A 144,179-nucleotide genomic window follows, 5' to 3' on the forward strand; every position below is an offset into this window, starting at 1 on the left:
ATACAAAAATTGACCATATATTAGGACATAAAAACCTCAAACTCAAATGTAGTAAGGCAGAAATAGTAAACAACTTACTATATGATGATCAATCCTGATGGATGTGGCCATCTTCAACAATGAGATAAACCAAATCAGTTCCAATAGAGCAGTAATGAATGAATTTGACCAGCTGTACCCAGTGAAAGGACTCTGGGAGATGATTATGAACCACTACATAGAATTCCCAATTCCTCTATTTTTGTCCACCTGCATTTTTGATTTCCTTCACAGGCTAATTGTACACTATTTCAAGGTCTGATTCTTTTTGTACAGCAGAATAACTGTTTGGACATGTATACTAATTTGTATTTAATTTATACTTTAACATATTTAACATGTATTGGTCAACTTGCCATCTGGGGGAGGGGGTGGGGTAAAGGAGGGGAAAAAATGGAACAAAAGGTTTGGCAATTGTCAATGCTGTAAAATTACCCATGCATATAACTTGTAAATAAAAAGCTATAATAATAATAATAATAAAAGAACTTTTTTTTTCATTTTGTTTAATCTTGTGTTACATGCATTATACAACTTAATGGTATGCTGTTGGGTTTAGATTAAATTTCATTTTGCTACCAAAAATAATTTGAATTTAAAATGCATATATGCTTTAGGAAAAAATATGTCTTTTTAAATAAAACAAAGCAGTTAAGATCATTACAGTCAGAAAATTTGAATTAGTCCCATCCATAAGTATGAATGCAATCCTGCCCAATCTCACTTTCTGAGGCTTTCCCCCATCTTCTTTTAGCCATTCTTCCATATTCTTATGCTAAGAAAAACTAAGCATTTACTGACAGGGAATACTGAGCTTGCTCCCTTACATTCAATTGCACATGAAAAGCAACCAAGAGGAACCTAACAGGTGAGCTAGGAAATATTAAAGTTTTCTGATTTCTTGTTAGGGTTCATTTAGGTCAGCTGGATGATTTTTATTATATTTACCTTTATTTCTTTTATGTCTATGGAAGAAATAGACTAGTGCTCATTTTCTTAGGTTAAGGTCCCCAGTTAGTAGGTGGGGATTTACTGGTAAATATTGAAGCATCACTTGGCAAATTTTGAAGTCTGTTGCTGTCACAATACATTGCCCTCTACTCCAATCTCCTTCTATGACTTGTTGAATTTTCTGGATTTGGAGAAAATGGTAGTGCCCCTCCTCCACTATTCTCAGAAACTAATGATAGTACCTCTGTAAATGTCCATCTAAAATCTTTAATCTCAGTGCAATGTTTGCCTGTCTTCCTTTTTCTTTCCAGGAAAAAGAAAGATAAAAATGATGGAGCAAATCACCCACACACATACATACACACATATACATACACACACACACACCATTTTAAGACAAATGAAATGTTTATTAAATTGGAAGGCTTTGTGCAAATGAAAATTGGTGTTTCATAACACTTTTGGAGCCATGTATCTCTTATCTTCTATAGTTCTGAATCTATATGCAGCAATTACAATATTGTTGCTCACCACAAATCCAAATTTATTTTTTATCACTCTACATTTATCACCCAATCAAGAATCTGGTAGTTATTATTTCTGGACATTCCTCATTTTTCTTCAGAGTTCAATGCCTGGCTCAGTTTTTCCTTTCCCCTCCATAATGCTCATGTACTAGAAGACTTCAATATTTATACCCTGATATACCCTAATTTGCCAGTTCTTCAACTTATTTATTTTTCATGAAGTTCTCATCCAACCAATTGCAGCTATATAGAGAGATGGACACCTTAATCTTGCCATTAACCTTAAGTATTCCATTTCCAAGTTCATGAACTCTGAAATTCTCTGATCTGATCACAAAGTATAGTCATCCCACTCTTCTCTCTAGCTTAGAACTACAAGCCCCATTTAAACTTTTTTCTTTGTTTTTTTTTTTTTTTTTTGCAAGGCTCATTCTTAATCATCACTGTGACATCAGATCTTGTGCTCCATGACTGTTTTTGACTACTCTCAACATTCAGTTTCTGCAACTACTTACATGCTAATGAATGAAGCTGGGGAAAACCATAAAACCACACTGATTAGCAGAACAAATTTATGTTATGAAATCTCAGGAGACCTTCACTAATGTAAGGCAAACTTTTAATATATCTCTAATTTATTCACTATCCCACTCAATATGGTATCTATTCCAAACTGTCTTACCCTTTCCTCTTCCATTTTTTTCACCTGAGAACTGGCTGTATATATATTGTTGAAAAAAAAAGAGCCCATTTCTGAAAGTTCCTCTTTTTCTCTTATTCTTGTTTTATAGATATATTATGTCACTATTTCCTTCTTTACCTGTCTAAAATGAAAATGTGGTCCTTCTCATTGTCAAGTAGAACTGTCTATGCAAAAATAATCCTATTCCATCCTCTTTTCTCTGACTCTTTTTTATCATTTCTACTCTCACTAAACTTCCTTCCTGACTTGTTTACTAGTTGCTTCCCTAATATTTTCAAATATGTCTGTCTTTCTCATTCTCCAAAACCTTTAATTGACCTGTCCATTCTACTATTTATCATTTAGCATATTTCCTCCTTTTTATGACTAAACTTCTTGAGAAAACCATCTATCATCAATTCCTTCACCTCTTTTCTTTTACTTTTCTAATGCCCTTAAATCTGGCTTCTACAGCATCATTCAATTGAAGCAATTTTCCTCCAAAGTTACCAATGATCTCTTATTTGACAAACAATGGTTTTTCTCTGTCTACATCCTTCTTGACTTCTCTGTAGCCACTGACACTGCAATCAGCATCTTCTCCTTGATCTTCTTTTCTCACTGAGTTTTTAGTGGTACCATTCTCTTCTCTTTCTCCTTCTACCTGCATAACTATTTCTTCTCAATCTCCTTTGATGGATCCTTATCCATATGAGGCCCAGTAACCATTAAGTGTTCCTCAACTATCGTCCTGTGACTTCTTTCTATACACATAATTTCATTTATGGTCCCATCAACTCCTCTTGTTTCTATTATTATCACTAAGCAGATGATTCTCAGATCTTTATGTTCAATTCTAATTGCTCTCCCAAATTCCAATGCATCTCCAGCTGTCTTTTGGGCATCTTGAAATGGCTATACTAAAATAGACAATTTAAACTTAAAATATCAAAAAAACAAACTCATTATCTTTCCTTCCAAGTCTTTCCTTCTTCCTACTGTTCCTCATACTGTTGAGAATGTCAACATTATTTCAATAACCCAGGCTTTTTAACCTAGGTATCATCCTCAGTCTTCACCCCTTAACCTCGTTCCCTTTATCTAATCTATTGTCAAATCTGATCGATTTTATCTTTGTACCTGATCTTATATAATACTCTTACTGTCCTCTGACCATCCTGATATAGGTCCTGATAATCCCATACTTAGATTATTTTAGTAGTTTTGTGTTTGGTTTCAAATCTCTACTTACTTCTCTTCATACTCTACTCAATTTCAGATTCATTTTCTGAAAGTACAAGTCTGATCATATCACCTATTTTCTTACTCAATAAATTTCAGTGGCTACTTATTACCTCCAATATCCAATATAAAAATTTCTGTTTGACATTTAAAGACTTTCATAATCTAAATGACAAAATAAATAGATTGCTGGCCCTGGAGTCAGAAAGAATTGCATTTTTACTTTCCTCAAAGATGAGAAAATTGAGGCCCCCCAAATTAAATCACTTGACCAAGATCACATACACAATAAGAGGAAAGATGTGGAATTTGAAAGCAGGTCTTTTAACTCCATCATTTTGTATAAGAGGACTCTGAATGTGGAAGGAAATGTTTTGTGAGAACAAGAAAAAAAATTGCAAGAGCAGTGAATCATTTGGGAAGAGTAGAGAATAATCTTTGGAACTTCTTAAATTGATAATATAATCCCTGCATCTTATTCTGTGACTACCAGCAGATTAGTGCAGAATCAACCTAGAGGGTAGTTATCATAGATAATACTCATTTTCAAGACACAAATGCTGAAGAATTGAGTATACAGATGAAGGACCATGGAAGAACATCTCAGTTTGTTTCCTCCAGTGGGTGGAAAGGCTGGGGTCTCACTCTCAAAGTAATCAGTTAATAACTAGGCTGGTGAAGTCTTATGAACAAAAAGAGGGTCTGTATCATTCAAAGTATGATACATAAGCATATATAAAGTCTCTTGTCTATCTCTTGGAACACTTCACAGCAACTAGTTGGTACATTTCCATTCTTTTTTTAAAAAAAAAAAAAAAACATTTTAACTCCCTTTCAAAGGATCCAACTACTTTGGTTTGATCATTGATCTTTGCAGATGACACTCTTTTCCCCATGCCATACCTTTGCCTAATATGTTTCCCATGCCTCAGTAGCCCAAATCTCCTCTGCAGAAAGGACATGAAGAAGAATACTGCCTCTGCCTTTTCCTCATCCCCGAGACATGGTCTTTCACCTACTCAGTATGTTTTGTACTTACTCAGTATGCCTTGTATCTACACAGTTATTTTATATTTATATATTTTATTTATTTACATAGTTATTAATGAGTATTTTTCTCATTAGAACTTGAGCTCCTTAAGGACAAGAGCAGTCTTTTGACCTTTTTTGTCCTCAGTACTTAGCACAGAGTTTGGCACAATAAACACTTAATGAATGTTTATTGACTGACTGTGTTTATGAAAAAGTGCATTCAAAACCCATAACATTTACTTAATATTTATGTGACCCTGCAGAAACTATTCAATCTCTTCAATTTCTTTATTTCTAAAATGAGAGGTCTGAGCATGGTGACCTTTATGGTCCCTTCTAGCTCTAAAATCTATATGCAATAATCCTAAGAATTAAGAGACAGTTACTGGAAGGCAAACAGTGGCTGGCTCTTGATTTGATTTGATAAGCTAGTAGAGTGAAGGCAAAAGAAGAATCCAAAGTAGTGTTGATGTCAGGGGTAGACAAGTAAACAGGAGTCTGGGGAAGAGATGAGTGAAAAAAACATGTTCAAGAAACAGAGATCTCTCATCATGGAGGCACTGCATGTAGAGGGTGGAGTCAATACTCTGCCTTCTCCATTCCCATTTCATACTGTGCAGCTGGGAGTTAGGAGCTGGGAACTTGGACAGAAAAAAATCTGAGTGGGCAGATAAATGAAACTATGAATCCAGTATGTACTGGCAAAAAGCTTAGAAGAAGAAATTGAAAATATTGACCCTGATCTGGAGAGTGAAGGGGAACAAACCACTGCAAGTCAGTCCTAAAGAAAAGCAAAGTAGAGATAATGTGATTAAGGCAGCAGGACCAAGAAGATGCTGTTGATAGCAGCATTTTAGAAGATGAAGAGCTATTCTACAAAGAGTAAGACTAGAGAACAGAAGATTGGATGGTAGTCATTCAGCAAGGATAAAATCAAAAGCAGGATAAAGGATTTTATTAGGTGTGGCTTGGGTTGAAGTGGAAAATGATATGAAGAGATGGATTGCCCTTTATTTTATTGTGAGAAGAGTATATGGTTGGGAACTTATGCTGATAGGTCTGTGATACAGAAAATTTATAATAAAACTTTATTTTATATAATTTATAATAATAACTTCCTCCTGGGGAAAATGAGTCATGATCCAGTAATCTGAATGGAAACTTATATAGTAAATGTGGAAGATGAATAACAACTGGATGGACTAGCTCCCAAAGTTGTTTGGGATAGGAAGCAGTGAGATGGTTCAATGAATTAAGAATCATACCTGGAGTCAGGAAGACCGCATTCCAAATAGATCATTTCAACTGTTTGCATGCTTTCTGGTTACTTCACTTTGATATGTGATCAGTACTTTAAATTCAACAATTTTTGATTTCCTTATTCTACCTTTTATGTTGAACTATTTCTTCATTCTAAAAGCTATGTTAATAAAAAGAAAGTCTAAAAAGTATTTTTAAAAGAAATCCTGCATCTTCCCTGACAGAATGCAAGCTCTTTGAAGGCAGCTATTATTTCACATTTTGTTTTCCCAGCACTTACTGTTATGTCTGGCACTACTGCTGTGGGTGTTTAGTATTAATTGATTGACTAAACAAACAAGTAAAAATCAATTGCATATTCTGTCTGCCCAAACTAACTTATTTGCTTGATTCTTCTTCTTCTTCTTCTTTTTTTTTTTTTGCTTAATGATGTTATCATCTTTCTAATTACACAAAATCAAGGCATGAGTTATTTGACTCCTCCCTCTTTCTCATGTCCAATGTTATGAGGCAATATAGTGAGGGTAAAAATGAATCTTGGGGTCAAAGATCCTAAGTTTGAATCCTACCTCCAATGCCAAAAACCTGTGTGGTGGCAGGTGAGTCATCAATCTCCCAAAGACTTTGTTTTATCATGCATAAAATGAGCAAATTGACCTAGAATTTCCCTTCTAGCTCTAAATTCTACAATCCAATATTATTATTCAATGTTCTGAATCCTGATTTTCCAATGCTATGACCTAAAACTTAGGAGGCAGTTATTTACCAAGTCCTTTTCATTCTATTAACACAATGATTTTCACTATTTCTTCTTTTTTACTTCTATTGCACCATTATCTTTTAAATTTCATGTTGAGTCTATCATAATAATCTCCTATGGGATAATCTTGGACATTGTCTCTTTCAAGTGCAACATAGTTCAAAACATACCTTAGCCACTTACTAGCTATGTGACCCTGAAAAAGTTGTTTAAATGTTCTGGGATTTATGAAAAAACGGTGCTAATCTAAACCCATATAATCCTATCATCCTCTATAGAAATTTTCATGATTCCAAACTTCCTCTGAATAAAAATCTTTGTAGTGCTTTTAGTACTGATTTTATACACACACATGCATACACAAAAACACATGCACACATATATAGAATTATTACCAAAAGCAAATATGTTTGCCATTGCTAAACTTGTGTTTGACTCCTTGTGACCATTTGAGAGTTTTTTGTTTTTGTTTTTGTCTTTTTGGCAGAGATCCTGGAGTGATTTGCCATTTTCTTATGCAATTCATTTTACAGATGAGGAAACTGAGGCAAACGAGGTTAAGTGACTTGTCCCAGGTCATAAGTGTCTGAGGCTGGATATCTATCTATCTATCTATCTATCTACCTATCATCTATCTACTTCTACACAATATATATATACATATATATATATGTATATATATATATACATATAATGTGTATATATATGTGTGTATGTATAAATTTGTATTGTATATTTAGATATGTATATGTGTGTTTGTATAAGTATAGATGTATACACACACACACACACACATATATATATATATATACAAATAATGTGTGTATGTGTGTGTGTGTGTGTACATATATACAAACACATATTAGTATAGCATTCAGTTTGTCTCTTAGTAGGTTGTGATATTTTAAGAGCAGAGATTAAATCCTATGCTATTTATCCAAGTACTTGGTATAGTGCTTTGGGAAAAAAAGAAGGCACAAAATAAATGTTTGTGAAATGAGTGAATGGATGGAGAGAAATGTATTTTAGGAGTCTAAGATGTCACTGAAGTACCTTATTTGGAAAACTGTTAAATGGTAGTATGATTTATAGCAAGAGAAAAATAAGGTGGGAAAATGTACAAATTATTCTAATTGTGTTGAGATTAAATGACTAGAAAGCCATCAAGTATGAAATAATTTTTAAGAGAGAATGAAGTATCTGGTTGGATAAGACAAATATGTACAAATAGTTTCATAAGCCAGGAATGTACAATTAGAAGTTGAGCCCATCAATTGGAAGTTGAGCTCATAAAAAATAGTGGTCTTTAGGTTCCAGATAGCTAAAGTACATAATGGGATCAAAATAAGAACCCAAATACTTTTATGATTCCTTACATGAACCATATTTTTGGTGATATTAACTAATATTTATAAATTTTTACTGGTCAGATTGAAAAGACTTCCAATTTTATTCTACATCATAAAAAAGAAAAAAGAAAGCTGCACCAGTCATGAAATGTGTCCACAATTTACCAATGGGAGAAACTGCCTCAGCTGCTAAACAAGTGAGACTTAGTTTAACCATCTCTCCCAATATTCTCTTTTCTCAAAGGAGTCTAGTTGGTCTCTGGGTCAACCAAGAATTGTCACCACTTCACAGAATTTGCTCTTTTATTGAGGGGTCACCCACCTAGACCTGGACAGGTGAAGGCAGAGTTAGTCTTTTCCATTTTTTCCTTGGTTGTGTCACGTACCTACTGAAATGGAATCCCCAGTTAGAGTGATTCCTGAAGCCAAAAGAGTTTTATAAAACAACAAGTAAAATTGGTCTTTTCTTTGCTCTTGGGAAAATCTTGCTGCTGTGACTAATAAGTATTTCAGAAGAAATAAATAAACATGCCATTCATTCTATGATTATGGGATGAGCTACAAATGGCTTAAGGTTAGTGGGATTTTTGCCTTAACACTTTAAGTTTCCAAGTCACTTTTCTACATAATGTAAATTGTCCTATGACAAGAGACTAAATCCTTGTCTTCTAACTCTATAGTCATTCTAATGAAGAATTAAGATAGTGACAAAGAAGGTAATATTGGTCATGGGAAGAAGAAAAGGAAGAAATATACATATCCACATGTATACATATGTATATGTATGTAATGAGTATATGGGCATGTGTATTTATGGATATATCTATATTAATATATACATATCTATATGTTTTGCCCCATGAGTCTTGTATTTTTTCCAATTAGTATGTATATATTTTTTGAATATTTCTCTTGTAGTCAAGAATAATAAAAAAAGAATTAAAAATAACTACCTATTTAAGCAGTTATGATTTTAATATAATATCTCTATGAAAGTATCATTTTTCATATTTACAAAATATCAGTTACTTATATAATTAGCCTCATTGTGCTTTGTTCTTATTATATAAAATTTGACTAAAATTTTTGAAGACTATACAAGATCATTAGCATCATCATCCAGATTCAATTCAATTTAATGGAACCAAATGTGCAAAACACTAATCTAAGTACTAGAGATACAAAGACAAAAAAGTTTATGCTTTTAATCAATTAATTAACAAGCATTTATTAAATTCTTGTTATGCTCTAGAAATTCTGCTAAACATTGGATATATTTTTTAAAGTCTCTGTCCTCTAATAGTGTATATTCTCAAGGAGGAAAATAATATATGCACAAATTGGTTGTACAAGATAAATACAGAGTGTATTGAAAGTCTAGAAAGGCAGGTACTGGAATTTTGAAGAACTAGGAAAGATCTGTAGAAGACAGAGCTTGAGCTGAGCTTTAGAACAAAGCAGACAGTTTAAGGTTTATATGACAATATTTTGTTTTTTGCAAATTTAACAAAAAGTTTAGGATAAAAAGTTAGAACAACATAGAAGCATTAAGCTATATATTATAGTGATTTGCTAAAATATGTGAATAGGAGTAATGATGTCCAGATATTTACAGGAAAACAAAAACCTAAATTTAAAAAGTATGCAATAATAATACTCATGTCCTCAGTTACTTGTACAAAAATGTACAAAATATGTGTAACAGGAAAGATGAAATGGTGATCCTAATCCTATTTTTAACTCGACCTTATAGGTATTATTGAATCTTAGTAATATGACTGTACTATGACTTTAGAAGGTTTTACTGTATTTATATTTACTTATGCTGTATTTATAAAGTATAGAATAAGAAAAGGGGATAAGACAGACTAGAAGCATATATCAAAAGTATATATAGTCATCTAAAGAATCCCAGGAATAAAATAGGGAGAGGTCTTGGGAGAAAGTTTTTTGGGGAAAATCAATAAATAAAACAAAAAAGACAATATACCCAGAATATGCAATAAATCAACTAAAAAGAGATCAAATAGGAAAATATATTAGCTCATAATGTTGTAATATCATGTAATAGTGATAAAGGGACATGAGAGGTGGCAAAGTAGACTACAGGTATCTATCCAAGAAGTAGCTACACTGTATCTATTTAAAAATTTTATGGTAAAACTAGATTTCTAAATAACAAAAAAAAATGGAATTTAACCTCATACCATATACTATACTAAAATGATGGAAGCAATGAATGGTAGTTTAGGTAAATCCTTGCATATATCTTAAAACTGAAAAGAAAAGTAATATCTACATTTTATTTAAGGAGAGGAAGGAACATTCTATCAACTTAGCAAATGAAAAAAAGTAATTTGAGACCAACTAATTTTTATATGACAAAATATTCTTAAAAGAAAAGGAATATATTGGGGTGGGGGGAATTGTCTACCTACCTACTTACCTACCTACTTACACATACACACACACACACACACACAAACATACACACATTTTACAAATGCATATGTTTGTAAATGTGTGTACATATATACACATTGTGTATATTGTTTCTCTATATGTTGGTATACATGTGTGTATATGCACAAATGTATATCTTTTCTGTATTCTTCATATTTTTATGAACAAGTTTTCTATTATCCCTCAATAACCAAAGAAATTAAATTAACCTTAAAATTCTGTGATGTATATATATGTATGTATAAGAGTGTGTGTGTGTATGTGTGTGTGTGTGTTTGTGTGTGTATGTGTGTAAAGTCTAGTTCAAATGATCTCCTGGGGAACCAAGTACTCTAATACATTGATCTTAGCATTATAGATAGTGGCAACAGTTTGGACAGCAATATGTCAGTGAGATGACACAGAGTAAAAGTATAATCAGAACTACATATATATTTGTTCTTTATTTTCTATTATATATAAAATATTTATGATCTATGTATACATAGACACACAAACACACACATGTGTATTTTTAACACATAGATATGATATAACAGTTTTTATTCTTTAAATAAAAAGAAAATAAAGAAGAAAGATTAAACAACATAAAAATATTGGTGCTGTGGACAGCCTTAGAAAAGAATACCCTAAATTCATGTTATTTGCTTGTTTTTGCTTATCCAAATAAGGATAAAATAGGTTTAAAGACAAGGGAGGAAAAAGAAAGAGGGAGATGGAAGAAGCTATGTAGAAACAAAATTTCAAAGACTAAATCACTGATTAAATATGACAGAGGAAGGGATTTAAATAGTTACTACTCAGTAGGTGATAGACTCATTGATAGACTCATAAGAAGTTCTTTGGTCCCAAAATTGGTTTTAGTAAAGGATTATCTGACAATCTTCTGATTAGTAGGGTGATGAATTAATTTCTCTTATTGTCTACGTGAATTTTTGAACTGATACTTTGTCCTATCTGCTGGAAGATTATTGATGCTTGTGCCATCATGACCAGTCAGGCTTCTCTGGCTTGATCTATTAATTCTATAACTCTACTCTTATATTTCAGTGGAAGAAATATACAAACACAATTTTATAACTATAAGGACTTCTCTAGCATCATGCTTTCTATTTCATAGATGAGGAACTTGACTAAACAGGAGGAGTGGAATGCTCATTCAAAGTTTCAACCATAATCAATGGCAAAACCTAAACTAGAACCCCATTATCTTCATCATCTTTAGTATTTCTACAATCTACTTTTGAAACCATCTGTCAAAGGCTGGCTCAAATAAAGTAATCTCTTATCTCCCCAGAAGTAAATAATAACTATTGATTGTAAATTCTTAAAGGACCTTGTTCAGCTCTCTCATGCATTTGTCATATTTTATTTTGTCATATATTTATATACATCATTTCCCTACTAGATTATTTACTTTGTAGGTTATCTCAAGGACAGAAACTATTCTTTATTTTGTATCTCAACTAACATCTAGAATTATGCCTTGTGCATAGTACATGTTGTGATTGTCCAATGAATGATCATATGAAACAATTAATAAATGAAATTTCCCATTTCCAAATCATATCTTGATGTCACCTTGTTATCCACATATATTATAGATTTTTTTTTTGTTACTTATATGTGATTTCTCTAGCCTCACCTACCAGAACAATGCCAGCTAAACCATCAGCATTCTATGGGTACTTCTCATGATTTGAGAAGCTGCTTGCCTAATGATCTCCATTTTGGCATGTTCCTCCCAGTGTTAACTACCAGTGGTTTAATTTTTTTTTTTACTGATATGCTTTGTTTTTAACATTTATCCATTATTCCCACTTTGTGAGTTATCCCTTATAAAACAGTTAAATAAAATTAAAAAGACAGTGATCTCATTTGAAAGTGGTAGGACTATTTCACATTTGTAGCAACTCTTCCCAAATCTCTATTAAAAACAAACAAACCCCAAAGCAGAAATATGCTTTTTCCCCATTCCCCAGCTGACTAGGGGTAGGGAAATCACAAATATCTTTAAATAAATAAATATAGTCAAGCAAAACAAATACTCTCAGTACTAAATATCTCCTCTCAATGATAATTTTACCCTCTCGTTCTAGGACAGCAGGGCAATTTTCCTTCATCATTTCCTGAAAGATGTTGTCTAGGCTTTTTTTTTTTTTCCATTGTTTTCAGGTAGACCAATAATTCACAAATTGTCTCTCATGCATCTACTTTCCAAGTTAGTTGTTCTTTCAATGCAGTATTTTACAGTTTTTTCTGTTTTTTTTTCATTTTGGGGGGTTTTGTTTGACTGATTTTTGATGTCTCATTAAGTCATTTGATTCCATTTGTTAAATTCTAATTTTTAGTGAATTTTTTAAAGTTAGATTTTTTATCTCCTTTTATATTTGGCTAATTGAACTTTTAATGAGTTGTTTTGTTCATTGGATTTTTTTTTCCATTTCAAAAATTCTATTTTTCAAGATATTGGTTTCTTTTTCTATTTCATCAAATATATTTTGTTAGCAATTATGTGCTTTTACCTTTTCACTAAATCTATTTTTTATTATAGCCTTTTATTTTCAAAATATATACATGGATAGTTTTTGACATTCACCCCTACAAAACCCTGTGTTCTAATTTTTTCCCTCCCTTTCCTCCATCTTCTCTCCCCCCCGCCCCCAAAGTTGGCCAGTGATCCAATATATGTTACTTTTTTAAAAGTTCTAACTTTTTATTGACAGAACATAAGCATGGGTAATTTTTACAATATTATCCCTTGCACTCACTTCTGTTCTGACTTTTCCCTTCTCTCTATCCACTCCTCCCCTAGATAGAAGGCAGTCTTATACATGTTAAGTATGTTATATTATATCCTAGATACATTATACACACACACACACACACACACACACACAATTCTCTTGTTGCACAAGAAGAATTGGATTCATAAGGTAAAAATAACCTGGGAAGAAAAACAAAAATGCATGTAGTCCATATTCATTTCCCAGCATTACTTCTCTGGGTGTAGCTGATTCTGTCCATCATTGATCAATTGGAACTGAATTAGATCTTCTCTTTGTTGAAGATATCCACTTCCATCAGAATACATCCTCACACAGTATTGTTGTTGAAATGTTGTTGAAATGATCTCCTGGTTCTGCTCATTTCACTCAGCATCAGCTCATGTAAGTCAACTAAATCTATTTTTAAAGGAGTTTTCTTTAGATAATATCTGGGTTTTCTTTTCCAAACTCTCCTGCAAAATATTCATTTCCTTTTCCCATTTTTCTTCTAATTCTCTTTTAACATACTTTTTGAATTCTTCCAAGAAAGCCTTGTGAGGTGGGGACTAACTCATAACACTTTTTGGGATTTCATTTGGAGACATTTTGCCTTTAGTGTCCTCAAGATTTATGGTTTATTCTTCATTGTCTTCATAAATGTTATCAATGGTCAGAACTCTTTTTGCTTTTTGGCTCATTTTTAAAGGTTGAGGTCTGCTCTTAGGGCAAAGAGGAGATTGTCCCAAGCTTCCTCTACAGACAACAGTGACTTCACCCTGACCAGGTCTTGTCCATCCAGTGATGGGTGAGCATGGCCAACTCCTGTGATTCAGAGGCTCATTATATACCTTTTGTATTTGCATTGGATGTCTCACAAGTAGTCTGTGGATCCATTGGCTTCTGAACCAGGATAGAATAGCAAATGTTGCTGTTTTTTGGCTAAGAGCTTCTTGGTAGATTTGCCTACTGAACAAAGACCACTCTACCCTGGATCCCTCTACTGTGCCTGTGCGCAGCTGCTTCCCCTCTACTTCACCTCCCCTGCCCGATTGAACCACACCTTTTCTGAACTTTTTCCAAAATATCTTCACTGGAAATTAATTACACTTCAAATATTTGTGGGTTCTGTTACTCCAAAACTACTTCAGAGGTTTGATCTGGTGTTAATCTGAGGGAAGGCAGGAAGACCTCACACAAAGACCTGTCCACTCTCTGCCATCTTGGATCCAGCTCATTATGTCTCATGAACTGATGCTGAGTGAAACGAGCAGAACTAGGAGATCATTATACACTTCAACAACAATATTGTATGAGGATGTATTCTAAGTGGATATCTTCGACAAAGAGAAGATCTAATTCAGTTCCAATTGATCAATGATGGACAGAATCAGCTACACCCAGAGAAAGAATGCTGAGAAATGAGTGTGAATTGTTTGCATTTTTGTTCTTCTTCCCAGGTTATTTTTACCTTATGAACTCTTCAGTTCTGCACACATATATTGTATCTAGGATATACTGTAACTTATTTAACATGCATAAGACTACCTGCCATCTAGGGGAGGGGGTGGAGGGAGGGAAGAGAAAAGTTGGAACAGAAGTGAGTGCAAGGGATAATATTGTAAAAAATTACCCATGCATACGTACTGTCAATAAAAAGTTATAATAATGAAAAAAAAGAAGAGTAAAAAAATATGACATATTTACTGACACTGAAAAAATTAGTAGCAATTTGGAGAATTAAAAAAATGACTCTAGGTAGTTTTCATTTCTTTTCCCCAAAATTCCTATTTATATCTTTTAATCATTTTTCAGTTTGAGGAATGACTGTTTCTCATAAATTTCAAACAGTTCCTTAAACATTTTGGAAATGAGACTATTATAAAGATTTTTTCTAATTTCTTTTGGGGGGAATGTGGGGAGAATGTGAGGTAACCAGGGTATGTGTGTATGTATGTATGTATGTATGTATATATAATTTCATCTTTTTTCCATAATTTGGTCATGAACTTTTTCTCATATGCATAGATCTGATAGATATTGGGTAATATTATTGGTGGTTAAAAGATAGGTCCCTTCTTCAAAGTGATTGCTCCCCTTAAAATTGTTTCTAAGACTAGGACTGAAATAGAGATTGTAATATGTAGGGGACAACTTTGCTGTTCACAAGTCTGTTGGGTTTAGGTTCTTGAAATTGTGTCCATTTTTATCTGAAAGATGGTTCCCAAGGTAGTGCTAGTGGCACATGTCACTTCTTTTCTCTCCCTTAAGGTATCTTGGTGTTTCACTATACTTTTAGGTAGGAGAATAAGTTCTGTTAGCATTCTCTAAATTATGATGTTCTGGAATAAAACTCTAGTTACTTCACCCTTGCTATAACTTATCTTCAATTTCAAGTTTAAATCTTTTTACTACTACATTTCACTTTAGCTTATATTTTATATTATATTTAATATTATAATTTATATTATATAATTATATTACATATATAATTATATAATAATGTTTTATATATATATATATTATATTATAATTTAATATAGCAGTTTACTGAGACACATCTTATTTCCATAAGGGATTTTTAAAAAATCTACCTGTAGTGAGGAACTAATGTATTTGGAGAGGAAGGAAAATGAAGAGGGAATTTGAATGCAATTAGAGTATATTCCTTACAACAAACAGGGATAAAATTCTGGTATTAGGTTCATTGGGGGTGTCATGCTCTCTATGAACTAAAAGGCATTTTTTACAACTATATTAACAAGAAGGATTCCTCTGCAGAGAATTATTCCACCAAAAGCATATTATTTAAAAAGTATGACCTGCTACTGTGAATTTGAGAACTAGGTGGGAAAAAATGATGTACTATAACTTCATATAGCCTGATGTACTTTAGGAAATCCAAGGATCATCTTTTTGGTGAGACATTAACAAGATTACAATAGAAAAAATACATTATTGTGTTTAATCAATTTGAATTTAATTACAGAAAATACTCAAAAAATACAATTCTCATGTGCCTGAAGTAAAAAAATACAAAACAAATCTGATGATTGCTTTGGAAAATTGATGGATCCATAATTTGTCCTAACTGACAAGGACCATAGATATAATCTAACATAATAACCCATCCCCATTTTTACAGAACAGGAAACATTCTGAAACAACACTGTCATGTCAATAGCTTGAGATTCTTGATCTATAATTTTTTGGTCTGACATTCCATTGTTTCCCTTTATTATAATTTGTATATTTTTGTTACATTTAATGAGTAACATCATTTATGAGCCCAGAGATATATGTGTGTGTGTGTGTGTGTGTGTGTGTGTATGTATGTGTATATATATATATATATACACATACATACACACACACACACACACACACACACACACACACACACATATATATATATATATACAGATCCATAGTTTAAGAAGCTTTGTATAAGGTACTTATGTAGAAAGCCTTTCACGTCTTTTTTTTTCACCCTAATCAACAGTCTTCTAATTAGTTGTCCTAATTTTTGCTTTTCCCCCCTCTTTTTGAGTCTTATTTATCTCTCCTGATCAGCGGTTTAGTTGGCCATGATGATAAATAAAATTTCATTCCTTGTTACAATTTCTGCTCTATGACACTGAATATTTTCTTCAAAGGAGAACCTAGTCATATTCTATTAAGAATGTAAAGATACTTTATGGATGGTTTTAGGGATTCCCAAGGATAATTTTGCTGTGTGTGGTTTTAGAATCTAACACACAATAAGATGTGGTTCCTCTGGACTTATTTTTGTAGGTATTCTCTATTTTTCTCCCCAATAGAAAGTAAACTCTTTGAAACAAGGATTATTTTCATTTGTTTTGTCTTTGTATTTCCAGGGCTTATGATAGTGTTTGACAGTAAGTATTTAATCAATGACTGTTGAGTGAATGAATGAACCATTAAAACAATTTCTTCTCTTTCGCAACATCCAGCCCTGACCATACCTTATATTTTAGTGTATAATTGCATCAGCTTTGGGACTGGAACTCTACTTGCTTACCTCCATCTGCTTCTCTGATTGAAAACTGGGGTCATGAATTCCAAACTTCCTTTTAAGAAAAATGACCGACACACACATCTCCTCATTTCTCATCTGACTGCACAAGTCTGGAACTTCTCTGTTTTCTCTATCATGCTCCCTCAACATGTACCTTTTCTGCTTTTGTGTTCTGACTTCTATTAGATGATAATCTCCTTGAGCTCAGGGAACATCTTTCTTTTTTTGTATTCATATCCTCAGTACAGGCCAAAGTGTCTGGCACATAGTAATTGTTCAATAAAGGTTTATTAGCTGACTTTTTTTTTTTTAAACAGTAATCATGTAGCTGACCAGAAATGAAGCTTCTCATAAAGACCTTATTGCTCGTTGCTGATATTTCTGGCATTAGAATTGGGTTAGAATATTTTATTGCCCTAGGGAGAATAGAAGCTTCTTAAATAAAGGGGCAAGTTTTTCATCTTGGAATTGTATCTCCAGTGCTTAGGGCAATAATTGGCATCAACTCTGCTATCTTTGCCAAGAGAACCTCATGGACAGTATGATCCACTGGGTCACCAAGCATCAGATGCCACTGAACAGCTAAGCCAAAATAGGTCTTAAAATGATCATTGAATTGAATATACAAAATGTATTCAGAGGTAACTAAATAGTGCAATAGACAGAAGTTGCTAGACAACTGACCTTGAATAAGTCACTTAATCTGTCTGCCACAGATTCATCTGTAATAACATATATCCCAGAGAATTGTTCTGAAGTGCTTTTTTTTCTGCTGAGGTATTTAGGGTTAAGTGACTTGCCCAGTGTCACACAGTCAGGAAGTTCTGAGGCCAGATTTGAACTCAGGCCTCTTGACTTCAGGGCTGGTGCTCTATCCACTACACCAATTAATTGCCCCTGTGCTTTGTACTCTTTAAAGAGCTATATGAATCTTTGCACATCTATCTATAACTATTATATAAATTAATTCATTATCTTCTGAACAACTTGGGCAATGGACAGCATACTGTTCCCATTTTGCAGATGAGAAAACTGAGATTTAAAAAATAGTAATTTTTTAGCTAGGTAGCACAATGGATAGAGCACTATCCCTGAAGTCAGGAGGATCCGAGTTCAAATCTGGCCTCCGACACAACACTTCTTAGCTGTGTGACCCTGGGCAAGTCAATTAACCCCAATTGCCTCAGCAAAAAAAAAAAAAAAAAAAGTAATTTTTCTAAAAGTCACACTAGTAAAGTGATAGAGCTGAGACCCTCACCCAAGTCTTTTTACCCTCAGGCCAATCAATTTTTCATTACTCCATGCTGTCAGATATGTTTGAAAGGAAAAGAAAAATAGATAGGTATACAATGAAAATAATTATATGAAATTATCATATATATGATATCTATATAATATGTATGGAGAGAGTCTTTTCCATTTTTTCTCATTTAAATAAAAATGTTTTATTCATTTTTGTCATTACTAGTCACTTGGTCTTAGTCACTTTTGCTGTCTTTCTCTTCCCCATGTCATCTTCACAACTATCCATTTTACTTGAAAGGTAGCATTTTTTGAATGCATACTCAGTAAATTAAGAAGATTGTCTTTCCAAGGCAGTCAAAATCCAATTGGATAGCAAATGTACTATTGTTTTATTAATTTTGTTACCTTATTTAGAATTACTTCCTCCAAAAATAAATTGAAGTATCCCCCCCACAATTGTTGTCTTTGTGGATTTTTATTCCTGACAAATATGTTTGGTTAGTATTGCTTTAAAATTTGTATTACATTGATAATGCCTCATTTCTTAATTGATACAGACATGTATGTATATATTATATGTATATGTATATGAATGGTTCTTTAACAAAAAAAAGTATTTTAAAAATCCATATGATTCTTAAAATGAAAAATCTTTTATATGCAACCTCATTAAAAAAAGCACTTCTTCCTTTTCTTTCTTTTTTTTCCTGAGGCAATTGGGGTTAAGGGACTTGCCCAGGGTCACATAGCTAGGAAGTGTTAAGTGTCTGAGGTCAAATTTGAACTCAGATCCTTCTGACTTCGGAGCTGGTGTTCTATCTGCTGTGTCACCTAGCTGGCCCAACTCACTTTTTTCAAATATAAAATGGGAAAAGAATAGCATCTACTTTATAGACTTCTTTTGTTAATCAAATGAATTCAGATTTAGAAAAGTTCTTAGCATAGTACTTTTTCCCTTAATAGCTACTTTCTAAATATTATTTCTTTCTCTTCCCTCTTTCTCCCATGAAGATATAGGAAAATAATTGTAATATATGGATATAAGGAAGTATGACTTTCAGGTTTGAAAAGTTTTGGACAGAAAATTAACTAATATACATAAATACACATGTATTATATATATTATATATGTATATATGTGTTTAATGTGTGTGTGTGTGTGTGTGTGTGTGTTCAAATCTGGTTTAACATGTACTAGCTGTGTGACTCTAGGGAAGTTTGTCCCAGTTCTTTCTTCTATAAAATGAGCCAAAGAATGAAATGGAAACTCTAATAACTTTGCCAAGAAAACTCCAAATGAAGTCACAAAGAGTAGGGCACAACTGAAAAACAATTGAACCCCACACATATAAAAAGCAAAATTGTTCTATAAACACTGTAGAATAATACCTCATTGTGTGTAGCAATAAAAGGCTGCTATTTTAAAAAAGATAAAACAAAATCTTGTACTTATTTTTTTTTTTAACTTAGTACAGAAGATGGTGGGGAGGAGGCACATAGCTGTGTTAGCTCCACGTTTTTCTCTCAAAATCCATTTCATTACAAGTCTCTGAATTAATGCTTGACTGAAAAAAAAAAAACCCACAAATAGTTACCAAGAGAAGACATCTTTGAGATTCGCCAGGAAAGGTCTGTTTTTGCTTGGGGGGGTGAGGGGTGGTTTTAGATGGGGCACAGGCTGAGGGCAGGCAGCGGCAGCAAGAGCACGGGATTCAGCTCACAGCCGAGCAGACCGGAGCGGGGTGGGGTGTGATCTCACCGTCTCTGTGGGGGGAACTTTGCTACAGGATTGGATACTTTGCCCTGGCAGCAAGTCAGCAGACAAGCAGGGAAGCTAAAAACACAAGGGGGTGGGGGGGTGAAGAATACAACCCCAAACAGTGTTACTACTGGGCTTATATCCCAAAGAAGGGAAAGGGACCTGTATGTGCCAAAATGTTTGTGGCAGCCTTCTTTGTAGTGGCTAGAAGCTGGAAAATGAATGGATGCCCATCAATTGGAGAATGGTTGAGTAAATTGTGGTATATGAATGTTATGGAATATTATTATTCTGTAAGAAATGACCAGCAGGATGAATACAGAGACTTACATGAACTGATGCTAAGTGAAATGAGCAGAACCAGGAGATCATTATATACCTCAACAATGATACTGTTTGAGGATGTATTCTTATGGAAATGGATCTCTTTGATAAAGAGATCTAATTCAGTTTCAATTGATCAAAGATGGACAGAAGCAACTACACCCAAAGAAAGAACACTGGGAAATGAATATAAACTGCTTGCATTTTTGTTTTTCTTCCCAGGTTATTTATACCTTCTGAATCCAATTCTCCCTGTGCAACAAGAGAACTGTTTGGTTCTGCAAACATATATTGTATCTAGGATATACTGCAACATATCTAACATATATAGGACTGCTTGCCATCTAGGGGAGGGGGTGAAGGGAGGGAGAGGAAAAATCAGAACAAAAGCAAGTACAAGGGATAATGTTGTAAAAAAAAAATTACCCTGGCATGGATTCTGTCAATATAAAGTTATTATAAAATAAAATAAAATAAAAAAAAACCTTAGTACAAAGAAACATAAGGAACTATTAAAACAGAAGGAACTGGAGGTTAAGAGGTAACTATATTGAAGACTTCAGTGATATAATCATAGCTACCTCAGTTTATTTGTATAAACTGTTTTGAACTAAAAAGTAAGAAAAAGTCATGAAAACACCTAGAAACTAAAATTTCTTTTCTTTTCTTTCTTTTCTTTTCTTTTCTTTTTTTTTTTTTTTTAAAGAAGGCTATTGATGAGATAAGGGGAATTTGGGGATTTGGAACTTCTTCAGTGAAAGATAATTATTGAGACTTACTGTATCTCAGTTAAGACATTGATAAGAGACAAAGTTGACATATGAATCATATAGGTATTAAAAACACAAAGAGAGTTTTGTGTAAAGTATCTTTATCTAAGTTGTGGAAATTAGAAATATGAAGTTGACTGAGAAATATGATCTCATATTGGTGAATAGAGGATTCTATTAAATTGGCTTGGGATTGCCAGCTAATATCCTTCAATGTTACTTAGATATGATAAGAAATTGTTGTTGTTAATTCTTTATATCTGAATAGGACCAATGATATCATGATGTTTGAGTCAAGGTACTGTCTGTTTAACTGTGGCTGATCAGTCTAGTATGAGCTCCTAATGCTCTACCACAGTTTAGGCAAAAATAATACATCTGAATATTTGGGATGGAGACATAAAATAATTAAATTAAAAATAATAAAAATAAAATTTTCATGTCTGAATAAGCTCTAGGCTTTTCACATTGGCTGCCTCAGCTGCCTTTGTGGCCAATCAAAACAAATTGTTTTTATCTATTCATTCTGCCAAGGAAAGTCTTCTTATGCTTACTGACAGATGTGAGTCTTATTGATTATCCTTACCCTAGTTCAGCTTGTTTGTCTATGTTTTACTGGGGTATAGTTGCATATTATAGCTTCTTGGAGTCACATGTGAGTTGGGTAACAGATGGTACCAAAGGTGGATGACTATCCCTGAAAAGGGTTCAGCAGGCTCTTACATTGAAGGTGCTAATCCTTCCTAACTACCCCATATACTATGACATAAGCCCAAATCATTCCGGCTCTCATTGATTGGCCAATGATAAGTTCCTGCCCAATCCTAACTGTTATTGTTAGGGTTTTCATGTCTCAGAGTAAGTGTAAATAGCAATAGTTCTGTGCTAGCCAAAACATCTGAGGGTCTTCCCCTTGCAGACTGATCTACCTATCTACCTACTTACCTACTCCTTACTTCGCTATTTCTCTCTCTCTCTCTCTCTCTCTTTCTCTCTCTCTCTCTCTCCTTTTCTTCTCTTCCCCTCTTTTCCCCCTCCTCTCCCACCCTCTGAAAATTAGGCCATCTTTTGCTTCATTTCTTACCTACCTTTAAATTACCTAGTTACCATAACTTACCTAGTGTTTCCTCATACAAACTGAGATCTGGGAAAGACCTTATCTTAAAAAGATCAAATTCTCCCAGTACATCTGTGGTCATCTCCAGTCATCTTGACCTATGTCTTGCCCCTGGACTCCAATGACCTTGGAGAAGAGAGTGAGGCTAATGACTTTGCACAGCCCTGCCTCAATTAAATCCAATTTGCTTTCAACTCAATTCACTTGAGATCCAAATCAAATTCTCCTGATTTAATTGGTACTCTTTGAAAATGAAGGACAAACAACAATGGCATTGGAGACATAGATGGATTTACTTTTCTTAGAGTCAACCCAAGTTGTGATACTATAATTTCATTTTATTTTTTTAAAATGAGCATATGGATAGAGTAACATTTATTCCACCAAAAAAATGAGCATTTAAGTAGAGAATAGATTCCTTATGGCACAGATGGATGGACAAATAATTTTAAGGATTAAAGGCAACAGTTGTGACTTACACTAAGCGCAAGGGTTTTCCTCTCTTATGTGAGCTTCATTTCTAAAAGTGTCCCCTGTCTTCACTATAGATATCAAATGTGTTGGTAAAAAAAAAAAAATTCATCCTGCTTTATATATAGATTGTGATATATTTTTTCTTCATGTATTGACTTTAATATGTTAAGATCCACTATAGTATTTTTATTTTACCTTTTTGTGAAATGGTTATGTTTAAGATATTATTATTAAGATATAATTAAGCATTATTATGAGTGTCTAGTGTATAGATATCATGGTTTTTCTGTTATTTTAGGAGTTATTGGTTCTATACAAACACACATACATATATAAGTACACATATGTGTGTAGGTATATATAGATAGTTACATATACATTTGTATGAGTCTGTGTGTGTATATAAGTATATATGTGTATATGTGTGTGTATATATATGTATATATACATATACAAAAATATGGTGGTAAGTAGGAAAATATTTTTCATCAGCAAGGTTATCCCTAGAACTCTGAGAAAATTTGAATGTAACATGTGGTGATTGATTTGTAGTAACTATGGTGAAGATTAGTTGGAGTAAATGAGTCAACCATAGAGTAGTGAGTGTTATTACGTACAAGTAAAATAAATATATCTTGTGACATTGGTGCATTGTTATACCATATCAGCACACCATGAATCTGATTACTTGTGTGTGTGTGTGTGTGTGTGTGTGTGTGTGTGGGTCTCACTGTAATTTAAACATTCATTTTATATTGGCAGAAATAGAACCTGAACAAAGAAAGGGAGATGGGAGCTCTCTTATTATAAAAAGGAGACATCAAGTAGGCCACTTTCACTGGCACATATTTTGTATGAAGGTTTTAATCAGTTATGATTTTTCTATCATACTTCAAATGTGGGTTATATTTTCTGGAGAAAGATAACTCCTGACGCATTCCTAAAACATCTACAACACAAGATTATATGTCTTTGTTGTAATTGTGTAAACATGAAGAAAGATCATAACTAAGAAGTTAAATTGAAAAAGAGGATTCTGTATTTAAAAATAGTTGTAAAAATAATCTACTTTTGGAGATAGGACTACTGAAAGTTTAATAGACCTGCCTTGCTGCTTCTGAGTATCTCAAGCCAATGTGAAAGATATTATTTTAAACATTACACTCTAAATATCTTTTCCCTACAAAGTATCTCCAATCCTCTCCTTTGTCATCACAGAATTAAGATCACCTCCTTGAATGCTCTAGATGCTCATTGAAAACTGTGACCATTTCTATTCATTTCAGGCAAGGAAGCATAAGATGGAAAAACAAAATGAAAAGTATCAAAACTGAGAGGACATTTAATAATTTCTATGTAAGAAAGTAAGTTTCAAAATATTTCCTGATATTAACTCAATGTTGAATAAATTGTAGCTCTTTATATTGATTCATTGGAGAAATAGCTGGAATTTTATACTCTCTTCTATATAGTGATCATTAAAAGCATTGTGATTCTTTTCTGTGTGTAAGAAGACCACGTTGCTGATAGATGGTATTCATTCTTGCCAAAATTGCAAAAACAGATTTGAGGGATCAATTGAAATGTTTTGAGCAATATCCTTTGGGGGAAATGCTGTATATTCCATTATTCTCATAAACTCAGATAAGGGTATGCATCCTGGAATATGCTACTTTTTTTTTAACTGAGAGATTAAAACAGACAGAGAGACAGATAGACAAATAGACACAGACACAGAGAGGCACAGAGACAGAGAGATAAAGAGAGAAAGTATTTGTTAAGAATACAGGAATTTTGCTAGGGTTTCAAATCTCTACCAATTACCTAGAAAATTTGGCAGTTTTAGCTAAATTTTGTTTTGAGTTCTTGAGCTTATTCAGACTTCATTACAATTCAGAGTGAAATGGATGGAGTCACATATCAGTCAGAACTGGACCCAATCAAAAGTTATGTCCTATTGTAAGAGTTTGGATCGACTTGAGTTTAACGTCTATATATACACTTCTAGCTAATTTTCTCTTGCATAAGAACTTAAATAAGGAACTGCAAAATTATAGTTACTGACTGTGGTAATGTTATCTACAAATCTACCCTTTGTTAACAGACATTGCTTTTACTTATTTTGTGTACTTTGCCAGAAATTACCTACTGGATGCTCAATTATCCACCCTTGACGGCAACACATTATTTTAATATAAACTTTTCACTGCAGTCAGCAAATATTGTGTATTTTGTTTAAATTGACATGTCATATCTTATTATAAAATATGAAATGAAATGGCTGGAACTCTTAGGGTTAGGCAGAATCATTTTACTGTGGTTTGGCTCATACTTAGAGCATATTTTCTGACAGGCAAGCCTTAACAGGACCCTGGGAAAATAAAAGAACCAATGAAATAAACAAAAGGGAGTAAAATGAGAAATATGAACTGGTGATCAATTGCTTACTCATTTTATTAAATTGAACACAGATCCTTCTTAGTGTTAACCTTCAGTTATGCAAGAGAATGTAAATATCTCCTTTAATACAGTGTCTAATAACAGAGATAAATCAGGTTTCAGGTTTCCTGCCTGCCAACAAATCTCCTTTACACTCTGAATTCCATATGTGGGTGAGCCAGAATTGGTTGTCAAGATTTGTGTTTTGAAAAACAATAACATCTGAACACAAAGTGGCCATATTTAAGGATCCTCATTGATTGTGGTTTATTATGCAATTACCTTAATGCTGAGCTCAAGGGTAAATGGGAGTCACTCATCACAATCTCACCATGAAATCAAGAAATGGAGACTAAACAAGAAGAAAGATCTTTGCTATACTCTCTACTGTAGTTGCTGAATATCCAGTGAGGCTGAGTTTCATAATCTCAGACTAGTAATAAAAAAGAAAAAGGACTTTATGTGTAGGATCATTTCTATTTATCTGAACAAAGTGATAAATTATCTTCTATAATTTACAATGATGATAAAGAATTATAGCAATGATCATATGAGATGAAAGATTGGAGCAAAGTGTAATACAAAAAGCACTAGACTTAGAACTGAAGGATCTGGTTCTAATCTCAGATCTTCTAAAATCATAAAATCAAAGAATTTGAGAATGAGCAGAGGTCTCAGTGGCTATCTAGTCCAATCTAGCATGAAGAAATTCTCATTATAAAATCATTAACAAATAGACAAATATAACATCTGCCTAAGAGATACAGGGAAAAGATTATACTATTCCTTGAAGTAATCCATTCCATTTTTTGGGCAGCCCTAATTACTATAAAGTTTTCCTGATATTAAGCATCAGTCAACTTCTACCTTTTACTCCAGGCCCAAATGGAACAGGGCTGATTTCTCCTTTACTTGATAAATAATCCATCAAATACTTGAGAATAGTTATCATTTCTTCTCTATTTTTTTTTTCTTATCTAAGGCAAGCATGGCTATTTCCTTCAACCTATTAGTCCTCTTCTTGACACTCTCCTAATTATGATATACCTCTCATATCATGGCCCAGGCAAGAGACATTTATTAGCTTCCTGGTCATTAGCAAGTCATTTGATCTCTCTGAGGCATGATTGCTTAATCTTTATTCTTGGGATAAGAATATTTTCATTATTTACTTCACAAGGCTACTGTGAGTAAAGCACTTTGTAAACTGCAAAGTGGTGTATGAATTCAAAATATTGTAATAAGCAGTCCCTGTGGGTGTTTCTTTATGGTGTGGTGATAATCAAGTAAGCACAGTACTAATTCTTATAGATCATAACAAACTGAAAAAGTTTCAACAATTGGCTTGATAATGTGTTATTATTGCCAAAGATTAGCTGTGGTATAGTGGAAAGAACAAAGGTGGACTTGAATTTGAAAGCAACATTTCTATAAAGGCTGATGATAAGAAAGTTATAGAACAAGTGATACATTTTAGTTTGAGTAACTCATTGAATTATTTACTGAAAGTGTTATGCCACAGTCCTCTTTTATTGTCCTGACTCGGTTTCTCTAATTATCCTGACTCAGTGTTCCTAATTTGTTCTGCCTTGATTTCCCTAATTGTTCTGCCTCAGTTTATAATTGTTCTGCTCAACCACTTCTCCCTCCTAATCATGGTGATCCAGATAAAAAGAAAGACCTATCTTATGCATCATCAGAGATTGGGTAGCTCTCCTTATTCTGTAATCCCAATTATCAGATGTTTCCATGCCCCACCCCTACCCTTTCAGAACCACATTTTCAGAGTCCCGTTCCTGCTCTCAGCACCCTGACTCCACCCCTGCCTCAGTCTACCCTCTGAGTCTAAGCCATGTGTATATAAGTCATCAAGAACTTACATTGTTTGCTGGATTCTTGGAGATGATAGTCTCATTCATCCCTGGAACCAAACCATGGATCCAGTTGATGCCATTTGGTCCCAGTAAATCTCTCCCTTTTAAATAAATTATTAAATACTCTCTAATCTCTATCTTCCTCAATTTCTTTGGGATTACATTTTGGAGGCTTCCCACTGAGATGTTAGAAAATGAGGACAGAATTAGAGAATAGAGATCTTTGGGTCTCCACCTTGGGTGTCAGGATGGCTGGGGATCTGGGTTCTTTCTGCCCTCTGGATTTTTTTCTAGAGATTCCGGGAAAGAGCAGTTTTCAGCCACAATTGTGCCTGACGGTAGATACCTCCATTTGGCCAAGGGAAAATCTGGTTTCAAACCCCTGCAGGGTAAGTTTTCTGTCTAGTCTAATTGTTAGCAAATCTGGTCCCCAGAAAAAGTTAGGCTGATGAGCCAGACAACTCTGGGAAATGCCAGTAGGAAGCTATGTGGCATTATCTGGTTCTGAGTATCTTTTGGGTACCTGAGCACCTTTTGGTACTATAGTACCTTTTGGGTACTATCTGGTTTTAATCTGGACATTTTCTGTGAAGGCAGAGAAATGCACCAAACTGGGGCTTAAAAAAAAAAAAAAAGGAAGGGAGGGAAGACTCTGGACATGACAACTTCCCTCAGGGCTATCCTAAGGTTTCTAGATAACCCCTGGTCTATGTATTAAATGTTTTGACTGCGCAGTCAATGTCTGTGTGTTCTGTGTGACTTGTTTGTCCTGTTGGTTGGGGGCTCTGCTAAATTAAGAAATTTGGGAATTGGTTATTTCAATGTTCAACTGTACTTAGTATAAAATTTGCTTGTGATTTTAAACTTTTAAAAACTGGCATTCAGGTTTTTCTTTGAAGTAGTTTAAAATTCAGGCATGGCTTGGATTGAACTAGCTTAGATAAGGCCTCTGTAGAACAAAAGTTTATGTTAATTGCTTTGAACTCTTGCTGGAGAAAACATTTGATTAGAATTTTAGGATGATTCTGAAATTGTGGGAAATGATTTTACTATTGCCTTTGCATGCCAGATTTTTTACTGAGTATTCTTTTGGGCAGTTTTAAAATTGTGGGAAATAATTTTACTGTTGCCTATGCAGGCTACATTTGGTTATCTTTGAATGTAAGATCTTAAGAACTTATTGAAATGAAGTTCTGTTAACTTGCATAAAAGGGGTCATGTGCTTCTAATTAGATAAAGAAAGGTCTGAATTTTCTAAAGGCTCCAATTCTGGCCAAAGTTGGAGGTTAGGAAAAGTCTATTGGGAATAATAGCCACATGGTGCCAGACAGGAAAAAAAAATATGATGTTTAGTGAAATTCCTTATTTGAAATATGATAGGAAATGCAGTTTTTATATTATTGGGAAATTAAAATTGTATTTGATTGGGTTTTAAGTTAAAACATAGGTTATTAAAACAAAATGCTTACCTTGGGAGGTCATGTTTATATCTCCCTACTTAGATAGTATGTTGCTTTCTAGAAGTATTGGTTAATTTGTAAACTATGAGTTTTGCCCTAAAATTTGTCAGCTCTATTAGGTAAGTTTTATGAAATTTGGTTCAAAGTTATTTGCAAATCTTGAAGTTTAAAGTTTAAAAAAAATGATTTAAAGACAAGGGGCAAGAAAGATTGATTTGCAAAAGCAATTAATAGTTTAAATGGAGCATCTAGTATTGATTTGGGAGTTTTAAAAGCATGTCGGAGAAGGTTTGAGCAAATAAGCATTGGGAGGAGAGAGATAAAGATGGGACAGGAAGAGATAGTGTGAAATAAGGAAGAAAAGAGAGGAAAATAGCTCTCCAGAAATGGGGAACAAAAAGGCACAAATCCCTAGTGAATTTTCCATTTGCCATGGGAAAGGAGATACCCTATGAGATTAGGGTCTGTCTTTAGCTAGCAGATTGGATTCTGGGGAAAATGACACCCTAAAAAGGTTAGCTGTGAGAAGTTGGTGTTGGGAAGCATGGTGAAATGGGGGAAGGGCAACCACGTGGAAAAGGACAATATAATCCCCAACCCCCAATAAAATGGTGTTTTTTTTTTTTTAAACAAATTGCAGCTTCTTGCTGGTTCAAATATTAATTGCTTCTACTGTTTAAAGAATATTTTTAAGACTCAGATTCTTTTATGTAGAATTGGGTATTTTGTATAAGTTTAATTGATTGTATTCTATTATGTCCATCATTTAAAGGGCTTTTGAAAGTAATAGTTTTTCCTTGTCCTTTTGAAAATGTTTCTGTTAAATATGAAAGATAACTTGTGAACTTACTGAAACAAATTTATTACTGTTATCAATATGAAATTATGGTATATCTAAAAGTTTAATAGTTTTAAGAATTTCTTGGATTCTTTTATGTGGTATTAGGATATTCTATATAGGATATTCTAAGTTTTAATTGATTGTATCAGGTCATCCTGAGGTCATTTAAAGAGCCTCTAAAAATAATATTATTTTTGTCCTTTTGAAAATGTTTCTGTTATGGAAAATATGTAATTTGGAATATTTGTCTATGTATTGGGTATTTTAAAAGCAAAATGATTTGTATGTATCATGTTCCCTTGTGAAACTCTACTTAGATATGAAAGAAGTGAACTTACTGAGACAAATTCTTACTGTTATAAATATAAGATTATGGTAAATATCTGTTAGGAGTTATCTGACATTTTGGTAAATGGGATTTGTTATTGGAAGTAAAATTTGTTGGGCTTATTGTTAATGCTGTTTGGGAGTTTTAAAGCTCCACCCTTTGACAGTTAGTGGGACAATTAATTGGAGTAAAAATGAATTAAAGATATTTTATCCTGTTTTACTGAAAGTTAAGTTTAAATTGCTTATGTTATGTTACAGTTGATTAGCTGTATTTTTTTCTTCCTGTGACTGATTTCTATGATCAGAGCAATGGTCAATAGAAACTGTTAATGCAATTCAATTATGTCATAACTTGCTATTTCCAATCTGGTTATATATCATACCTTGCTGTGTCCAACCTGGTTATATGTAATCATTATATCCTAAACACTTGGGCAAATTAGTATTTAGTCTGATAATCTGTTACTGGATATTGTATCTAGATATTCAGGTTTTTAAAGGTTTCTAAATAATTAGAGGACAGTTAGCACAGTGAGACCTAACTGCTATTTATTTATTGGGACTATAGCTGACAGCCGTTTGCCTGTTCTGTGAAGAAAACCTATTGAGCTGCTGGCCAATTTATACTGGCCTCTTCACATTTTGTATCAATCTGTTCTAACCTTCATTTGCTAGATTTGTATTTTTTTGTTCTAGATTTTGTCAAATTACAGGTAATTACTTGCTTCTGGGACCTAGATCAGCTTTGATTGCCAATACGCCAGGCCACACATTCTCTGCATGGACTGAGAGTCTTCTTCTGCCAGTGCCCAGCCTGAAGCAGTTTTGAATGAAGCTTTGTCCCTTACCCCAGATATGGGGAATTTAGGACTGATATGGGGAATTTAGGAACCCTGATTGAGTCATTTATTACTGTGTGTTTAAATTTTAGAAACCCTGATTGGGTCATCTATTACTATGTGTTTAAAATTTGGGATGGATTTGTTAAAACTGTGTAACTATTGCTTTATGCTTGAGGGATTTTTAGGAAACTTCCTGTACTAGTCTGTTATGTATAGGAATTTTGATTCACTCTTGGGCTTTTTATGTGGAATGGTTATTTGATAATTCCTTTCTTTGAGAAAAAAAAGTAGGAAGAAACTAGTTAGGAAATTGGGAAAACTTGATGTATTTTTTTTAGGCACTTCTGCCCCACCCCCTATCTCATTAGTTCAGATTTAGTTAGAAATCCTTTAAACAGTCCTTTTTGTTTTTACTCCTTGCTTAAAATTTACTGGACTATGACTTGCTGGTTATGTTTTAACTTTAAAATCTCTCATTCTGTTGGAATTGTCCTGGCAGACTCAGTTTTTGGGATTATTTTTTAGAAACAACCAGAAATCAGATCTTGGGACTGGCAGTCTTTCTGATCTCTTTCTCCACTCCTGTTACCTCAGTTCCTTAATTAGTATTTCAGCAGTCTGTGTCAGGGCTCTAATAGTTCGGGGTTGCCTACCTTGATCTAACTGCATAATTTGCTCAGAAATCTGCATTCTAGTAGAAGCTCCTGTTCTATCAAGAGGGAACAAGTGGAGCTACTCCAGGCCCCACTCCTCCCCCACTCCCTCCTTGAACTTCCTTACAGACTTGGGGTACCCCTCTTAGGGATGGGCATCAGGACTGTCTTGAGCACTGCTACTCTCTATATAAGCCGAGGCTGAGTTAAATGCACAAATGACCACAGACCTAACTCACAGTGAACTGTCCATCTTAAACTAGATTCTCTGGCTGAGATGTTCCCCAACAACAGAGGACCTGATATTTCTGCAACAGGGAGGCCTGTGTGCCTCCCTAAATGAGGGATGATGCTTTTATGCTAATAACTCTGGGGTTATCAGGGGGAGACTTGTCCTTGCCATAAGTCCTTGCATTTTTCCAATTTTATTTTGGTTTATTTGCTTTACATAGGATTGGTCAAAATTATGGTGCTAAAACTTTCTAGAAGAAGATAATTCAATGATTTGAAAATTCAGAAGAGAGAGAGTGTGGAATGTTATGCCACAGTTCTCTTTTATTGTCCTGACTCAGTTTCTCTAATTATCCTGACTCAGTTTCCCTAAATTGTCCTGCCTTGGTTTCCCTAACTTTTCTGCCTCAGTTTATAATTGTTCTGCTCAACCACACCTCCCTCCCAACCATGATGATCCAGATAAGGAGAAAGACCTTCTATTTTATACATTATCAGAATGTTGGGTGCCTCTCCCTACGCTGTAATCCCAAATGTCAGATGTCCCCGTGCCTCCTCTCATCCTGTCAGAACTGGATTATCAAAGTCCTGTACTGGGTCCTAGCACCCTGACTCCGCCCCTGCCTCAGTCTACTCCCTGAGTTTGAGCCACATGTATTTATGTCATTGGAAAATCACATTGTTTGCTGGATTGAGTCTTGGGACCAAACCATGGATCTATTTAGTCCCAGTAAATCTCTCCCTTTTAAATAAATTATTAAATGCACTCTAACTCTAATCTCTATCTTTCCTCAGTTTCTCGAGAATTACAAAAGCATGGAGGGATTGCCATTTGTACTTATGAAACAAATGCTTACAACAGTGAGAGTAAAATTCTTTATAATTGGTGTAATTTTTTATTATTTTAATTTTACATGTCTTTTTTTCCTTTTAATAAGGTTCAGATTCTTCCACATTTCATAATAAATAATATCTTTTCATATTAATTGATGCACATTTTCATGTATCAAGAAATAGGTACATAACACAGTTGATGGGACAGATACGAATAAAATATACTGATGACAATACACAGATACACATATGATATACACATATCACAACAATATTTTTGTCTGATTTTGTTGAACTTGTGACACAAATAAGAAAATAATAATTCATTCATAATATGACATTTCTGATAGTGTTGACTGTGTTAAACAGGAAGTAAGCATAATTTTTAAAATGACATTTGTATTTTGCTTTTTAAATAAATTATTATAAAGGTATCCAAGTAAAAGAAGAATGACTTATGAAAAATATCAGGCCTTGCCCATTATTCTTTCTTATTTATTTATATATGTTAATTTGAAATGCTTAAAAATACTTTTTCTTAATTTGGGCACTAATTTAATTTGATTCTTGGTCAAGTATTTGGAAAGAGTGATTTATTGCTTGTTTCTGTCTTAAAATAAATTTTATTTTCCTTTTTTATTAAGCTACTTGTTAAAAGTTAGGTTAGTGGGCATTCCTAAATATTTGCAATCTTCCCTTCTCTAAATAGCAGCAGCACTAAATAGTTCCCTAAACATTGTAGTATTGGTATTTTTCTAGAGTGAGCCCACTGTTATACAGAAAACATTAAGAAAGCCTTATTTTAGGAGAAAGTTGCTTTTATTCATGTTTTCAATAGTATGAAAAATGGCTCAAAAAGGAACATTTGAGATTTTGAAGGACTTTATGCTTTAAAAACATTCAAGTTACAAAGAATAGGATGTTTCCTTGGCAGTTATCCTTTGCCCCTTCCCCTCTTCATCTGTCTCTGTTTCAGTCTGTGTCTTCCTTTCTTTCTCTGACTTTTAACAATTAGTACATTATTGGGTATAGTCTGTTTTGCATGCTTTCCAACAAATGAGGCAGTTTTCTTAAAATACTTGTTTTTTCCTTAAATGGATAACTATTGTGAATGCATCTATAATGTGGCTTATCTCCTCCCCAAAAATGATCTCTATTTTTTAAAAATAATCACCAAACAACTTCTTATTTTTCTTTACCCTCAAAATTTTTGTTGGCTTGGAGGTCAAGAAACTTTTGAGTTAGAATTTATGAAATTCCCATAGCTAAAGAGTGGATGACTCAGATAATTGGTACTGGCCAAAGAATTTACTCTCTGAGCACAGATTCAAGTTCTATTCTAGCAAGTAAAATCTGGAAGTAATTATTATATTATGATTGCACAGTGGCTTATGCTAAAAGTCTTAGTGAACTGAATTCAGCCCCTAGTGGACAAGCATCCATATTTCCAAATAAATTGCAAAAATGATGATCAATTTAGCAGTAATTCCAGAGGTTAAAGACATATGTAGCTTTAATCATAGCTCCTCAGAGGTTATTTATCTAATCAGAATGTTTATAGTATCATATTAATTAATGTTAATATAGTTTGGGGTGAATGAGTTTTTCTAGACTTCCAATCCACTTTCTTTTGTGTTTCTCCTAGATCATTTTCAGGGTGTTCTTTCTCTGGTTCTATTCACTCAGCATCAGTTCATGTAAGTCTTTCCAGGGTTTTTTTTTTTTTTAATATTCATCTTTAATCATTTCGTATAGCACAATACTATTCCATAGCATTCATAGAACATAATTTGTTCAGACATTTCCTAATTGAATGGCATTCCCTCACTTTCTAATACTTTGCCACCACAAAGAGATGCTATAAACCTTTTTTTAACATGTGGGTCTTTCTCCATTTTTTATTATCACTTGGGAATATAGATCTAGTAGTATTATTGCTAGATCAAAAGGTATATACGTAGTTTTATAGCCCTTTGCTCTCCATAATATTTGGATCAGTGCATGACTACCAATGATGCATTAATGTTCCAGTTTTCCATATACTCTTCAACACATATAATTTTCCTTTTCTATTATATTAGTCAATCTGATGAGTGTGAGATAGTACCTCATAGTTATTTTAATTTGCATTTCTCTAAGCAATAGTGTTTTAGAACATTTTCTCATATGACTATAGATAGTTTTAATTTCTTTATCTGAAAACTTTCTGGTTATATCCTTTGACCATTTATCAATTGGAGAATGACTTATATTCTTATGAATTTGATTTACTTCTCCATATATTTGAGAAATGAGATTTTAAAAAATACCAGCTGTAAAAATTGTTTCTCACCTTTCTGCCTTCCTACTAATATCTGTTACATTGGCTTAATATGTGCAGAAAACTTTTTCAATTGAATTAAATCAAAATTATTCATTTTACATTTCATAAGGTTCTGTTTCCTTTTAGTCATAAATTTTCCCTTTCTTTCATCTTAGAGGTAAACTATTCTTTGTTTTCCTATTTTGCTTATGATATCACTATGTCTCAATATTGTACCCATTTTTATCTTAACTTCATATATGTCTGAGATGTTGGTCAATGCCTAGTTTCTACCATAATATTTTCCAGTTTTCTCCAAACTGTTTTTGTCAAGTAATGAGTTTTTATCTCAGAAGCTGAAATCATTTAGTTTATCAAACAGAAGATTACTAAAGTAATTGATTACTGTTTCCTATGTATTTAACTTATTTCACTGATCTATCACTCTGTGTCTTAGCTATTATAAAAGAGTTTTGATGATAGCTATTTTATAATACAATTTTAGATCTGGTTTGGCAAGGCTACCTGCCTTTGCATTTTTTTGGTCATTACTTCCCTTGACATTCTTGATACTTTGTTCTTTTTTTTGTTACTATTTTTTTCTAACACTATAAAATAATTTTTGATAGTTTGATATAACAACAAATAAGTAAATTAATTTAGATAGAATTGCATTTTTTGTTATATAAGCTTGGCCTCCCTGTGAGTAATTGATTTTTTTCCAGTTATTTAGAACTGACTTCATTTGAGTGAAAAGTATCTTGTAATTATATTTATATAGTTCCTGGGTTTCTCTTGGAAAATAGAGTCCCAAATATTTTATTGTGTACAGTTATTTTAAACAGAATTTCTCTATCTATTGCAAGCGAGCTTCATTAGTAATATATAGAAATGTTATAATTGGTATCCAGAAACTTTGCTAATCAATTAAAGAATCAATTAAAAAACTACATGAAATAATTAACAACTCCAGCAACTTTGCTAAAGTTGTTAATTATTTCATGTAGTTTTTTTAATGGATTCTCTAAGTATACCATCATATCATCTGGAAAGAGTAATACTTTGTTTCTACAGTGTCCATTCTAATTCCATAAATTTCTTTTCCCTCTCTTATTGCTAAAGTTAACATTTATAAAATAATACTGAATAATAGTGGTCTTTGCTTCCGTGCTTCACCTCTGATCTTATTGTAAAGAATCCTAGCTCATCTCCATTATGAACAATACTTGCTAATAGGTTTAGATACATTTTGCTTTTTATAATTTTCTATTTTTAAGGAACACACTCTTTATTCCTATGCTTTGTGATGCTTTTAATAAGAATGAGTACTATGTTTTATCAAATGATTTTTCTTCATCTTTTGAGATAATAATGTGATTTATATTAGTTTTATTATAGATAGTGCCAATTATACTGATAGTTTTCCTAAAATTGAACCAGCCTTCCACTAAGAGAATAGATCCTCCATGGTCATAATGCTTTATCCTGATGATGTTGCCCTTATACTTTATTTAAATTTTTTGATCAATATTAATTAGATAAATTGGTCTAGAATTTTCTCTTTCTCTTTTGGCTTTTACTGTTTTAGTTATCATCACCATTTTTCTGTAATAAAAGAAATTTGGTAGGACTCCTTCTTTGCCTATTTTTTTCCAAGTAGTTTAAATGGTATTAGAATTCATTGTTCTTTAAATGTTTGGTAGACCTCATTTGTAAATCAATCTGGCACTGGAGATTTTTGACAAGGTTGTTCATTGATGGCTTGTTCAATTTCTTTTTCTAAAATGGAATGATTTAAGTACTTTATTTCTCTTCTCTTAATCTGAACAATTTATATTTTCATAAATATTCAACCATTTTGCTTAAAATGTCAGCTCTATTGGCATACAATTGAAAAAAAATTGCTCTTACTTATTGTTTTAATTTTCTCTTCATTGGGAGTGAATTCACTCTTTTAATTGTTTAATAATGGTTATTATTTTTTTCTTTTTTTAAAATCAAGTTAAGCAAAGAGTTATCTATTTTATTTTTTCCACAAACCCACCTCTTAGTGTTCTTTATTAATTCGGTAGTTTTATTGCATTTGATATTATTAATCTCTCTTTTGATTTTCAGAATTTCTAATTTGCGATTTAATTGTGGATTTTTAATTTGTACTTATTCTAGATTTTTTTTTAGCTCTATGCCCAATTGATTGATTTTTTTCTTTCTCTATTTTATTCATGTACATTTAGAGATATAAAATTTTCCCTAAAAGTTGCATTGATTGTATCCCTTAAGTTTTGGTATGTTGTCTCATTCTTATTTTTCTATATGATAAAATTGATTGTCCACTCATTCTTAAGTATTAGATTATTTCCAATTAGTTTTTTAATTGTGCCTTTCCATTGAAATTTATTGCATATAATTTTTATTGTATCATGTTTTGAAAATGATGAATTTAATATTTCTGCCTTTCTGCAATTAATTATGAAGTTCTTATGCCTTAACACATGGTTAATTCTTGTGCAAGTGCCATGTACTGCTGAGAATAAGGTATATTTCTTTTATCCCCATTAGATTTTTTCCAGAAGTCTATCATATCTATTTTTTTCTAAATTTCTATTCACTCCCTTAATCTCTGTTTTGTTTATTTTGTGATTTTTTCTCTCCAGTTATGAATAGAGGAAGTCAAAGTCCCCCCATCACTATAATTTTACTATCTATTTCTTCCTATGATTGACTACATTTAATCCAACAATTTTGATGGTATGTCACATGATGCATATATATTTAATATTGATATTGCTTCAATATCTGTGGTATCTTTTAATGAGTTTCATTCCCTATCTCTTTTGATTAGATCTATTTTTGTTTTTGCTTTATCTAAAATCAGGATTGCTGGGGGTAGAGCCAAGATAGCAGAGAGAAGACATGTTTTTTTTCTGAGCTCTCCCCATGATCCTCAAATTGACAGCACATCCAGTCTCTGAACTGGTTGGAGAGATAAAACCCATGAATATTGTGAGTGTAACAAATTATCAGCAGATGATAATTTCAAAGATCTCCAAATGAGGTTTTTTTTTTATTTTTTTTATTTGGGTATAGAGAAAGGTGGGCCAAGCACAGATGAGCCAAGTACAGGTGGGTTGAGCACAGAAGCCAAGTGCAGGCATCTCACCGTTCCAGGGTGGAATGGATTACATGCTGGAGAATCTACCAGAAAGAATCTACATCAGTGTTGGCTACTCTGTCCTGCTTGCAAGCCAGTAGATCAACAGACTAGTTATAAGACACCCAACACAAATACAAAAAGCAAATAGTGAGCCCCTAAACACAGAATTTCATAGGACCTGGCCACATCCACCCAGCATCAGAGGTTAGTAAGCACTGACCCAGCACAACCACTGCCATCTATAGAGGAAGCTTGGATACTCTCCCCTTTACCCCAAAAGCAAACCTTAATTTATTTTGAAGAAAAAAATGAGCAAAAAAAGGAAAAAGAACTCTGATCATAGATAGTTTTTATGGGGAAAGAGAAGAATAGATTTCAAATCCTGAGGTCACTAAAAGCAAATCATCCACAGATGAAGCCCCAAAGGGTGATATGAATTGGTCTCCCTCTCACAAGCAAAAATTTTGGAAGAAATTTAAAAGGATCTTAAAAGAGAGCTAGAAGAAAAATGGGGAAAGAAAATGAGAACTTTGCAAGAGGATTCAGAAAAGGAAATGTACAAATTATCTGAATAAAACTCCTTACAAAATAGATTCCGTGAATTGGAAAAATTATATAACTTTTTTTGACAAAATTGGAAAAAAGAAAACAATTCCCTGAAAAGCAGAATTTATGAATTAGAAAAAAAAACCTGAAATAAAAAGAAATTAGAGGCGGGAAGGGGATTATACTGGAAAAAAGAGGGAAATGGATGTAAAATGAGGGAAATTACATCTCATGAAGAGGCAAGAAGACCTATAATTCAGGGGGGAAAGAGAGGGATATGAACATTTTGTGAATCTTGCTCTCATTATATTTGACTCAAAGAGAAAATATACTTGTCTCACCCTATAGGGAAGGGGGAGAGGAAAAGGGAAAGGAAAGAGGGAGGCTAATAGAAGGGAAAACAGAAATAGTGGGGGAAAGGCATAAGAAAGGGGAAGGGACTATAAAGGGGGAAATGGTGGTCAGAAGCAGCTACTGGGGAGAAGAGAAAGGAGGAAAGGAAAGAGAAAAACATAATTTGGGGTAAATAAGACAGTAGAAAATACAGAATTAGTTATTTTAACTGTGAATGTGAATGGGGTGAACTCTTCCATAAAACAAAAGTGAACCACAGACTGGATTAAAAGCCAGAAACTTACAATATGTTATTTACAAGAAACACATTTAAAGTAGAATAATACTTACAAGGTAAAGATAAAAGGCTAAAGCAGAATTTATTATGCTTCAGGTGAAGTTAAAAAAAAAAAAAAAAGCAGGGGAATTATCCTGATCTCAGATCAAGCAAAAACAAAAATAAATCTAATTAAAAGAGATAAGGAAGAAAACAATATCTTTCTAAAGGGTACAATAATAATGTAGTAATACCAATGCTACGCATATATGCACTAAGTGGCTTAGCATCTAAATTTGTAAAGGAAAAGTTAAGAGAGCTGCAAGAAGAAATAGACAGCAAAACTATAATAGTGAGGGATCTCAATCTTGCCTATCAGAACTATAAATCAAACCATAAAATAAATAAGAAAAAAGTTAAGGCAGTAAAGGAAGTATTAGAAAAGTTAGGCATCTTAGATCTTTGGAGAAAATTGAATGGAGACAGAAAGGAATATACTTTTTTCAGTGGTTCATGGAACCTATACAAAACATGACCATATATTAGAGCATAAAGATCTCAAAATCAAATGCAGAAAGGCAGAAGCAATAAATGCATTTTTTCAGATCACAATGCAATAGAAATTATATTCAATAAAAAGCCATGGGAAAACAGACCAAAAATTAATTGGAAACTAAATAATTTAATCCTAAAGAATGAATTGGTGAAAAAACAATTCCAAGACACAATCAATAATTTCATACAAGCATACCAAAATCTGTGGGATGTAGTCAACATGATAAGAGGAAATTTTATATTTCTAGATGCTTACTTGCATAAAATAGAAAAAAAGAAAAGATCAATGAATTGGACTTGCAACTATAAAAGCTAGAAAAAGAAAAAATTAAGCCTCCCAATTATATACCAAATTTGAAATTCTAAAAATAAAAGGGGAGATTAATAAAATTGAAAGTAAGAAAACTATTATATTAATAAATAAAATTAAGAGTTTTTTTTTAAAGAAAAAAAACAACAAAATAGATAAACCTTTAGTTTATTTGGTTAGAAAATAGAAAGAGGAAAATCAAATTGTTAGTCTCAAAAATGAAAAGGGAAATCTTTCATTGAATGAATGAAGAGAAATCAGAACAATAATTAGGAGTTATTTTGCCTAACTTTATGTAAACAAATTTGATAACCCAAGTGAAATGGAAGAATATCTACAAAAATATAGATTGCCCAGATAAACAGAAGAGGAAATAAATTACTTAAATAGTCCTATTTTAGAAAAAGAAATAGAACAAGCTATCAATCACCTCACTAAGAACAAATCTTCAAGGCCAGATGGAATTACATGTGAATTCTACCAAACATTTAAAGAACAATTAACTCCAATACTATATAAGCTATTTGAAAAAAATAGGGAAAGAAGAAATAGGACTCCTACCAAATTTCTTTGGTGACACAGACATGGTAGTGATACCAAAACCAGGTAGGATGAAAATAGAGAAAGAAAATTGTAGGCCAATTTCCCTAATGAATATTGAAGCAAAAATCTTAAATAAAATAGTAGCAAAGAGATTACAGAAAGTCATCTCCTGGATAATGCAGCATGATTTATATCAGTAGGATTTATATCAGAAATTCAGAGCTAGTTCAATATTAGGAAAACTATTAGCATAATTGACTAAATCAATAACCCATCTAACAAAACCACATGATTATCTCAATAGATGTAGAAAAAGCATTTGATAAAATAAACACATTCCTATTAAAGACAATAGAGAGTATAGGAATAAATGGACTTTTCTTTAAAATGATCAATAAAATTTATTTTTTTATTTTTTTAAATAAATTTTTATTGATAGAACTCATGCCAGGGTAATTTTTTACAACATTATCCCTTGCATTCACTTCTGTTCCAATTTTTCCCCTCCCTCCCTCCACCCCTTCCCCCAGATGGCACATGTTGAATAGGTTACAGTATATCCTGGATACAATATACGTGTGCAGAACCGAACAGTTTTCTTGTTGCACAGGGAGAAGTGAATTCAGAAGGTATAAATAATCCGGGATGAAAAGCAAAAATGCAAGCAGTTTATATTCATCTCCCAATGTTCTTTCTTTGGGTGTAGCTGCTTCTGCCCATCTTTGATCAATTGAAACTGATCTCTTTATCGAAGAGATCCACTTCCATCAGAATACATCCTCATACAGTATCATTGTTGAGGTATATAATGATCTCCTGGTTCTGCTCATTTCACTTAGCATCAATTCATGTAAGTCTCGCCAGTCTTCTCCGTATTTATCCTTCTGGTCATTCCTTACAGAACAATAATATTCCATAACGTTCATATACCACAATTTACTCAACCATTCTCCAATTGATGGGCATCCATTCATTTTCCAGCTTCTAGCCACTACAAACAGGGCTGCCATAAACATTTTGGCACATACAGGTCCCTTTCCCTTCTTTAGTATCTCTTTGGGGTATAAGCCCAGTAGAAACACTGCTGGATCAAAGGATATACACAGTTTGATAACTTTTTGAGCATAGTTCCAAATTGTTCTTCAGAATGGCTGGATGTGTTCACAATTCCACCAACAATGTATCAGTGTCCCTGTTTTCCCACATCCCCTCCAACATTCCACATTATCTTTCCCTGTCACTCTAGCCAATCTGACAGGTGTGTTGTGGTATCTCAGAGTTGTCTTAATTTGCATTTCTCTGATTAATAATGATTTGGAGCATATTTTCATATGTCTATAAATAATTTCAATTTCTTCATCTGAGAATTGTCTGTTCATATCCTTTGACCAAAATGATCAATAAAATTTAAAACCATTTAAAAACTAAACTATTTCAAAACATCAGCAAGCATCATATGTAATGGAGACAAACTGGAACTATTCCCTGTAAGATCAGGGGTGAAACAAGATAGTGCACTATCACCAGTTTTATTCAGTATTATATTAGAAATTTTAGCTTTGACAATAAGAGAAGAAAAAGAGATTATGGGAAATAGCATAGATAATGAGGAAATCAAATTATTACTCATTGCAGATGATATGATGGCAAATTTAGAGAATCATAGAGAATCAATAAAAAACTACTTGAAACAACCTACAACTTTAGCAAAATTGCAGTATACAAAATAAATCCACCTAAATTATTAGCATTTTTATATATTACCAAGAAAGTCCACCAGTAAGAGATACAAAGAGAAATTCCATTTAAAATAATTGTCAGTAATATAAACTATTTGGGAGTCTACCTGCCAAGGCAAAGTCAGAAACTAACTATATGAACACAGCTGCAAAACACTTTGTACACAAATAAAATCAGATCTAAACAATTGAAAAAATTTCAATTATTCTTGGGTATGTCAACCAAATATAATGAAAATGACAATGCTACCTAAATAAATCTACTTATTAAGTGCTATGCCAACCAAACTCCCAAGAAATTATTTTACAGATCTAGAAAAAATAATAACAAAGTTCATCTGGAAGAAAAAAAGGTCAAGAATTTCAAGGGAAATAATGGGAAAAAATGCAAAGGACGGTAGCCTAGCTGTGCCAAATTTGAAACTATATTATAAAGTAGTGGTCATCAAAACTATTTGGTATTCCCTAAGAAATAGAGTAGTCAATCCAGGAATAGGCCAGCTTCACATGTTTGATAAACCCAAAGATCTCAGCTTTTGGGATGAGAACTATTTTACAAAAACTGCTGGGAAAATTGGAAACTAGTATAGCAGAAACTAGGCATTGACCCACACCTAACACCATATACCAAGAAACGGTCAAAATGGACTCATAATCTAAACATAAAGAGTGATATTATAAGCAAATTAGAAGAACATAGGATAGTTTTTTTTAGATCTGTGGAGAAGGAAGGAATTTTTGATCAAAGAACAGGTGATCATTATTGATCACAAAATAGATAATTTTGATTATAAAAAGTTTAAAAAGTTTTTGTACAATTAAAACTAATACAGACAAGATTAGAAGAAAAGCAGTAAACTGAGAAAACATTTTTACATTTAAGGGTTCTGATAAAGGCTTAATTTCTAAAATATAGAGAGAATTGACTCAAATTAAAAATTCAAACCATTCTCCAATTTACAAATGGTCAAAGGATATAAACATACAATTTTCAGATGAAGAAATTGAAACCGTTTCTAGTCATCTGAAAAGGTGCTCTAAATCGTTAGTGATCAGAGAAATATAAATTAGGCCAACTCTAAGATACTACTACATACCTCTCAGATTGGCTAAAATGACAGGAAAAGATAATGAAAAATGTTGGAGGGGATGTGGGAAAACTGGGAAACCAATACATGGTTGGAAAAATTGTGATAGGGTCCAACCTTCTGGAGAGCAATTTGGAAGTATGCTCAGTACCCTCCCCCACAGAGATTACTGATTGCTGGACTTGTCTAGTCCTAGGCCTTCAGAAATCTTACCCAATCACAGGTTTTTTAGATTCATGGCCCCTGCTTCTCCAAGCAGTGGTTCTCATGTCCAACAGAGTTCCCAACACAGTGGATTTCACCAAGCAAGATTTTATTCCATGTGTTCACATCCTGCCCTCTCCTGCATTCTTACTGACCTCCTCCTGAACTCCTGCTGAACTGCTATTGAACTCCACCTACTTCCTGGTCCCCACAGCTTATATAGGGTCTATGAGGTCACACGGACAGCCAATAAGGCGAGGAGATGTCTCCCATTGATGATGCTTTCTCAGTGCCATCACAGCTTCTCCTCATGAGGCAGTTGGTGCTGATTACAGAGATTACATCCGGGTGCCTGAGATATTAAGTGTTGGAATCCTTACAAACTGCTAACTAATTAGAGTTGATCTAATCTTACAAGAAGATTTTGGGCAGAACCTGAAACAAGGCACTAAGTAGAACTAATTAATACAAGGCTTGTGTTCACACCTTTACTCATTGGAGTTCAATGAGTTCACACCTCCCTTGAAGCTCTTTGGGCCAGAGAGCACTATGGGAGAAAACCCATAATCCCTCTCTCTGGAAGGAGCATAAATAGGCCAATGGGCCAGTCGAAGAAGTTCTTCAGAGTGAAGAAGCTACAAGTCGAGATTTCACCGGAATGAGATGAAGAGTGGAGCTGGCTGGAAGCTGAAGAAAGCAGAGGCAGAGGCTGAAGGACCAGACCTTTGGATTTGGCGACATTCGGAGAGAGCTCTTGGAACCAAGCAGAGAGATAGGCCTCTAAGCTAACTGGGCTATATTGGAGATAATAAAAGATCTGAACTTTGATCTGCTGCGTTTTGAGAAGAAAAAGCTCACCACATTTTGGCGCCCGAACAGGGACCGATTCAGATCCATCTGAACTAGATCACAACATTTTGGTGCCCTGAACGTGGGGCTAACAGACACCCTCAGTGGATTTCAGTGGAAAAGCTACGATCCTGATTCAAGTGGAAAAGCCTCTGATCCTGATCCAGTGGAAAAGACTCTTCAACCCAGAAATTAGGGTGAGTGCAACAAAGAAATTTTGTTAGAAGAGTTAAAGTAGAATTTCAGCTAAGATGGGACAGATATTTAGAAAACAGTCTGTTTCTGTTCAAGGAAAATGTTTAGAGAGCATTGTCAAAGTTATGGAAAGCCAAGGTTTAATTATAAGTTTACAGCAAATCACTGAACTTTTACAAACTGTAAAGGACATATGTCCTTGTTTCTCTCTTGATAAGGAATTAGATCTAAATAAATGGAAATTGGTTGGAGAGGATCTTTGTCAATTCTATGATAAAAATGGGCCTAACTCAATAATTAATACATATAATGTAATACAATTGGCTATAAGAAGTTATTTAAGTGATAGAATGATGAAAAGGAAAGTACAGGAGGAAAAAGTGCCAACTTTACTAGGTGAAAAGGAGGATGAATCAGATGAGAATGGAGTTAATTACAATTCTGAGTGTGATACTTCACAGCAGGAGGAATTAGATGATTCCACATCTCATGACCCTCCCCCTGCAATTAACCCTTCATGTGTGGAACAAGGGGGAGGGAGAGAGACAGAAACACAGTCAGCTTCTCCTGTAAAGCAGAATTTGACAAGATTAGAAAAAGCATTAATTAAAGCAAAAAACGAAGGAGAAGATATATCTGATTTTATAAACGCATATCCTGTGATTGAAAGGATTGACTCTTCAGGTCAAAAAGAGAGAAGATACACTCCTTTTACTTTGGAAAAAATTAAAGATTTGAAAAAGCGTTGCACTCTTTATGGGGCTACATCATCTTATGTGAAGATGTTACTAGATAATTTGTCTTATGAAATCCTAACCCCGAATGACTGAAAATCCATCGCTAAAACATGTCTTGAACCGGGACAAAATTTATTGTGGCTTTCAGAGTTTCATGAATTATGTAGGATTCAAGCCCAACGCAATAGGCAAACAGGAGCTATTGTACAAGTTGCTTTTGACCAACTAGCTGGTGAAGGTCAGTATGCAGAGAGTTCAGAACAGATTTACTATCACATAACAGTGTATGAGCAAATTTCTAAGGCTGCAATAAAAGCTTGGAATTCTCTCCCTGGACAGAAAGATGGAAATAATGCTTTCACAAAAATAGAGCAAGGTTCCAATGAACCTTTTGCAGATTTTGTGGGACGTTTACAAACAGCTGTAATAAGAACCATTGGAGATAATGCAGCAACAGAAATAATGACCAGACATTTGGCTAAGGAAAATGCCAATGAGATTTGCAAGAGAATTATATGGGGGCTAGACAAAAATGCTTCTTTAGAGGAGATCATTAGATGCTGTGCCACAGTGGGCACAAATGCTTATTATGCCCAGACTATGATGAACATGGAAAGACAAGGTCCTTCTTGGCAAAGGAATTATAGAGAAATTCATCGATGTTTTCAATGTGGAAAAATTGGACATCTAAGAGCCCAATGTAGATATAAAGATACAATGAGAAGACAGTGTGAGAGAATAAAACCCAAAACCCCATGTCCAAAATGTAACCGAGGCTTTCACTGGGCCTCTAAATGTATATTGACCCAGAGGAATGAGAGGCAAGGCCCAGCTCCAAAGTATCAATCAAAGGACAGGTGGGGCATGATAGCAGCTGAGATTACACCCAGAGAGACTTCAGAAATTCAGAACTCTGATGTCATCAACCAACAGAAAAGCAATCAGGATTACAGTTGGGAAGAATACAGGCCTTTTAAGACAACAAGGCAATATCCAGTGCAAACAGCTCCAATGTAATTACCAGATTTTGAGGAGACATCCCAAATTTGGTAAATAGAAGGGAATTAGATAGGTTAACTGCTTGGGGAAGAGGATCTGCTTATATTTCCAAAGATGGAGAAAGAATTAGATAGCTGACAATGAGACTATTAAAAGAACTTTTTAAAATCCCAGGAATCATTGGATTTCCTAAGACAAGATGAGATGTTTCAGTTCTTGAAAAACTAGCAAGAATCATTGGATTCCTTAAGATGAAAAATTGTTGATGAGACTTTTTGCAGTACTTCAGAGCTTACAGGAACTATTGGATTCCTGGCACATGAATTAATGGACAATGGATTCCTTATGGACTATTTCTAGGACTTATGGACATGTGTAAATTTTCAGATTTATTCTTATTTGTTACATTACTACTAGCCTGTGTTATATTGCTATGTGCTTATGTAAATTATGTGTAATGCCTCCCATATTGATGGATTTATGTACACCATGTATATCTGTTACAGAGTTCTGGCCCATGTTGATGGATTTATGTGTACCCCCTCAGAAACCCCCTATGTTTTAAAACAAAAGAAAGGGGGAGATGTTGGAATCCTTACAAACTGCTAACTAATTAGAGTTGATCTAATCTTACAAGAAGATTTTGGGCAGAACCTGAAACAAGGTACTAAGTAGAACTAATTAATACAAGGCTTGTGTTCACACCTTTACTCATTGGAGTTCAATGAGTTCACACCTCCCTTGAAGCTCTTTGGGCCAGAGAGCACTATGGGAGAAAACCCATAATCCCTCTCTCTCATATCCCACAATTCCTCCCTCTTGGATAAAAGAAACAGACAGAGGCTCTTGGTCAGATTTCACCGGATGACATGAAAAGTGGAGCTGGCTCTGGAGCCTGAAGAAAGCAGAGGCAGAGGCTGAAGGACCAGACCTTTGGATTTGGCGTTTTGAGAAGAAAAAGCTCACCACACTAGATTATCACTGATAATGTCAGAAAGGTGATAGAAGGCTATCTAAGCTAACTCTAAGCTAACCGGGCTATATTGGAGATAATAAAAGATATGAACTTTTATCACCTGGCTGTGCTTTGAGAAGAAAAAAGCTCACCACAATTAAGTCTCTTTACTTCCACTTATATTATGTGAGGTTTCTCTCAGATTCTTACAATGTTCAAAAAGTTTGATCCTTTGACCCAGCAGTGTTACTACTGGACTTATATCCCAAAGATCTTAAAGGAGGGAAAGGGACCTTTATGGGCAAGAATGTTTCTGGCAGGTCTCTTTGTAGTGGCCAGAAACTGGAAACTGAGTGGATGCCCATCAATTGGAGAATGGCTGAATAAATTATGGTATATGAATGTTATGGAATATTATTGTTCTATAACAAATGTTCAGCAGGATGATTTCAGAGAGGCCTGGAGAGACTTACATGAACTGATGCTAAGTGAAATAAGCAGAACCAAGAGATCAGTGTACATGGCAGCAACAAGATTATATATATATATATATATATATATATATATATATATTGGATTTAACATATTTCTACTATGTCTAACATATATTGGACTACTTGACATCTAGGAGAGGAGGGTGGGAGAATGGGAGGGAACATTGGAACACAAGGTTTTACAAGGGATAATGTTGAAGAATTATGCATGGATGCTTTGAGTGAGAGTTCATCCCGTTCACATTCAGTTAGGATTTGTAGTGAGCTTTTTCTTCTCAAAACACAGCCAGGTGATAAAAGTTCAGATCTTTTATTATTTCCAATATAGCCCGGTTAGCTTAGAGGCCTATCTCTCTGCTTGGTTCCAAGAGCTCTCTCCAAATGTCTTTAAATCCAAAGGTCTGGTCCTTCAGCCTCTGTCTCTGCTTTCTTCAGCCTCCAGCCAGCTCCAGTCTTCATGTCATTCCAGTGAAATCTCGACTTGTAGCGTCTTCCTCTCTCCAGCACTCTCCGACTGGCCCATTGGCCTATTTATGCTCCTTCCAGAGAGAGGGATTATGGGTAGTTCTACTTAGTACCTTGTTTCAGGTTCTGCCCAAAACATCTTCTTGTAAGATTAGATCAACTCTAATTACTTAGCAGTTAGTAAGGATTCCAACAAGGATTATTATACTTTTCTCTGTCCTTTCACCTTATCCCTTCTCAACAGTGTTTTTGCTTCTAACCACTACTCTTTTAATCTTCCCTCCCGATTAACTTTCCTCCCTTTTATTTCACCTTCCTCTCTTACTTTTCTCTTCCCTTCTTCCTTTCCTTCTACACATCCCTGCCATTTTCTTTCTCCTTTCTCATCTTAATTCCTTATAGGATAAAATAAATTTCTCTACTCAACTCATTGTGTATGGTATTTCCTCTCTGAGCCAACTTTGATGAGATTACAATTCAAACAACACTCACCAGCTTCCCTTATTTCCTTCTATTGTAATAAATCTTTTGCACTTCTTCATGTGATATAATTTATTCTATTTTTCCTCCCCTTTCCTCTTCTCTTAACAAATTGTACAATCCTTTTTTAAATTCTTTATTTCAAATACCATCACATCAAAATTAATTTATACAATTTTTAAAAACATAAAAAAAAACCTTTTATATATACCCTTCTAACTGCCTTAGTAAAGACAAAATTCTCAATATTTACAAATATCTTCTTTCCATTGCAGGGATTGTCTTCCATTGTAAGGTAAACAGTTTACTCTTATATAGAATGACAGTTTTTTTTCTTTCCTATATGCTTTTCTTGAATTATATTTTTGAAGATCAGTTTTTTGGTTTAGCTTCCATCTTTTTATCAGGACTGATTGAAAGTTCCCTATCTCTTTTCCCCTGAAAGATTATTCAGGTTTACTAGATAGTTGATTCTTGATTGTAATCCTAGATCCTGTGCCTTCCAGGTAGTCCAGGTAGTCCAATAATTCTTAAATTATCTGTCCTTTATCTTTTTTGCCAGGTCACTTAAAAAAAAAACCAATATGGTATTTTATATTTTCTTATTTCTTCTGATTTTGTTTGATTAATAGTTGCTGCTTCATAGAGTTATTATCTTTCATTTATCCAATTTTAATTTTTAAGTATTATTTTCTTTATTTAGATTTTATACCTCCTTTTCCATTTGGAAAATTCTACTTTTTAAGGAGTTATTTTCTTCAGCAGATTTCCCCTCCCCATTTCACCAATAATATTTTTAAGGAATTCCTTTCTTCAATAAAGATTTGTCCTTTCTCTTCCTCACTCTGTCATAACTTTCATTTATTTCACCAAATTTTTTCTACATCTCTTGATTGATTCTTAAAATTCTTTTGGAGTTCTTCCAAGAAGGTTCTTTGGGCTTGAGATCAATTTATATTCCTATTTAACGTGTCACATGTATGCATTTTGACAACAATGTCTTCTGGGTTTGTATTTTGAACTTTCTTGTCACTATAGTAACTTTCTTATAAGAACTCTTGCACAAGAGTTCAAAAGGTAATTTACTTTTTGAAGTTTAATAAAAGTATTGAAAGTCTCCTGGAAACTCACAGAAAACAGCAACACACAATTCTGGTAACATATTGAATAACAGGAATGATATGTAATTTATCCTATTTTCTTAACTTTATTTCTGCAAGGTACATTGAAAACTTTTATTCTATATAGTTTGCATAGCTTATGAATGTTTGGGCAATCTTGACCAACAATCTGTGAGAATGACTCAGTTCCAATAGAGTTAATTTGCTGAATTCTCCAGAATATAATATCTGTATTTGTAGCGTGGTCAGCCTTACGTGAAGTACTGCAGTATCTATCACTTTCTTGTATATTTTATGTTAGCTACTAAATCTGGTGTCATTAAGTATAACCATTCTGTAATTTCTAGTGGAAAAAACCTATTCCTAAATTGTTGTCTTAACACTTTCCACAAATAAATACTCTTGAGTTAGTCATTTGTTAAATCTTTCTTTGTTAATATAATGCTGCCTGATTTAATGTGTATATTATTTGTGGCAGATCTTTTGATTCCACTCTTGGATCTTAGACATTTCATAACCTTCATTTAGAGGTAGAACCCACTTGATTATATTCAACAAATCCATTGATTTGTTATTATTATAAACTTTTAGCATTGCTCCATGAAATGTTTCCTGTTTATTTTTTAAATTATTTCAAAAGGCTTTTCATATACTGAAATCTGAGAAAGTCTTCAAATTATCTTCCTTTGGGGGGAGGGACATAAAAATATTCTTTTTTCTATAATTGATTTAAGATGATGAATCTTTTTTTGCTTTGTTTATCGGTTTGTATTAGTGTACTTTCTAAATCTATTATGGTCCATTTTACAATTTTGAAAGTATACAGTAAGACTGGCATTGTGTAGATAGTATTTTAAATGCATTATTGCCTTCAATTTCATTTCAGAATGCATGTATCATAGTATATTTAGCCATATCTTTTTTGATACAATTATAGCTTATATGTGTTTTTTTTTTCAGAAAATACAAAGTTATTATAGGTTTTAGTTGTCCTTATTGATTGATTCACTTTGATCTCAAATACTCAAGCTTGAAGCCTTTGCTTTTTAAAAATTCTTTAAAACATCATCATCTCAAAACAATCTTAACAACTCTAAATCCTATGTTCCTAGGTAATTTATAAAATTGGTAGATTATTTTAATTCTTATAAGTAAAACAGAAACTAAATTTCCTATGTTGTTTTTATTCAGAGGTATCTAACTTTGTGGCCCTTTTTTTTTTTTTTTTCTTGGCAAAGATACTGGAGTGGATTTCCATTTTCTTCTCCAGCTTATAGATGAGGTAATTGAAGCAAATATGCTTAAGTAATTTGTCCAAAGTCACACAGTTAACCAGTGTTGGGGGTCACATCTTCTAGGCCCAATGTTCTATTCACTATACCATCTAATTGTTTCTATACAACTACTAAAACCAAATTTTTGTAAGTGTATGTTTTTGTAAGTGTGTATGTATATACATACATATAAAACTTAATTAATTCACTGTTTTTAATTAATGCTTGATTAAATTCATAGATGCTATTTTGCCTACTCACTTTCAAAGCAGATTTCTATGTGTCTTTGGTGAAGCTTGCCATTACAGATTTCCGTTTTTCTATTCTGCCCATTATTTGTTTTGTGCAAGTTCATCAAGTCTATTCTCATAATTCTCATATCTTCTTTGAACTATTGAAGAAAGAATATTGTAGTTCCATGTTCTTAAAGTTTATAGAATCATCTGTCTCATCAATTGTTTGATCATTTTCCATTGTTTTGCAACATTTATTCACTGAACTAATTTAGTATATCTTACACTCATTTCCTTCTGTTGTTACTGTTATTTTCCTCCCATTAAAGTATCTATTCAAAATCTGAGGATTTTCTTTTTGAAATCTGTGGTACTTCCACTTCCCCTTCCCTTATTCCCCATTGTTTCCCCACTGTTCATTTTCTGACTTCCTCCTCTCTGATTGTGGCTTAATCTTTCTCAAAGCACCTCAGTTTCTTTCCATATTAAGCAAATTTATATTTTACCATATGACTTTTGTGGTCAGAACTGAACCCATCTGATGTTGTACTCTTTCCCCTCAAGTTTGTTGGAGTGCTTTACAGTCACCTACCTACCTCCATACACACACAAAGTGCGCTTACCAAATAGTTTGTCCCACTCATAATCTTCCTTAGTACTTGGCCCATAACTGGCAGTTTGGAGCTTTATAATACTGGTACAACAGGATTGTATGCCCTTGCACTAGCTCTGCTGTTGTTACTAAGTTGTTGACTCAGTTTTGGTGCTGCAGAGTTGTCTTCCCCAGCACTGGTATATCAGAGCTTTGCAGTATAAGGTTAAGACCCCTCCCTGTTTTTTTGCTTCTGAAGGACTATGGTCAATTGACTATGTAAATCAGGACAAATTTCTGCTATCTGAATACTGGAGTTTCTATATCACTTCAAAGATTGATGAAGAGACCAGTCTGGGAAATAGTTTTTGTTTAAGCATATGTCATGTCCTTGGATTTATTCATTCATCTTTGAGTACTGGTAGTGTGAAGAGTGACAAAGGAAGTGCTGAGAAAACTCAGTATCACTGAGCATTAGTTCCTGGTTTTAGAATTATCAAACCTTCTTTTGGATTCTGAGTGTCCTAGAACATGAGGATAGTTAAAATTACTTTATCTTCATTGCATAATTTGTTTTGAAGAGGTTTGAGAGCTTGTGGGGATTAGAGAAAATGTCTAGTCCTTCATATTGTTGCTCATGTGACTCAGAAGTTTTTCGACATGTCTTGATAGCTAAGACAATTTGATCATTTTTCAACTATCTCGGCTTCCCTTTGGAAGATACCACCTGATTAATTCATGGCCACATCTGATTGAGAGGTATATGATTACTCAAGAAGATTTTAAGCCCCCACAGTCATACTAGCTGGTGTGGTGAGAATATTGTTAGCTATAATTTTGTCTTTACTTGAACATTTTTCTCAATGATTCTGCAGTTTGTAAATCAGAGACCATTCATTCACATTATATTGAAAATAGATTTCTAATAAAAAGTACACTCTTACAAATGTTCTGATTTTTTTTCTCTCTTTTCATTATTATGTACAAAGAAAATGGGATTTAGAGTTATAGGTCCTCAAAAGCTCACTTCACTTTCCACATGTACAAAATAGGGAAATCTATCTATCTATATGTAATATATACATATATATGCACACATATATGGGTATGTATGCATATGTATTACATTATGTAGATATGGATAGATATAAATAGATAGATAAATAAATAACAGACATATAAAATTATGAGGAGCAAGGGTGTTTTGTAAAATAAATAATCTGATGCTAAAAATATTTTCATAATCCTTTCAACATTGGTGTTTACTTGATCATAATTAGGCTTCATTGGATATTAGAGGAAACTAGTCACTAGAAAAATAGAATAGAAATTCATTTTAGTGTGTTCAGAGTTTTATTAAAATTGTTCATGTTTGATAGTCTCTAATTCTGGCCTACTCCTTTCTAGTTCAGAGTTTTTTTCTTTTTTGCTAATTTGTGTTGTTAGGTAGTATAAAGAAACAACATAATGGAAACAGTTCCCTGTCTGGAATCAAATCCAAGTTCAAATTCAATCAATAATGACTATTTTTTATTTGGCCTTGGGTAAGTTATCTTGGTTTGGTCCACAATTTTCCCAAATGTGAAATGAGAGAGAAATGAAGATCTCTAAAGTTCTTTTCATCTGTAAATCTATAATCATGTGATGCTAGCCCATTGACATTTTACTGTAGAGGATTCAGAGACCCAGATAAACTAAGCATATAGCAGATATTAGATTTGGACCTAGATTTTCTAATTTTAAATTCATTGTTCTACTTGATGACATTCCATTACAATTAAAATTACATAGATTGAGGCTGGATAAGAACTTCACATAAACATAGATTGTTTTCTCTTCTTGGTCCTCAGTTTTCCATCTATAAAAAGGAAAAGATGGGAAGATTGGCCTAGATAATCTTTAAAGCATCATCTAGCCCTAAACCTTATATCTCTGGAAACTTAAGGCAATTTTGAGTGCCAAGGGGGAAAAAAAAATAAGAAAAGAAAATGAAACATGAGATCACCAATCAGATTTGGAGTGAAATTACCTAGAAAACAGAATTTACTAACTAAGCCCACATAGGGTTCATGGATAAATTTCAGAGGGTCTAAAAATTTTGATGGTGAATAGGACTCAGTAGAGATTTCTCAAAAAATCTATGAGATAGTGTAGGTCACATGATCTCTATTCCCAGAGCTGAAAGATCAGGCCTTGGACCCTGGGTTGCAGGAAGACACATGATCTCTAAAGGTCAGATCCTAAGTCAGTGACAGGAAGTGACAGGAAGAAACTCACAGGAAGCAGACATTGGTGCACATTGGTCAAAGATAGTAACTTCCTTTAGTCTATTCAATGAAAAGGCTTGGATCTTTTGCAATTTAATTCCTGACAAGCTTCTGGCTTGTCAGGTCCCCGAGCACATGGTGGGAGCTAGGATGCTTCCTAAATGGACTTGAGCTTTTCCCTTGCAAGGACTAAATAAATGCTTTCTCTTTGTACGTAAAGATGTCTCTAATTAATTAATTTGAGAAAGGGGATCGTGCACCCATCCCACACAACGGGGACAGATAAATCTTTATTTTGATTAACTTTTGGTTCCCTTTGTAATCCTATGATTTTATTTTATGTATTTAAAAGTATTATTCTGTGAAGGGTTATGGTCTTTAAAGAGACTATTGTTTTGTTTTTGGTTTTTTGCACTTTTGGAGGAGAGTTTTATTGGAATGAATGTTTTTGTTCAGAAGTCATCTTTCTAATTCAGAGAGTTGGTCAGGTCAAAGAATTCTCTATCCTTAAACAGGAGAGTCCAGTGTGTGGAGACCAAGAGGGAGATGACATGTGTATCCTCTGCAAAAATTAATCATGAAAATGGTATTCTGAAAGATAGCTTAGGGCAGCCCTATGGATAAGATGCTAATGAGTCTTTGGATCTCATGCAGGGTGAGGTTAATGTAAAACAAGTTGTCTTTGTAGTCCAGACAAGGGCCCCTGTCCTAACCCACCACATGATCTCTTTCTTCTTGGGCTTATTTTGTCACATAGGGACCTGAGGAAGTTCAGCAATCCATAGCAAAGAGAGGTATTTGTGGTCTAAGTGGCCCTGAAGAATAGATGAAGTTGTTATCACCAGATTATTACTTACCAAAGACTGTCAAAGGACCCCATGATATGAAAAAGGATCAAGAACCATAGTTCTAGAACTTTGACCTAAATTTGACTATGATTTCGGTATATCTGTTCTGACAAGTAACTATTATGTGATAGATTAAGTAATGAGAGTTTGAGTATCTATGCATATGCTTGTGACTTATGGAAACCAATCTTATTTTTTTAAGTCACCTGATGTGTATTATGGTGCCTCAATAACAATCTGGTTTAATTATAAAAGATTTAGTATCTCAAAAAACTGAATCCTGATTACAATAATCTAAGAGGTAGTCTAATATGAGGAGGCTTCCTGCGAACCTTCCTAAAGCTTCCACAGTTTTTCAAACTGACACACCAGACCTGGTGAAAGTTAGACATAAGAGTTTAGAAAGAATTCTCTGACATTACAAGACTACTTAAAAATATGAAATTATAAGGATCTAACCTTCAGCAGGTAATTCTGATGTTCAAACCAAAATAGCATGATTGATTTTTATATGCAAATGCCCTCTTTTGAGTCCAGCTAAAACATACAAATATTCAATTAATATTCCAGGAAAACGTTCTACTTCATTTGGTAAAGTCAGCAAGTTCTTTCAAAGATTTCAGCTGTTTTATCAGGCTCTGTCCTAAAGAGAGACTGGAGAGAGGAAAAATAGATTTTTTTTTGAAGTCACGGCATCACAGCTTCCAAGATAGATGATAATTTAGAACATAAGGAAATTACCCCAGGATATACAGGTAATAAAGGGAAGAGGAAAAACTGGAATTCCATTCTTATAAAAGTAAATCCCACTGTATCATCCTGTTTCCCAAATTATTTATCTCTTTTTTTGATATTAAAGTTTGGAAAGAGCAAGTTGGGATGATTCCATCGAGTAATTCATGCCTTTAAAAATAAATTCTTTTTCATGCTAAAATAAAATTACAACTTATGGGATAGTATTCCTCTTTAGAGGAGCTTCTCATATTCCAAATATATCTGTATAAATGGTGTATATATTTGTATAAGTCATACAAAATGACTTATAACCACCTATCACCTCAAATGGTCCCAGTCATTCAACATCCTATGTCATCGCATGTTAGGATAAAATTCACAAGAATTTTATATGCATCAAGAATTATACAACTAATCACTTGTATTGCTCTGAGATGTAAGGGAAGGAACAGTAGACTTATGGGACAGTTGAATCAATTTCACTTGCAAATTTTCATTAGTGATGACTTCCTGAGCAGAAATGGGCTTTGCTGGCAATTCTATTTCTGAATGCCATCTTGTTTTCTTTTGGGAACATGATAATTTCTGAGAACTTTAATTTCCCTTTTTTTTTTTTCTGTACAGTGTTTTACTTTTGTTATATAGAAGCTTTAATGTGGAGGGGTAATAAGAAGAAGTCACATGATTATTTTTACCCTTACAATTTCCCATATTTTTTCTGTATCATTTGGTAATTTGGGAACAAGTTCCTAGTTTCAGGTCAAGTGATTATTTTTTGAAATAAATGTCTAGTATGATAGTATTCTATCTCTGCTAGATTCCTTTATATTTTCATATATTGTCTTAACATAAGCTATTATATTTCAAAAAACAATTAAAACAATATAAAAATAATGTCAATAATTACTTCTCAATATGTTATCATTTTTGTACAGATGAGATAGTGCACACATAATATATCCTAATATAGATTCCATATTTTAAAAAGTATATGCTTTATTTGTATGAAAGATGGAAATATTTTACAGAATTAATAATAGATCATTTCCTTTTTGTATTCACAAAACTTTAATTGATATTCTTCTTAGATGTAATTTATGTATGTGTGTATGTATATATATAATATAATATATCATATATGTATAAATGCATATGCACACATATATATGCACATATGTACATATATACAGACACAATAAAATTTAATGATGCCATTTCCATTTTTAATGGGAAATAAATACAAAAGTGTCACTTGTGCAACACAAATCCTCTTTGGAGGGGATAAAGGACTCAGTTTAATTTGTTATATTCAAGAAAATCTTAAGACTAGCTTAGCAAGGATCTGAGAAAGTTCACTCTAGAGCCAGATTTTGACATCTGTTAACTGGTTTTATAGAACAGTTTTTAAAGCTGGCTTCAGAGATCATTATGTAACTATATACAAGAACCAATAATGTCAGCATGCCATAACAACAAGTCACTATGGTTCGATTTCAAATACTGCTGTGCATTTAATAGCTTCCTGCATGCTTTGTGTTTTTGTCCCAACAATATGATTGCATTTTGGGGCACAAATTAGCAGATTAGTATTGATAGTTCTTGTATTCAATAAAAAAAAAAAAACATCATGCATATTGTTCTCCATTTTCAAGTAAAATCTCTCATTTCTCTTGAAAGCTCCCACACAGTATTTTAAAAATACACATTCACAAGAAATGGTTTCTTGGTGGATCCAACTCTGCTGATGCTTAGGTCATCATTTTTCCTTCGCTGCTTCCCTGACACTTTCATGTCAGACTGTATTCTCAGAACAATAGGATTTTTGATTAGGGATTTCTAAACTGAAGGTGGGGGGAAATCTAAAAATCTAGGGAGAATAAATGATTCTGGTTCACAGATAAATTGTTTTAGTTTTAAAATTTTTCCCTTTCCCTTGTATATTTTAATGCTGTGATATGATAAATTTCATTTCCCCTAAGAATAAATAAAATAAGATTTCCTGGTATGTGTTAGTGAAGGAACTCTATGGTGGTCTGAAAGAACAAATTTCTAATTCCAGATGAAGTGAAAAGCATGCAATAAATTAATTTCAAGCTATGCATTTCCCATTTTGACTAACAAACAAACAACAACAACAACAAAAAACTTCACTAAACTTTGGTTACAATTTGTCTCATTAATCCTCGGGCTCATAATGCAGGAGAGAACTGACAAAGCATAGAACACAATGGGATATAATATAAATTTCACTACTGTGCAAAAGCAAGCAAACAAAAAAATAATCCTCAGTAATAGTTGGTGGAGGGGTGAAAAAAAAATCAATATTCTCTCAACTAGTCCTTAGATAGATCCAGCTGAATATCATAATAGACGCCAGTCTGTTACATGTATTACAAATCCAGCCATAAGAACATACTTAAGCTCTCAAAAGTAAAACTCTAAAGGGAGCACTAAGGCCAACTATTCTTTAGATTCTTATTTCACTACATGAGTTAAAAAATATCCTGGGGGAATATAAAGGCTTCAGTGTATTTTGCATTTTCAATTGTTATACATAAACACATAAAAAGTGATATGGATGATTTGATCCTCAGTGTATATGGATTACAAAATAAATATGAAAACCCTAATTCCTCAGGCTCCATGTTCATTTTAAGAATGATTTTTATATTACACTTATAGGTTATTTTACCTTCTCTTAACCATGCAAAAACTATAGTGTTTCAAAGCTGCAGATTAGTGATGGAGGCAGCTTATTTCTTTTGGTTATCTCCAGCACCATCTTAGTGTCTTGAGGCATAAAAGAATATTATCTGTGTGACAGTTATGGCTGGAACCATCTATACTGTTCATGCTATCAGCACTCAAAGAGGTCTGAATAGAAATCATTCTGTTTGAGACATTTCTCTGTAGTTTCATTAAAAGCTTAAAATCACACAGTGCTGCAAGTTATGACTAAGGTTAGAGGGAAATTTTCAGCAAGTCTAGTATGTTTAAAACGGTATATGTTATAGGAGAAATGGATAGGATAAAGATGGGGCTATTCATCTTTTATAAATGCGATTGACCATAAGTGAGGCAATCCATAAATCTGCTTTTGTTCTTTTTTTTAAGTTAATTTTCATTACAAATAACATGCTACTCTGATTGCATGAAATCATCAGGAGTGTCTTCAATTACTGCATGCAGCCCCTGATCAAAATGACTTCTTTTATTCTGACTCTGGGAGAAGGTGGCGTGGGTTGGGGGGGGGGTGGAGAAAATGCACAGCTAGTTATGTATTACAAATGTCAGGTTCCTGTGCAAGTGTATATATTCATATTTAATAATCTGTAAGCTGGAGTTGTGATTGTAATAATGGCTCATTCATATCTGCATTTCATTTAAATGCACTGTTTTGACTCACTTAACATTTGTCAACGATACTACTATAGCTAAACTTTTTCACGTGACCATTGAGGTAATGACAGCATTACATTACCAGCACACTGCACGCCTTGCTGATACTTCCATTTCCCTCACCAGCTTATGAAATAATCAAAATGTGTGCATGAAATGGCGGCCTGTTCTGAATTTATTTTAATACAAAGAGGCTTATATAGAGCAATGAAGAAGAGCGTCGGACCTCAGACACAAGAGACAATGACTTTGCACAAAGCTGAATTTTACTAGCAGGAAAGATGGATATATGGGTATTAGACTTTTCATAGCTATAGGAAGGATAATCTTTCAATCAGATTAATGAGAAAATATATTGCATGGGCCCTACAGCATTTTTTGCTTTCCAGGCTAATACGTGATTTAAATCCCCAAAGTACATTTTCAGCATTACAATATCCTTTGATAATAATGTCGCTTGCACAAAGACAGATAAAAATAAAACAGTCCCCCTTGATTTCCCATTTTAGATTTGAAGTATATTTTCTGTTCTTTGCCTGCAATGAAGTGAATTCTATTGAGGAGAGTCACATTTAATAAGACAAAGAGAATTTTCTAATTATGCTACCTGTCAAGATCGGAATCTATGGGATTGCAACTGCAATTGAAGAAACAGAGGAAGCAATTGCCCATGGTCCAGTTTACTTTGGTGTATGATGACTATTTGCACTTAGATATTGCTGAATGTAAATCAAGCAAGCACCCCAATGCATGCTTTGAGGTAAACACCACAAGGCAGGTTTCAGAATGGATTCTCCCATTCCCATTTCAATTTTCAGTAACCAATTTCCCAGGACTTTCTCATTTGCCTATAGAAAACATGAGGTATCCATTAAAGTGACAAACAAAAGCCTCCATTTCTGTGTTATGTTACATAAAGACCGAAGGTGCCAAATGATAAATATAAAATCAGAAATAGGTATGTGATTTTTAAAAAGTGATAAGCATAATTTTGCAGAAGTAGTTCAATCATCTATAAGGAAACACATTTGAGGAGAAAAATACAGTAGGAAAAAAAGAAGGCACAATAACTGCAGAATAAAAGTTATGCATTTTATTCTTTGGACCCTAATTTGTATTAGAGCTGGGCAAATGTTAAAAGAAAATTTCACTGCTATTAAAATATAACCCTGGAAATTATAGCATGCTATTGCATGGGAATCTCTGGAGACCAGTTCAATGTGCCCCATCAAACATTACTTTCTTTTTCAGCACAGCAATAGTGGAAACACTATGGCACATTAGACAAGAAAAATAAATATTGTTTTTGCAGAGGTTCCCTCATATTACATGTGTACACAAAACTGGCACACAATCAATTATTATAAATACTATCATCAGCTAATAAATTAATTCTACTACTATTCTGCTGTTAATAATTATGATAAACAGCAGTTTTACTAAAATCACATTTTCAGAGGTGCAACAAATTACTACAAGGAGGAGAGCTAAATAAAATATATTACATCTGCAAGCTTATGATTGGGGTTTTAAAAATTCTTTTTAGAAAATCCTGTTAATCTTTGATCTCCAATAGTATAAATGATGTAGCCCATTAGGCACTACAAATACAATGACAATCCATTTGGCTCTACTCATTCTGCTTTGTATAAGTTTTAAATTGACTTCTCTAACTATGTGATCGATATTTTTATTTAGTTGTTCCTTTTCCCATGCATGTGTTTGTGAACTGAGAGTTGTAAATGCTCAAAGCACTGTGGAAAAATCAAGTTCTGCAGATGATTTCTAGTAATTAGTAGTGCTTTTTAAAGAATTTCTATAAAATAGCATATTTTGGTACTACAGTTTTAAATATTTACATTCAGCAGGCTATGAAAATTCATGAACAATTTGAGATTTAATTCTGGCTCTGAGTTTTGAATACTTTGGTATTCAACAGACTGCTATCCAGATCTCATTCTTGCAAGTTATCATCACTTAAGACAGTGACAAAAGAGAAACATCACAGGTTCAACATTGGCTTTGAGATGTTATACAGACTACTCAAATTTGCAATAAGATAATATATTTCTTGAGTGCTGTGAAAATGTTACTTTAAACGAGTCATTTGGGCACAATTTCCCTTTTCTTAAATCTTATTATTTTACTTTGGGTTGGGTTAGTAGGGCTATTTTCGTATAGAGTGGGAAAAATGGCAAAATGATTAATAAACAGAGTTAGAGTGCCATAAACTGGCTTTATATGTACAGGATATTGGAAGATAATGCTACCTGAATTGGAAGATTCAAGAATCATTTATTAAGTGTTTCCTATGACCACAATATTGTGCTAGTTCTGGGAATATAAAAATAAAAATGAAGCAGAAATTGCCTTCATTCTCAATTGAGGAATATAGTGGATGCACAGATAAATAAACATACAACACATACAAAAGAACGGCAAAACAATTTTGAGGGGAGGAAAAGTAATTATAAATAATAATTTTATTAATGATAGATGTTAGTAAAAGGCAATCAAGTGAATCCTGCTATAGGAAATGGCACCTGAGGTGAGTCTTGAAGGGAGCTATTGCTAACTCCCAAGTAGTAGAAAAGATAGAAAGAATTCAAAACATAGGAAACAGCTATCAGTAAAAGGAGATTAACTTCTTGTTGCCAAAGTATTTATCTCACATTGTACTGAGGTCTATATATAACTCACCAAAGAACTGTGGTAAAGCCAATATCAATTTGGCCTGCTTGGATGCAATCATCATTATTATTCATGAAGACATTTGAAATTAATGGATTGGTATGTTATAATTTGCTATCTTTGAATAAATATAGTCAGCAACTTTATGAGAGAGAAAACACATATACTCTGTTTCTTTTAACTTTCTCGTTAACATATTTTGGGGCTATAGAAAGTTCATATTTTGAAATATATCAAGAAAGAAGCAGTGAACAAAATATCAGTAAAAAAATGAAATGCAATGAATTTATATCTATCTATATTAGATATTTTCAACAAACTAAAACATAAATAGCTAAGATCTTAGGCAGTAGAAAATAAAGAAATAAAAGCTATTAACTAGGAGGTTAAGATGCAGTCTCTGTTTCCATTTTCCAAACTCATATTGTGTACAAGTAGGAAAATAACTTTACCTTTTTGGATTTCAAATAATCTATTTCATAGTGGAAGTTAATTTTAGGTTGGTGAACACTCCTTTGGAGTTTTGGTCATTGAGAAAGACCATTGACCCAATTTATAGATTATTGCTAGCCTAACTAATAAATTGATCCTGCTTAGATAATTGTCTTTTAATTTTTTTTTTCATTTTCAAATATAACATATCATGCTACCTTGTCAAAGCTGTGGTTTCACTTTATTTTCATTAAACTTCTAGTGTTTGCTATGTATATTTTATCATATTTTAAAAATTATTTATCTGTTTTCCATATAGAAATATAGACATGCACATATACATATATACACACACGGATGCATACACACATTCCTACATTCACATATACACATACACATATATTTTTTTTTTCATTTCATGTTAGTTATTTTAGGTATCTTTTTGAGAGCCATATCAAAGAGCTATAATAATGAAATACTTGGCTCAACTTATGAATCTAGAGAAAAGAACTCTAGGTTTTTTCAGTATATCTAACTCCAGCCCTTGGTTTTTAAGGCGGTACTTACTATTAAGGACCATATTAAGGAAATATTCATTTATTCTTATTTCCTTCACATTTTTAAAAGGGATAGTTATACTTTTTAAAATAGCATTTTGTACCTTTTGATATCAGATAGTAGGTTTTTAATATATTATTAATAAGATCTTTATCATCTATGCCTATAATTATCCTGATATCAAACCAACCACATACTTCTTATATAAACCTGGGCTTGTCATAAAAATTATCTTTGCTATATTTTATTGCAGCTTCTGCTAATATTGTATTCAATAGTTTTTTTTTTTTTTTTTAAGATTAGTTACATTTCTTTTTGGCTCAGGTTTTCTTTTATTTCTTTCTCTCTAGTTTAGATATTAAGGTCAAATTAGTGTCACAGAAATAGTTTGACAAGATTCTTCATATTTTTACTTTGGTAAATTATTTATGCAATATTGGAATTATATTTATTTTGATTATTTCATAGAATTAATTTGCAAACCCATATGTTCTCAGTGCTTTTCTTAGGAATTGATTTATGACTTCAAAATATGATTTTCTGAGATTATGTTTTAACATCATCATGGCATTAAAGTTATCTTTTTGTTGCCATATAATTTGGAAAATTAGTCTAATCTTTTCCATAATTTCACTTTGATATGTTTTAAATTATTTTAAATTTTAATATTGCTAATTGGTTTTTATTCCTTTCTTTATAAATGAAATAAGCTAATGATTTTTAAATTTTTGTTATTTTAAAAAGTCCTAGATTATATTTTTTGCTTTTAATTTTAATAAATAACTTAGTTTTCAGTTTTGTGCTCAAGTATTTTTATTTTTGTTTTTAAACTTTTCTTTAATGGTATGCATGATTCATTAATCTTTTCTGTTTATCTTTGGTTGATCCCAGTGATCAAAGCTATAAAATTTTCCCTATAGACTACTTTATCTGTCTCAAAAGCTATGCTAGTAATGATTTAACAACTGGATCTTTGAAAAAATGTACATAGTTTTAAGTTTAATCTTTATTATCAATATTTTCTTCATCACTCAAGACAAGACAATCAATGGAATAATAAATCAGGCCCTGATTTTTAGTGCTTGTCAGTTTCTGAAGTATAAATGTTTACACCCAAATTTTAACAATTGACTTACAAGTCTGTTAGAGATGGCCCTAGTATATCTCTGCTTATATCACTAAAGTTTTGCTATGTTTTCTTATTGTTACAATTTTCTTTGATGAAATTATCTATTGTTGCTATGGTACATTCTTGACCCTTCTATTCATGAAAATTGAATTCCTTAGTCTCCATCTAAGATTTTATATATGTACACACACACACACACACACACACACACACTCTACAAAAAGAGCTGCCACAAACATTTTTTGCACATCTGGGTTCCTTTACCTCTTTTATGATCTCTTTAGGATACAGGCACTGCTGGATCAAAGGGTATGCACAATATGATAGTCCTTTGGGCATAGTTCCATGTTGCTGTCCAAAAGGGTTGTATTAGTTCACAACTCCATTACCAATGTTTTAGTGTCCCAGTTTTCCCACATTCCCTTCAACATTCATCATTATCTTTTCCTGTCAATTTAGCCAAGTTGAGAGGTATGTAGTAATATCTCAGAGTTGCCTGCATATGTCTTTCTATTCTCATTTAGTAGTTGTCAGATGAATCATAAGTGAATTTTTAAAGTTCAGTTCAGGAGCTTAACTTCTTATTTGTCTTTTAAAAAATTTTCTGGATATGAAAGATATCCTCTGAAGTTCTCAATTATTATACCGTTATGGATGAATTCATTTCATTCATAGATAAAATTGTTAATTGCATGTTTGACATCTACTTTATCTGTATGCTGTTTCCTTTCTTTAGTTTCTGCCTTCTTTAGTAAGAAAGTCCTGGTAGAGAAGAAATGTAATCAAAATTATTAACCTATAATTGAAGCGATGGGCTTCCTTCCCACTGGCCCACTATTCTTCTCCTTTTCCAGACCTTGATTATTGGTTTTTAACTTTTATTTCCTTCTCATTCTTATTTTAAAACTTACTCTCAAAAGTTGAAGCTGTTGTGCTTGTGATTATTCTCTCTATGATACTACCTTTCCTCTCAATCTCTTGAATTATCATTCTTTCCACCTGTTTCTTTGTTGAATTCATTATATTTCTACAACAATCTCTCTCTCTCTCTCTCTCTCTCTCTCTCTCTCTCTCTCTCTGTATTTATATATATATATATATATATATATATATATATATATATATATATATATATATATATATATATATATATATTTGTACAATTCTCCTTACTTATACTCTCCTCATCCCTTTTTATCCATTTTTTCACATTCTAAATATCAGTTAGTTCCATTACTTTCTACTTAATTTCTCCTTAGAATATTCATTTTCTCTCCAGTTTGTTTCCTCTTCTAAAACATCAAAAAAGGATGATACTACTCCAAGCCTTCTTATTCAAGTTACCCTGTAAAAAGACAAAATACTGAATGGGATGAAGAATGTGTGTTCAGGAAAAAATAGTATTTTGAGAGTGAGGACTTCTGAGCTCTTTTCAGGGCTTCTTTCCACCTTTGGCTTCTATCTAATTCCCCCAATTCTTACTTGTGGTATTAAGAAGCTGTAGTATGCATAGTGGCCACCCTAGTAAATTGTTTTTTGTGGAATTGTCTAATTGTCTAAATTGTCTACAAGTAACCAAGGGATCTCAAATCAGTTAGTGAGTTAGGTGAGTGTCTACCCTAAGCATGTAAAGGTTCCCCTTCGTGGAATGGGCAGATGAGAACAATTTGTTCCAGTGATGTTGTAGGCAGTTGAAGTAGGTGCTGTGGAGCACTTAAAGCTTGGTTAGATGTCTAAGATATTAAGGTCTTGTGCCATCTTGTGCCATAACCAGTCATCTTGACTCTTTCCTGCCACTGGACTGACACCTCTGGAAGAGTGAGGTTGATGATTTTATGCAACTCTATTTCATTTAAATTTAATTTATTCATGCAACAAAAGACATTACCCATACTATTTTACCATTCCTACCTATCTCAAATTACTGTGGTGACAGGCAAGTGATGAAGCAACATGCACAAATACACTGAGAATTGTAGTCATAACCATGTAACCAGGTGCTCTAGACCATAGATTTGTCTTCTCACTGGAAGCAGCAATGGGATTTGGTAGTCCATTGGTTGTCTGAGCAGCCTTTTTAAGGATCTCATCTCCTGGTATGAAGAAGGGATTAGAAAAAGTGTTCTAAAATTATCTGTTTACCCAACCCTAGCCTGAATATTTTGGCAGGCAAAGATCCCACATGTCAAAACATGCACAAAAAATATTCAAAATCTTCTGCAAAGATGATTCCAATCCCCACTAATAAAACGGACTGTTTGCAGACTTATAAACAACACAAAAGCCAGTAGAACTGAAAGACAAACATCTCTTAGGACAAAATTCAGTAGGCATCACATTCAACTAGCACCCCTGTGTGAAACAGGTTGGCAAATGAAGTCCAACTTATTGAAGTTAGAAGTGGATACATGTTTTTCTGGAATGATGGCAATGAAAGAGAGAATCATGAAGCTGACATGTGTTTTGCAATCAAAATTAAAATATGCAACAAGCTTATATGCCCAACAAAAAGAGTAAACACCAAGCTCACCACAATGCAATTGCCACTTGAAGGAACACACCAGTACATCATCATCAGTGCTGATGATCCCACCATGATGATCCCCGATAAGGCGAAAGAAAAAAATTTATAACTAGATATCGTTATTATCAATATATCAAAAAAGGGCAAGCTTGTAATTCTGGTATCTTTAATGCTAGTATAGGCTCAGACTAACCGACACAGCAGGAACTCCTTAGGAGGAATGTAATTGGAAACAGCAACAGCAGTGGTTATTTATTGCTAAAGATTTGTTCATCTCGTGACTTCATCACCAATACTGTCTACCCTTTACTTAAATGCAATAAAACTTCATGTACCCTCACAGAAACCACTAACACTTAAAATGTGATTGAAAGAAGACACTGACAAAATTTGGGACTGGCAAAGACAATAAGTGACAGAGAGCTGGACTGATCATAGACTTATCCTCTCCAAACTAAATAGCCACATTCAATAAAAGTGGATATCCAAAGGCAAAAATATTAATATCAACAGATTAAAGTGCTTCTCTCAGAGAGAACAGTTCATTGCTAACTTAGAGGGAAAGTTGAGGGAACACAGTTGGCAACAATGGAGCAGAAAAAAAGTGGAGAATTTCAGATATTTTGTATTAAGCACTGGGTCAAAATAATTACAAATATAAAGACTAGTGTGAGAAAATGACAGGGAAATCCAGAAGCTTCTTAAAGGAAAAAAAATGAGAACTTCACAGGTTATATTTCATGCATCTCTAAGAAGACAGCATTTTATTTCATCTAAAGTAAAGTGCAAGGGAAGCTTAGAGAGATGTAGGATTCTTCATTCAGTAAGAAGGTAGAAAAAAAGTCAGTTATACACTGATAACAGCCATCCAAAGCACTTTTGTGAGATTCTGAAAGTTATTTATGGGCCAAAGACCTATGGGGCTTCTCAAAAACTCAGGCTGATGAAGGCACATTTATTAGTGATAAGGACATGCTCCTAGAGATATGGGCTGAACACTTCCAAAGTATTCTCAACAGACCATCATCAACAAAAGCCAAAATATATTATTATTTACTTCAGATTGATGTCAATTCTTTCCCAGGTGAAGTTCCAACTGAAGAAGAAGTTTTGACATTTATTAGGCTCCTTTCATGTGGCAAACCATTTGGTGCTAATTCTTTTCAAGCTGAGATTTACAAAATGGGGAGTCATAGTTTATTTAAGCTTATTGAAATTTTCCAGATTATATGTTAAAAGGGTTGTGCTCCAGGAGTTCAGGATGCCTCCATTGTTCATTTCTGTAAAGATAAAGAGAATAGGTTTCTTGTGATAATCATAAGATGTGGTGTTCTCTTCTTTTAGATAATATATGATGGTCCTCTGTGAGCAGGTTTCTTGGGGAGATTTTCTGGAGGCAGCCTAGTTTCAGTTCAGAGTAATAATCACCTCAAATACAGACAGCTAATAAAATCCAGTCCTTTATTGTGTCTTTCAAAGTTTTGAGCTTCAGCCCCTAGCTCCCTTCAAATGTCTCCAGCCAGCACAAAGGTGGAATGTGGAATGAATCTGTCTCCACCTCTGAGAGTGGGCTTCCGTGCTTCTGTCCCTGAGAACTTCTTGCTTATATGCTGTACATTGAGTACATACCAATCATTATATCACTGGGAAACCATTATTTATTGTAGGATTAAATCAATGCTAAACTAGATTTAAACATTGTCTCCTCGATTCCACTTAGTACCTTATTTTAAGTTCTGGCCCATAATATCTCCTTGTAGGATCAGATCAATCATACTGAACCATGCTGAATTAGATAATTATTGTCTCTATCAATTCTAATGACTTAACACTTTGTAAGGATTCCAACAATAGGGGGAAGAAATATTAAAACTACCAAACTGAAGGTCTACATACCAGTTGTGCTGACCCCATTGTTTTGTGATTGTGAAACCTGTACAATATATAAGCACCATGCTAGGAAATTGAATCACTGACATTTGAATTGTCTTACAAAGATTTTGAAAAACTTTCTTGAGTTAAACTTCTCATCATTCACATTCTATCACAGAGAACACAACTCCATTGGGATAGAAATATTTTTCAAATGGCAAATCTAAGCTTGCCAAAAAGACTATTTATGGAGAACTTACACATGACAAGTGCCTTGGTCAGAAAAAAAAAGCCATAGAATGATACTCTTAAAATCTCTTTTAAGAAGTTTGGAATTGAGGATTATGGGAAAATGATGGAGAAAATCAGAAAAATTCTAAGCTCCCAAATTTTCCCTCAAAAAGAAAAAAAAATGTACCTCAAGCTGAACATGGAGGGGAACACCCCAGTTAAAAAAGATCACAGCACAGAGCTTTAACTGGTATGAATCGTAAACTATTCCAGGCTAGAAATAGTAGGAAGCAACAAATGGGGAGGCCTTGGGCTAGCTGAGTTTGGGAGTAGCTTCAACCTAAACCATAGGAAATATCATCTTCCAGACAATCTAGAGAATCTAGGATCTGAGTCCAGGAAAGCTGCGAGAACCTTTCCTGATAAGGCAAACCAGGCCCAGCTGTGGGGCAGAGATACTGTCCTGGATGAGAAGGAATGAGCACAACTGGTTAGTGCAGAAGCTATGTGGCAGAGGTGCTGCTGGATGCGAGCACTTGCAGGAGGATGGAGTTTTTGGTTTAAGGTTCCAGGTCAGAAAGGAGAGCTGAAATGAAGCAAAAGGCACCATCCCCCACACTCCAGAATTAGTGGTACTTTCAGTCTCATTTTTAAAAATAAGCAGGCAAAGGAGAAGGAACTCAATCATAGAAATTTATTATGGGGAAAAAAGAAAACTGGAATTCATCTTCAGAGAACAACATTGAAGTTAAAAAAAAAAAGCTGCTTTATCACAAACAAAAAAAAAAAATAATAACATTAAATGGCTACCTGCTCAGAAAGAGTTTATAGAAGAACTCAACAAAGACTTTAAAAATCAAAAAAGAAAGATTGAGATGGAATTAAAAAAAAAAAGAACCATCCACAAAAAACAAGATCATGAAAAGGAAATCAATCATCTCAAAAAGGAAATACAGAGTCTTAAAGAAGAAAATAATTCTTGGAAAATTAAAGTTAGCCAAGAGGAAGCCAGTGAAGTTATAACAGGTTAAGAACTAAAAAAATATAAAGAATAAAAGAAGAGAATGTGAAATATATACATATATGTGCATACATATATATGTATATATATACATATATACATATGTATATATGTGTGTATATATATATATATATATATATATATATATATATATATACATATATACCATGAAGGATACAGCATCCTCCATAATTTAAAAAGGAATAAAGGGGAGGGAATAAGATAAGATGGAGTACAGAGGGGTGTAGACAGATGTGTAGATTTACAACAGTGAGACAAAATGTGTAGATTAATGGGAAAAGAATGAAGAGAGCGGGGGAAAGAGTAGGGAAGAAGATAAAGGACAGATCTATGGGGGGAGGGAGGGAGAAGGTTAAGTAATAGCAAGGAAAGTTAAGGAATAGGACTAAAGTAGAAGAGGTATCAGGGACAGGAAATAAGAGATATGCATTAGCATAAAAAAGGAACAGGAATAGAATTTATTAGAGAAAAAAGTGGAGCTAGTAATCCTTGACCTCATACAACATTAGATTTAAAGATTAATAAACATATGTCAGCCATATTAATATTGTTTTAGATGAATATTTAGGTATGTGTGAATACATGTGTGTATAATATATATGTATGTGTATATGCATATGTGCATTTATATATATGTGTGTGTGTGTCTATCTTGTGGATGAATGTGTAAGTATGATACACACATGTATATGTTTGTATATAACTGCTCTTAATTGTAGTTTACTTGGGGAAGGTTGGGGGATGAAAAGGGAAAAATAACAAAAAACTAATAAAAATAACAAAATAAAAAGTACACAGCAAAGAACAAAAGAATAACCTATAAGGAAACAAAGAAAAAATGGACAGTCATGAGTATGATGTCTTCTGTTATTCTATATGCTTTCTTGAATGGAAATTTATTGGTACATATTTTGAATATTTCCTGATGTTCATCTAGGTACATTACAATGTTCTTTTTTCCATTTTCCTTTTTCTGTCTTCCTTTTTCTATTTTTTTCTTATTTTTCTATTTAGTTTTAAATAAATTTTTTTTTAAAGAGAAAGAACTTTGGAATTGATTGTGTGACAGTGAAGATATTCGTATAGGAACTCCAGCATAGCATGTCATCATCAGAGAAGGTGCTGTACTCTAAGGGCAAACCAGAATTGAAATAAATTAAAAGAAACATGGGATGTGCAAATTTAGAGAATCCCAAGTATTCACATGAACTATTTGTGCTCAACCTGTGTAAGAGCATTCCAATGTCATATTGGTCTAAGCCGTAGTCAGTATAAATTGACTCTAACACATTTATGTTATTTTGGTCCTCTTCTAGAATGAAAGACATTAACCAACTAACCAAGAATCTGAAATACAAACTTATCTCTTCTCTTTTTAAAACTGAAGCACTTTTCAATCAGTCAACAAATATTTATTAGGCATTGATGATTTTGCAGGGAATGTGTTAAGTTCTAGGGATACAACAAAAAGCAGAAATAGCCCATGGCCTCAAGGAGCATAGCTTCTGATCAGGAAGAAGATGTGTAAGCAACTATGAAATATTTTATATTATTGAGTATCAGACCTATGTTTAGGAAGATCACTTTAGTAGTTGTATAAAGGATAGACTAGAGAGAAAAAAAATTGAGAAAGGCAGACTAAATAGTAGAATAATGAAATAGTTCAGATATGAGTTGATGAAGTCCTGTACTGGTGGCAGGATCCAAGAAGAGAAGATATGTTTGAGAGATGTTGTGAATTTAGAATCTCCTAGACTTGGCAAAAGATTGGATAGTGAAGGATATGAAAGACTGATGTGTTGAGGATGATTCTGAGAATGGTATTGTGGGTAGTTGGGAAAATGATGGTACCCTTGAGTAGTAATAAAATAGAAAAAAAGAGGGGACTTTGAGAAAAGACAATACAAAACAATGGACTTAATTTGGGGCATGTTGCATTTAAGTTATTAATTAGTCTTTTCAGTTCACAATATTCGAGTTTGCAAGTGGAAATATGAGATGAATTCTGGAAAAAAGGTAGGACTGGCTAAATAGATCTGAGAATTATCTGCATAGAAATGAAAATTGAATCCATGGGAAACAATGAAATCAATAAGTGAGACAGTATCAATGGAAAAAAAAAAGTTGGCTCAGGACAGAGCTTTGGGTGACACCCAAAGGCAACGGTCTCAAATTGGATAAAAATCCAGCAAAGGAAACTTAGAAGGAACAATCAGACAGGAAGATAATCAGGAAAAAACAGTGACACAAAAGTCCAGAGAAAATAAAGTATCAAGGAGAAAAAGATGAGAGTGTCAAAGGTTGCAAAGAGATCAAGAAGAATAAAGATTAAGAGGGGGAAAATATTAGATTGAAAAAATAAGAGATCAATGTTAACATTGGAGAGGTTTCAAAAGAATGATGAGGTAGGGAGTCAGACTGCAGAAAGTTAAGAAGAGAAAGAAACAGAAGGAAAGGGAGGTATTCAATGAATTTAATAACAAAATGGAAAAGAGATATAGTATGACAGCAAAGATTGATGGATTGAATGAAGCTTTTGCTAGGATGGGGAGGTAAGCTCATTTATTCAAGAATAAAAGTCCTAATATCACTTTTTTTGAATTGCCACCAGATTTTATTGTCATCACCAATGAATATTTATTAACTACTATATGCTAGCCACTATGCTTAATTTGTCTCAGTTCTTTTAAGTATGCTTGTCCTATTCTTATTAAATGAATAAATGTATGAAAATGCATTTATTGCTATATGCAAAACATTACACAAAGATAAAAAAATACAAAGAGATAATCAAGATAGTCTCTTCCTCTCAAAAAGTTCATAAAGAAGGATATAAAGCATATAGATTCTAGGTGAAAAATTGATGGAAGGGCCTCATGATTCTTAGAATTTAGAAGTTAAGCAGATGATAATAAAACTTTGTAAATGCTACTTCAATAATAAAACCAATATATTTCTGATACTGAACTGTTTGGCAACTGACCATCTATATATACTGTGATATTTGCTACATATACATTGAATTATTATGTTGATCCACTATGTTTGAGCATGGGATAGTTTAAATTTATCTATTGATATTGAAAATTCTTATTTTTGATTTGTCTGAAAACATGATTGTAGGTATTTTTTTAGGAATCACCTAATATATAATAAATTTCTCTTCACCCTCTCATTTTAATTCTATATGTACTTTTAATTTTTAAATTTCATTTTTCCGGACAAATTGTTGTACTTGTAGATCATTCTCGCAGTAAGTTCCAAAGAGAAGTTCTAGGAAAAAAAATAGGAAATTCCATGAAGCAATGGAGGTCAAATTAAATTATAAAATAAACTAGTTTCTAAAAGTCAATCATATCATTAATAGGGAAAAGATGAATAGTCAAGAAAAACTATACAATAGAATAAATTCTTTCATAAATCTAGATTGCTGTTTAAAAATGAATCAAAAATTAAGTTTATATAGAAACCATCTAGGTTTCTTCCCTTCCTTAGGAATAGAAATTATTTTCCCTCTAGATGGCTCGCAGCTGCTGTATCTTCTGTCCTTCTTAGTTATCCTCTTTTTTGTCATATAGTTGGGCAAAATCAATGTGAGATGCATTGTTTTCTTAAAATGCAGTCACTTTCATGAAGAGCATATCCCTTCCAATAACTAGATACCATTTCAGGTGGATAGTGTAAGCCTATATTGCTTACACCATAAGTTGTGTCTGAAATGTAAATTGGGCAATATGAGCAGGATAATAGTTTACTTGTTTGATGTTATTCCATTAGATTTTTACCTTGTATAGTGTTTTGGCCTCTTTACCTTGTGGTTTTAGCTTTAGTTACTATAGATTTGGCACATTTTATTTTGAAATTTTCAGATTGGAGAATTATATGAAAAATACCTACTCTGTCTTATTAATCAAATCTGTAACTAAATTTTATAAAGATGCCCTACCCTCTAGCATTATCCAGTTCCAATTTGTCATGTATACTACTTCCATTAGTGGTCAGAATAATTTCCTTTCCTTCTTCTTATCCACAGATATGAAATTTTTCTAGAAAGCACCTTTTCTGTCTGAGGGTAATTTCAGATCCCGCTCTTGAATAACCCTATCCAGCGAATTCTTCAAAAATGAAAATAGACAAAGAAAGAAAGAAAGAAAAAACCTATCCTCTAAAAAATTCTATTCATTCAATAAGAAACCACAATTTATTTTCTAGTTTTTAATTTCTGCCTTAAATCCACTACAATCAAATTACTCTTTCACAAAATAAGCAATCCAGCTCTTTTATAAGGTACCATATAGAAAGGTAGCATAATAGTGTGAGAACAGAATCCTTTAAGGGATAGGGAAATGAAAAGCTTCTGTGTGATAGCTTGTATGATCTTGGTAAAAAGAATTCCACCTCTCTTGGCCTCCCTTTATTTATTTGAAAATTGATGGGGCTGATTTAATCAAAAGATAAAAACAGTGAAACTACACTATATGTCAGCTATGTTAATTAGTATTTTTTTAGATTACTTAAAATAACTAGATAGTGTAGAGTTGGAATATCATTGTGGTGTGGGAAATGAAGAGCTATTAGATTTCAAAAAATATGGAAATCTTGGATATTTGAAGGAAGATGTTATACACTTTCAGAAAAACAGAAGACAAGAGGAAATAAGCATAGTACAATCTTACAGATATGCATATGAATGTTTATATGTATCTAAATGTATGTTTATAAATATCTATGTATATGTAATGTTTTATATACATGTATACACATATACATAAACATGAACAATATATTGTGCACATACATGTTCCCATACACATATATGTATATATAGCCTTCTTGGAGGGTAGAGAGAGAAGAGAAAAAAATTAGGCAAAAAAGTTTACAGAAAAGAACAAAAGAAAACTTAAAATGTAGCAAAGAAAACACAATGTGTAGGATTTATCATATAGACTTTCTTGAAATAGAAATTTATTGCTTTATATTTTAAATCTCATGTTCTGTCATGACATTTTTTTTCTTTTCTTATTTTATATTTAAGTTCAAAAATTTTAAAAATGTTTTAAAATAATTAGGACTAGACTACTTAATCTCTAAACTCTAAATCCAACTATCTAGTTTAATCAGAAAGGAAGATTCTAATTATTAATATTTTTAGCATATAAAGATTATAGGAAAGAGAACAAGTAAGAGTTCATCCTAGAACTCAGTCTGTCAGTATTGCACTGTTGGCTAAGTGAAAAACAGAAGAGCAAGTATCTTTAGATCAAGAAAATAATTATAGCATTACAGTGAACACTTTGATCTCTGAAAAGACTGGGTTTTCTGTCCCCTTTGGTCCATTGATTCCTGAACCAAAATGATCCCTAAACAAACATTCTAAGTGAAAAAACTCCAGTATCTTTTTTCCTAAGAACATGGTTGTGGAAGTTTCATTTCCTTGGATATGCAGCATATTTACTATATTCCTTTTTGTCTTTTAAAGTTGAAACTAGAAATGAGTAGATGTTGGAGGTGGAGGGTTTAAGAAACAAGTCTCATTTGAATTCTGAACTTTTGAACTGGTTTTGGGCCTGAGGGTAATTGTAAAACTTATGCAATTTCTAAATTACAGCTACTGGCTAACTTCCCTAGAGAGAACATTTTCTCTCTTACTTGCCTTTTATTAAATTACATCTTGATATGATCACAGAGATAAAGAAGGGAAGAAAAAAAACATGCACACACACACACACACACACACACACACACACACACGTTCATCATTATGATCTGTTTGTCTTTTGTAAAAGAAACCTGAAAGACAAATTAGCTAGTTATCTACAAAAGACTGGCATTTGAGAAGCCTTTTCACAAAAGGTATAAGAAAAATTGATGATGATAGTAATGGCTAATATGCATATATTTAAGGTTTACAAAATGCTTTATAAATATTATCTCATTTATCCTCAAAACAACCCTGGGAAGTACATGCTATTATCATCCCCATTTTACAGGAGAGGAAATTGAGACAAGCAGTTTAAGTGACTTGCTTGAGGTTATATAATAAATAACTTCATAATGTTGTATTTGAATTCAGTTCTTTATAATATTAGATCCAGAAGTTCATTCCATAGTGTCACCCATCACTATCTAGTTTTTTTTTTCAATTTATACAATTTGATGATAAATGATGGACAGAAGCAGCTACACCCAAAGAAAGAACACTGGGAAATGAATGTAAACTATTTGCATTTTTGTTTTTTTTTCCCAGGTTATTTTTACCTTCTGAATCCAATTCTCCCTGTGCAACAAGAGAACTGTTTGGTTCTGCAAACATATATTGTATCTAGGATATACTGCAACATATTTAACATATATAGGACTGCTTGCCATCTAGGGGAGAGGGTGGAGGGAGGGAGGGAAAAAATCAGAACAGAAGCAAGTGCAAAGGATAATGTTGTAAAAAAATTTATCCTGGCATGGATTCTGTCAATAAAAAGTTATTATAAAATAAAGTAAAAAAAAATTATACAATTTGATCCACAAAACAACCTTGTAATGGAGATAATATAGTTGTTGTTGTTATAATCTCCATTTAACAGATGAGAAAATGGAGGCCTAAGGATTATTTGATTTGCCTAAAGCTATCCAAGTTTTTTTTTTCTTTTAATTTGGATAACAACAATTGCATCTTAACTGAAATAAAACTCACATTACTACCTCTTAATTTGACTGAATGGTGTGCCTTTCCTGACTGATCTAAAAGAATAAATCTTTTCCGTACTTATCCTAATTTGTAAAAGTAAATGAGACATATATGTTCAATTTAATTGAATAAATCAATCAGTAAATATATACTGAACACCTCCTATGCAAAAAGAATTCTGTTAAGCCCAGGAAGAGATATAGAAATAAAGAAGACTCTATTCCTTATTCTCAAAGAATTTACAGATGAGATACAGGACATGTATACAGACAATTCTGAGACAAAATAGAATATGAAATTACATGAGATTGCATGCTTGTGAAACCTGGACAGTAACACCAGCACCATGTCAGAAAACTGAATTACTTCCTTTTGAATTGTTTTAGGAAGTTTCTGAACATCACCTGGCAAGATAAGATACTAGATCCTGAAGTTCTTTCTTGAACTTAACTGTCAAGCATTTAAACTCTGCTGCAGAAAGCACAACTCCATTGGAGTGGCCACATTGTTCAAATGCCAAATGTGCACTTGCCAAAAAGACAATTTTATGGGGAACTCACACAGGCAGCCATGCATGTGGTGGTCAGAAAAAGAGATACAGTGACAATCTCAAGGTCTCTCTTAAGAACATTAGGATTGATTGCACAGCAGGGGAGACACTAGCACAGTACCACCCAAAATGGCATACCAGCATCAGAGAAAGTGCTGTGTTCTATGAGCAAAGGAGAAATGAAGTAGGTCAGGAGAAACTCAAGATGCATAAAGTTAGATAATCTACCCCAAATGTTCATATGGATTGTTTGTGCTCAGCCTGTGCCCGAGCATTCCAAGCTTGTGCTGGTCTGATCAGCCAAAGTGAGACACATTTTGCTTCTCTTCAAAAATGAAAGACAACAATCTAAGCATGAGAAGTACAAAAAAAAATGAGTTCACAGAATGGCAGGAGAACATTTAGTTTAATGATGGGATAAGAGTAGGAAAGAGTTAGGATAAAGGGAAGACTAAGTAGAGAAGATTTCATTTAAACCCCCCAGTTGATAGCCAGGAGTCAGAATCTGGAGTCAGGAAGATCTAAATTCAAAGTCAGCTTCAGATACTTGCTTCTCTGGGAAAGATACTTGAGCTCTGCCTGACTCAGTTTTTTTGTTTATAAATTGGTGATAGTAATATCACTTATCTCACAAGCCTGTTGTAAAGATGAACAGAGTCAATAATTGTAAATCCCTTTACATACTTTAAAGCTCCACATAAATGCTACCTATCAATATCACAATAAATTATTTTCAAACCTAATGAAACCCTCAGCTTCATGATCTCTAGAAACTAAATATTCTTCAAGATTGCATCAACTCTCCAACTCTCACTTACTCAGTGTCCTCTGCCTCTGGGCAGCTTTCCTTCCTTCCTTCTGATTGGAGAGTATGAAGGCTCCACATTCTGTGGAGAACTCTTTCCAGATCTACCATCACTTAAAGACAGAGGCCTTGGCATTCACCTCATCATTGCCCACCTTGCACTTTTCCGCTCCACTTAGTGATCCCCTGAAACTCATCATCCTGGGAGATGAAAAATAACTGTAAATCATACCTCTTCAGAATATTACCCACCCTGATGAAGGGCTTCATCATCCTCCCACCATCTATCTCTTTGAGATGAATATCCCATCCTCCCCTTTAGCTTTTTTGCATGTGTTGTTTTCCCTAATTAGATTGTGTGCTCCTTGAAAGTAGGGATTATCTGATATTTTATTTTGTACCCCTAGTGATTAGCAAAAAAGCCTGACACATGGCAGGCAATTAAAACATGTTTAATTTACTCTGTATTTATTATGGGTGGAATTTTAATTGGCAGAAAAAAACAGACTAGGGGATTCTACATACAAGGGGAGTTTCAGGGCTTTTTGAAAATAAATTTCTGTTTCTTTTAGGTCAACAGATTTAACTTTTAATTATAAATTCAATAAGACCTTTCTCTCTTAAAATTAATGTGTAGATTTTTATTGCTTGCCTATGCTAACTTGTTACAAGTGAATGTTTGCTTTTTTGGGGGGAAACTAGTGATAGAAACCCAAAATCCAGAAAAGCATATCAATGAAAAATCTTTAAAAACACACAGAGAACATAAAGGAATTCAGTGGTAACATAGATAAATAAGAGCTTTAGAACCAAGGTTCTGAACTGAATATGTATAATAGAAAATAAGAGTTTCACTTACAATTTATTTTTCCTAGATTTCACTGTGTATATAAATTTTTACATTTGCCAAATTCAGATTAATTTTTTATTTGTTTTGTTGACAAAAAAAGAGTTAATACAAAACCCTATTTACTTGACCGAAGAAAGTAGTTCACAAATTAGAAGAATAAGATTCATTATAAGTAACATAGTATATAAGATAGAGGGTCAGCTTTGCAATTAAGAAAACCCAGGTTCAAACCATGCCTCTAAAACAAAATCCTTATTGTATTAGTGCTCCCCAGGCAACTTTCAATGAATGTAGCTTGTAGTAATTGCTGATCTGTAGCAACTGGGAGTTTACAGAATGGATATTCCTTTGCCTAATGAAGTTACATATCAAAATCAGGTGTATAGCATGCTATTAGAATTTATTATTTTAGCCCACTAGAATTTATTGAACACATTCACAATAAGTTTGTATATAATAGGCAAGTTTTAAATGTTTATTGACTGAATTAATGAATGAACATAGAAGCAGCATATATAGTGGAATGATAACTGAATCTTGATTCAGATGACATTTATTCTACTCTCACTCATCCTTTATCTAGCTCTATGCCATTGTTTACTATGTCATAATGTTTAAACCTCAAATAATGTTATCCATTAACCCCAATAAATATATATGGGATTTCACTACAATTCAAAGATTTCCAAAAGATTAAATCTCCACTTAATCTAGATAGCAGAAGTGAATCCAATCAAGTTGATTCTTTTTATATTGTAGTAAGTTTATTTATTTTTAATATACATTACTTTATGAATCATGTTGGGGGACAAAAATCAGAGCAAAAGGGAAAAACCATGGAAGAGATTTAAAAAAAAAAAACAGAAAAAAAGAAGTGAACATAAAATATGTTGATTTATATTCAGTCTCCTTAGATCTTTTTCTGGATGCAAATGGCATTCTCTGTCTAAAGTCTATTGGGATTGTTTTAGATCACTGAACTGCTGAGAAGAACCAAACCTTTCATAGTTGATCATTGCACATTCTTACTATTATCGTTGGACAACGTATTCCTGATTCTGCTTGTTTCACTCAACATTGATTCATGTAAATCTTTCCAAGTCTTTCTTGTTCATCATTTTTTATAGAACAATAATATTCCATTACCTTCATGTACCACAGATTATTCATCCTAATTGATGGGTGGACATCTACTCCTTTTCCAATTCTTTGCTACCACAAAAAAGAGCTGCTACAAATATTTTTGCACGTGTGGAAATCCTTTATGATTTCCTTGGGATACAGGCCCAGTAGTGGTACTTATGAGTCAAAGAGTATGCACAGTTTGATAGACTTTTGGCATAGTTCCAGATTGTTCTCCAGAATAGTTGGATCATTTCTCATCACCAACAATGCATTAGTGTACCAGTTTTCCCACAAATTCTCCACCATTTAACATTATCTCTTCCTATTGTTTTAGCTAATCTGAGAGGTGTGAGATGATACTTCAGAATTGTTTTAATTTGCATTTCTCTAATCAATAGTGATTTAGAGCATTTTGTCATATAACTATAAATGGCTTTAATTTCATCATCTGAAAATTCTCTGTTTATATCCTTTGACCATTTATCAATTGGGGACAAGTTGATTCTTTAACCTCTAGTCAAGGATGATCCCAAAAATTTAACTAACTTCTTTTTAGCTCCAACGGTTTGCTACCATATAAAATCAAGTGAAATTTAGGAAAGCCATGGAGATAGAATTGAAACTCAAGCCATGTGACCCTTACAACAACAACAGCAGCAGCAATAGCACAAACAACTATATATTGCATTTATATTCCCCAGCTTTGAGAAACCCAAATGAAATCCATGCTTATACTAGAAGTATACACTGTAGAAGTTTTATGGAGTACATGATAGAGAGTAAGAAGACATGGAAGGCTTGTGACATGTATCTCTGTGAGGATAATAAGTACCTCTCATCAATGATATCAGAGTTCCATTGGAATATTAAGGATGGTATTATAAAAAGAATACTGGATCTGCATACAGGATTAGGCTTCCATTCAGGTTTGCAATACAAATACATACAAGTATGACAATTTAGGCAAATCACTTAAACCCTCTAAGCCTCATTTTCCTGATCTATAAAGTGGAAATTGGATTTATATCTTCTAATTCATACAATTGATAGGCAGGGGTATGGGGGAAAGGAAGGATCTCCTTTTTTATATTAATAGCTTTTTATTTTTCAAAATACATGCAAAGATAGTTTTCAATATTTACCCTTGCAGAATCTTATGTTCCAAACTTTTCTTCTTTCTTTCTCTTCCTCCTCTCCTAGATAGCAAGCAATCCAATATAGATTAAACATGTACAATTTTTCTAAACATTTTTTGATATTTATCATGATGTGCAAGAAAAATCTGATGAAAAATGAGAAAATGAGACAGAAAATAAAGACAAGCAAACAAAACAAACAAATCACAAAAGTGAAAATAGTTAGTTGTAATCAGCATTAAGTTTCCATAGTTGTCTCTGGAGGCAGATGGCTCTTTCCATCCCAAGTTTATTAGAATTGCCTTGAATCACCTCTTGAAGAAAAAAGGCAAGTCCATCATAGCAGATTATCATATAATCTTGTTGCTGTTTATAATATTTTCTTGGTTCTACTCACTTAACTTAGTATCAGTCCATGTAAGTTTTTTCAGGCTTTTTTGAAATCAGCCTGCTCATTTCTTATAGAAGAATAATATTCCATTACATTCATATACCATAACTTATTTAGCCTTCCACTGAGCCATCCACTCAGTTTCCAGTTCCTTGCTACTACAAAAAGGACTGATATAGACATTTTTGCACTCATGGGTTTTTTTTTTTTGAAGGGACTCCTTAAAGTGAAATGTGAATGTGAATTGTCATTATTGTTGTTGTTCTGTTGTTTCAGGCATTTTTAACTCTAATTCTATTTAGAGTTTTCTTAGTAAATGTACTGTAGTGACTTATCATTTTCTTCTCCAGCTCACTTTATAGATAAGGAAACCGAAGTACTTAGCAAACCAGTGAGTTGATATTATATCTTTTACAAATCAATCAACTCAAAATTCCACCACTACCAAAGGTTAAATGGATGACTTGCCTATTAAATCATACATATAAACACATTTGCCATCTGCTAAAAAAAAAAAAAAAGTTAGAACTTCTTTTAAAAGACCATCCCAGAAGAGGATTCTGGGATGAAGTTGGAGTAGGTCAGAAAGCTTTTGGCTCTCCCACAAAAAAAATAAAAAAAGATAGAACTCCTGAGAGGGAATGTAAAACAGTGGAGATAAATAAAACTTAGCGTTAAGCAGTTGTTCTCCTAAGACTGCTAGAGAGTTCCAGAGGTGGAGATTCAGCTTTAGGTATATGCAAACATCTCTAGGTGGATTTTACTGAATCAACAAGCTATAAGCTTTGGGGGCAGCTGGCTTGGGAGGTGGTCTCAGTTTTAGAAACTGTTTACTCTTGGATTGTGTCTTACAACTGAGTAGAAGATTGAAAGCTCTTCCACTGTGGCATAGCTGTGCTGATCAGATGCATCCCAATCTGGGATTATGGGAGAAAAGGGGCTGGCACACACCTGGAGTAGTTGTCTGTGGACATTTGCAGAAGAGTTCCTGCTTTCAGTCCAAGGTAGAAAAGACAGTTACAGTTTGCAAACATCCAAAGGTTCACTGGGAGCAAGATCATTTGCAGGAGAGTGTGGCTAAAAGCCCTAGCTGTGGCTGAGGACTAGAGAGTCCCAGGATGAATCATAGGACAGACTTCAAACAATAACAATAAGAAGGATCTGAATCATATATATCAAAACTATAATTTGATTACACTAATAGCTGCCAAATACAGACCAAAATAAAAATAAATAAAAGTGAGTAAGCAAAAGAGAAAGAACCCAACCTTTGATACCTATTATGGGAATAGAAAATAATAAAGAAAAAAATTAGCCACTGTTTTTCCAATGACAAATGTCAAATATTCCCAAGCTCAAAAAGAGTCCTTAGAAGAACCTAAAAAGGATCAAAATCAAATCAAATCAATTTTTTTAAAAAAAATCAAATAGAAGAGATTAAAGATTAAAAAAGAAAAATCCCAAGAAAATAAAAGAAAAATTCTGAAAAGATAATCAACCAACTTGAAAGAGAGAATTAAAAATTTAAGAAATTAATTCCTTGAAAGTTAAAATTGTGCAAAAGCAAGTTAATGACATTCTGAAACATCAAGAAATGATAAAACAAATAAAAATTTCAAAAAATTTCAAAAAATGAAAATCTGAAATTATGATTTAAAAAAAATCTTGATACAATATTATAAGAAATTATCAGGGAATATTGCCTTGAAATCGTAGAACAAGAAGTCAAAGCAGAAATAGAAAAGAAAATTTCTTGATATTCTCCTGAAAGAGATCTCATGAGGAAAACTTAACGGAACCCCATAGCCAAGTTTCAAACTATCTAGGTGAATGAGAATATATTGCCAACAACAATAAAAAAAAATACAATTTAAATATCATGAAGCTATAATAATGATTACACAAGATCAAGGAGCAACAATGTCAAAGGACTGCAGGTCTTGGAATATTATATTTTGTAGACCAAAGGAACTGAGGTTATGACCAGGGCTAACTTACTCAGCAAAGTTACTTATAATCCTCAATTAAAAAAAAAAAACTAGAATATTTAATAGACTGAAAGATTTTCAAGTATTTGTGAGAAAAACTTAAGGAAAAATTTAACACATAACATCTGGAAGAAATAAAAGGTAATTAAAGACATATTATAAGGGACTCAAATTGCATACTTCTTATATGTGAAAATATCATCAGTACTCTTATGTCTATCACCATTATTGGGGTAGTTTTGGGGGAAAAAGGCTTGAATTGAGCTGTATATAAGATATAAGAGGGAGGAAGGAGGGGGAAAATAAAGAATGCATTGCAGATAACAAAAGAAAACACACAAGGAAGCAAAGAAGAGCTGGGTAGCTTTGAAAACAATGTGTGGTATTTATTATATGGATTTCCTTGAAAAGGAAATGTATTGAATTCTCTTGTGTTTTTCTGTGTAAACAGCAATGTTTTTCCTTCTTTTTTCATTTTTTTATTTAAGTGCATTATTTGTAAAATTTTGTATTAACCACTACATGTTTCTCTTGGTTTTTAATCTTATGATTTTATAATATGTGAACCATTAACATGAACATGGCTATTTTATCATAACTATTATCAAGGAGGAGGGGTATGCTTTTAGATTATTAACATTCAATTTTGAAAAGATTTGGTAGGCCAAAGTCAATACATTGGATTTTATACTGATGATAAAAGAGAGGTACAAAAGCTCAATTCAAAGAGAAATTTATTGACACCTCTTTAATAAATAGTGTTGAATTAGATGACTCTAAATTGATAAGCCATTCCTGGACACCTTGTATCATCTAGATTCTTTGGATTTTTAATGCTATTCTTAAAATCTGGTAGCTGGAAGTAAACCCCATTGTTGAGATGAAGGTTGATTTACCATAGTTTTCTGAAGATACCCAAGATTGCACAATAATTTTGGAGGTCAATAAATTAACCAGCAAGCATCTGTTAAACTTTTGCTAGATATTATTCAGGTACTATGCTAAATACTCTCTGAGTTCTTATATTGACACTTGTACTTGGACCAACTAAAATTGGGAAAGGTTTTTATGGCACAAACTATTGTTAATCTAGCTCTCTCCTAATCTTTAACACTTAATAGCTACAAAACTATTCTCTGGGGTTAATGCCCTGTCCTCAGTAAGTTTACAATTTAATAGGGAAACAACAAGCAAAAGGAACTGGGAAAGTAAGGGTGGGGATGGGAAGTCTAGGGAGAACTGTGTTTGAGGACATCTACTTCCCCAAAGTTGAAAAAATGGAGAGGAACAGAGAAGCAACTTCAGAGTGTGATGATCTGAAAAGCCCAGTTTCTGTCCCCAATAAGGGAAGGAATTGGGATGAATTTGGTACTCACTCTCTAGCCCTCCAATCAAAAAGAAGAGGAGGCTGAGTTATTACATTTACCATTAATTTGGGGTGTATATATTATCAGAATGAAAGTACATACATCCCAAATTAATGGTAAATGTAGAGTAATAAAAATGTTCAATCATGTTAAAAATGTTATAGTCTCACCTATATTCAAATTGAGTAATACTGTGAAATATGAGTTTATCTTGAGTCATTTAATGGCATTTATTTGTTTTTATTTGTCTTTTTTGTTCATTCTTATTTCTAGTGATTTCTTTTTTCTGCTTTTTCATCCAATTAAACTTAGGACAAAATCAAAATCAATTAAATAAAAATGGGAACTGGGAATGTCAAGGAGGCATTTTTAGCATGCAAGTAAAGAGGATTGTGATACTTGACTTTTGAGAGATATGGTGCGTATGAGTGATTAGAAAAAAGAAATTGGTCATAGTGGATAGAATTCAACTAAGTGTGAAAGTCTGGAAAGGAACATAGTAGCTGCTAGGTAGTAGAGTGGATAAAGTATACTATTTGTAGTGAAGAAAGCCTGAATTCAAATTCTTAGACAATTCCTGATTTATTTACTTCTTCATGTATCATTTAACTTCCCTAAATCTGTTTCTTCTTCTGTAAAATGGGAGTAATAAATTAGCATTTATCTTTCTGGGTTATTGTTAAGAATAAAATGTAAAGTAGTTTACAAACCTAAAAGTGCTATATCAATTCTAGCTTTTCTTATTGTTATAATTACTGGTTACAACATTTTAATAAACATTATCTCGGTTTGAATAAGCACATCCACTAATGAATATTGCACTTCCTATATGGTTGACAATTGTGAAGAATTCCTATATTTGAAGCTGTCATCACATTATGATCAACTTGCAGATAAGCCTGCCTTCACTTAAATACACTGGCATTCAAATTGTTGACAAATCTATTGTTGGAATTGCATTCAAAGCCCTTGCAGTTTTATAGAACCTATCTGATCTTTTCCACTGAAATTGTCTTTGAGAACCTATGTAATCCATTCTTGACTCAGTGATGAGGTATCATAATAGATTCACAGAATCACATCTTTGAAAAGTTAAAAGGGATATCAGAGACCATTTAGATCAAGGGTAGGGAATCTTCAGTCCACAAATCTTAGTTGTTTACTTTTTTTTAACTTCCTTTCCATTTGGCCAGTTTTACTTTAAAGGAGCTGTTCTGTTCAATGGATTCCTTCCCCTCTCCCATTTTGCCAATTAAAAAAAAATATTTTTCAGTTCTAGGTTCTCTCCCTTATCTCCATCCACAATTAAGAAAACACATGTGAGGTTATCCAAAACATTTCCATAAAAGTCAAGTTGTGAAAGAATACAAAGATCTCCTACCCTAAAGAAAATAAAAACCCTCGAGAAAAATTAAGTTAAAATAAAGAGAGAGATAGAAAGAGAAATAGAGAATGTTTTGATTTGTATTCAGACACAATCAGTTCCTTCTCTGGATATGGATATGATTTTTCATCATACATTCTTCAGAACAGTTGTGAATGATTGTACTACTGAGAATAACAGTCATTTACAGATGTTATCCCAGAACATTGCTATTATTTTGCATACAGTATTTCATAATCTACATGGAGGACTTTCCAGGTCCCCCGAGCTACGGAAGCTGCCACAAAGTATTTCCTAACCCAAGCTACCGCCTCCATAATAATAATATTTGCCATCATTTGCAATGCCTGATCAACAAACCAATGAACCCTGTTCCAACTTACTGATCATTGAGCCTCTATTTTAATAACTCTGTTTTTCTTCTTGAGAGCATCTTGCTCATATTTCCCAAGAACAATGATAATCCATCAGAAAGAAACTTGCTTTGAAAATTTTTTTTATAATTAGTATTGCTAATTTGATCTTGCCCATTTTTCTCTCTCCTTTCACCCTGCTCTTTCTCAAAAGTGTTTTGCTACCAACCACTTCCTCCCCCAATATGCCCTCTCTTTTATCACCCTCCTCCCCTTCCCATTTTTCTTTCCTATTTTCCTGCAGGATAAAATTGATTTCTATATCCTTATTGAGTATCCCTGTTTGAGCCAATTCCCATGCGAATAAGATTCACACACTCTTTCTCTCCTCCCCTCTTTCCCTTTACTGTAAAAACATTTTCTTGTTTCCTTTTTTATGACAGATAGTTTGCACCATTTCACTTTTCCCTTTCCTTTTCTCTCAACATATTCCTCTTTCACCCCTTAATTTCATCATTAAAAAAGAAAGATATTATCCCTTCATATTCAACTCACAGACAGACTCTGTCTATATATACTCCTTCTGTCATAATCATGAGAAAGTTTTAATGAGTTACAAGTATCATCCTTCCATGTAGGAATGTAAACTGATACACCTTATTAAGTCCCTTATGTTATAACTTTCCGGATTAGCTCCTTATGCTTCTCCAGAGTCCTCTATTTGAAAATCAAATTTTCCATTCAGTTTTGGTCTTTTTATTATGAATGTTGAAAAATCCCCTATTTCATTGAATTACCACCTTTTCCTCTGAAAGATTATACTCAGATAGGTGATTCTTGCTTTTAATGCTAACTCCATTGCTCTCCAGAATATATTCCAAGCCCTCCAGTGCTTTAATGTAGAAGTTGCTGGATCTTGTGTCATCCTGACTGTGGTGCTATTATACTTGAATTATTTCTGGATGCTTGAAATTAGTTTCTCCCTGACCTGAGAGTTCTAGAATTTGGCTATAATAGTCTTGGGAGTTTTTATTTTAGGGTCTGTTTCAAGGGGTGATTGGTGGATTCTTTCAATTTCTATTTTACCTTCAATTTCTATTCCAGATTATCAGAGCAGGATAATTTCTTGAAAGATGATGTTCAGACTCTTTTATTTTTTTATCATGACTTTCAGGTAGACCAATAATTTTTAAATTATCTCTCCTGGATCTATTTTCTAAGTCAGTTTTTTTTTTCCAATGAGATTTTACATTTTTTTTCTATTTTTTATATTTTGGTTTTGCTTTATTGTATCTTGATTTCTTATAAAGTCATTAGCCTCCATTTGCTCAATTCTATTTTTTAAGGAATTATTTTCCTCAGTGAATTTCTGTACATCCTTTCCTAATTAGCCAGTTTTGCTTGTTAAGACATTCTTCTCCTTCTCCTCATTAACTTTTGGTATTTCCTTTCAACACTTCTCTCAATTCTTTCCTTAAATTTTCCTCTGTCTTTCCTACTTGATTTCCAAAGTCCCTATTGAGCTTTTCCATGGCGTTATTCCAATTCTTATTTTCTTGGAGGCTTTTTGATTTTTATTTTGTTACCTTCTGAGAGTGTGTTTTGATCCTCCTTGTTACCATAACAACTTTTAATGGTCAGAAAAAATTTTTTTTTTGTTTTCTGATTATTGTCCTAGCCTATTACTTGACTTTGAACTCTTTGTTAGAGTAGGGGTCTATTTCCAGAGTGAAGGATGAACTGCCCCAAACTTCAGGAGTTTTCTGCAACTGTTTTCAGAATTCTTTCTAGGAATCTGACCATAAGAACTTTTTTTTTTTGGCCTGGAGTTGTTAGGTGTGTGCCTGCCCCACTGTAGCTATAATATCTAGTATGTGGGCAGGAGCTATGGCTCCACTGACCATGGCTGCACTGGGACCACACACCAGACCCCTACTCTGCTGCCAAATACCCTTTTCACTGACCTTCCAAGTTGTCCTTGGTGGCCATGGTTGAGAGTTCCAGATGTCTCTAGCACTGCTGCTGATTCAGAGGTACCATCTCGGTGCCCCTGAGGTCGGGCCGGACCTGGATTGAGCTGCACCTGCACTGGAATTGTGTAGTATGTAGCTGGAGGTCCCACACTGGTTCCACAGACCTTTTCTGCTGACCTTTCAGGTTCTCTTCAGTGTTTCTGGGCTGAGAGTTTGGAAGCCACTAGTACTACCCTGATTCAGAGGTGGGCCAGGGCTAGGTCTGGGTCTGAAGCTGCATCAGCACACTGTACTGGGACTGTATACTGGATTCCCATCCAGGTATCACAAACATTTTCTGCTGAGCTTTTAAGTTGCCCTTGGCTGGAAAATGTTCTACTCCATCTTTTTGGGTATGCTAATGTTCTAAAATTTGTTTAGAGTCATTATTTAAAATAATTTGGAGACTTCCAGGAGTTTGGACAAATTCCTGTTTTTACTCCACTGTCTTGGCTCTGCTCCACCCCCAATCATTTTAAAGGAGTTTTTTTTTTCCTTCAATATATTTTTGTTTTCTTTTCCAAGCTGTTTTTTCATATTTTTTCCAATATTTCTTAGTCTTTTCTTACATAATTTTAAAAATTCTTTTTGATCTTTTCCAACAGAAACTTTTCAGCTTGAGACCAATTTATATTCCCCTTTGAGGTTTCCATTTTGCCACTGCTCTGTCTCTTCTCGGTTTGTGTTCTGATCTTCCTTGTCACCATAGTAGCTTTCTGTGGTCAGGTCTCTCTTTTGATTTTTTGTTTTTGCTCATTTTTAAACATTGAGCTTTGTTCCTGGGGCACAGAGGACACTGTCCCAAGTGTGGTTTTTTTCCCCCCTGAGGAATGAGGCCCTCTTCTCATTGTCTTACCATACTGGGTCTGGAAGTGTTGGCATCTTTTCCACTGTACAGGGTTGGCTTAGCCTGTTTTGCAGAGAATTAAGGACTCACAATTTGCCTTTTATACTAGGACTGAACATCTCAAGCTAACTGGGCTAGGACCAAGGGGTCTCTGCTTCTGAATTTTCTGTGGATAAGAGTCTCCTGCTAGATTACCCACTCCATGAATCTGTTGAAATGTACTTCACATTCATCCAAATGAGACAGAACTTTGTTGAAGTCCTATTTTAAACTGGAAAATTGCTTCACTCTGAGTTTTTGTGGGCTCTGTCAATCCAGAATCCATTTAGAAGCTTGATTTAGGGCTGTTTCTGAGGAAAACTCTGTAGAGTTCAGGAACTTTTGGCTTCTCTCTACCATATTGGCTCTGCCTTTTCACACATCCATGAGTTTTATAAACCCTACAAAATCATTTGTCAAGGCCACCACAAGTAATGATGAGCTGAGAACTAGATATAACCTCCTACTGCTTGAGTTGTATAAATTGAACATTTAGTATTTAATTGAACATTAGAACTATAAATATCCAAATAAAAAAAATTTGATTCCCAATTCCTGATCTGGTCTATCCCATATGCAAAATGAATCCCCAATATAACATAACTGACAACTGATTGTCTAAATTTTGCTTGAAGACTTCTAAAAATAGGAATTTATCAGCTCTTGAGGGAATTGTTTCTCTTTTGGACCACTGTATTTGTTAGCAAGATTTTCTTGCCATGAAACAAAAGTTCACTTCTTTGAAACATTCTTCTTTTGCTCCTGGTTCAATCCTTTTGGACCAAACAGAATAGGTCCACGCTCTCTCTTATGATAGTTACAACTTTCAGCCCTGACTACCTTCCTTCCCCAAAACCTTCTACTTCTACAAAATTTCTTCTTCTCTAGGCTAATCATGCTAATTGATTCAATTGGTTCTCATTTTTAATGAATTCAAGGATCTTTATAATCATAATTGTCATCTTCTAGATATTCTGGCTTATAAATGTCTGTAAATATTAGTACTCAGGACTAAATTCAACATATTTACTAAGATACTAGCTGACAATAGCACTTTGGTGGATCAGATGCTTAATAAAATCCTTTTTGAATCTGAATGCTTGATAAAATGAAAAAAATCCAGAAGTAAGACATATTCAAAAATGAAAATGAATGCCTTAGTCAGTAGAAATCTTTATTGCTGGAAACTTTGAAGTAGAGTGTAGGGGACCTTTGGTCAAGGAATCTATGGATTTGACAACACATTTGTCTAGACTTATTTCATATGATTCCATTTCAAGAAGTTTATAAGCTTGTGATTATATTTGTGATTTCACTCATATGGAGAACTCCCAAAAGATATGTTCCCTCTATCAATTCAGGTTCACCCTTTGCAACTTTCAGTCTTAAAGAACTACATAGGGCAAATGTATCAGGCAACAAAACTCCCCAATGCAGCAGGTACTACATTAAAATGTAATCATAATTGTTTAACAAAGTAAATAAAAACAAAATAGAGCAAAGGTAATGTTTATTTATGGTTTTGTAAGTCAATATGTAGCCTCAGGAATCTTTCTATTTGATTTAATACTACAATTCTTAGAACACACAACAATGTGTCAGAAGGACTTGAGCCTTGGTTCAACATTAGCTTTCTAGTAATTCAGTCATACTGCCTCTCATATGAATGCTATATTTCAGACAAATTGGACAACTATGTATTCTGAAAACTCAACAAGTCATCTCTACTTCTGCACAACCCTCAGAATATTATTTTTGCCTTCCTCTTCAACTTTAACTAGATCTCTTTTACCTTGATCACATTCTACTAAAGTTAAAATTATCTATATAAGGAACAAGTTATTTGTGGCAGAGACCATTTTCATCTTTGGATTCCCAGTGTCTGCCATGATGGCTCACATATAGCACACAATGAAAAACTAGAATTGTACTTGATTACTTGTGGGAATGGGTTTAGACTAGAATCAGGACTTTTTAAACTTTTCCACTTGTGATCCCTTTTTGCCTGAGAGATTTTTACATGACCTTAGTTATATGGGTATATAAAATAGGTGCAAATCAAACATTTACTGCTAACAAATCATAATTTCATGACATATAGGGTCATGATTCACTGTGTAAGAAACTGGAGACTACTATCATATGAAATTTCTTCTGATTCTGAAATTCTACACATTCATGATTATGTTGTGGTGGTGTTAGCTTTTTTCGGGATTCAAAAGTTCTGTAAGGTATTTGAACAGACTATGTGAAAGACACTTTAGCAAGAAGTAAGGTTCTGATTATCCCTTCCAAAGTCAGATTTGCCCACTCAAGACTAAAGTAGAAATACACATTATTTTATTACCTCCAGTAGTCTGAAGGGTAGATGTGCAGGGTTTTAAAAAAGAGGCTAGTTGAACTCAAGAGATGAAAACTCAGCAAGTCTATTTTAAATCTAAAATTAATGCTTTCAGCCAATGCTACAATTTAGAAGAAATAAACACAACCAAGCAATGAAAACTAATGAGTATCAGCAATTTTCTCTTAGATAAGGCCAACTATGCTTTGCAAATGATACTTAACAATCATTTCTTCCCATAATGCAACTTTCTCAAGGTTCACAAACCAGTTACTTTGGCATTTGTTTCTAGCAGATGCAGTAAAAGGGCTTCTTGACCACAACACTTTCCTTGTAAAGAAATATATTCATTTGCAATAATAATGAACTGGAAATGCTGACTCCTAAAATATGTAAACAGTTTTGTATTGCTAGTGTGCATTTCAAATAGTAAGAAATAGTACTCTTTCCAGCTTCAACTAATTGGTTTATTGTTCCAATGAACAAGAGACAAGAAAAATAGTTGGTTGTAGGGCTTTCATCTTAGTTTATTCTAAGAAATAACTCATTGAAACCTCTTCAAGCTCAGACACAAGCCGCTACACATGGGACTATGTCTCCAGAGGATTCATTAAGCGAATGCCATTCTGGTTTGCGAAATCAACAAATGAACACTTCTCTAACCTTTACTACACAATAGCCTCCAGACTGTTTGTGTTCTTTATTTCCTGACCAGCACATCAGAATAACTTCATAGCAGAAATACTTGAATAAGAACTTGTATTTTTTTTTTCTATTTAACTGAATGAGTTTCAATTTCTATTTGGTTAAATGATTTTGTCTCCTAATAAAAAAGCAATGGAACTCATCACATAAGCTAAACTGGACTTTGAGAAAGACAAGATAGGAAGTAATCTAAAATCCAATATGGAAATAGAAAGAAAAATGTGTTTTAAAATACATTTAAAATATCGCTTCTAATAAATTGATTTATTTTTAATCTCAGAAAAGGTTTCTTTTCTTGCTACATAGGTATTTATTTTGTGATTGACTGAATTACACTAAAAAACTTAAAACCAAAATTATCCAGAGAATGCTTTTCAAATGATGAGGGGAGGGGGGAGAAGGAAGTGTTTTTAAAAAATTTATCTGGGGTTACTTTGCATTCCTGTTATTTCATCTTTTTTTTTTTAATTTGAACCTGATTTTGGATCAATAAATACAACAATAAAATTATAGAAGTTTGGATCTGAATGTTTTGCTTCTCCATGTTAGAACAAAGGTGTTTTTATTAATGGCTATCAAATTTCTTTTTATTTTAAGTGGAAATATGTAATGACTGCATATTTAAAATCAACCAGAGTCAGGAATTCAGGTTAAGGGAAAAATCTTCAATATTTATTGAAATGAAGAGATGAATAAGGATTGCGATAGCAATATGGGCAAGAAAGATTGCAATAGCAATATGGGCAGCTGTGAAAGGAAGCCAGCTAACAGAGGGAGATCTGAGCTGAAAGGTCGTTGCAATGGCAAAAGCAAGCAGTCTCTCCTTCCCCTTCCTTTTCTACTCCCCTGCCTCCACCCACCAAAATCATCATTCCCTATACAACACATCAGGACTTGCACAAAGAGTGGGTGAGGGCCATTCTTTCTCCAAGCTTATATATTAATAGAGTATGGTCCAATTACTATTTAGCCTCATGTGCTTGGGACCTCAGTGCATCAACTCAAGCCTCAGCCCATTACAGAAATAAGACAAGTGCAATTGACAAGGATCTTCAGCAGTGCCTATGAATATCTTACTAATAGATAATAACTTACTAAATATGTTATATATTGGATAATTTATTCATTTTTTCTCTTTTGACTTTGTCTTATTGTTTCTTGATATGTTATTTCTTCAGCTGACCAATTCTGATTTTTGAGGAGTTATCTTCTTCAGCGAGGTTTTAGACTTTAACTATTCTGATTTTTAAGGATTTCTTTTGTTTAGTATTTTGTCTTACATCACTTTTATCATTTGACCAACTCTAATTTTAAGGAGTCTTTTTGGCTTATTTTGTTTGGTTTTAATATATTTGTGCTTCTTTTATGAAACTGTTAATTCTACCTCCATAATTTTCTTGCCAAGTTTTCATTTCTTTTTTTCCATTTTTCCCTCTACCATTTTTATTTGTTTTAAAAAATCATTTTATAATCTTAAGAAAAACTTTTTCTTTAATATTTCCAGGAATCATTGTTGGACTTGTGCTCAGTCAACATTTTTTCTTAAAGCTTTCCTTATAATTTTTTTTGAGTTTTTCCTATCATCATAGTAACTCTGGTCAATTAGTCTCTTGAAGTCCTGTACAACTAACTACCTGTCAAACCATTGTAAGTAATAAGAGAATATAAATTTTCAGTTTAATCATTTGAGTTTTCACAAATTTACATGGCAAAATCTGGTCCTGGGAGTGATTAACAGAGACTACTTTTTGCTACTGTATCATTAACTTAGCCTGTTCATATGCCTCACAGAAGTTTTGTATCAAAGCATTCATGGCTTTCACACACAATCCTTTGTGTGCCTTCTTGTTATGTGAATACCTGAGCCAGCAATTACCTTAATTTACTCATATTACATTACCAAGATACCTTCTTTTTGTATTTAAATATCTCTGATGAGGTCTTTTACACTACCTTATAGACAAATTGTTATACATAACATGCTTTTTTTTCCCCCAATATATTTCTCTCCATTGTTGATTTGCATGGTTTATGTAGCAATATAACATCACCAGTATATGGATATTCAAAAGACTTTTTGATTGATTTGTTTTAGGGATAAATTCGTAAAGTCCAAAAGAATGCTACCTATACCCTTATTTTCTTTCTGTTGAATTGTAAGAAAAAGTCTAAACTATTCCTCTATTCCTTCCTTCTCCAACTAATATTTCACATCATTTACAGAAAAAGTTCTTTATAACCAAATTAAAACCCCCCAATCAATTACTAAACTTGAAATTCTAAAATTAAAAGGAGAAATTAATAATATAGAAAGTAAAAAAAAACTATTGAACTAATAAATAAAACTAAGAGTTGGTTTTATGAAAAAACAATAAAATTGATAAACCTTTGGTAAATCTGATTAGAAAAAGGAGAGAGGGAAATCAAATTAGTAGTCTTAAAAATGAAAAGGGAGAACTTTCCATCAATGAAGAGGAAATTAAAGAAATAATAAAGGGTTATTTTGCCCAACTTGATGCCAATAAATTTGATAACCTAAGCGAAATGGATGACTACCTCCAAAAATATAGGCTTCACAAATTATTAGAGGAGGAAGTAAATTGCTTAAATAGTCTCATTTCAGAAAAAGAAATAGAACAAGCTATTAATTAACTCCCTAAAAAAAAAAGAAAAGAAAAAAATGAAAAAGTTCTTTATATATAATATTGATAACAGCATTTCTTCATCAACTTTCACTAGTTTTTAGCACAGGGTATTATTAATTCTATCCTTTTTTATCGGATTGGCAGGTAGGTGGCATAAACTATAGGATTTGGAATCAAGAAAATTTAAATTTGAATCTAGGTTCAGACATTTACTAACTGTGTGACTCCGAGTCTTTTACATCTATCACTTCAATGTTTTCTTGGTTCTTTTCATTTCACTCATATACACATCTATTATTCTGTACATATGACATAGGGAAAAATTCTGATCTGGTTTGAATCTTAGCTTTATCCATTCCTATCTTGAAGATTTTGATTATTTCTTCATAAAAAATCCTAGTATTACTGGGAAACGAATGTGAACTATCTGCAATTTTGTTTTTCTTCCCTGGTTATTTATACCTTCTGAATCCAATTCTCCCTATGCAACAAGAGAACTGTTCGGTTCTGCAAACATATATTGTATCTAGGATATACTGCAACATATCCAACATATAAAGGACTGCTTGCCATCTAGGGGAGGGGGTGGAGGGAGGGAGGGAAAAAAATCGGAACAGAAACGAGTGTCAATATAAAGTAATTATTAAATAAAAATTAAAAAAAAAAAATCCTAGTATTGAAATAGTTTTCAACGACTCCTTCCAGTTTTGAAATTTCTAATCTCTTGTCATTTTTATTTATGCATATAAATATATGTATACATTTACATATATTTTGTGTGATTAGGTATATGCATACAAAAATGTTTGTACCTAAACTCAGATTCTCCCCTGAGCTTTAATATCACATTAATGATTGTCTATTGGACATTTCAAAGTGGATGTCCTGGAAACAACTTAAACACAGCATATCCTAAATTAAATTCATTCTTTCCCCTTCCCTAAGACATTCTGCAGACTTCCCCATTACTATTAAAAGTAACTTCACCTTTCCAGTATCTTAGATTTATAATCTCAAATCTTGCTCTTCTTCCACATAGTTAATCAGTTCCCAAATTATGCTCCTTCTACTTTCATATGTTTTGGCCATAATCCTTTCTTTCCATTTGCATAGTTCCCATGTTAGTTCTTTTCTTTCATCACACCTCATCTACACAATTGAAGTAAAATCCTAATTGGTCACACTCCACTCCATTCTATCTTATCCACTATTGCTTAAGTAATTTTACTTAAGTGAAGATTTAACTATGAGAATTCTCTCTCATGAGACTAGTCTATAAGAGAAAATATAAATTCCTTTGTTTAGCTTTTAATTCCCTCTTTAATTTGGCAATAACCTATCTAAGTTTGTTGGACATTACTTTTCATTCTATCCTCTACAAAACAGTCAAATTGGCTTCCTCTGTTTCTTATACAATACTCTATTTTCTATCCTTTTTGCTTTGCATTAGCCATTCTCCATTATTGAAATACACTATCTTTTGACTTCTTTCTCATAGAATCTTCATTATCTCTTTCCCAAATAATCTGTTCAACTCTTTTTTTTATGTTAATGTTATATTTCTGCTATAGGTATATGCACATGTGCATGTATGTAAACATGTATTACATTAAAAAATCTGCATTAGAATAAAAGATAGTTTGAATAGGGATTTTCTTTTTTTTCTTTTTTTTTAGAAATTTACTTGTTTTTCCTTTTCATTTATTCACCATTTAATTATTTAGTTAACATTTTCCCCCAGTTACATTTAAAACATGTTTTTACATTAAAAAAAAAAAAAACTTTTGAATTCCAGATTCTTTCCCTTACTCCCACCCAGAAAAGGAATTCATTGTGCCTAAATAGAAAATTGAAATATTCAGTGTGTGTGTGTGTGTGTGTGTGTATTACTTTATTTTTCTTGAGGTTCTTTTATTTTGGGGGGATAAGAGATCTATGTTTTCTTTCACAACATGGTTTTTATGGAAATGTTTTGCATAACTTCACATGTTTTCTTAATGGACGCTGGGAACACTTTTATAGCAAATTTATCTGATAAGGTATAATAATGTTACTGCTATGAAGTTGTGAACTGTTTCAACCATTCTGGAAAACAATTTTGAACTATGCACAAAGTACCATAAGACTGATCATTCCCTTTGACCTAGCAATACCATCATTAGGTCTGTACCCCAATGAGATCAAACGAAAAGGAAAAGGACCCACATGTACAAAAATATCAATAATAGCTTTTTTGGTGGTTGTAAAAGAATGGAAATCAAGGTGGTACCCATCAATTGGGAGGATGTTGTAAATTATCTGCCATAAAAAGAGGAAGAATAAAGCTTTTACAGTGGAGGGAAGAAAAAAAGGAGAAGGGGAGTAAGTGAACCGCATTCTCATCAGAACTGGCTCAAAGAAGAAATGTCATACACACTCAATATGGATATAGAAATCTATCTTACCCTGAAAGAAAGTAAGAAGGGAAAGGGATGTGGGAAGAAGGGGTAGGTGATAAAAGAAAGGACATATTGGGGAGGGGATGGTCAGTAACAAAACATTTTTTGAGAATAGGATGAAAGAAGAAAGAGAATAAAATAAATGGGGGGAGATACAGATAACAATAATAAATACAAAAAGAATTTTGAAACAAGTTTCTCTGATAAGGCCTCATTTCTCAAACAGAGGGAATTGAGTCAAATTAATTTTTAAAAAGTGCTATGCCCAAAAGATATGATTTATGCTCAAAGGGCTATAAATTCTTGTATATCATTTGGCCTAACAATAGCACTACTGTACATCTCCATGAGGCCTTTCCTGGTGACTCCAGTAGCTAATGCCTCTCCACAACAATATATACTTTGTATATATTCTATTATACATATTTGTGGATTTTTCACTTGACAGACGGCAGGGTCATCATTACTTAGCATGTGTCTAATATTAAAGATAGGTTTCAAATCAAATTTGAAAGTTTATAGAGAAAGCAAACATTAATGGTACTCAGTCTTTTCCCCAGACCACTACTTAGTAGTGTGAATCTCAGACTGAGCTACTAAGTTACTGTCCATTCTCTCTACTACACATTCTCGAGAAAGCAATGAAAGGTGGGGGGTGGAAGAGACATTAATCAAATTTTTTTATTGCAAAGCAAAAGTGCAAAGTACAAAGCAAAAAAGGATAGAAAAGAGAGGTATTCTACTTAACACTAGGAATGAAAAAGGGGGCAAAAGGTGTTCCCTGCCTTTGAGGAACTTATGGCTTAATTCTGTGAATAAACATTTACCTGTTTTACTTAGTAAATTACCCTGGTTATCTTAACATGTGGCTTTAGATTAATAACAAAAATAAACAAAAAAAAATTAGCATAAATTGAGTTTCAATTCTTTTAAAGCTGAAAAATTTGTAAAATAGATAACAAAAATTATGAAATTCTCTTTTAGTTTTATTGATAAGCCCTATTTTAGAAAAAGACCAAGAATGTTGGACAGGGGCACAGCAAAGTCTTCTTCCCTATGTGTTTATAATATCAACATTGTTTCTTTTTCCCAAAATTTTGTTTATCTTTAAACATATTTTTCATGACTTGTGTTTGTACCAGTTATTTTTTATATACAAATCCCATTGAAACCATACGTTTAAAAGTAAGAACAGAAACATTAGCAGAAACAATTAAACAAAATTGTAGTGTCTAGGCTAGCTCTCTGGAGGATCTCGGGACCAGCCTTGTTCTTAGTGGAGGAGTGCAGGAGACAGGAGAGCCACCAGGAGGATGGTCAAAGATGGAATATCTCTATTTCCAGTCCTCTCAGCCCTTAAATACTTCAGTATGATTATATCATTATAGCACACTAAGTATATGTGAACTAGAGAATCATCATCTCATTTAAAAAACACACTGAGCTAACACCCTGCTGTAGGTATCTTTGCTTTAAGTATACTTTTTTAAGAGTTCCCCAATATCTGTGGTCTTCTACACAAAACCAAGTGAAACAGTAACTGAATCTGATTTTCTGTGCCTGAAGACCTCTATCTTTATCAGCTAACGTGGTTAGTAGTCATAAAGATTGTTTAGAGATGAAAGAGTAGACATATATGTCTCTGTGTGTGTCTTACATATAGCACTAAGAGTAATAATGTTAACATTGAGATGTTTATGACTTGCAGAATTTTTTATATGTGTTATATTGAGGACTAAAAATAATAATGCATTTTACTTTAAAATTCTATTGATATGATTTGTTTTTATGTTTATACATTATTTCTACTTTATGAATGGTTTACTGGAAGAAAATAATATAGTTAAGAAAAAAATACAGTGATCTCATATGAAAATGCATACAATATTTTAAATGTGTATTATCTCCTTTTACCACTCTATTAAAAAAAAGTGAAAACAGAAAATAAATTTTCCCTGCATCCACTACCACATAAAAATGAAAAGAAGAACACTTTATCACAAATATGCGTAGTCGAGCAAAACACATTTCTTCAGTAATGCTATACAAAAATGTAAGTCTCATTTTGTACTCAAAATCATTCCTCTCTGTAATGAATGACACATTCTATCATCAATCCTAGAGAATCTTGAATGACCATTCATTATATTTATAATAGTGCTTGCAGTATTTAAAGTCTTTGTAAACTTTACAGTAGTGTTGTTTGTGTGTGTGTGTGTGTGTGTGTTGTTTTTGTTTTTGTTTTTTAACTGTGGCTATTGGGGTTAAGTGACTTTCTCAGAGTTACACAGCTAGAAAGTGTTAAGTGTCTAAGGCCAGATTTGAACTCGGGCTTTCCTGACTTCAGAGTAGTGTTGTTATTGTATAATTGTTCCTCTTGGTTCTGAACATTTCATACTTGAGCTTATAAAGTTCTCACAATTGTTCATTTAGGAAATGTTATAGTATAAATTGTTCTGCTTACTTAATGTTGCATCAGTTGAAATAAATCTTTTCATGACTTCCTTGAAATCATCTATTTCATACTTTTTTAGAGCACAATATTATTTCCTTCATCATATGCCATCTTATTCAGCTTTTCTCTAATTGACAGGTATTTTTCTAGTTTTCAGCTTTTTGTTATTAAAAAAAGAACTCAATCTTTTTATACATTCAAGCATTATTTCTTTGGTCACTTTTGTATACAGCAGTATTATATAGCTGGGTATATCTCAGGAGAAAGACTCTTATAGATTTTGTTTATACAATAATTATTTTAAATTTCTTTTTTTTAATTTCTCCCTACTGGGTTTTGATTGATAACATCTAGAAATGCTTTTTAAAATTAATTTATTTTACATCCGCAAATACATTGACATTATTATTTCAATTACTTCTTAGTTGTCTAGGTTTCTTTAAGTATGCTATCATATTATCTGCAAAAAGTAATGGTTTTCCTTCTTTACCTGTTATTATTTCCTTAACTTTATTTCTTTCAAATAGAAGTACAACAAAAAATATTTGTTTTATGCTTGAACTTATTGGAAAGAATTTCTTTCTTTTGTGGTTGGGTCTGGAGTCAGGGAAACATAACATGAACTGAGACATTTCCTAGCTATATGAATATAAGCAAGTCATGTAACCTTAATACTTCTCAGTTCTTTCAACTATAAAATGGGAATAATAATAGCACATGCCTCCCAGGACTATTGTAAAGATAAAATATATTTGTAAAGTGCTAAGCAAAGGACCTGGCACATAGTAGATACTATCTAAATGTTTGGTCTCTTCCCCTTCCATTTGTCTTATTCTTTATACTGTTTATTTTCAAGACAGAGTCCAATCATTGTTATATTTTCTAATGTTTTGTATATGGAATTGAACAATTTTGTCAAAAGCTTTTTTCTGGATCTGTGAATATGATTATATGACATTGATTTTGTTATTACATTGTTAATTAATTTTATAGATTTTCTAAATTCAAACCAAGCATGCATTATTAGAATAAAATCAATCTTTTCATATGTAATCCCCTTATGATATATATTTTATCTTACTTGTTAAGATTTTTTGAAAGTTTGTTAGTTTTCTTTTTATGTTTTGATTTTCCTTGTTTTGTATCAAGACCACAGAAGAAATCAACAAGTTTCCATATTTTGACATTTTTGATAACAATTTATGTGACACTAGAATTAGTTGTTCTTTGAATGTGTGTGAATCCAATTACTCCTGACAATATTTTCTTTTGAAGATTGTCATATTCATTTTTCTCCTCTAAAATTGGGTCATTTAAATTGTTTCTAATTTTATAAATTTTATTTCCATTATGCTGTCTGTTTTGCTATCATCTTGTTGGATAAAGTATTTTCTAATAAAACCTTTTAGTTGTACTTCACTTCTGACTTCTTTTCCAAGTTTGATACTTATAATTTGTTTTTTGTTCTTCTTTCTGTAGCACATTAAATTATGGCTAATCAATTTCTTTTTTTAGTCTACTTTTATTTATTAATGCAAATTATTTGCTATTAATTTTGTCAATTTTTCCTTTGAATTTCAAGATTTCAACTTTGATGTTTAACTAGAGGTTTTACATTGGTTGATTTTCTAATATTTTTATTTATTATCATTAATTGTTTTTTTTTTTTTACTTTAGTTATTATTTTCAATTTATTTTGCTTTTTCTTCTTCCTTTTTGGTTAAAATATGTTTAAAGACATTAAATTTCCCTTAAATATAACTTTGACTGCATCTTACAAATTTATCATTTTTATTTTCTTTATTGAATTTTTATTCTGTTTTTATGATTGGTAATTTGACCCATCCATCCTTCAGTGTTAGGATTAGTTTCTAATAGATTTTTTTTATGTTTTTATCTGCAGCTCTTTATTTAATATAAGTTTTTTTTGATAAGTAAAAGATTTATATAATATTTCTGGTTTTCCACATTTGTTTATAATATTTTCTGATTCTTTAAGTGGATCAATTTTTATACAGCTGAAAAAATATGTATGGTCCTTTTTAGTTTGAGTAAATAATCACTAGATATCTATTTTATCAGTTTTCTTAAAATTCTGTTTATACTCTCAATCAAACCATTAAATAATTATTGTTAGATTTACCTAAATCTGAGATGGGATATATTGAGGGCCTTTGTTTTTTTTTTTTTTTTTCATTTTTAACTAATTTAGCTTTCCCTCTTAAGTGTTATGATGCTATGTTCTAATTTATATCCCTGTTGAATTAAATATATTTATGTGCCAATCTCTTTGTGTATGTATGCAGTATACACTTGAGTGTAGATTTATGCTTTTTGCCTTTTGACATGTTCCATTTCATATTCCCTATTCCTTTAAAGTGACAATTAAATCTTTTGTATTACCAATTGTTGATTCTCTGAATTCTTTATTTTTCCTGAATTCTACAGAATTCATTATTTCCAGCTGGTTTTTTTAAACATTTATTCTTTAGTTTTGAAGCTATGTATTGGCAATTACATTTCTAGGAGTATTCACATGGGGTTTCATTCTGGAGTTGATGAGCAGATTCTTTCTATCAACACATGGCTCTCTTAAATATATTTAAGCAAATTTCTTTAATGATATCTTAAAACATGACATCCAGAAAAAGACGAGGATACGAAGGAGAAAAGCAGAAAATGGTAACTTTTGTCACATTCCTACACTCAACCCATTGATTATGTTAGCCATGGCAACCAATATTTTCTCTATGTTCTTACCTACTTAAAAGCAGCAAAGCTCTTCACAAAATTCAAGATTCTCAGGCTGCTATACATCATTCAGCTCAAACTCCTGAGTTGTTAATCTATTTCTCTCTCATTTACACCTATAATCAAAGCTATTACGCCTAGCTTCTTAATTCATTGCCTATTCTTAATTATGATGCTTATTCTTGAGATTATTATATAAGAGATGCTTGAAGCAACTGAATTTCAACTCCTGACATGCATTTTTTCATGTCCCTGAGCCTATCAAGTTATACTGCCATAGAATTTGGTACGTCACTGCTACTTTTAAAAGTTCGTGGGTTGATTGATTGGTAGTAAGATTTTTTTTGTGCTGTTGTACATTTTTAAACAAATCACATGACCAACAAAATAGACAAACCCTTAGTAAATCTGATTAAAAAAAAGGAGAGAGGAAAATCAAATTGTTAGTCTTAAAAATGAAAAGGGAGAACTCACCACTAATGAAGAGGAAATTAGAGCAATAATTAGGAGTTACTTTGCCCAACTTTATGCCAATAAATTCGACAACTTAAATGAAATAGAAAAATACCTCCAAAAATATAGCTTGCCCAAACTAACAGAGGAAGAAGTAAATATCCTAAACAGTCCCATCTCAGAAAAAGAAATAGAACAAACTATCAATCAACTCTCTAAGAAAAAATCCCCAGGACCAGATGGATTTACATGTGAATTCTACCAAACATTTAAAGAACAATTAATTCCAATGTTATATAAACTATTTGAAAAAATAGGGATTGAAGGAGTCCTACCAAACTCCTTTTATGACACAGACATGGTACTGATACCTAAACCAGGTAGGCTGAAAACAGAGAAAGAAAATTATAGACCAATCTCCCTAATGAATATTGATGCTAAAATCTTAAATAAAATATTAGCAAAAAGATTACAGAAAATCATCCCCAGGATAATACACTATGACCAAGTAGGATTTATACCAGGAATGCAGGGCTGGTTCAATATTAGGAAAACTATTAGCATAATTGACTATATCAATAACCAAACAAACAAAAACCATATGATCATCTCAATAGATGCAGAAAAAGCATTTGATAAAATCCAACATCCATTCCTAATAAAAACACTTGAGAGCATAGGAATAAATGGACTTTTCCTTAAAATAGTCAGGAGCATATATTTAAAACCATCAGTAAGCATCATATGCAATGGGGAAAAACTGGAACCTTTCCCAGTAAGATCTGAAGTGAAGCAAGGTTGCCCACTATCACCATTATTATTTAATATCGTATTAGAAACACTAGCCTCAGCAATAAGAGTCGAGAAAGATATTAAAGGAATTAGAGTAGGCAATGAGGAAACCAAACTTTCACTCTTTGCAGATGATACGATGGTATACCTAGAGAACCCCAGAGATTCTACTAAAAAGCTATTGGAAATAATTCATAATTTTAGCAAAGTAGCTGGCTACAAAATAAATCCCCATAAATCCTCAGCATTTTTATACATCACCAACAAAACCCAACAGCAAGAGATACAAAGAGAAATTCCATTCAGAATAACTGTTGATACCATAAAATATTTGGGAATCTATCTACCAAAGGAAAGTCAGGAATTATATGAGCAAAATTATAAAAAAGTCTCCACACAAATAAAGTCAGACTTAAATAATTGGAAAAATATTATGTGCTCTTGGATCGGCCGAGCGAACATAATAAAGATGACAATACTCCCTAAACTAATCTATTTATTTAGTGCTATACCAATCAGACTTCCAAGAAAATATTTTATTGATCTAGAAAAAATAACAACAAAATTCATATGGAACAATAAAAAGTCGAGAATCTCAAGGGAATTAATGAAAAAAAAAATCAAATGAAGGTGGCCTAGCTGTACCTGATCTAAAATTATATTATAAAGCAGCAGTCACCAAAACCATTTGGTATTGGCTAAGAAATAGATTAGTGGATCAGTGGAAAAGGCTAGGTTCACAAGACAGAATAGTCAACTATAGCAATCTAGTGTTTGACAAACCCAAAGCCCCTAACTTCTGGGAAAAGAATTCATTATTTGATAAAAACTGCTGGGATAATTGGAAATTAGTATGGCAGAAATTAGGCATGGACCCACACTTAACACCATATACCAAGATAAGATCAAAATGGGTCTATGACCTAGGCATAAAGAACGAGATTATAAATAAATTAGAGGAACATAGAATAGTTTATCTCTCAGACTTGTGGAGGAGAAAGAAATTTGTGACCAAAGATGAACTAGAGACCATTACTGATCACAAAATAGAAAATTTTGATTACATCAAATTAAAAAGCCTTTGTACAAATAAAACTAATGCAAACAAGATTAGAAGGGAAGCAACAAACTGGGAAAACATTTTCACAGTTAAAGGTTCTGATAAAGGCCTCATTTCCAAAATATATAGAGAACTGACTCAAATTTATAAGAAATCAAGCCATTCTCCAATTGATAAATGGTCAAAGGATATGAACAGACAATTTTCAGAGGATGAAATTGAAACTATTACCACTCATATGAAAGAGTGTTCCAAATCATTATTGATCAGAGAAATGCAAATTAAGACAACTCTGAGATACCACTACACACCTGTCAGATTGGCTAAGATGACAGGAAAAAATAATGATGAATGTTGGAGGGGATGCGGGAAAACTGGGACACTAATGCATTGTTGGTGGAGTTGTGAACGAATCCAACCATTCTGGAGAGCAATCTGGAATTATGCCCAAAAAATTATCAAATTGTGCATACCCTTTGATCCAGCAGTGTTTCTATTGGGCTTATATCCCAAAGAAATACTAAAGAAGGGAAAGGGACCTGTATGTGCCAAAATATTTGTGGTAGCCCTGTTTGTAGTGGCCAGAAGATGGAAAATGAATGGATGCCCATCAATTGGAGAATGGCTGGGTAAATTGTGGTATATGAATGTTATGGAATATTATTGTTCTGTAAGAAATGACCAGCAGGATGAATACAGAGAGGACTGGCGAGACTTACATGAACTGATGCTAAGTGAAATGAGCAGAACCAGGAGATCATTATACACTTCGACAACGATATTGTATGAAGACATATTTTGATGGAAGTGGATTTCTTTGACAAAGAGACCTGAGTTTCAATTGATAAATGATGGACAAAAGCAGCTACACCCAAAGAAAGAACACTGGGAAACGAATGTGAACTATCTGTTTTTCTTCCCGGGTTATTTATACCTCTGAATCCAATTCTCCCTATGCAACAAGAGAACTGTTCGGTTCTGCAAACATATATTGTATCTAGGATATACTGCAACATATCCAACATATAAAGGACTGCTTGCCATCTAGGGGAGGGGGCGGAAGGAGGGAGGGAGGGAAAAAAAAAATCGTAACAGAAACGAGTGTCAATATAAAGTAATTATTAAATAAAAATTAAATTAAAAAAAAACAAATCACATGGTGAACAATTATCTGATGATGACCCTCTCCAAACTCATAAAATCAAATCTTCAGACTATAGAAAAAAAGTACACTATCAAACTCCTAAGTAAATTCTCCCCACCCCTATCAAGGTTTATGAGAACTTTCAGGGCAAGTTAGACAAGATGATAGAATAGTTAAGTAAATACATTTGTGCTCTACTCCACAACTACTTTATACAGATCAAGAAAATGCACTAGAATGCAGTGGATAAGTGCAGTCTATTAGCAAATATGTGAGAGGGGAGAAAGAAAACTATGGATGTAGGGCAGGCAGAAACTATCTGCAATGTGAAACAGCTGAAACAACTAAGAACTCAAACCAAGAAATCCAAGATAAAAATTACATTGAATCATTTCCTACCCTAGATTAGTAAAGAGATAATAAGGAGTAGATCTAGTAAAGAGTGGCCATTTAAAGCATGGTATTGGAATCCTTACTAACTGCGAACTAATTAGAGTTGATCTAATCTTACAAGAAGATGTTTTGGGCAGAACCTGAAACAAGGTACTAAGTAGAACTAATTAATACAAGGCTTGTGTTCACACCTTTACTCATTGGAGTTCAATGAGTTCATACCTCCCTTGAAGCTCTTTGGGCCAGAGAGCACTATGGGAGAAAACCCATAATCCCTCTCTCTGGAAGGAGCATAAATAGGCCAATGGGCCAGTCGAAGAAGTTCTTCAGAGTGAAAATGCTACAAGTCGAGATTTCTCCGGGAATGACATGAAGAATGGAGCTGGCTGGAGGCTGAAGAAAGCAGAGGCAGAGGCTGAAGGACCAGACCTTTGGGTTTGGCGACATTCGGAGAGAGCTCTTGGAACCAAGCAGAGAGATGGGCCTCTAAGCTAACCGGGCTATATTGGAGATAATAAAAGATCTGAACTTTTATCACCTGGCTGCGTTTTGAGAAGAAAAAGCTCACCACATTTTGGCGCCTGAACAGGGACGGACAAAATCCTGATTCCAGGGAAGGCACCCAGAGAGAACTCCAACATTTGAACTCCTAACATCTGAACTAGATCACAACAGCATGGAATGCAGGGAGATGGCAAAACAGAAAATAGCTGTCAATTGGCAATTCTCTTGTTCACCACTGAGTACTGGTCACAGTTACAGTGCCAGTTGAGTAGGGGCATCTGAAAAGGAATGGGTGTTCCCGACTGGATATTGGATATGAACCTGAGGCAATGCACTGATCAAGAGGAAAGTTCAGAGCAAGCAGCCACTATTTAGTTATGATCACAGGAGAATATTGCAGTTCATGACTCCAGCCCAGTGTGACACTTGTAGCAGAAAAACCAGGAGATTAATTCCAGATCAAAGAAGAACTCTGGATTTCAGTCACTCTGAATCAACAGAGGTTTTCAGCTATAAAACAGTGGTCATGTTCAACAAGAATCTATTAGAACTCCTGCAGGAATAAATTCATGTGTTTTGCTCATATTCAAAGCCCATTTAACTTGCTAAGCTTAGATTAATACAGCAGTAAATAGACTTTGTTCTGGATCAGACTACTTTGAAAGGACTGAAAATTATCTATTCCTCAACCCATGCTAGTCTTGAGATCTTGAAATAATATAATATTCAACATTCTCCCCTTCCTCCCAAAAAGAAAAAGTATTCTAGAGTAAATACATTCCAGGTATCTCTGCTAGAAATGTGCAGAACTCAACCTTAAGATAAAGTCTGAAGTTAGGAAGTAGATTGGAAGAATAAGTGAGCAAAATATAAAGGCTATTATGGTGGAAGGAATGCTCGTCACTAACCCAGAAAGAAGAGAATGATTCCAAAACATCCACCAGCAAAGCCTCAAAGAAAAATACCTTGGGAACAAGTTCAACTAGAATTTTTGGAAGAAATATACAAATAGAATTATTTTAAATAAATAAGATGAGATTGTTAGATGAAAATCTAAGAGTTATAGAAAGTGAGGTATCTCAGTGAAAACAACTGACATGGAAAGAGGTCCAGGAGAGAACTCAAGAATTACTGAATTGCACCTCCCCCCAAAAGTTGGAAACACATATCCTCTCCAAAAAAAGATTCTAAATAATATATTTCAAAAATTAAAAAAGAAAACTGTTCAAATCTCTTAGAATCAGAGTCTAAGGGGAAAAAAAGAATTAGAGGGAGGGAGGGTAAAGAAAGGCAGAGATAAGCTCTAAGCAAAACAATTTCTATGATTATACAAATACATAGTTTCTTTTTTTGTGGTATACTGCCAATAAAATAGAAATAAGGTGCAGTGACAAACAATTAGGGAATGACTGAAAAATTTATGGTATTTTAATGTGATCAAATATTACTGTGTTTTAAGAAATTATAATCTACATGGATTCAGAGAAATCTTGATTCCATGAATTGATGCAAGGCAATGGGAGTAAATCCAGGAGAACAAGATTTCCAATATAACAATGATATTGTAAAGACAACTTTGAAAGACTTGGAAGTTTAATTAATAAAATGGCCGATACAATATGGATCCACTATGAAACATGCTAAAAGTTCCTGACAGAGAGGTCATGAACTCAAACTACAAACTGATAGACACATTTTTTTTTAAACATAGACAAATAGGGGGTTTGTTTCATTTGATAAGTTGTAACTTCTTTCATTTTCAATGGGTGTGAAAGAATGTAATAGGAAGGAATGACAGTTTTTATTGACCAAAACAAATATACTTACTGTTTTTTAGTCCCTTTGCTTGAATTCTGGAATCAAAGCTGTCTAGAACTCAGTCATTTCAATGCCATAATGAAATTTTGCAGGAGGACTTTAGTAGAGGTGTACAATTTTAGATTTCATTAATAGAAATCCATTAATAGATTTTTAAGAATAATTAATATAATAAGCTCACTTTGTAACATTGCCCAATTCTTCAGGCTAAAATTCTGATCCCTTTAGTGCTGTTTCTACTCTTAAGTAACCAGTATTACTGGTTTTTTGTTGTGGTGAGACCCAATCTGAATTAGCGCCTTTCTATATACTGTATTTTAAGAATATAACCAACAAATTAGAAATCACCAAAAAAGTATCACCAGTATGGTGATATGTCTGGAAGACACATCATAAGATGCAGGGATGAAGGATTTGGATGCATTTAGCTCAGAATCGCAGACTAAATGTGGATATGATTACTGTTTTTTTAATACTGAGAGATTGTCATGTGAAAGAGAAATCAAATAATCTTCATAGCTCTGGAAAGCACAAATAAGTCAAAAGGGCAGAAATTAAATAGAAGCCACATGGGAGATTTAAAAGGAAAAAATGTTTTAGAGTTACTAATGCTGTTCTAAAATTGGAATATGCTATACACAAGATAATGAATTCCCTATTACTAAAATAATTCAAGCAGGGTCTTGATGATAAACTGGCAATGATAGAGGGATTCCTACAAGAGAAGGTAGTTTACACTAAGTAACCTCTAAGATAATTTTTTTTAATTTCCTTATTTTTAGATAAACACTTTAGTCTGTCTTTGATAGGTATGACTTGCTATTTCACAACTTGTTGCATATTTTTGCTAACTAGAGAATCCCTCTAATTAGTATGAGAATATTTCAGAACTTTGTAACATTGCCCAATTCTTGAGGCTAAAATTCTGAGCCTTTTAGTGCTGTTTCTACTCTTAAGTAACCAGTATTACTGATTGACCAGCTGACATCATTTTGCTTATTATAACCTTTTTATAACTTCTTTGATAACCCGTGTAAACTCTTGCATAATTTGGTAACTTAAGACAATTTTCAGAGAACTGCAAAATTTAGCCAAGTAAACTCTTTATAACTCTCTCAGCCAACCCTATCTCCAGCCAGCATATCATTAGTGATAGTATATGAGATTGATTTTTGTCTACATCTTACATGGAACAGCTTAACTACTAGATAATAAAACTTTATGAAATTAGAATAGTATGGGAAAAGCTAGTCTAAATTCATTGCATATTTTAAAAGAAGGTGAACTTTTTTATTCTCAAGTATTTAAAAGATCTTAAACAAGGCCACGAAAATATTTCCTTGTAGAATTTCTCTGTAAATCTGATTTAATAAAAGGATATTACCGTTCATTTATAATTAAAATATCAATTACATAAAATTGTCTCATTACTACAGGGAGATGAATTTTCACAGGGGAAAAAGGAAGGTAGAGGTAGTTGTATGTGTATGTATATATGTATACGTGTATATATACATAAATCTGATCACTTATTTTTGCTTCCTTTGTAATCTCTTGCCTTTCCCCCCCACTCTTTCTCTCTCTGTCTCGCTGTCTCTCTTTCTCTCATCCTCCTCATCCACTATCCTTTTTTCATATGTCTAAACATATCCATTGACACACACACACACACACACATATATATGTATATGTATATATATATAATATGCATATATTTAAATATAAAGATACACATAATATATATATAGTGATATAAGTGTATTTAAATATACATACATGTCCACATTTTTAAATACCTGTATATTTTATGTAAATTTGTGTTATATATGAGGAATTGAATCGGCAAAGTCTCAGTACCTCATATATTCTTAAAAATATTAAATATAAAAATAAAATATATTCTTAAATATTCTTAAAATCATAAAATATTTTTGTGTTAATTTATGTCTTTTTGTGGGGAAGGTGCGGCATAGACAATGTTCAGTACCACAGACAGTTCCCTAAAATTGCAAAGTTCTAGAAGTTGCAGAAAAAATACTGTTCCACATTTGTAAAGGAACTTCTCACTAGGAAGAAATAAAAGCAAGAGTCTGGTAAACATCCCTCCACATACCTACTTTCCCCTCCACATCACCCCCACCCCTTAAAAAAAAAAACAACACAACACAGAACATAATATATAACATGAATTAACAAGCTCTACATTTTGATACTTAAATCAAACAAAGCTTGGGTCACAGACATTTCTTTTTCCATTTTTTTTCAGGTCACACAATTAATATAGACTCTTTTCAATGAGTTTTCAATGGCTGTAACCTTTATCCAGGAGGCTCAGAAATGTCCTGGGCTTTGATTCCTATCAGTGTAATGTTATCTGCAAGCAAGAAATTTAAAAGAGGTTTATCTCTAAAAAGAATCTGCTTTTCCCTTAGACTCTGCACTGTATCTCCTTAACAGTGACCAAAGTCTTCAGTAAGAATGCATCTATTTTCATCACTCACTTGAAAACTGATGATCAGAGGGTTATCAAATAAGATCATCATTTTTTTGTTATCTCTTTACAGGAATCTAATGTAACTTTTAACATATGGGAGATATTTTGTCATGGAGTAAGCTTTAAAATATTCTAACAGATCAAATGCTTTCTTAAAATTAATAATTTTTGATAACCTATATTCTTTAACTTTCATATTTATGAGAGAAATTATTTTTCTATTATCTTAATAGTCAATTATTAAATTAGGATCTAGGCTTTTTTCTCAGCTTTTCTTCATTGTGACCCAACACTTGTGGAAGGTGAGCCTTTGAAGACATGACTGATTGAGATTAACCCTAATCCTTGGGGAACATTCTTTAATTTTGGGCCATATCTCACCCCAAGTAGGAGATATTTCTGTTCCAATTGTAAATAAAATCCAGTTTAGTTGAGTTCTTAGCTTCTCTGAAATGAACTCCTATTCTTATATCCCTTTATTAGAGTTTAGGTTGACTTAGGTCATGAAGGAGAAAACTAACCAGAGTGGTCTAGATGGAGATGGATGTCCCTGTTTACATTTCCAGAAGCATCTGAATTATGTTCTCAACAGGAGGAGCTGAAGATTTCTACCATAACTCAAACAATTAGAGTTGCTTTTTCAGTTGTCAAGGGAAATCCTTTTCAAAGATTATTTAAAACTTTCAGTTTCTCCATGGCTTTTGTTTTTGTTTATCAAGAGAAATTATTGACCATCATTTTATTGATTGCCAAATAGCCTAATTAAGAAACTGATTATTAATTAACCTAGAAACTCTCTTCTTTGTGCTTTTCATTTGTCCAGTTATAAGGAAAATATGTTGAATGTTACTTGTGAAAGCCTTTTATGTCCTTGTGATATCTTCATCAAGGATGTCCTCAATGCCTCTGAAGAGCTTTCTTTAAAAATGTGGCAAAAATGTGGTATAAAGCAATATGTTAGCATGGTATTTTAAAAATGTTATCATAACTAACATTAATTATCATTCATAGTTCTATGAGTATTAATTGGGCTCAAGGGTTTTTCTATATTGTTGCTATCTTCCCTCTTCCACCTACCTCATGAATAGATTTCTGAACATATTCAAAACTTTGTTTATTTCAGGATCAACCTTCGTTGTGTCTAAATGGTTAGTTTGAACATCTTTGATTTAGTGTGTGTTTTTTCACCCTGTTTACTTATTTATCTTCATTTTACAGAAAAGAAAGTGAGGACCAGAGTTTATGTGTCATGTTTAAGGTCAAACAAGGAAAATTACTATCAGAGGTTAGATTTGAATTTAAGTCTTCCTAGTTCTAGGCCTAACATTTTATCTATAGTGTTAATATTGATCTAGATTGTGAGCTCCTTGACATGGGCTATCTTTTATCTTTTTGTTTTGTATCTCTAACTCTCAACACAGTTCCTGGCACATCTTTTGTTCTTAATAAACCCTTATTGGTTGATTGACTGTATCTTAAGAATTAATTCTAATGTTGCCTAATCTGTAGAGTCTAATTCAGTACTTTAGAGATTTTTTTTAAAATCACCTCCTTTTTAATTATATGAGATGTTGGTTTATAAGTACACACTTATTTTCAAGATAGACTTTTTGTAAGAACTTGGTCATGAGCACTGTAACAGATGATGATCACAAGTCATGTGAAATAATGTCTCAAAGCAGCAAAAACAACTGTGTGTTGAAATTTAGGAGATAAGAGAAGAGGAGGCAGAACAGAAGATATTATGGATGAAGAAAAAGAAATGGAAGAATGAATGAGTGGTTGAGGAAGATTAATATTATTTCTATAATGTTTTAAGATATGCAAAATGCTTCAAAAATATCTCATTTAATCTTCACAAGAATGCTAGGGAACAAGTCCTATTATTATTGTTCTTGTTTTATAAAAGAAGTAATATAGGCAAACAAATTAAGTGACTTATCCATGGTCATACAATTACTAAATATTTAATGTTAGATTTGAATCATTTCTTTCTAACCACAAATACAATATACTACCTCACAGTTTCTATTATAAAATGAAGTTATAGAGAAAGTCAATTATCTGGACATTTGGGGGAGTTTTCTTTTGTACAATCTCAATCTCCAAAGTATAAGAGCTAATAATTTCCTGACTTGCCTTAATGATAATTTTATGCTTCAAAAGATTGGGGACTAAATAAAGAGAACCAAAGGTTCTGGAATTGTTTTTCATCAATGTGGAAGAATTGTAAAGTCAATAGAGAACAATAAGTCCCTTAGGGACTTTGAAAGGGATATGGATATAGTTTGTTATGCTGTCTGAATTATGAGATGTTAGATTTTCTAAGATTTAAGGACTGTATAGATTTTTTCAATTCTATAGGGCTAATGAAGTTCAGAAAATGAAGTTCTGAAGACACAAAGAGGAAAATTTAAATGAGCAAGAATATTAGAATCTAAAGGGAATGATGTGGATGCACAGGAAATTCATTAATCAACTTCAATTTTTAGAAGAAATGCACAAAACAAAGTAATAGCAAACAAAAAGAAGTTACAATAAAAGCATGTCATTTTCCTGTAGAAATAGTGTTGGGAATGCTAAAGGTCATTTATTGTAAATAGCTCTCTAAAAAATAAAACAAAACAAGTCAAGTGGGGATTTTGAATAGAAAGGACTTTGATAATCAAGTCAGAGTGTGTTCAAAGAGTAAGATTTTTCCACCAAAAGGGGAGAATAAAAATATCTAAAAGTTGGTTCTTAAGGTAAGTATAAAGATGATAAAGGAGTATTTTGCTGTTCTTGATGTGTTCAAGTCACCAGATGAAGGTGAAATATGCTTCTGGGTACTGAAATAACAGATGAATAGATTTGCTAAACCATTGTAAGTGATCTTTGAATGGTTGTGGAGAATTGGAGAATGGATTAGAAAAAGTTAAATATTATTACCATTTTTTTTAAAGAAAAGCAAAAGGTATCTGGAAATTCTGGATTAATGAGTTTGATTTCTACTGTATGTGAAAATTTTGAATTTAGAGTCCTAGATAGAATCAAACAAGATAAATTTTAATAGGCATAAAAGTCTTATACTTATTTTTATCAAACATTGCTTTTGCACCCAAATACAAAAACTCATTTGCAGCTGAGGAACAAAAACAATTCCCTGGTTCTTATGACCAATGTGACTGGGCAAGTCACTCAACCAATTGCCTCAGCAAAAACAAACAAATAAATAACTAAAAAAAATTTTTTAAAAAAAGCGAATGGAAGAAATACAATGATGCCAGATAGGATGTCTATCCTAAGAGGCTGGAAGATTGTTCAGAAAGTTCAGTGATTATGGCTCTCTAGTTAAAAATCCCTAAGGTAGAAATTGATAAGGGGTAAGTAGGGGATTTGACTTGAGTTTTGCATCTTCTCCTGACTCTAATTTATAAGAAATCAAGCCATTCTCCAATTGATAAATGGTCAAAGGATATGAACAGACAATTCTCAGATGAAGAAATTAAAACTATTTATAGCCATATGAAAATATGCTCCAAATCATTATTAATCAGAGAAATGCAAATAAGACAACTCCGAGATACCACTACACACCTGTCAGATTGGCTAGAATGACAGGGAAAGGTAATGATGAATGTTGGAGGGGATGTGGGAAAACAGGGACACTGATACATTGTTGGTGGAATTGTGAACACATCAAGCCATTCTGGAGAGCAATTTGGAACCATGCTCAAAAAGTTATCAAACTGTGCATATCCTTTGATCCAGCAGTGTTTCTACTGGGCTTATACCCCAAAGAGATACTAAAGAAGGGAAAGGGAACTGTATGTGCCAAAATATTTGTGGTAGCCCTGTTTGTAGTGGCCAGAAGATGGAAAATGAATGGATGCCCATCAATTGGAGAATGGTTGAGTAAATTGTGGTATATGAACGTTATGGAATATTATTGTTCTGTAAGAAATGACCAGCAGGATGAATACAGAGAGGACTGGAGAGACTTACATGAACTGATGCTAAGTGAAATGAACAGAACTAGGAGATCATTATACACTTCAACAATGATATTGTATGAGGACATATGCTAAGTGAAATGAGCAGAACCGAGAGATCATTATATACCTCAACAATAATACTATTTGATGATGTATTCTGATGGAAGTGGATCTCTTCGATAAAGAGAGCTAATTCAGTTTCAATTGATCAAGGATGGACAGAAGCAGCTACACTCAAAGAAAGAACACTGGGAAATGAATATAAACTGTTTGCATTTTTGTTTTTCATATCAGGTTATTTATACCTTCTGAATCCAATTCTCCCTGTGCAACAAGAGAACTGTTCAGTTCTGCACACATATATTGTATCTAGGATATACTCTAACCTATTTAACATGTAAAGAACTTCTTGCCATCTGGGGGAGGGGGTGGAGGGAGGGAGGGGAAAAATTGGAACAGAAGTGAGTGCAAGGGATAATGCTGTAAAAAATTACCCTGCATGGGTTCTGTCAATAAAAAGTTAAAAAAAAAAGAGTTTTGCATCTTCTCATCACAACTCTACCTCCTATATTTTCATAGAAGGGGGAAGTTGAATGTTTCAAAAAGTCAGTATTCTATTAGATATCGTTCATATCAAGTCTCCTACTTAACCCTTATCAATTTCTACTTTAGGGATTTTTAGCTAGAGAGCACCTCCAGATCAACTGAAAACACTATTTTTAGTAAGAATCAAAGGTGCATTGAGAACTTCACAGATCTTTGAGGAACCCTGAAAATTGTACAATACTTAAGGGACACTTTTTGAATACCATTAAATAGTGCTTAATCAATCAAGAAAGGAGTTACCACAATGTGCAATTATTTTCTCTAATTAAGCTTACTTTACAGAACTCTGTACATACTTGTAGGAGACTATCATATACTCTAGGAAATATTTCAATTTGCTGTTTTTTGGTATGCCACTTTACTAAATATCCCATTGTTTAAATTAATTACTTAATTTACAAAAATTACTTAAAGTTCGCCAGTTAAATAACTTTTAACTGACAATCTCTGAGGTGAATCATGTTAGTGGTAGGTTGAGCCAATGACATTAAAATATAATTCCCTCACTTAATTCCATCATAAACTTGAGAGAAAGATGTATCCTTGCTCTGGGACATGAGATACTGTAAGGAAGAGTGGAAGTTAGGATTAGGATGGTCCAGAGATTTTATCTGAAAAAGATTTGGGGATTTAATTGAATTGTAAACTCAATATAAGTCAGTAGTGTGATATGTCAGCTAAGAAAACTGTGATCTGACCTTACATTGCCATGGAAAGCATAAGAGCATATGGGACAAATCATGATATCAATTCACTCTTGAAACTTTCAAATTAATTTTGTGAGGTCTACTTAGAAAGACTGGAGGATTGAGTCCTTATAATTGTGTAATAATTATGGATAAAAAAGCTATAAATTATCTAATATTTGTAGTACCCTATAAAGTGATATAGACTTCATGGATACTTTTTGAAATAGGATAAGTCTAAAAATAATAAATTGTTATTAATATTTCTTGCTTAGACCATATCTAGAGAATTATGTTTAGTCTTGGATATTCTAGTTTAGGATTGACATCTATAATCTGTCAGAAGAAGAGCAACTAGGATAGTGAAGGAATGTTACATCATGTCATATTGAGAAGAGAAAACATGAAGTTCATAACTGAAGAAATGAATTAAGTGATCATTTAATCAATAAATAATTATTGGGAAAACTTGACAAAAATTAGAGGTTTGCAAAGAGTAAATCAAATGTTACATTGAAAATAGTGGATTTGCCCTCAGTAGAGGTCTTTAGACAAAGGTTTTTGTAGAGAGGATTTATATTCAGGAATGATGTAAAGATATGTGATAGAGAAAAATTTTGTTCAAGAATCAGTAAGATAAAGTAATCCTTGAGATTCCTTTCAACTGTGATTCTATGATTTTTAAAAACTCAAACATATTGAAAAATAGCAAACTATTAACCTATAGTAAAAATTCTTAGTAAAGAAACAGAGAATAAAATTCCCCTTCCTCATAGCCATCAAATCTGGAGATAGATTTTATAAAAGCAGTTTTAACTTCGGAATCTTATCTCAACCTCTCTCTTCCTTTATCCAAAAAAAAAAAAAAAAAAAAAAAAAAATCCCTTCTCTCAATAAACATCTCTCTTACAGAAACCATAATGCCATCTACTGGCAGCCTCCAAAATTTTGTAAACAACTAAGCAAAATGATTTATAATACACTGCACTAAGAAAAAAATGAATATATAAAAAGGACAAGTTCTTGTGATGTAATTTCTGGATTTAGTAATAATAATGTATATTAATGTGTCTAGATTTATTTTTAATTATAAAGAAGGATTTTCACAGAAATAATTATATTTGATTTTTTAGATTAGGAAATTAATTGCACAAAATAGGGATAAATAATATATATCTTGGAGGCACTCATCAAATTGTTAATTTCATCTTTATGCTAACTTTTAATGTAAATACACTTTCCATGATGTATTTACTCATATTTGCAATTTTATTACAGAATTGTTTTAAGTATAATTTCACTCAAACATTTCTTCTTTTAATTTAATATTTAACATCAGTAAATATTGATAAATACAGCTTTTAACATGAATATAAAGATGTTATTGAAAGCTCATTTTTTTGTGATAAAAGAGTTTAGGAAAACCATACTAAGATACTACATAGCCTCAGTCATGTAAATAATAGAATTAACAGAATAAATGAGAAAAAGCATTAAAATATTTATTGTTAACAAATATTTAATCCTCTTTTTTTCAATAGAGCAATCTTATATTAAATTTACATCTTTAATGTCATAAATATATGTACCATAGTGTTATTATTGCAGATGTTTTAATCACTTGTTCTCTAGTAACAGAAAAATAATGAATGTAGAAAATCAGTGTTAGCTTGGAAGCACCAATATCCTGTTTCAGAAAAAATCCATGGATCACTTTTATGGGATACAACAAACATTTTCTTATTCTTTTACTGTTCTTTTCTGCATAATTATTACACACTTAGGATTCAATTCTCCAGCCTTTCTAAGTGCAGGACACAAAATGAATTTGATAGATTCAAGAATGAATTAATGTCATGATTTGTACCATATAAGATTTAAATTGTAGTTTTTATTCAGGCAAAACTCTTTTTGTCATTAATGGGAAAATTGCATGCTTATGACTTGGAAAAAAACACATTCCACCATGTATGTAAACTTTTAACTTTTAAACAATCTCTGATACCTTACCATGTCCTGTTTCACTTAAATTGGGAAAAAAGCAGTTTAAAAGTCCTATCAATTCTGAGATACAGGTAAAGCAGATTGCTAAGTCAACCCTCAACCCTTATGCTACATTTTTAAAATGCAGATTTTAGGCAACTTTGGACTGTGTGTGTCCATGATGACTTTTTAGGTCAATGAGAAAGCCTTCACAGAAGCCTTATTTTATTGTTTTATTGTGATCTGTAGGCAATCTTGCATTCATGAAGGTTATGTGTACTTGATATTAGCTCTAAAGCATCCTACACCAAGTAGGAGGAGCACTGGATTATGGCCTGACAATTGCCTAAATAGCAAAGGAAAGGTTTCTCATTAACAAGTTTGCATTTATATGTTTGCATCTGGGTGGAAACTGTGACAACATGTTCACATACGCACACACATACACACACAATACAAAAATGTCCCTCGGTCCTATATTTGATAGAAAAGGGGTAGAGAATACTAATAATCACAGATCTTGTATAATCTAAAATAAGAACTGTTGGTAATCTTAATATGTTATATTAATCTGATACATTTGACATGTGTTTTTAAATGTTTTGATAATACAGATCCTTTTGGCTAATACTTATAACTATTATCAGAGTAATATTTTTAAATATATGAAAGGAAATACATAAAAATACCAAAGAAATAAGGATCCATGGACCCACGATTAAGAATCTCTGAACAAGAAGTATGTGAAAATGGAAGACATAATCAGATAAATGGAAGTAGGACTCCTAGGTTCTCTTCAGAAAAGGGAATAAGAAATTGACAGTTTAATTGGATACAACTTTGGTTGGATATAACTTCTTTGAGGCTGAATTTGAATTTAGGTCTTTCTGACTCTAGGCCCAGAATTCTATGAACCAAACTCCCTTTGCTGCTATTGTTTCATCATTTTCAATTGTGTTCAAGTCCTTGTGATTTTATTTGAGGTTTTCTTGACAAAGATACTGGCATACTTTACTATTCATTTTCTAATTCTTTTTTTTTTTTTTTGCAGATGAGGAAGCTGAGACAAACACAGTTAAGTGATTTGTTCAGGATTATCCCTCTGAGGCCAGAGTTGAACTCCTATGTATTATTTTCCTGACTCCAGGTTCAACACTATCTACTGCACCAAAACTGATCTAAAAAAAGAAAGTACGATGAGTGCCATAGATTCAACAAGTAGTACACTGGAGCAAATAGATCTAAAAGCTCAAAGATTTCTGCTATTGAATATACACTATTAACAAATATTGGAAAAAACAAACAAAACTTTTGATTATACACTTATCCCTTCCATATCGTAGGGATTAGAAAGATGACACCCTCATATTCTGGAAAATCCATGTAAAATTTTTTGGCCCTTGCTTTGTACCAGAGAACACTGAATTATTATGATATTAATGATCAAATGTATTGATATTATTCAATATTATATATTTCTTAGTTTCTAAACTTTTTTTCTGTGTTATTTGCTGATATTTTTCTGTGGCTTCTGCAAAACTCCCCCAAAATATCCATTTAATTTCTTATATTTATCCAGGATATATCTGAATTATGATGGAGGTAGTTGTAATGTGGAAGAGATAACACTTAGAAATATATATCAAAGCAAGATCCAAATGAACTCATATTGAGAAATAATCTCTTACATGTATGGATGAGGAAAAGGTTCCTTCCCAAACAAGGAATCAAGAGTAAAATGGGAATTAGTTACCTCTGAATGGAGAAGAGAGGAAAATTTTGCAGCAAATTTCTTCATTAAAGCTATCTATACAAGATGTATTAAAGCACTAGTTCAAATATAGAAAACTAAAAATGGTAAAAAAAAAAAAGATCAAACTGGAAGTTTTCAGAAGAGATAATCTAAGTTATTAATAGCCATAAAACACTTCAAATTACTAATCATTAGAAAAATACAAATTATACCAACCCTGAGATTCCACTTGATACAGAGCAAAAATAGCAAACATCAAAAATGGAAAATAGAATTTGTTAGAAGTACTATGAGGAAAGAGGTACTTTAAAGGACTATTAGTGGATCCATGAATTAGTCTACCCATTCTCTAAATGAATTTAAATCTTTGATTCCAATGAAATTAATCTGTGCAAACTTTTGATGCAGCAATATTATTAATAATCTGATATGTCAAAGAGATCAAAGGAGGAGGAAAATGATTCAGATGAATAAAAATATTTATGGCAGTTCTTTTTGTAATGGCAAAGGGGGATTTAGATCAACTGAGAAATGGTTGAGCAATTTATGGTTTGTGTATATAATTATAATAAATATAATTATGATAGTTTTGATTTCTTTTTCTAAAAACCTGTCTGGTTATATTCTTTTGACCCTTTATCAACTGGGGAATGAATTGTATTCTTATAAATTTGATCTGGTTCCCTATATATTTGAGAAATGACTTCTTTATGAGAGATATATGTTATTATTTCCCAGTTTTCTGCTTTCATTCTAATTGTGGTTGCATTGATTTTGGTTGTGGAAAAACAACTTTAATTTCATATAATTAAAATTATCTATTTTACATTTTTGTAAAGTCCTCTACATCATTTTTGGTCCCTAACTCTTTCTTTCTTCATAGATCTGACAGTAAACTATGCCTTGCTTTTCTAATTTGGTTATGATATCATCCTTTATGTATAAATCATGAACCCATTTTGACCTTATCTTAGTATTGCATGTGAGATGTTGATCTATGCTTATTTACTATCAGCCTATTTTCTGGGGTTTTTTCCCAGCAATTTTTTGTTCCCAACTTTGGATCTTTGGGTTTATTAAGCACTGAATCACTATGTCATTTATTATAATGTCTATTGTACTGATCCATAACTCTATGTCTTAGCCAGTACCAGATTGTTTTGATGCTTATCACTTTACAACATAGTTTGAGATCCAGAACAACTATCCCATCTTCCTTCAGATTTTTTTTTTTGCATTGATTTCCTTGATATTCTTAACCTTTTGATCTTCCACAGGAATTTTATTATTATTTTCTAGCTCTTTAAAAGATTTGGGATTGATTAGATTAATTTAGATAGAATCGTATATATTTATTATATTGGTTCAACCTACTCATAAATTATGTAAATATGACCCTGATAATTATTGAATTGAAAAATTTATAACCTCAGGTATTCTTAACTTGTTCCTTTATCTGACTTGCCTCCACATCATCATCATCATCATTACTGGCAAACTTAAGTTTGCAAAATTATTTACAAATCTGGCCTCGGGTGCTTACTAGTTCCATGACCCTGGTTAAGTCACTTAATCTTTGTTTCCTTCAGGTTCTTAATACATAAAATGGATATAATAATTGTACCTACTTTTAGTGTTGTTGTGAGGATAACTAGTTAGCACCTGAGGCCAGATTTGACTTTTGTCCAGAAGTTTGTCTATCATGCAAACCATCTGTTTCAACAATAAATTCAGTTGATTCCATCACTACACTATCTCTCACAGATATTCTATCCTTAATAATTCCACTGACATTCCACTATATCACACCTTCATTGTCATCATTAACTACATCTCCCAGACAATAAGTTTCCTAACCAATTTACTTACCTCTAGTCTTTCTATATAATATGCTGTAGTCAGAATATTTTCTCTAATGCAAAGTTGTAACCATAACTTCCTTGTTCCAAACTATAATTTAGTTTTCCATAACCCATCAAGCCTCACAACTCTGTGCAATTCTGCTTCACTTCAATCCAATTTACCCATGAATCAAAAAATATTACCATACCATCTTACCATTTCTATCTATTTCAAAGCTCTGTAGCTATGGGCTAGTGATGAAACCACAGGTGCAAATATACTGGGAACTATGGCAACAACCCTGCACACAGGGGACCCAGGACATAAGATCATCTCACTGGAAGCAGCAATGGGTGTTTGAGCAGCTTTTCAAGGACTCTGTTCACCTCCAACTATGAGGAGTGGGGCCAGAAAAGATGCCATAAAATTGTCTGCCTACTCAGCCCTGATCTGATTACTGCAGAAGGCAGGGATCCCATCCTGCAGTTGAAACACTAAAAAAAGTACAAAAACTTCTGCAAAGTTGTAGATCTGACCGAGAGCTTTGATACTGTCAGTCATGAGGGCTTATGGAAATTATGTCAAAATATGGTTGCTCAGAGAAGTTCATCAGCAGATGCTATTTTATGATGGAATGTTTGCCCAGGCTCTGGACAATGTACAATACTCTCCAGCTTTCTCAATCACCAATGGGGTGAAAGAAAACTGTGCGCTTGCTCCCAGGCTTTTTACCAAGATGTTTTCAGCCATGTTTTCAAATGCCTTCAATGAGGATAAACATGGAAACAAAGTCAGCTACTACACTGATGGTAAATTCTTCAACTTAAAAAAGCCACAAGCCAAAACTAAAGTGGAGGGAATGTTGGTGCATGATTTTTTTGTCTGCAGATAAATCTGCACTCAATGCAGCATTTACAACTGAGATACAACAAAGTACCGATCAATTCTCTGCTGCTTGTGCTAATCTTGGACTAATAATTAACACCAAGAAAATCCAAGTACTCTGTCTGCCAATACCACACCATCCATATTTGGAATCATCAGTTACAACAAAAGGTGTAAGTTTTGAATACTGTTCACAAATTCACTTAACTTGACAATATACTTTCTAGGGATGTACACATTGATAATGAGATTGATAGACACATAGCAAAAGGTAACCCAATGTTTGGGAGGATCCAAAGGAAAGTGTGGGAGAGAAGAGGTATTAGATTTACTATCAAACTGAAGGTCTACAGGGCCATTGTATTGACTTCATTGTTGTAATTCTGTGAAACCTGGACAGTATATAAGCACCATGCCAGGAAACTGAATTGTTTCCATTTAAATTCTCAGGAGATTCTACAAAATCCCTTGGCAGGAAAAGATACCAGATATTGAGATACTTTCTTAAACTAAACTGCCAAGCATTGAAACTACTTCAGAAAGTGTAACTCCATTGGGCTGGTTTGAATGCAGAATGTACACTTGCCAAAAAGTCTGTTTTATAGAGATCTCACACAAGTTAAGTACTCACAGGTAGTCAAAAAAAGTGATATAAGGACAAGGTCTCTTGTAAGAACTATAGAATCAACAGGAAAGATACTGACAAAAGACCACCCAGTACAGCATGTCCTCAGAGAAGGTGCTGTCCTCTATGAACAGAGTAGAACTGAATTAGCTCAGAAGAAACCCAAGATGCACAGAGAATGTATCCCAAATGTTCGTAGGGACTTTCCCTGTCTTATCTGGGGCAGAGCATTCCAAGCAAATATTGATCTGAGCAGTAACAGTCAGACACACCATAACTTCACTCTAACATAGTGATGTCGTTTTGATCCTCTTTTAGAACTAAGGACAACAACCTAACCCAACCTAACAAAATTGTCCACATTATTACTTTAACCTTTCTTCTGAAGTTTAACTTCTGAAATTATTTCCCCTTTATCTCCAGAATATTACTGCCTTTTTCATTCTTTATGCATAAACAAAACATATGCGTTTGCTCAGATTATTTATATTGCCTAGAGTCATATGCCCTCCTTCTCCTTCCTCCTGCCCAAATTTTGGTATTCATCTCTACTTGTTGAATTCCCAACTATCCTTCAAAATTGAGTTGAGATGGCAAATTTTCCCTCATGAAGCTTTATATTCCTATCCACATTCCTTCAACTAGAAGTTATTCCTTTCTCCTATTCACTGTCTTGTGAACCCTCACAGAATCATTGTATGATTTTAAACAGTATATAAATAATAGTTATGTTAACTCTGATTATATTATAGCTCTTAAAAATTTGAATTTTTATTCTCTATTTCAGTAGTGTCAAATTCAAATAGAAATGGGCTATTAACCATACATCAGTTATTACTGGGGGAACAAGTACTGACTTAGAAGAACCCATATAATCATTATCATTATTCTATTATATTTTATTAAATATTTCCCAATTATTTTTAAATCTATTTTGAGTCACTCATATTTAACATCTCCAGTCTCTCATAATTATGTCAACTCTTCTACAAATATATGAGTTCTTTGAAAGTAGACTTGTCATTTTTCATATTTGTATCATTCAAATTCCAAACATAGTTCCATTCATATAGTAAGGTGCCAAAAATGATAGTTTGGAGAAATGCTCAGAAGACTATGTCTTGTTTTTTCAAGTAGTTTATGGAATTGCATACAATTTTGACATAAAAGTGCCCAGAGGCTATCTATTCTAACCTAAAACCTCAATATAATCCCTACTCAAACATACCTGATAAGATTCCAGCTTTCTCAATTCAAGTTTTCTCTCAAGACTCAGGGATTCCAAAATAGGTAAAGGTATGGGTAAAGGGTATAAATCCTATGATAGATAGATAGATCCTATTGTATTCCCTGCTTAAACCCTCACTTCTTTCCACACATACATTAACTTGTAAGCTTCTTGCAAATAGGAACTGTCTGGTTTTGTATGTGTATGTGTATGGGGGAATCCTCAGCATTTAACACAGTGCTTCACACATAATAAGCATTTAGTGTGTGTGTGTGTGTGTGTGTGTGTGTGTATATTTCATCCATTCATTTATTCATTAATTTATTATTCATTCATAGTTGCAGCTATCCAGAATTCAGGAACCCATTATCTTTGCAGGTAGCTCATTATACTAATTATTGGAAAGTTTAAAGTTATCAAATCTAAATATACTTCTTTATAACTTCTACCAGAAGCTCCTTATTCTCTCTTCAGGAGCAAGAGGTAAGAAGTCTAATTTCTCCAGCTCAATCAAATACTAACCTCCCATAAAACCCTAGCCCTCATCAAATTTCCTTTTGTTCAAGATTAATATATCTAATTCTACTTTACCTCTTCTAAACCTTCACCAGATTTTCATTGTCTTTCCTAAATTGTTTGATCTAAAACCAAATCAGATAATCCAGGTGTGATCTGACCAAGTCCCAAGACAGTAAGAGTATCATCTCCTTATACTAGAAAACTATAACTCCCATAATAAATAAATTCATTTTATTTGGATTCCCCACCATATTGCTGACTCATATTCCAAAGTAAATCCACTAAATCCCCCAAACCTACAAGAGTCAATCTTTATCTAACATATTTTCCTATCTGGTAGTTGTGAAGTTGATTCTTTGAACTTAAGCTTAAGACTCTTCATTTGTCCCTATAAAAATTCCATCTTATTAGATTCAGACTAATATTCAAGTCTGGCAAGTTTTTTTGTCTTTACTATAACATTTAGTGTGTCATCTAATCATCCCATATTTTTCTCAATATCATGTGCTTGGAGACTGGAAATTTCACAAGAACTGAGAGACATAGCTTTCAAGCAATGCAGAATCACTATCACTCTAAGGTCCAAACTCATTTATCCTTGGTTAATGCCTGTATCTTATAATAAACATATATAAACACCAAGCATAGGAAAATATGATAATAATTTTCTCTATTCACCTTATAGCAGAAGGTCATGTAAAATTTCTATAATCATAAGAACAGCATTGCTAACCTCAAAATGTCAGTGATTAGGGCTAAAATGGCTAATTTCAATATTCTACATCTGATCTTGAAAATGGAGTACTCAAAAATATATGAAGAGCATAATATAAACTAGTCATTCTTAGTAGTCAAAGTAGAAGGGCATTTATAAATGCATGTACGACAGGAATAGAATGATATCAACATACACATGCACACATTAACACACATTCCTATAAATACACATCTCATTTGGGAATTTAGTGTGTAAATTTTTTTTTTGTAAAATACTTCCTAAGAGCTTTATTGTTATATAATATTACTAATAAGTTATATTATGGGAGGCAGATTTAACATATCTATTTATTTTTCACAATCATATTAAATGAATTTTACATTTTTGATCACTTCTTTTGTATAGTTTCCCACTATGGTAACCATTTTTGAAGGCGGTTTACATTTCACAAATTTCTGAATTGAATGATGTTATTTTAACAAAATCATTGCTTTGGAACATATATCTAAGCATTTGTTTTCTCTTTGACATGACTTTGATGACTCATCCAGTTTGACAAGCAACTCAGCTTTTAAGCTCTTTAGTTTCCATCAAGAGCAGAATAAAATAAGACTTGAACAGCATGTACTATTGAAATAAAATAGCATAAATCATTGTATTGTAAGAAAAGTAAAGATTTGTAATGGACAAAATTAGCTGATAGAACAGTGTCTTTGATTCAATCATTGCTTTCATTACAAACTGCCCAAAATTAATTTAAATATTCTTTGTCCACTGACTTTAATGTATTAAAAAAATAGTTCCATATTAGATGCATTATTTATTTCTACCTACCTTGAGAAAGATTATGCTAATATATATATACATATATATATAATAAACCTGGCAACAATGGAAGAGTCCTGTAATTGTGAAGTAAATTCAAGGAGGCTGCTTTGAGGATGAGAACTAACAGTGTCTTCATTTTGATTAGCTTACCTTTTCAAGTGTTCTGCTAGGAACCTCCATCACACAAATAAAGGCAAGAACTTTATTATCATCACTATAGCAACTGCAGGGAATTTTATTTCAAAACAGTTGGCTACCTGAAAATTTTCTCAGGGTAGAAAAAACAACAAATGATATGTACATTTAAATTTATTTTTATTTTTGCCCACTTTGAAGGATTCCAAAGACAAGAGTAGTGCACTTTCTTTTAAAACAACAAAGAGCCACAGTTTGAAATTAAATAATTATTTAATAAAATAGTATTATGCTAAAAAGAATAAAAATATACCATATGTTATTATTCTTAAACTTGATTTTTTTTAATGGAATAAGAAATCCAAAACTTATTAGGTTTCTTTTTAATCAAAACATATATTGTGAAATTCCTTTAAGTTAAGTTAGTTTCATTTTTATATTTAAAAGTGTGAACTTTTAATTTCATGTTAAAGTAATGTTTTCATATAAACCTGCAAATTTCAGTCAATAAACATTTTTTTAAAATTTTTAAACTGAGCAGAAATGTACATTGGAGTCTAATTCAAGTACAATAATAGATATTTTCCCACAAAAGGTAATATCTTAACTGAATTATTTTATTTTAAATTGATAATCCTTATTCATAAGATGCTACATTTAAAACAGACTGTCTGTATCACATGTGAAACTGTTCCTTTTACTCATGTAGCTATAACTCCACCAAATTTTCATATCTAATGGAGTTCTAATCCATGAAGTTCCATACATATTCAACAGAGAATATGCACAATACTCCTGAAGACTTTATCTTTTTTATTTTGTTTAAGATACCCACGTACCTCTTAAATTAGCTATTTTTATCAGCCATTCTTATTTCCAGACTTGTTTATTCCACTTAGTAGTAATATATGTCTTCAATGATATATTTTAATAATGGAAGGTTTAGAGTCAAATGCTTCCTATGACACATATTAGATAAATGACTTTAAATCTTTTAAGTTTTCCAAGCCTTAGTTTCTTAATCTGTAAAGTAGATATAATAATACTTGCACTACCTATATCATGTATAAAATAAGACAAGTTAATTTGCAAAATACTTTTCAAACCTTCAAAGTTTAAAGTTTTCAAAATGCAATGTAAATATCAGTAGTGGTATTAGCAGATTATTTTAAAAATTGGTTTTACTATTTCTTACATTCATATCATCATTGCTAGTATGTTAAACTATTGGAACATAAATTAAAATAACTCCAAGCTATCACCTCACACTTATCAGATTAGTTAATATTACAAAAAAGGAAAGTGATAAATGTTAGAGTGGATATTGGAAAAATGAAACACTAATGCATTGCTGGTGGAATTATAAATTGATCCATACATTCTAGAGAGCAATTTGGAATTATGCTCCAAAAGGTTATAAAGCTATGCATACCCTATGATCCAGCAATAATAATAGTAGGTCTGAAAGAGATAAAAAGAAAGATGGGGAAGAGGACCTATTTGTACAAAAATATTTATAGCATCTCTTTTTTGTGGTGGTTAAGAATTGGAATTGCATTAATTGGGGAGTAGATGAAGAAACTGTGGTATGTGAATTAATTTAATTTTATTGTGCTCTAAGAAGTGAAAAGCAGGATGATTTCAGAAAAATTGTGGAAAGACTTACATGAACTTATACAAAGTGAAGTGAGTAAAACCAGGAGAATATTGTACACAATAATAGCAATATTTCAAATGAAGAACTATGAATGACTATTTTCTGCAATGCAATGATTCAAGAAAATCCCAAGGATTCACGATGAAAAGTACTATCCACCTTCAGAGAATTGATGTTATCTAAATACAGACAAAAGCAAATTATTTTCATTCTTTGTCTTTCTTTTCATTTTTTATTCTTTTCCTTCTTTCATTCCTTTGTTCCTTCTTTTTTTTCTTTTTGAGTCCTCTTGAACAAAATGACTAATATAAAATTTTTTACATGAGTTCTTATATATAATTTATATCAGACTGCTTATCATTTCAGGGATAAGGGGAGAGGAAAGAGCGAAGGATAAAATTTGGGAATAAAAACTTTTTTTTTGACTGAGTCAGTTGGGGTTAAGTAACTTGCCCAAGGTCACACAGCTAGGAAGTGTGAAGTGTCTGAGACTAAATTTGAACTCGGGTCCTCCTGACTTCAGGGCTGGTGCTCTGTTCACTGTATCACCTAGGTGACCTGGCAACAAAAACTTTTTTAGTAATGTTAAAAATTGTTTACACATGTAACTGGGGGAAAATAAAGTATTATCTTAAGAAATAGTTCTTCTATATACTTCTGCTTGAAATTAGTTTATAGAGAAAGCTTTCACTCCACAATTAGAACTAAGATTTAAAATACAAAAACCTAGAGAGAAGGGACACATGGACTTGAATACAAACTATGATGTAAATGATTAATATATTTTTCTTGAGTTTAGGTTTAAGGAAGAGAAAACTATAAAGATAAAAGAAGTGACTGAGTCCTTGAAGAATAGCTATTATATTTCCTAAAGGAAGATGACACAAAAATTTTGGAAATACAAAAGATAAACTTGGTTTACTTCATAGTTTAAGTAGATATGGTCTTGATAGGCTTCGATTCAATAATGAATATAATACACCTACTGATGGAGTTAATGCAGCTCCCAAAAATATGTATCCTAGCATAAGGGAGCAGCATCCAAGCTTAGGAAAAATCAAATTCATTATTCATGTAAAAAGACCTGTACATTCACTGTAAATTTCAACTTCTATTAAAAAATGCACTACTGGTGGCTAGAAACTGGAAAATGAATGGATGCCCATCAATTGGAGAATGGCTGGGTAAATTATGGTATATGAATGTTATGGAATATTATTGTTCTGTAAGAAATGACCAGCAGGATGAATACAGAGAGGACTGGCGAGACTTACATGAACTGATGCTAAGTGAAATGAGCAGAACCAGGAGATCATTATACACTTCGACAACTATATTGTATGAGGACATATTTTGATGGAAGTGGATTTCTTTGACAAAGAGACCTGAGTTTCAATTGATAAATGATGGACAAAAGCAGCTACACCCAAAGAAAGAACACTGGGAAACGAATGTGAACTATCTGCATTTTTGTTTTTCTTCCCGGGTTATTTATACCTCTGAATCCAATTCTCCCTATGCAACAAGAGAACTGTTCGGTTCTGCAAACATATATTGTATCTAGGATATACTGCAACATATCCAACATATAAAGGACTGCTTGCCATCTAGGGGAGGGGGTTGAGGGAGGGAGGGGAAAAAAATCGGAAAAGAAACGAGTGCAAGGAATAATGTTGTCAATATAAAGTAATCATTAAATAAAAATTTAAAAAAATGCACTAGTGGTCTTTATATATACAACAGAGACTGCAAGTTTGAATGACTATAATAATCATGAAATTAATATCTCCTTTTACCCCAAAAGTTTTCAACTGAGACATTTGAAGATTTTGACCATCTAAAAATCAAAACAAATAATGACCAGCTTGACTTAGTGCCTGAAATCCCAATTCACATCAGTGTTTTCAAGAGCAGCATATGTTCTGTGGACAAATATGCAAATTCATAATGTGTCCAGTGACATTTAGGTCATGGGTACACATGTAGTTTGGGAAATTGACTCAACCATCCATCAATTAAATTTCATAATATATATTCTATCACTAGTTCGATGCTGATGCTGATCTCCAATTCAATAGGATAGAGCAACACTTGATTGCTATTTGCTTAGCATTTCTTAAGTAGAAATGTTTTTACAGAAGCAATATGTTTTATGTGTTTTTTTCCTTTTATTTTCTTTCTGGAGAATTTTTTTGACAGCTCAACTGATTGGGGGCTGATAGTCTTGTGAGGTTTATTTATTTATTTTTTTGTATTTTTAAGGGTACTTCTTGTAATAAGCTAGCGTAGGTGGAAAGCACACCTTACAAGAAAATTATAGCCCTTCAACTGATTCTAATCATATTAATGGAGGGATAAGAAAAAAAAAAGAAGGTATTTTATTTAAACATTATGTAAATTATGAAGAAAGTTAACATGCCACAAACTTATAAGTAGTGACATAGTTGAGCTGATTTATATGATCATTTTAGACATTTAATCCTTCTGGGATAATGTATATGACTTAAGAAAATGACAACATGCTGTCAAGTGTTTTTTTTTTTTTTCTTTTCAAATAACAGATACCAAAAAAATTCAATCTTTATTTTAAATATTTTTATTCAGGATATTATTATCCTGGAGTCATGGACAAATAAAAGAAAGTTATGCCCCTTATCACAAAATGCCTTAAGTAAGAATTGTTAGGAGAAACATGATCCTCTATTGAGTAGATTTTGACTTTAAGGACTATATCAGAGATAGTAGGATGAGGTTATTAGTAGTATGTCAGATAATTCCTAATCCTTCATTTTTCTAGAAGAATGTTGAAGATGAATTTTTTATTCCTATAAGTCAAAACTTCAATTAAATACCATTGAATCCTTCCATGTTCTTACTACCATGCAGAAGTAATGGTCGTTAGCCATAGGCCTTATTATTATGATAGAGTTCTTTCCATTGTGTTTTATATAGAATCAATTTCTATTTTTATTCTCTTGGAAATGGTAGGGCAATGTCTAGTTGTATGTGATTTTTATTCCTTTTATTCATCTTGAAAGGCATTTAAAATTTCTAACAGTGCTATCTGTTGCTACATTCTGCCAAATAGCAATAGGTAGTGAAAAGTTACTAGATCTCCTTACCTCAATGTTTACTACTATGTGGTAATTCTACACTACTAGATATATGCACAGATATTAATATGATATCTGAGATCCTCTAGGAACTTTTTCTTGACAAAAGATGTGCCACAAGTTAGTGGAACATTAGATTTATTTGACTTGGGGCAAACGGCATTTTTATCATTACATATATGAAAGAAGATACTGTAATGCTTTGAATTTGTAGAGCACTTTGAAAAATTATTTTCAAATGCTTTGTCATTATCTCATTTTATTCTCATAGTATATAGAAAGGCAGTCCCATCTACATTTTGCTTATCCAGAAATTAAGACACTAATTTGAAATAGCTTACCCCAAGTCATAAATCTAATTAATTGCAGAACTAGAACTAGCTATCCTTTTTTTTTTTTTTTTAATCTTATTTTATTTAACAATAACTTTGTATTGACAGAATCCATGCCAGGATAATTTTTACACGACATTATCCCTTGCAATCACTTATGTTTTGTTTTTTCCCCTCCCTCCCTCCTTCCCCCCCCAGGATGGCAAGCAGTCCTATATATGTTAAATATGTTGCAGTATATCCTAGATACAATACATATTTGCAGAACCGAACAGTTCTCTTGTTGCACAGGGAGAATTGGATTCAGAAGGTAAAAATAACTCGGGAAGAAAATCAAAAATGCAAATAGTTCACATTCCTTTCCCAGTATTCCTTCTTTGGGTGTAGCTGTTTCTGTCCATCATTTCTCCAATGAAACTCAGTTAAGTCTCTTTGTCAGAGAAATCCACTTCCATCAGAATACATCCTCATACAATATCGTTGTCGAAGTGTATAATGATCTCCTGGTTCTGCTCGTCTCACTTAGCATCAGTCCATGTAGGTCTCTCCAAGCCTTTCTGTATTCATCCTGCTGGTCATTCCTTACAGAGCAATAATATTCCATAACATTCATATACCACAATTTACCCAGCCATTCTCCAATTGATGGGCATCCATTCATTTTCCAGTTTCTAGCCACTACAAACAGGGCTGCTACAAACATTTTGGCACATACAGGTACCCTTCCCTTTTTTAGTATCTCTTTGGGGTATAAGCCCAATAGAAACACTGCTGGATCAAAGGGTATGCACAGTTTGATAACTTTTTGGGCATAATTCCAGATCGCTCTCCAGAATGGCTGGATTCGTTCACAACTCCACCAACAATGCATCAGTGTCCCCGTTTTCCTGCATCCCCTCCAACATTCATCATTATTTTTTCCTGTCATCTTAGCCAATCTGACAGGTGTGTAGTGATATCTCAGAGTTGTCTTAATTTGCATTTCTCTGATCAATAGTGATTTGGAACACTCTTTCATGTGAGTGGTAATAGTTTCAATTTCTTCATCTGAAAATTGTCTGTTCATATCCTTTGACCATTTATCAATTGGAGAATGGCTTGATTTTTTATAAATTTGAGTCAGTTCTCTATATATTTTGGAAATGAGGCCTTTATCAGAACCTTTAATTGTAAAGATGTTTTCCCAGTTTGTTACTTCCCTACTAATCTTGTTTGCATTCATTCTGTTTGTACAAAGACTTTTTAATTTGATATAATCAAAATTTTCTATTTTGTGATTGGTAATGGTCTCTAGTTCATCTTTGGTCACAAATTTCTTTCTCCTCCACAAGTCTGAGAGATAAACTATCCTATGTTCCTCTAATTTATTTATAATCTCGTTCTTTATGCCTAGGTCATGGACCCATTTTGATCTTATCTTGGTATGTGGTGTTAAGTGTGGGTCCTTGCCTAATTTCTGCCATACTAATTTCCAGTTATCCCAGCAGTTTTTATCAAATAATGAAATCTTATCCCAAAATTTAGAATCTTTGGGTTTGTCAAACACTAGATTGCTATAGTTGACTATTCTGTCTTGTGAACCTAACCTTTTCCACTGATCAACTAATCTATTTCTAAGCCAATACCAGATGGTTTTGGTGACTGCTGCTTTATAATATAATTTTAGATCAGGTACAGCTAGACCACCTTCATTTGATTTTTTTTTCATTAATTCCCTTGAGATTCTCGACTTTTTATTGTAGAACTAGCTATCCTGATTCTCATTCTAGTATTTCTAGTAGTTTCTCACCACCACCATCACCACCACATTACATCAGGCTTCCTCTAGTCACAACTGATTAAAAAGCCACATGGCTGGATTTAAAAAATGTCTATCCAATTCAAATAACATCTTCACATATTGGAATTCAAAGGAAGACCAGAAAGATTTTTAAAAACATGTAATTTATTTTTCTACTACCTTAGAGGCCAAAGGATTAATAAACTATTCTTCTCTAACAGTATTACATGGACCCCAACTCATTACTGTGTATTTGCACGATTTGTTCCCTCCTGGGATTGTGGTTGTGGCCCTTCACAGTTTGTACTAGAAATAGTAGTAGTAAATAAAATGAAGTACCCACAATTTTTAAATTTAAATTTTTTTGGTTTTTATTTTTGTCCTAGTGGTTGCTTTCTAACAAAGTTCCACTCCAGTACTTCATCATAGCATGAAGATAAAACTGGGTTCAAGCTATGTCAGCTTACCATGGTGGTATTGTAGTTATTGCAACAGACTACTTTCCAAGGATCAGGCCAGTTAAGTATGGAGAGGTTCAGCTGCAACAGATGATTAGTAATGAATTTTTAGATTATACAATATATAAAATAAATGAGAAAAATGCAAAATAGTACTCTGTTTTGTGTAGCCATCTTTCACATCTGTAATGAAGATGGTGGAAAAGTTTAGAAAAATGTTTGACATTAGGATTTTCTTATGTAATGCATTTGCATTTCATGGCTTGATTTAATTCTAAGATGGATATGAGTTAAAAATTTTAGTGGTTAAATTCATATAGCAAATTTTTTTTTCTATGCAATGCGGATTGAAACAATTACTTATAATTCACATAATTTCCCCAATATTGAGTGCAACCAAAACACCCAAGATGTATATTCTTTCTCAAATTTATTGGTCTGATTTCAATGACTCACAGACATGATGTGTTAGGGTCATCTTGGACTTGATAATGGGATGAATCTGATATAATAGGGAAAAATATAATGAGATGAAAGCCAGAAGAGCCAGCTTTAACTCTGCCATGCTTTCAGCCATGTTTAACATTTTTAATGCTAATTTTAAGAACTGATCATGGCATTAAATTATAATAGTAGTAAATTTAGGATTCAAGAAGTAGAAAAGAAGATAGAGGATGCTCAAACAATTCTTTTAAGCTATCTAGTTAAACATCAAATAAGCTGTTGTTGCTTTACGTGCCAAATCTTTGTTCACAGAACAACGAAAAATTATTACTGAAGTAAATAAATCATATCACTCTTGATATTTTTATTATAAATGAAATCAGAAGATATAAGAACATTGTAGTTAAATAAAAGATTGATTCACAAATGCTCAATTAAAATTTATGGAATCAAGTTCTCTTGTCTAAAGGCAAGATAAAATTCTTGGTCATTGTCATTTTAGGATACCCAAGATGAGTAATAATAATTAAAAAACAACACTAGGAAGGTAATTGTACATTATGTAATAATATTTACTATAGGGAATGAGGTGGTAGAAAAAATACTGTGAAGAATTAGGTGGCATCAATGAAAAGTAAGTATTACAGTAAAATGAAGAAAGTGTCTTTGAAAGAATGGTTCAGGGTTACAAAAGTTCTCATATCTATATTTTATGAAATGAGTCAGAAATCACTGAAAATGATATATAAACAAAATCACAAAAAATAAAATTCCTTATATTTTGACCATTAAGAAGTGGTTGATTATAGGTGAGTCATTTCTGAATAGGTTATCTCTGTATCAACAAACTGTTACAAGAAAGATAAAAAGTTTTAAATTAGAAAAAATCAAAATAAGGACATATATTGCATAATTATGTACAATTACATCTATCTAAATAGGTTAAGAATCTTAAAGAATGGGAAATAAATAAAAGAAAAGACATTTACTATTTTCTAAGGAAATTTAATCAAAATAAATAAATTATCACAATGAGAAACTCAAGAGAGCATATATAGAAACTTTATCTCAGAAAGTAAAAACTTTATATTTTTTGTCAGTGAGAGAGAGATATATGACAATCAAGGAATTGTGGGTTCTAAAATGTAAAATTTGGTATTATGTTAAGTTCTGGCATTTTCTAATTCTGTGAGAGCAGAAGGCAGATAGAGAATAAAGAGACTTCAGTATGGAATGAAGGGGATAATACAGGACTCCTACAAAAGGATACTTATATCAATAGAATAAAGAAAGCAGAGTAGCTAAACTGAGGTGCAGCAATGGTCCAAAGCAGCAATTTAGGAATGTGCTGACCTTTCTCCTAATTTGGGATTTGCAGGGAAAAAAAAAACATAAAAGCATGGAGAGGCAAGGCTCCCATATCAGGCATTTGAAATAAGCCTCATAACATAATCACGGTGAAATTTTAGAATGATGGAAAGATGCAGGATATTTTGTGCCACAATGGAATAGTGGACATTTCTCCAAATGTGCATTGGTATTCTTCAGATGTTATTCATGTTCCCCAGGGAATTTTTTGGTACTTGGTGGTGCTAATTTCCCTCAGGCTTGGAATAAAGAGAATGATGAAATAATTTGGCTGTGGTAGATAGTATGAAAAGGTCATCAAAAATTATCATCGAATGAATGGAAGGATGGAATGAATAAATGGGGGAAAAGTATTTATTTAGTGCCTACTATGTGCCAGGGATTGGGAATACAAATGCACAAACCCAAAAGTTGGAAAAATTTCAGTATTGTAATGAAGGGAGATAAAATATATAGGGAAGTGATAGGGATGGGAGTTTTGTCCTAGGTACTCACAGGTAAGTGAAAAGTGACTGCTACATCATTTTCTGAAGCAGCAATAGTATATATTTGATTTCTTTCATAGGGCAAAAAGTAAAGTGAATATGCCTGCACACGTGTGTATATGTATAGGAAAGCATTACATATCTTACAGGAAGCTGTGTGACACTGGGCAAATCATTTAGTCCCTTACAGCTTTGTTTTCCTCTTCTGAAAAACAAGGAGCATAATAACTTAATTCACAAAGTTGTCAGAATACAGTGAGAATGCTTGCAAAAAACTTTGTGAATCTTGAAGTTCCATATGAATGTTAGTGATGATGATGGTGATGGTGGTGACATGGAAGTAAATCCAGTTATCAAAATAATTGAGTAAAATATGCTTCTATATGTATATGTGTGTATTCATATACATATATATATATGTATGTATGTATATATGTATGTATTTAGCCATTCTTGAACTGAAATTGGGAATAATAATGAGAAAGAAAAAATACTTAAATAGGAAAAAACATAACTATCAACAAAGCAATAATAATAATAAACCTTTCCTTGTGATTGAATTTTTATAAAACTGAACAGAATAACAAGAGATTAACCACTAATTTTTTGCTTGTTCATTTGTACTTCAAGATGCCCTCACACTATACTGCAATAACTCACAGATTTAGCATGGCTTACTACCAAAATATTAGAGGAGATATAATGAAAAAGAATTATTTCATGAGATCCCAGGAGAACCAGGATTATATATATAGTATCTATGAAGTAAAAACATCCAAAACTCTAGAGACAGGGGTATAAAGCACTGGATGCCAAGTGATCTAGAACTCTCCCCAAGGAGTCTAAGATTTGCACCAATTTTGGGGCAGGGCCAGAAATGGTAGTCTCATAGCTTCCAATGTCTGAGTAGAGAATGTGTAGGTTCAGCTACAGTTTGATTCTGTGCTGAATTTGTAGTTCCCTCATTGAAATGCCATAAGAATTATTAGTTCATTAAGGTTTTGGAAAGGTAGGAACTGAAAATGTATCAGTTTGACCATACAACCTGCCTATCTGTATAAAAGAGTTCTTCACTCCACAGATATTTTCTTCCAAAATATTAAAGCACTATGATAATAGAAAAATAATAAAAATAATAGTTAACATTTATATAACTCTTCAAAGTTTTCAAAGCACTTTACAATATTGCTACTAAAATAATAGCTAATATTATAATTATTGTTTCATTTGATACAACAATTTTTGGAGGTTGATGCTGTTATTATACTTATTTTCACTTCATAGACAAAGGAAGAATGAAAAAAAAAAAAGAGAAAGAAAAATGATAGCCATTGTTTAAAGTAAATAGATGTAACCAGACAAGGGAGGGCATGTTCACAAAATATAAAGTAAATAATTCTGATTATTTGAAGTAGAAAAGTTTGATTTTTTTCCCTCAGATAAAATTAATGCAAGTAAGATACAAAGGGAAACAATTATTTGGGGAAAATTTTTGTACCAAAAATCTCAAAAAACCTGATATTCAAGATAAATAGACAAATAACAGAGTATATGCAATCAAAAGCCATTCCATAACAGTCGGTAGTCAAAAGACATTAATAAATCATTCTCCAAAGAACTGCAATCTATTCTCAATCATAGGATTACTCCAAATATATGAAAGAATATATTCCTATGTAATCTTCTAATATATGAAAGAATAAATCAAATCCACTATTAAGGGAAACACAATAATGAAACACAAACTAAAAATCCAAAATATGTCCAAGGAGTTGTGAAAAGATAATATGCTAAAATATTTTTGGTGGTGTTATGAATTATTTTTGTCATTGTTAAGTTAGTTCAGTTGTTTCCAAATCTCTGAACCAATTTGATATTTTTGGATAGTGGAATGGCTTGCCATTTTCTTCTCCAGCTCATTTCAGAAATGAGAAAATTGATTTAAACAGAATTGAGTGATTTACCCAGTCACATAGCTAGTAAGTGTCTGGAGATAGATTTGAACTCAGGAAGATGAGTTTTCCTGACTGTAGGCTGGACATTCTATGTACTATGTTACTACCCTGTAGTACTATGTTACTACCCTGAATGAATTGGTTCAACGATTTTGAAAATAAATTTGGAATTATGTGAAGAATGTGATTAAAATATCAATATCCTTTGATTCAGAAAACCGATTACAAAATCAACCTTTTCCTTTTTCCTGGTGTGTTGGTTAAGGTTTGCCAAACTCTTTTCCTCTTTTAAATTTGTATTCTCTTTTAAGGGGTGGTTTCCTGTGAGGGAAAAGGTGAATGATAAGTCTGGGACATCTTGGTGAATTAAAACTGACAAATATTTTAAAATGTTTTTTTTTAAGTAAATGTAGGAGATTATACATTATTTAGGACCTGAGAGCTGAAGTTCAATGATCCAGATTCAATCTTTGTGGTCCATCTCTACTAACACAGTACTTTCTCAAACTCCACATAACTTCAAACCTTTCTGAATATAATAATTTGACATGTCTTTCTAAGGTTCACTTTTCCTGTTTCCTGCTCTATACTTCAAAACTCTCACAAGCAGTAAGGCTTACTGAACAATTGAACAGAAGAATAAGCTTATTAATTAAAGGGATAAAATGAAAGAAAGCAATACATGGAATCCCCCTTTCCTTGAACTTCTTTATCTCTGAAAAACTATCTTACACTATGCATAGAAGTGCTACATGTGCTTTTTTATACCTTCCATTGACTTCCAGACTAAACAACCTTTAGTACACACACACACACACACACTCACACATACACATCTCTTTCTGTAAGAAAATCCACACTCTTTACCAAACAATTAAAAAAGCCCTTTCAAGCAAATGTCATCAAAAAAGATCAGTTCTGGATATAAAGTTATTTTCATAATTTGGGTAATCTGTTACTGAGAAAGCCTTAGAGAGATTAACCCTATGTAGCATAGATCTTCTTTGTTCCTTGTGCATGGAAGAACTGCTTTTCTTGTTTGAATTGAATAACTTAAAGATTATTTGTTCCTTTTCCTTCATAATAATTGTTCAGTTTACTTACCTCTCCTAACTTCAAAATCACAAGTACCTAAGCAAAATTCACCTAAATGCCCAAACCATTCATGGAAACTAAACATAAAAAAGAGCCTAAAAGATAGAAAAGATGTATGAAGTATTCTTCTTTCTTTTCCCTTCTCTTCTGTCTTCAAAGCATTTCATTTCATTTGGTAAATCAATGAAGTTATACTATACATCAACTCTTTTTCTTCTGTGTGCTCCATGTGCTGAATATGACAAATATAAAAGAGGCAGAATAGTATAATGGCACATAAGAAGGGATAGGAGGAGGAGGAGGAAGAGAAAGAGGAAAAAGAGGAAGATGAGGGAGGAGGGAAAGGACGAAGAAGGGAAAAGGAGGAGAAAGAAGAGGAAGAAAAGAAGATGGGAGAAAGAGGAGGATGGAGAGAATGAAGAGGAGAGAATGGAGAAAGAAAGGAGAGAGAAGAGGAGGGGAAGGATGGGAAAGAGGAGGAAGAGGAAGAAGAAGAGGGGGTGGGAAAGAAGACTGTGACTCCTCCAAAAAAAAAAAAACTATTTCTTCAGCTAGGGTATACAAAGACAAACAAATGACAACTTGTAGGAAAATGGTAAGGGACAATGTCCAAGTCATGAAACTTCTAGAAGCTCTAGATTGTTGGAATGAAGAACAGATTTCAGGGGAGTGAGGTGAAAGAAGACTGGAAAGGAATATCAGTCAATCAATAAAGTAAGCAAAAAATTTATTAAGTGCCCACTAGTACTGTCCTATACTCTGGAGATATAACTACATAAAAGTTAAATAGTCCTTATCTTTAAAAAGCTTAAATTCTATTAGTGAAGATCACAAGCAAATAAGTGAATATCTATGGAATACATATAAAGAAGATACCAGTAATTTGAAAAAGGGAAACTATTTGAGTATACCAGTAAGAGCTTCATGAAGAAAATGATCCTTCAACTGAGTCAAAGAAAAGTAGGGATTCTAAGAAGTGAAAATGATGAGGGAATGCATTCTAGATAAGGAGGATCACCAGTGAAAATGCATGGAGAAATGCATGGAGGTAGAAAATATAGTATGTATGTACCATACATTATGTATGCATGCATGATAGTATACATGAACATACATTAAACATACTCACATATGAATATAAACACACCTACATATGCATATGTGTATATATGAGTTAATATGTATTTTGTATATATACAAAATAATTATAATCTTTATTATTACTAACTTACTATTTTGAATTGAAGTCATCAATTTTTATATAATGGGTCTTTATAACCTTGTTTTAAATCAAATGAATTATTTTTTTGTAGGAGTCACCTGTTTAAAAAAAAAACTCCACGTGGCTGATGTCCATTTTTATTCTGAAGGAGTATGTTGTTTATGGTAGTTTGAAACAGTTGATAATTAATCCACATTTTAGATGCTACAACCACCAACTTCTGAAGTTGCACTCACCATTCCAGTGATTCTCCTTATAGAAAACGTATGATACCTGTGTAAATTTTCCTAAGCAGTCTCCATGTGACTATCATAGACATAGATGAAGCTTTTCATTATGCTTTCCATGTTTATAGGGGAATTAATTCTCTTATTTCATATTCTTGAAAAGCATTTATTCAGAACCAGAAATTTATTTACACAATTTTATTTGATCCATTTCTTTTCCTCTCCAAAAGGTTTATTTTTAAAAATATAGATAGTAAATACAACATGATTACTTTATAAAGTCATAAAATCAGCTGAAAGAGGATATAATGGTAAGCAATAATCACCAGAAAGCCACCTCATTATGAATGTTTTAGCATTTTATAGGGGTTTTGCCTAAGGCATAGCCAAGGGTTTCATTTATTTCAAAAGGATAAAGACAAGGGAATCTGCACATTACATATTAAATAATATTATGCAATCATAGTATAGAGGGGTGCAAAATTTATATTCTCCTGTACATTCTCTGTAACCTGATGAAGCTTTCTGGTGACCACAGGGACACCATTAGCCACTGTATTCTGTAAATCTAACAGAGGCTCATGGCAAAGAGCAGACGATTGCCGACATCTTTGCAACAACACCTGATTTCCATATGACAAGACATTTACTATTATCTGTTATTTTTTTAATTGCAAAGCTGATGAGTTTAAGTCAACATATTTCCTTACTGCTCCTTCTGCTTGTCAGCTGTAGCTGGATTGATAAAATGCAAATGAACAAATCATTAACGAGTACTGGTTATGAATCTCTCAGGCAGTTCAGGACCCTATCAAATCCTGCACCTATTACTTTGTGTGATTGATGTACTATTGTAAGTGATTGTTCCTGATCTTATTAAATCTTATTGATTTTTCCCAGTTTCTATTTTATGCAGGACCAGGCTTGGACTATTATGAATGTTGCTGAACACTGTTAATCAAGCTTACACAGCTATTTTGATGGCAAACAATTAGAACTCTGCAGCTATACCTTGCAATTAGCTTCAGGGATATGGACCTCAGCACCGTAATAATGAAAGAGACCTCCTTCAAGCAAGGTAATGAGATTTACAATTATGACCCCAAATAACCTCTGAGAAATAACCAATCTACAAACTTAGATGTATTTATCAATAATGTGTTCTCTTTTTTATGAAAATGTATTTTTAATTTTTTCCTAACAAAATCATTGTTTCTTATAGTACACAGCATTGCAAACAAAACTCAAAAAAATAGTTTAAATGTCTTCACTGTTTGAAATTAATGTGTTATTAAAAGTATTCTTGAGTGATGAACTACAGAAACATAGCAGAAATTCTAAATACCAGCAAGTAATATTAAGGTATGTATGTGTGATAATGGTTTGTGAATTTGATATTTTAATAATGTTTGATGCTAAGCATGGATGTAAGTAGCATGTAGCATGTAAATAAAAATGCTATTTGGAAAAAATTAATAGTCATACATACGACGAGATGATATTTTGATGTCATTCAAATTTCATCTATCAAAAATAAACAGATTAAATAAAAGGTCAGTTTTTAAAAGGATTCACCATACTTTAGGAATAAATTATAAATATCCTAGATAGAGCAACAGAAGCCATTGTTCTTCTCTAGTTTTCTTTAGTTTCAAACATCTTCCCATCTTGATTTTTGAGGTAACTTTATTGAATTCAGTATAATACAGGGAAACCACCTTTCTCTCCACATTAAAATATCTCTTTATTTTCACTTATTCTTTTTCTCTTCCTTCAAGTATTAGAGGAAGAGGTGTCTTGGTTTTCAAAGTTAATCTTCCAATTTTATGTTTTGTTCCATTTCCACCTGAATTCTTTAGGACTATACTCCATCAATTATCCTACCTCTAGCATCTTTAGCCTTTTCAACTGCCAGATCAAATAGTTTTTGTTTAGTTTTGAATAAACAAATGAATACATAAATGCAAAGCATTACTAGGAATATAAATAACAAATGCAAAGAAGAGTCCCTGCCATCAAGGAATGCATATTCCAGTGAGGAAAACATGTTTAGAAAAATGGCAGCTGGGAAAATATATTTTGACCAAAAAATTACACAGATGGGCATCAGTATCCAGAGGAGAGTAGATCAAAGCAACAAAACAGCTTTATCAAGAACAAGAGCAGAGTTTATTTGATTACAACTATGGTCCCACACCTAAAGGGAGCAAGAGTGGAAAGGGTACATGGCTTTCACCTATTTTAACTTTCTGTCTCTCTCTCTCTCTCTTTCTCTCTTTTTCTCTCTGAATGTGCATATGTGTCTCTCTTCCACACACATACATGTGTATACACACACATATAGGTATAAAACATCTACGACTTTTTGAAAATCTTCCCCCCTCTTTTTCATGACATTCAAAAATCATGTAGGAAGTGATTCTTCCTACATCTTTCACTTATTTTTATCTCTCTTTTGATGTTTTTACCACAAATGTAATTATATTTAAATTCAAACTTCTTTGTATTATGGCTTTAACTCTTTTCCAATGTCAACACTTTTTAAAAAAATATGTTTCTATTAAAATTCTTTTAAAATCAATATCATTTTCGATTTTTTAGTCTTCCTCACCAATCAGCACAACCAATTGTTGTAAGAAATGGGAAAGTAAAAGAAACAAACACATTACTTATATTTAAACATTAATAATATACACCTCATTTCAATTTACATCTATTGCTTTACTATCTTCTGAAATGACAGTTGATCCCTTCACTGATCAACATTTCAATGATATTTTTCCTTTATATTTTTGTGGTCATCATTTAAATAGTTCTGAGTTCTATTTACTTTAATCTCTATCAATTCATATAAAGTTCCCCAAATGTCTCTGAATTCAAATTATTTGTCATTTCCTCTGACAGAGATACTATATTTCAAGTATGCTCATCTGTTTTCTTTTCCATTTTTTCATTGCTACACAGAAATAAACGTGTGTATGTGGACACACATCTGTATATATATATAATGTATTTAATGGCTAGCAATAAATGGATAAATTCATTTGTTTGACTATTTTTAATCTCCTTTGGTTAAATGCTTATAATTGTACCATTAGGCCAAAGAAACCTATAATTTAGTGACTTCTTGAAATACATTTTTTTGAAACAACTGTATTAATTCACATTTCCAGTAATAATGGAATTGCCTAATTTCCCAAAGCCCTTTCAACATTTATCATTTTCATCTTTTTGTCATTTTTGCTAGTCTGATGTGTCTAAGGA

Source organism: Antechinus flavipes, chromosome 1, assembly GCF_016432865.1.
Source record: "Antechinus flavipes isolate AdamAnt ecotype Samford, QLD, Australia chromosome 1, AdamAnt_v2, whole genome shotgun sequence".
NCBI classification, from domain to species: domain Eukaryota; kingdom Metazoa; phylum Chordata; class Mammalia; order Dasyuromorphia; family Dasyuridae; genus Antechinus; species Antechinus flavipes.